Raw genomic sequence first — 108,823 nt, forward strand, 5'->3', positions numbered from 1 at the left:
CACATACTGCTGGTTTGATCTGCTGAAGATGACATTGTATGGGGATGCATTTTCATTCTAGAGCGTCACACAACTGGTTACTCACATTTCACATGTATTTGAAGACAGTAGCCATCTCGCTCCATTTATCTGTTGTTTACTTCATAATCTCAAATCATCACTCTAATCCCTACTAAACCTTTAAAACCTGGGATCTTTGACAGGTCCTAATATAGCTGAAGATCTTAAGTCACTAATACAAGTAATAACGGTATACCTGTCTTCTCCTTCTGCTGAGGTAAAACTAGTACTGATTGCCCCTTCCACCAGTTGCCTTTAAGAACTAGTTGTCATAATGCTGTCTTAATTGAAGCGTTTAGGAGGGAGAAAAGGAGAAAGATTTTTTTTTTGGTTAACCTTGTCAGAAACATACAAGTACTTTGTGGCTAGAGCAGTTAAAAAATAAAACGTAACTTCAGCAAAGAAAAGGTAGAAAAATCTGCAAGTCCTGCCCCTGAGTCATCAAGTTTAAAAGCTTACAACTCTAAATCTTTCCGTCCAAATTTGCAAGAATAACTTTGTAAATAATCTATTCTGTGAGGAGTCCATATAGTGCAATGATTCTTCAACAACCTTCAGCAGTAGGAACATTCCCAATAGCTTTAGTCATTTAAGCAATGCAGGTCCTAGCTGAGCCACTTGTTAATTAATTACACAACTTGATGTGTTCATTGAACTATCAAAATTAAACCAGAGAGCTTTTCCTCCCTGTTTCTTATACAGGTGGAAAGGGGAGATGTAAACATCAATATAGCAACAATAGCTCCCAAACTACAAGGACAGAGTCTTCATCTCTGCTGAATTCCTCACCTGTGAAATAAAATGAACCATAACAAATACGTATCCTTTGATCTTTGTTTCTAAAGATACATTTCTTTCAAAGGAAAGCCTTTTGTAAGCCAGAGATAGTGGTCTGGAGATGAGATGGATCAACTGGCAGTGACAGTGAGCTAATAGCCTCCTAGCTATTGACAATTCACGTTACGCTTTCAGTCCTATAGTGCCTTTACCACCCGCTCACATCTTAACCAGCGGACCTGGAGTGTTTCCCTCAGTAATCTGCAATTCTTCTACTCCTGGAATGAGTGCTAAGCAATAGCATCTTAAACATTAAACTCAGTAGTCCTCAATGGGTTAAATAGCAGAGCTTTTTCCATTTGGGATTTGGGATACATGATGATAATGGTTATTGGACAGACTTTCTAAACTAACGTGTAAGTAAGTCTTAAAGGTGAAAACAAAGCACTTCAACATGAAAATCTCAAAACAATGATATATTGTTTCAGACCATCCTTCATCTGATTTTATAACCCTTTCTCCATTAAATGAACATTTTAATGTGGTAAATATCCCAATGATGATACTGTATAAGTGCTTTGTAAATATTTAAAGAGTTGCCCTACTTGTGACTTAACTTGTTTTAACCAAAAGTACTGTTCACAAGAATAAACCACCATATTTCTTTACTAACGCGACTGCATGAATGTCATATGAAATACAAAACATGGCTTACTGCATTCTACTAAGCAAAAACATTCTTTTTGGAAAGCTTAGCCAATTTATAGCCATTTTTATGCAGCAAAAACACCCAGCACCATCTTTAAATCTCTCACCCATTGTTTGTAGCCTGGATTCAAAGACCCATTTTTTTGGATCTGTACTTATCTTTACAATACCAACTTGTACAAGTGGAAGCACATAGTATGAATGGGTAAGCATTAGGATACTCCTTTTTTTCTTTCTTTCTGCAGCAGCTGTCGCTGGCAGAATAACAATAGGTTAATATAAAGCACAAGCACTCAAAAAGATGTGTACATCAAAATGTGAAAAAAGAACTGCTGAGATTACTTGCAAAGGGAGGTTGGAGCTATTTGGAAAAGTGAAAATTCTTTTCTGTTAGACAAATGCATCTATCAGTAGCTCAGGAGGCAAATGCACAGTGGAAACAATAGGCACAAGAGTTAGAATGTAATAAAATTCAATACACACAGTTTCAGACGCAGTAGGTACCTTCCAAAAACGTGCGTTACTTACAGATTTTAAGCAGGAGGAGTAAAGATGACAAGATAAAATTTGTTTCTGTCTCTTAGTTATGCTGAAGTCCAGCTTGAAGAGAAAATGGTTCCCTTTGACTTAAAAACAAACAGAAAAAATTGTTAGTTTTTTCTCCTGGTTTTGTAGGTATTTGTGCCAAAATACTAGCTACAAGTACTACACCCGTGATATCAAATTATTTTTATAGTATTCACCAAGCTAGATAACTTTTCAATCCAGAAATATTCTCATTTCTTCCTGGCTGTAGTGTATACACTTATATTTGACAATGAGTTGTTTCTTTTGAGTGGTGCATATAGAGAAAATGCTCTGAGAGGTTTTGCAATATTATTCCTTTAACTTAAAACATTAAAAGACATTACTTTCTTCATATGAATCCTGAAATAAATTATTTTGGTTTCATTCTGTGGATTCAGTAAGGTATTTAGGTGCCTCATTTTTTTAAGCACGCAGGACAAACTATTCTCTGAATAATGGGCCAAGACAGTAAGGAATGTATATCCCTACAACACTGTTTTCCTATTCCTATGGAACCACAGCCTGGTTATTTCAAGACATCAACTAAAAAAGAAGATAAAGAAGTTTACTATATTCTTGTTAGAGGCACCAAACCAGTTGTACTGTGTTTTTCAGAATTTTAAAAAGGAAAATACAGCTAGAAAAACCTTGTACTGGAGTGAGAATAATAGACATTAATACAAATATCTGATGCCTGAAACAGTACTGTAGTTTAATGCTATCATTAACCCCAAATAATTTTTTCCCCTTTAAACTAATTTTTAAAGAACAGTTCTCAATAACCTGTAGCATTAAGATAAAGAACTAGCACTTATAAGCATTGTATATACAAATGTGTTTCCCAGACAGTTGCCTAGGAATATCTTGCCATCTGCTGGAAATGTGCAGATATACATACTTAAGTAAATACAGGCTTCAAAGTTACTGTCAGAGACTACAGTACAATGAAATAATGAAAGAGGCATTAAGTTCAGAAACCAACACTATGGATGTTTATAATTTTTAGTCAAAAAGACAATTAAAAAACAAGGTAACATTAGACTACTAGGCTGCAGCAGTTGAAATACAAACATTAGACTCCTTAGCAAATCAATGTTCTACACTGCCACTATAAATCTGTGTCACAGTTGAACGCTGAGGTTGAATGTAGTGTTACATGTGTGAAACCAGATGAACCATGGCCCTATCCGTATAAAACACAAGTAGCTCACTGTAGATGAGGTGATGGGATAATAACACAAGCTAACATGGAACCTGAGATCCTGAAACACCTGGCTAAGAACACTGTGCAAATTAAGTATGTCCTCCTTAATATAACACAGACCAGACTTCAGCAGCTCCGGGTTAATATTGGCTGCTGTTGATCCTGGTTGCTAATAAGCCACACCAACTTTTAAAAAAACAAAATAGAAAGGCAAATCCTCATTGCTATTTCCAGCAGGAGGGAACTCTTCTTTCTTGAAGAACTTAATTACCAAGGTAATTAGTGGTGAGGAAATCACTATTATACCACATCTTAAAAAAATTCTTTTAGGCCGTGTAACAGAGATTTGTGATTTGCCAAAGCTCATTGTATAAAGAAAGGAATGAAAGAATGGGAAACTCCCATTTTGTTGTGCTGCATATGATAGGACTTATTTTCAAAACAGAACTGAAATACTTGAAAACCCTTTTTTTAAGCTTTATCTTTCTCAAAGCAGATCAGTTCACTTCATAGTCTGCTCTTCAAAGATCTGTCATCAAGTGTTAGTAATTTAATTAATTTAAAAAAGAACTTAAATTTCAGATGCAATAAATATCTCATTTAAACCTGGAATAAAATAAAACAAAATTACCTGTAGGAGCCTGTCAGCTCTTCAAGTCTAGGTGTAGTGGACAGCAATATTACAACTTTTTATTAAGCTGATGGTTTAGTAGAAGGTAGAAGTGCAGTGCCCTGCCATCTGGGGGAAAAAAAAAAGTCCCAAAAAAAGCTTAGGAATACACTTAGGATTTACATCTCTAGGACAACAGAAGTTGATTGTGTTTCAAAAACAATATGCCAGAAAAAGTGATCATACAATATAGTGTGTTTTCAAATCAGTTACAACTTTGTTAGCTAATGCACAGAGCAAAGCTGACATCCCCTCCAAAAAATGCCATCTGCTCAAGAAGTGGGAAGCATCTATTAAGAAATTCAGTGTTTAAACAGTCTTGTAATATAAGAAAATACAAACCAACTCAAAATAAGTTCTAAAATAACATTAGTACTAAGTGATCAACTACAAAATATGTCTGTAAGACGTAAAAATATTATTGTTGAGATTTTTTTCAAGCACTGAAATTGTACTTAAGCTTTTGCCCTCAGTAAGTTGCGCTAGGAAAAAGTAACAACAATAAAACACACAAAACCTCAAATCAGAGTTCTGAGTTCTTCTTTCATCTCACAATACAACAACTGAAGGAGCTGAAGCCATCTAATTGACATGACAGGAAGATCAAAGTCTAGCTTGCCCTGAAAGAATTATATTTGTAGATGTGTCTTACATAATGTTCTCCATTTTAAGCAGAGGAAATTTGGAACACATGAAGATTTAAGGGCCCCTTAACACACCAAAAAAATCCCATAAAGATATAGTGAAAGTGCTAAATTCCGTCTAAAAAGAACTTGGTGTAGATGTACACAAGGTTGTAGCAGCAGGCTAAGGATCGATTTTTTTATTTTCAAAATACAGATTATGACTACTCAATTCCAGGTAGTCAAAAAAACCTAATAGTTGTGACACCTTGATTTGGTTTATTTTTCAGATTTAGTGGGCTATTTTGCCCAATGGCATCATAAATAGAACAACATAAGCCCCAAAGCAAACCTTTCGCTTGGATAGCTTATTTGCTCGGAAAATCGTTTTAAGATACACAAGGAAAATAGCTATTTGGCCAGTATAAGCAGCATTTCCACTAGGGGTCTCTCTGAATTAACTACCTCACACCTTCATCAAAAGCGAACAGGCAAAACCCCAGCCTCCTTTACGCAGGAGTCAGCTTTGCTTCAATCACAGCTGATTCACAGTTTGAAATCAAAAGATCAAAGTATCATAAGAAAAAAAAACCAAACCCAAACTCAACTTTCTAAAGCTAAGGGCATGAACCATTTACACAGACTTGCTCTTGTGAAATTGGTTAATTCAACAGCGCTAGTACAACGCATCCCGTTGTTTTTCTCTCTCCCCTTTGGTCCGGCCACTCAGAAGTCCGATATTGCTTATCTTTGTTACTTTATTTCCTCTTCATTATCTTGGACGCGGTTTCCTTGCTTTAGCAGTTTTGAATTAAACCTCTTGAGGTGGGATGCTGTATTTACACTCATGGGAGATTACACTCCTGTGGAAATGAGTTTTCCCAGGAAGCAATTCTGACAGCTTCGGGGGAGGCAGCCAGGCCATTGGGTCAGGGGGGGCATGTGCTGGCAGGGTATTTGGGGGGGGGGGCGGGGGTGCTGGTGAAGAGCGAGCGAGCGCTGTGCCTGTTGACAGGCTCGGCACGGACCCCCTCCTCCGCGCTCCCGCACGCCGCCCCTGGCCTCAGCACCAGCCCGGCCCGGCCCAGCCCTGTGGCGGCTCCGCGCCCCCTGTCGCCCGCCCAGGACGGGGCACTGCTGTCAGGGGTGCCCGCCGCTGCCACCCAACGCTCCTCCCGCCGAGGGCGAGCCCGGCGAGACCACATTAGGGAGCTAGAGGCCTGCGCCAGCCGTGACAACTCACTACCTCTCCAGAGAGCTCCGAGGAAAGCAGAGGCGCAAGCTCGCTGCCCCGACAGCGCGGTAACGGTCGCACCCGCTTCTCCTTCTCAGGCCTGGGGCCTCCTTCCGCCACGCCACTACCGCGTCTCGGAGCGCGGAGGCGCTGCAGGGGCACGGCGAGACACCGAAACTCGCCGACGAGGCGGAGGCGAATGGCGGCAGCAGCCCCGTGAGGGCAAGGAGGCGGGTGGCCACCTGCTTCTGCCCTCCGCACCTGTCACCTCACCCGCCACCCTGGCAGGAGCGGCGCACTCGCCGCTTGCTTCTCCAATTGGCTGCAGGTGTTCTACAGCTTCTTCGCTCGCTTTTGATTGGCTGAGACGCTCGTACTCCCCAGGTAACGGTTCCCGGACTATGATTGGTCGTGGGTGGGCGGGATCCTTTCGGGGATTGGCTCCAGGTGAGTCGGAGCTTGCTATTGGCTGACAGGTAGTGTAGGAGGTGTTCTATTGGCCGTGGGCTCTAACCTTCTTAGGCCGCCATGTTCGGTGCGGTGGCGCCGTTGCCAGTAGAGCCCGTGGGAGAGGGATGGTGAGGCGGGGCGGTGGCTGAGGGCGGGAGAGCCGGGGGCTTCTTCCGCCACGCGCTACCTTCCGTGCCGCGCGCTGCCGGCGTTCTTCTCCGGGGACCCACCGGCAGGGAGGGCGGCGGGGAGCCGAAGTCCGATCCCAACTTCCTCGTGGAACTTTGAGCAACTTCAGGCCGTGGAAGCGTAGCCGAGCACGGCTGGGACGCGGCCGGATACGCGGGCCCTGGGCAGCGAGCGTCCCATGTTCTCGGCGAGTTCGCGGGGCAGGAGGGGAGCGGGACCCGAAGGGCCCCGGTCTCTGGGGTGGGATCTCCTTCGGTCGGAGCAGGTAGGAGCAGGGGGCAGTCCCGAAGGTGGTGGGTGGGGAGGCTGGGGAAAGCCTGCTCTGCCCGCCGTCCCGGCACGGAGCGCGGCAGCAGCGAGGAAGGTGCCGGCGCGACCTCGTCCCAAGCGACAGTGTCGCCTCCCGGCCGCTCCCCACCCGCCTTGTGCGCAGCCCGTGTGTCCGACAGCCCACGGGCTCCCCGCGCGGCGGGCGCTGAGGGCGCTCCCTGGGGTCGGCGGGGAAGGGGCTGCGTGTTCCTCCTAACCCCACAGGAGAGGCGAGGTCGGGAGGCCGCGTTGTGGTGTCTCCCTGGTACCTATGGCCCTGCCTCCCTAAGACAGTGGGGTTAGGGAGATGTCTGAATATATATACACACGTATAGGGGAAGGTGGTGGTAATTTTGAATAAGCGGGGTTTTTGTCAGTCTCCAGTTGTAAAGGTAACTTCAGTTGCCCCTTAGAGTTCCTCTTCTGCCTTTCTTGTGTAAATTTATAACTAACGTTAATTGATAGCAGTGTACCATGTATATAGAAATTACTTTGAATTAAAATACTCTAGTCTTTAGAAGAAAAGAGGCATAGGCTGTGTTGAATAAGTAAAGATTTCCTCAGAGCATTTTTGGCAAAGAGGGAACTTTTGAATGTTTTATTAAAAAATGTACTTAAAAATACCCTGTACAGTTAAGTTTTACAGAGATATCCCAAGCGTTTAACTGATCTCATTTAATTTCTGTGCAGGTCAATGGTCTTGTATATTTTTCTTCTGATTTCTTGCTTTTCTGTGTAAAGCTATTTATGTTTATGAGATTTGACACAACTAGTTTGTTTAGTAGAGTGTGTGTATATTTATCTGTATTGTGGTTTTCTTTCTATGCAGCTGGGTTGAAAATCATCTGGAGGAGAAGTACAATATTCACATCTGAAGCTGTTAGCTTCAGAATTAAATGAGTTATCTGTCTTGAATGAACTTATTTCTATGTATTTATAGTTTCCTTTAGACTGCTAAATACAGACCATGCCTAGCAGAATGGGCTCAAAAATTGATTTGAACAAAGACTTCATCAGAGTAAAAACACACTATAGCGGGTAAGTCAGCATGTTCTCTCCTATGTATTGTGTTCTGTCTAATTTTGAAGCCTATTGAGCAGGAGTTCATAATCTGACCTAGTGATAGAGTAACCAGGGCATTGGTGGATTTGTAATTAATGTCAGATCAGGTAGGTAAACTTCTGGGCTATTAAAATACCATCCAGACTCCTGCAGCATGCTGATTGTGGAAGAGAGTTGATAACTTAGCCTTTTCTTGAAAGGGAGGAAAATGTGCAAGACTGGCATAGAATTATTCTGGGTTGATGGGGTTATTGATTTGTGTTTTGATACAAGTGTTCATGGTCTCAGACAGGTATAGATCTATCTCTTGGATCCAGATGCATCGATTTAATAATAAAGATATGATAAGTGTTACATAATGAGCTCTACAAGTTACTGCTGAAATTAGCAGGAGACTATGAAGTACAGGTTTCCACTTACAGATGTCAATTTGACTGTGTGCTCCTTGGGACAGAACATGTAATGTTTAGTACAAGACCTTTTCCCATGGGGATTTTAGATACTATTTTAATTTACAGTATGTTCTGTCTTGGAAGATTAGAGGAGGTGTTTCTTTGTGGATAGATATGCAAGTCTTGAAATAATAAGTGGATGCCATTGGATTTGTCCTTCTTTGTTTTATAGAAAGTTTAGAGGGAATTACTTAGGTAAATATGAGAAACAAGAGAATTTTGCTTAGGTAAGTTATCAGTAAATTTAGATGAACCCATGCATGCTGCTTGAAGTCTCAGTTTTAAGTGATTAAAAAATAAATCAAACCTACAGTCATCTTCCTCTTGTGAATAAATAAAAAAAGTAGACTGGCTTCAATTTCTAGCTCTGCTACTGACTTGAATTCTTTCCTTATGCCTAGTAATTTGATTTTTATGTCCTCATTTTGCCACATGTAAATTGAAAGTCTAGTAGAATCTGTTAAATCACAGGTCATTTATCTACAGGTTAAATTTTCATATGAAAATTTACTTAGTAAAAACACAGATAACCTTTTAGTGGTGAGAATTCATGTCAAAACTTATGTCCTAACAAAATACAAACATTTGCTGCTTTACTTGAAGTAATATTTACTTCACAAGAAATCCATGTATGAAAGTAAATGGGACTGTATGCAATGGCTTGTTTTTACTGCTGCTTAGTAATTTCTGAAATGTGCTCATGATAGTTAATGCAGACCAGTTGTGTTTTGTTATTATTAATCTGCACCATGGTTTTGGATATTTAATAGATGCATGTAAACTGCTTTATGAAATCTGGGTGAAAGATTTGTACCATATTGCCATTACTAATAATTATTTTCAGCTCCATAGTTTTATCCCGCCCCTCTGAATCATGTCATACATAGGCTTAGGTTAAAAAGATCATCTGAACTTCAAATACTCATGTGATATGCTGCTTTGAGATGCATGGATATGCATGCTTCTCTGAAACAGCAGTAGGAGAGCTGCCTTAGCTCTGAAGGGAAGGCGTTATAAACACAAATAGAATTTAGTGTAAACAATTTGAGATAGCTTGCTGTCAGTGTTGATATGAAGTCTGTAGAACTTGTCTGCGTAGAAGTGGAGGTGTTAATACTTGTTACTAATTAATACTAATATTAGAATTTATGTGTAATTATTATGATGTTTTACAGTAAACTACTACTGTAGTTGTCCTATAACACTAGACTCCGTAATTTTCATTAGCTGTGAAGTCGTTTTTTTTTTTCCTGTTGTTCAGTTTTGGTGTATCACTGGGGTAATCTCCCTGTGATGTTTGCTTGTTTAATGCTATTCTCAGTATATAAAACAAGAGTTCCAAACTCAATGAATCTTGTATTATTAAGGACTAGCTCATTCAGTAGCTGCTAAAAAATTAAAATAATAATACAATATATCATTTTGAAATCCCAGTTAAAAATCTAAGTAGGAGGAAGCTCTAAAACAAGTGAATGTTGAGTCTATCTCCGTGGAGTCCTAGTATCTTAGGTATTCATGTTTCTGGGTGTGACAGAGTTCCTAACATAGCATAGTATAAATAACTGCATAAGTAGATTGCAAAAGAAAGTAAACTTGTATAATTCTCATTTCAGTATGCTTTATGTGACCTTGGTTCTAAATGGTGACATGTTTAATCTATCAACGTGAATGGTTCTCTTGCTATAATTGCTCATATATAACTTACTGTTTATTAGTTTTTCATATTACTTTGTAGCATCCGGTTTCAGATACCTGACAAAAGTGTTCTGTGATGTTCTTTAGTGTTAAACAAAGATTGATTTTAATTTATCTGTCCCTACTTGCCTAATGTGACTATACAGACATTAAGATTAAACACAGTCAATATCAAAGGAACATGGATATCATTGACATAATATAATTTAAATAAATCTCATTAATGTTTGCATCTGCAATAGGTGCTACTTGGCATACTTCAGCTGTGTTTTGTTTAATAAGAAGTTTATTAATTTATATGTAGATTGGTAGTGCCATCTGTTATCATAATTTTAACAATTTAAAGCTGATTAATATTTGTCAGCTTTAGTTGGATTTTTCTGGTATGCATAGTAGAGTACTGTCTTGCTGCATAGTTTCAGTTTTTGAATATTACTTAGATACTTGTGAAAGCATGATTGTCCAGAGTCACCATAGCTCTATAGTTATTTGATACCATGAGTAGCTTGTGGTGGCAGTGCATTAAGTAATGAGCTGCATTTGTTAGAGACCTTGTCTTGGTGCAAGGCACCAAGGTACCAGACCTCAAACACTGTTTTGAGAACTGGTATGGTCCCTTACTTTCATAAGGCATAAAATAGGACTTTTTTGACAGGGGGATGTTCTCAAACTCAACCTCATCTGACAGCTCAGTATTGTAGAAGAAGATGGTTTTACAAGTTGGCAGTTAGCATACATATTTCTTTTTCCATTGCTATTATGAAGAATTATTAAGTTGCTGGTCTCTGAGAACTTCACAAATTGTAGATTAAAGGTGCACTTGAAAAGGTAGCAGTGCTTTTAATCTGTTGAAACTTAGTACAGTTCTTTAAAAATTATTGTTTTAGAGCTTTGCTTACTAGAATTTTTCTCAGCAAAGGCAAAATGCAAAGGTATTGGTGCATATAATTTAAAATATAAGTAATAAAATTTAAGCTTCTTAGTTCAGTGTATTACCTTTCAGCTTCTGGTTGAAAGACATAAATAGGCAAAACATGTAATGTAACATGTTTTCTAAAATTACTTGTCACGTAGTAGGAAAATAGGGAAGCTATCTCATTCATGTTGAGAAACTTACGATTTCATCTCATGCAGAGACATCCTGATAACAAATGTGGATGCATCAATGAGCTATGATGAACTTTGTGATGAAGTGCATGAGATGTGTAATTTACAACAGGAGCAGCCAATTACCCTCAAGTGGATTGATGATGAAGGTATTGTACTGAAATACTACCTAGGCATTCATGGGTTTATTGTTCATTGTGGTACAAAGAAGGGGCATTGAGGAAACTTGTATAAACAAGTTTCATGTTGTGGCATTACTTTTTGTTTCTAACTACCAGGGTACATAACCCTGTCTTATAAAGCAGGGTGCTTGGAGGAATGAGCCTCAAAACATGAAAATTGTACTGCGCTTGAATTCACTTCTGTAGAAGTAAAGGATTTGTAGAACTTTAATATTTTACGATTCCATACTTATATACTGAATGCAAAGTTTGTTTTAATTTCAGACTTTCATAGGCCTAATGCCATACCCCTCAATATTCTCAGTTTCAAATTCTTGGCGAGATAATTTTTTGATGTTGTTACCTGTGTCAGCTTCCAGAATGACATAGGCATTTGCATCTTCTGAATTGTGAAGTCTTTTGAATGAGTGTGTTTCTGAGAAGCAATGCAGTGTAAAATCAGAAGACTGTTTGTATTTCTTCTAGGTTTTCTGTATTTTATGCAAGGTAGGTGCTAAGAATTCCAGTAATGGTAATTGATTTACTTTTTCTATGGTGATTACCCCTGGCAACAGCATGATTGTCACTGATAGTAGTGTTGATTGTATTAATGGTCTAACATACCCTATTTAGTTAAAGAACTAGAGGATGGAAGTTGTCTATATTTAAAGGAGAGTTCTACTAAACTGGTTAATATCCTCCTGATGTAAAATATAATGACCAAACATGAAATAAAGATGATTCGAATTTGGTATTTGGTTTTGTAGTTTTCCACTTGACTGATACTTCAGAGCACCATTTTTCAAAGATAATATGCATTAAATAACTTACCAGAAATAAATTGTTTCCCCATTGTGGTGGGAAAAAAATGCCAAGTATATGAAGTCGCTGGTGTCCAGAAAAAGAAAATGGTGGGGAGGATTAATGTGTGTGGAAAAATGGTGTAAGCTTTCATTTTAGTGGGATGTGGGCTTGATAAAATGGGCTGGGGGGGGAAAACAAAAAAAACCCACACAAACCCACAAAACACTCTTTGTGAAAGTCTCTGCTCTTATGCTGTTCCTGCAGGAAAGGTTGATGTGGCCAGATCTCATTGTTTGAAGTTATCTTCAGATGTAAAGCAGTTTATCGTTATTCTTCCGCAAATAGTTGTATGTGAGAAACTTAACTTACCTTTTCTTTGCCCTTCCCATAGACTCTGAAATATTGGCATGATGTGAGATGGGTTTACGTATTTCTTTCTGCTTAAAAAGGTGGCAGTTCTCTGCAGCCTTAAGTTAGATAGAGCCTTCGTGTTGCTGAGTAGTAGTGAAATGGAGATGCTTGACATTGAGTGCCTTTGCTACTTTTTTGCTTCCTTTTGGAATGTATGTGTCTGCTTATGATTTAACAGCAGTGTAGTATGGCTGTAATTCATGATGGGGAGAACTCTTGACCTAGTAGGTTGAGAACAGCTACCATGCAGTTGTACAACTGCAGTGGTGCTCAGTTATTTTCCTGTTCCACCTTGCAAAGCCATGGTCTGCAGCAGCACTCCTAGAACTGAATGCAGAAAGATGAAAAAAGTACTAAATTGATTTAGCTAACATTTGTAATTGTTTTGTTTTTTTAATAATAGTCTATACTGCTTTCTTAGCCAAGTAATGTGGTTTGGAGGGTGAATGGAATTTCAAAAGAATGGTTGAGGAGGGAGGTAGCCTGTAGTCAAAGAAGATTCAGTCCTTTTAAGATACCAAGAACTAGTGTCAATTATTTTTAAATTTTACTCTTTATCTTCTTACCAAGAAGGGCAGAGGCAACTGTACTGACTTCTGTTTCCTAACACTCAGTTTCATGGCAGTCTGATAAAAGGTAACCTGATCAGAAGTGCATGGAGAATAACTACATTGCATGTGCTTAGCTATTTGAACTGCATGACTACTAATAAAAGAATATTGTAGGAAGGAAGAAAACCTCAGTTTTGAGTTGGGGGATTTTAAGACATGATTCCTGTTAACTGTTTCTTGCTTTGGATATATGTTGCATTGGCTTTTTAAGGTTTACTTAAAACAACTAATTTCTTTTTTTACTTTCAGTTCTAATAAGCATTTTCTTCTAGTCTTGGTTAAATACATGCTTATACAACCTTTTTTCTAATTCCTGATTTTAAGTTGTTAAGCTTCAACCAATCTGCTGTTTGTCTGCCCTCAGTCCTCACAGGTTTTATGAGTTATCCTATTTCTGCATATGAGTGAGTGTTTCCACTTATTGCCACATGTAATTTAAATTCATTTGACTGATTGCAGAAACAGATGTTCTCTTTGAACTAACTTAAAGCAAACAATTGCTGATGGCTTAATGGATAAAGAAAATCTGCCAAAGAAAAGAAATTTTCTGTTGGGCTTTTTTAGTGTTTCTTTTTGACAAGATACAAAATGTTCAAACTGTGAATAACTCACTCATAATAAAAACCCATAATCATATAAGGAATATGGATTGTTGATTTACAGTACAAATCATTATTTTTGTCTTTCATGTTGCATTATTGCAGTATTTACAGATCATCAATAGCAGTGGTCTTCAAAGAGGGGTAGATGCACCCTGGGGTGCATCTTTTCTTAAAAATAATATTTTTAAAATATTGAAGAAATCAAGCTTGACTTGATTTAATGTGTGGCTTGATACTGGTGTCATCACTTGGTCCATATGGTCACATGTCCCATTGGTGGGCAACGTGTGCTTGGGAAGAGAGGGTGCTCCACAAAATTGCAGGTGTTAAGTGACACCCTTACTCATTTCCTTGCTTTCAGTGTATTGTGACGTACTGCAGTTTACGTGTGCCTGGTTAAGTGGATTTATGGATTAATTATCTAGTTTTAACTAAAATAACCCTCACAAGGTAATGCTACTTGTGAGCACAAGCAGACAACAAGAAAATGGTGGAGCTGATGTTTCTGCTATTGTTAAGTCTGAACTCCGTCAGCTACGCTACAGGGTAAAAACAATCACAGTCTAAGCAGACGTGGTAAGAAGTCAGTCAAAAATATTCAAAATTATCAAGAACAGTATTTGAAATACGTGTTTACATCTACTATTTTTAATGATGAACCTCACCCTAAGTCTGTGTTGTGTTTTGAGATAATGATAGTATGAAGCAATCATGATAAGAGTTTTAAAAACTAAGTATACAGAGCAAGAAGAAAAACCTCTACCTCTTTCACTGATGTTTTAAGTCTTGTAATACCCCATTTAGTACTTTACAAAACTTCACTAAACTTTACGTTAAATTTTTTAGAAGCCAGTTTTGAGGCTTCTCACTTAATAGCAAAAGACAAAAAGCCATATACCATTGGGGAAACATTTTTTTTCTTCCTGTCATGGTAAATATGGCTGGAATAATATACAGAAAACAAGATGGGGACAAACTGAAATGCATTCCTTGGTCAGAAAATACTGTTGGAAGATGTATAGAAGATATTGCTGAAGGTTTGAAGAAATGAGTATTAAACTATGCAGTGTGGGAAGCTTACTATATGGTTGGATGAAAGTACAGATGTTTCTAACATGTCTCAGCTTACGGTGTTTGCTAGATTCTGTTTGAATAATGAGATATCTAAAGATGCAGGTTTTTTGAGTCACTGAAGGAAAGATAGATGTATTGGAAAAGATGCAAACTCAACAGTAAATGACTTTAATAAAAGCAATGTGTTGTGGAAAAACTGTAAGTCTCCACTGATAACATTACCCCAGAATCCTTTTTTTCAAATCAGCCTCGCTATCAGTGAAATTCTTCCACTGCATCATTTATAGACAAGTTATTGCTGCAAAGGATTTGGAGACAAAAGTGCACAGAGTGCCACAGGATGTCATCAGTGTGATTAATCTTATAAAACTAAGAGCCTTAGATAGTACAATGTTTACTATACTTGTTACTAAGTTGGGGAGTGACCATGAAGGTTTTGTTCCTCACAGAGGTTAGCTGGTGATCTTGCAGCAAAGTGCTTAAAAAGAGTTGTTAAACTTATAGATGAGTTATGCATTTTTCTTTTACAAAAAGATAAATTTTCCAAATATGTAGAAATTATCTGTCATGACAAGTGGCTGTCAGTAGGATGCTACCTAGCAGGTTAAAAAAAAAAAACAAAAAACAAAACCCACAAAAAAACAGTCCCAATGACCATCAAAGTAACTGCTTTTCAAGAGGAACTCATGGTATATGGAGAAAGGATTTTGAAAATGCCTGTTAGGAGATATTTCTGTTGTTCCATTGGTACACTTAAACTTGGAAACGGAGTTTTCTGATCTTATTAAACTCTTCCAAACAGTTTCAGTGAGTTTTGAACCCATTAGTTAAATGTAACGCATTCAGATTGACATCAGGGAAGATGAAAAGTTATGAACTGAATGCCAACACAAGCTTTGCATAAGGGGTGGATGGAATTGAAGAATCAATAGTACAGTTAAGTGCAGCCAGTGGTGTACTTCTTTCATTTGTATCTGTGTGTCTTTTGAGGTAGCTTTCTTAGCTATGACAACATTAAAACCTAGTATTGAAATAATACTAGATGTGGATAAGGCATGGTACTTGAGCCCACGCCTTAGTGTGTGGTAATGCTTGTGCCTTCATTTTTATATTCCCTGTGAATTTCATTCTGAATATATTGTAGTTTGGGGTGTGTGGGTTTTTCTATTTAATTTCTTTTAATAGATAGGCTCTTTAGAATACACTTTAGATGTTGCTGGCATGTTGCCTTTTTGAGAACTTTTAAAAGCTTCATTTGTTGAATCTGCTACTGAATGTGGATACAGAAGACAAAGTCATAGAAACTAAGGCTTGATGTCTCTCTTTGCTGAAAGAGAGGGTTGTTTGTGGCTAGGCAGGTTTCATGATTTGATATTTTTTTTGTTGGCTTTTCTTCGAAAACTAAGTTAGAAGAAAAAATGTGAACTTATCTTCCTCAAAACAGACAAGCAAATCCCGAAAACTTTTGAGACTTTAATGTAAAATTAATTTCTCTTAGATCTCTAAATCAGTATTGGCGTATTTGTATCCCATGTGTAACTTTCATCTGTGTTTCTTGTTTTTTACACTTTTTAATCATAGATTGCTTTTCTGTCAGTCTAGCAAGAGAGACGCATCTAGAATCTATTTGTACCTTCATAACTTTTAAGTTATTGTATCATGTTCTGAAGTTAAGGTAGTAAGATAATGGGCCTTTTAACAAAGGGTAAATTCATTTCAAATTAAACTTAAATTTTCGGGTTGCTAGGAAGTAATCTTGCTTTTTTCTGCCATGTATTAAATATCTTTAAACATATCTATTCACTTCTGTATTTTGTTGTCCCCTTGCAAACCAACATAGTATATTTCTGTGTACTCAGTTTTGGTAAAATTAGAAGGAAAAAAAATGTATTGATGTATTTTGGCTTCGATAAAAACGCCAGCTTAATATTAAATGATTGAAAGAAAAGCAGTCCTGGAGGCTGGTATATTTCTTACTGACTAATTGAAGTTCTCAATTCTTCAGTCCTAAATTTGCCTATGTATTGCTTTTTTGTTAGGCGACCCATGTACCATCTCTTCTCAGATGGAACTGGAAGAAGCCTTTCGTTTGTATTGTCAAAACAGAGATGAAGGGCTGATTATCCACGGCAAGTATTACACACTTCAAGAACCCATATGCGTTTGTTGTTAATCCTACCAGCTTCTAAAATGTGAGATTAGAACAACTCCTTTGCCTATCAGATAAGTCTTCTTTATGTAGTTGTTGCCCTGTAGTTTAATGTTGCAAGAAGGAAGTGTGCTCTTGGGGGTGGAGCCCAAAGCTGAAGCTATACGGGAGCGTTTGAGGGGGCTTCAAGTTCTAAACTGCACAGATTTCTTAATGCTGTAGTCAAGTATAAGATCTTGTCAGTATGGACACAAATTTTGATTACGTTATTTCTCATGCAGAGTTATTTAAATACTTCTGGAAACTGTCTTTCTGTAAACATATTCAAGAATTGAAGAAGTACTACTTGGAACCTTTTTCACCTAAAAATCTAATGTTTTTGTTTTTAGTCTTCCCAAGTATTCCAGAGAAACCCGGCATGCCTTGTCCAGGAGAAGATAGTGAGTACTACAATGTTATCAAATTTTAGCTTAATTTTTTCAGTCACATGGAAAATAATTATATTGAAAGATTTTCATAGAATTACATACATGTATATCTGTTTTGTGGTTTCTTAGTAGAATGTAAAATGTTCAATATTTTATCAACAGAGAAATTACATAAATCAATGTAGCACTGTTTCAGCAGTTCTGAGGATTAATACTGGTTTCTAGTAACTGATACATTGGGAGGAGGAGGTCAGAATTTTAGATGCATATTTGAATGTGGTCCTTTTGCTTTTGTGGTTCTTTTGGTTTTTTACCTTATACGGAAAAGAAGTGATTCACTGAAGAAAAGGGAGATACAGCCTTTTTTATAAAAGGTTATTATTCTCTAAAAAAATTCTGTGAAAGGTAGATAAGCCTCCAGGTGAAGCATACATGGTTGATGTGGTTTACCTGTATTGCAGTAACTTAACCTGCACAGGGGTAAAAGGATTAAATAGCTGTATAGTCATTTTTATTATGGAAGGATGTCATCAGTACATTAGTTCATATCTTTGTAAATATTAAGGAAAGGAATGACAGAGTTACCAGATGATGCGTGGCTAGTCACAGTAGTATGAGTAAAAGCTAACTGAAGAACTAAAGGACGTTTGCTCTTATATTTGGAAGATACAGGAACAAATAAAATTAATTGCTGATAAAAGCAAATAATGCATGCTAGGAGAAGACTACTTGGTTGATCAGGATCTGCACTGACAGACTGGCTAAAAATGTGTGGTGCAGTGGTCAATAGTTGTGAATGGTATTTTTAACTAGAGAAATAATACTAATATGCTAATAACTGCTCTGTTGAGAATTTTTACTGAACTTTAGAAGATGGAGTGAGATTGAATAAATATTAAAAACTTACAGTTTAAATATGATTTTTTGCATTTAAACTACAGTAGATGAAAGTAAATGTAAAAACCAGACAAGCTTTCATGTTGTGACTAGGTTATTAAAGTGGTCTTACAGAAAGAAAAAAGAGTAAATGTACAACACAATATCTGCTGTCCTTGTTCAGCCAATTGGAGAAAATAAAGTCTGTTTTCAAGGCTGGTTAGAAGTGTTAAAGAAATAATTTTCCTTGAGACACTTCATTTTTTTTTTTTTTTCAGAAGGAGAAAAGACAACTATGTGGTCTTCCTTGCTTGTTTTTTAGGGTGAGCCTGACAAGCATTTGTACAGCGGTTTCCAATATGCTATTTTCCATATATCTAAGTTTTTTTTTTTTCCCATGCCTTGTTTGTGTGCTTTCTTGTATGTAGGAGTTCAGTGGGTTTCTTACTAGCTTTGCTCAAGTTTCAAGAAGGAAATGGGCAACCAGTCCACCTGGCTATATCACATAATGTGCTTCTACAAATAGAACTTGATTTCAATACTTGCTTGTCTCTAAGTTAAAAGTCAAGTGAGGACTCTGTGGTTATATCTTACTGTATATTGAAAATGTATAGATTTTACTATGCTGCCACTTTCCAGGTTAGCTTAACAGGTTGAAAATATCGATGGGAAGATATTTTCAGGCTCTAGTTTCATGATTGTTCTGGAAAGACTGATCTTAGTTTTGTAGGTTTAAATATGTTCTTGATGTGAATTGTATACAAGGAACACTGCTTTATTCTGGGACCTGAGTTATAGAAGGTATTACATCCTAAACCGAATCTCTTCCCTGGAGAGGTGTCAGGTTTGCATCAGCAGCCAAAAATTGAACCTCTGTATCTACAGAAAATAGCAACAGTAAGAGTTTTGGTTTTCCCTGTATCTTGTTACTTTTCCCAAATCTTACTTCAGTAATGATGGTGTAGGATGTTCAGGTAGTTCAATGTCTTATGTGCCTTTGACGTTAGTGAGAACTACAGTAAAGGAGAAACTGATGGATTTGAGGGTTAGGTAGCCTTAGAATGCCTGTAAATGTTCTACCAGGGCAAATTTTGATGCCAAATGTAAATACAAGTGTTAATACTCCATCATAAGTCTTCAGACTGTGTTCTGTGAAACAGCTGTCTTCCAATGAAGACGGAACAGTTGATTTTTTTTTTTACATTTCTAACTTTGCGGTGCCTATCCCCTTAATTCTGCAACTAAGAATGGAACAACCAAGTCTGGCATCACTACAGTATTCAAGGCCGTTTCACAACATGCTGAAATCGTATTTTGTTTTCTTTTTCTATCTTGCTTCTGACCTGTTGGATGAAAATTGTAGGGAGTGAACTCATATGGGTATCCATGCCACTCTCCTTTCCCAATGTAGGAACTGAAAGAACCAGCTGACTCTCGCGCTGCTTCCATTCCTGTAGCTGTTTAAAGAGAGGAGGAAATAATAGTGTTGTACCAACCTAGACTGATGCTAGTCCCAAATAGAATTATTTACCCTTATCTGTGAAAACACAAAGCAAACTGATGTGAAATTCCGTTAAGAACAGTAAGCTAACTGGAGGAGAGAAAAAGCTGTTGTTTAAAGGGGTATCTGTGCAAATAATGTGGCATAATAAAGTTCACTGTGATTTACTGATCTCATTAAAAGTGTAGATATTTTAGTACAAAAGGGTTTTTTGTGTTAATTTGTGAGATGTTTTAGTTATCTCAAACCATGAGATGAACTACAGTAGCACATAGATTAGTGTGGCTCAGATGACCTGGTTATTCTGTCTGTAGGGTATTTCTCCCTACATGGTTTTACAGGTCACATTGAATCATACTTTGATTGTTTAAAAAGCCTGTTCAGTTGGATGTGCTCGGTGAGTGATTTGTGGTCAGGTTTCTCGTAATTTAACGGATTAATTCAGTGCATATTGCCTCTTTGCATCCATGGGGCCTGCATGGAAATCTGGTATTGTGGCCTAGTTGTAACTATTTTGAAGTTATTTTACAACAGACCTATTAAATTGTATTGGTGCTAATTTAGCATAAACTAATGCATTCAGTGTTACTGCTTGTTAGCTAAAGGCCTACAACAAATGTCTGCATTGTACTTAGACTGTATGGAAATGTTATTGCTATTGGTGATATAGTTTATTTAAAGGACTATTTATTTTGACAGGACTAAAATACTGTCCTTTGTTCAGAAAATATTCGCTATGTTTCAAATTCTTTTTTATTTTATATGGCTTTATCACTATAGTTACATTCATAGGAAGTAACTTTAAAAAATCAGAATATTAAGTATGCACTTTTTCTCCAGCATCATGTTTATACTATAAAGGAGCTTATGAATTTGCCTCAAGTTATTTCCAGAGACAGATAAACAGTTAACTAGTTTCTCTGTCCAAAATGGGATGTTACTTAAATTAGCAGTCTCTAAGTGTAGACTTGTAGTTTGTTACAGACCTGCAGACAGTTTGAAATGGAATTTTTAAACAAAACTATTGAATTGCTAAAATACTTAATTATCAATATATAGCTCAAATTTGTTCATAATAGGTCATGGAGTGACTATTTCTAATAGTATGTGATCTTTGAAATTGCAAATAAATTTGCAGTGAATTCTGTAGAATTGTAGGTTTTTCTTTCCAGTTCCTTCAGAACAATGTTTTGGAAGAAGAGTGCAGAAATTTGCACTTACGTTTTGCATTTATGTTGAAATCTAATAATATAACTGCTATCTGTCCTGGACCTTTGTGAAACTGATATAGTTTTGAGATTGTACAAGCCAGCAAAACTTGAAATGCATGTAATCCACTAATGTAACAAACTGTGTGACTAGTATTTCAGTTCTGTTTGCATTCCTTAAGAAAAGTTCTTTTTGTGCTTGAAGAACTACATTCTTCTATTGAAGCAATGCTGTCTGCAAGATAGAATTTTCAGTCTTCAGCATCTGAACTTGTATTGTCTCTATTCCTTTTGCTCCTGAATTTTTGCACTTTTTTTCATGCCAGACCCAGCTCCCACTATAAATGTATGGCTGCTGTTGTAGAAACAGTACCTTTTACCTTCAAAAGAGTTAACCCATCCCCAGAGACTGGGATGGCAGTGCTGCTATGTGGGTGAGGTGGCAGGATTTCTAAAACATCTTGTGGCTCTTCCCAGATCCCGAATGTGACCTCTCATAGGCGTTTCTAGCATCTGCTGGCCTGGAGCCTCGGATACTTTATCACAATCTTGCCTGGTAAAGATGGCAGGCTTTTAGGCCAGCCTTTTGTATTTAAAAATATTTTTACTTTTTCAGTAGATTAGCTATTCTTTTGGAATTGATGTTAAAAAGCCTGTTTCTGAAATGTTTAGGTGTGTATTTCTCTTCTGTGCCTATAAGCGAGAGCCTTCCTCATACCCTGATACAAAGCATGGTATCTGATTGGCAGTTTTAGAACTTAGTTACTGTAGTCTCGTCTTATTTACACTGACAGATCTTGATCTGATTTATCACTCTTGGTGCTGCAGTGCATTGCATAACAAAGCATGTTCAGCAGAACAATTTCTATCGATTTGTAGGACTTCCCTAATGGAATCGCTGGTTTTATCAGAGAAATACTTGGTTTTGTGACATCAGCTCCTTGACATCCATGCCATGTTTTAGTTTGTGCCTCAGCTGCTAGCTACAGCCTCTCAAGGGAGCCAGTACCACCCGTGCCTGGATACATGAGGCAGGGATGTGGAAGGGAGAGACGGGGGTAACCGGTCTTCCATTAAATATTTGCTCTTAATGTTCGAGCTGATCCTGCCTATTGTCCTTGGTATCTATTGGTATTCAAACAGCGGCATCAGTGGAATAAAGGAAAAATGTTTCATTTCATACCTACTACGTTATAAAGCGTAAAGAATTACATGCTGAAGAAGCTGAAGAATAAAACCCAGTGAGTAATGCATGCTTTTTCCATAGATTTTATGTATCATCGTTGTGATTGCTCTTATGAATTGAGGCCATTGATGCAGTATGTGTGTACGTGTGGTGCAGTAGATAATCAAACTCAGCATTTTGGTTATGATACAGCTGCTTTGCCTACCACCCTCCTTTGCAGCCATAGATTGTTACAAATGCAGAGATTCCCGCTGCCTCATGTGTGTAGGGATGTGGCTGAGAGACATCTCAGAAATGCTGATAAAATTGCATTGAAAGGACTCTTGGGGAATGTATTTTAGGAGGAAAAGAACAGAAGAGCGAGTGATGTTGCTGCTGCTAATAAGGGGGGAGATTAATGAAAGACATGTATCCAAAAAGCCCTGACGGTATGTGTTCAGGGCCTGTTTATTGTAACATTGCTGATGTAAAGATTAACGATTTAGAAGCATCATTTTCTAAGGCCTTTTTGCTGAATTGTGTTTAGTGCATTGTCTTAGATGAATGTTTTTAATTGTGAAATAATTGTTCTTAATGAAGGTTTACTTAGTTTCTAATATTGTCAGAATGAACTGCTAGTACAATTCTGCATTTTACATCCGAACAAATGGATATGTGTATTTAATGTTAAAATTCATCTCATATTTGGCTAGCTAGTGCTAACAAATGTTAGGGTTGTTTTGGTGTGGGCTTCATTAAATAGAAGAATGCAGACTAGGAAAACCTTTTAATAATTTCATGAAATAGAATGAATACATTTTAATGTATAAGTACTTACGGCATTAGTGTGGCAGTAGACTAGTGTTTTTATTATTTAATATTTCTGTCTGATTTTGCTGCTGCTTTTTTGGTGGTGATTACCTTGTGTTGTGGATGTCTCTTATGCTCTTTGTTTATCTGGTCAGTATTTTAGCAGTTGGTGTTTGGACTTCATTTTTCCCCAAGCCATCTTTCTTGAAAATTTCATCACAGGGTCAAGTAAAGGTATCTTACTAACCTAATTATTGTTGTAAGCTATCTTAATTTAGGTATAGATACTTGGTTTTGCTTTAGGTTTTGCCTGATATGATAAAATAGCTCTAAAAGGCTTCTTGCTACAGTAGTGTGGCCTGTAAATATTTTTCTAGCTCATAAGGCAGGTTTTTTCCCTTCATTTGTTACTGTATTGGCAGCAGTGATTATGTTATTCAGAGCACGTGAACCAATTTCATCCCCCAATGAAGAAAGGAACTATTGCGACCATAGAGACTATTCTGAAGACATAGATTGGATTGCACTGGATAATTAGGCAATTTTGAAACTACTAGTAACCCTCTCCTGCTTTTTAGTAATTGAACTGACAGAGGGGAAAATGTACTATTTTCAATGTAAGATACCTTGTTGCTTAGGAATTGAAAATAGCTGTGTCATAGTTTCTCAAGAATACATGAAATCTTTTCCTCTGTCGTCTTAACTGTGTACTACGTATTTTTTCAGATGTGCCATATTTGAAAAATATACATACAGATTGTGAGACAGTGTAAGTTACGGAAAACAGAATTGTAGTTAAAGGTCTATTTTGCTTATAATCATTTAATGTTTTTAATTCTAAAATAACTTTAACATTTTTCTTAGCTATGTGACATCCAATGAAGGCTAGAGAGCTAGGCCTCCCTTTCATAACTGAGGTGTGAAATAGAAAACAAGCATCTGATTGCAGGGTTGATATGTTCCCTTACTTTAAGATACTGGATGTCTCAGCAGATGTTTGTATACCAATTCATAAACTTTAAACTAAAAATACAAAGGAATAAGGAATACTTGAGCTAGGTTTTTCAGGTGTCTTAACAAATAGCCTGTGTTCTTTTTTTATTTGTTCTACCCCCTCTCTCTTAGCTATTGCTCAGAATGTGGTATAATCATGCAGTAGAGATGTCACCTGGTTTTAGAAAACTTTTCTTGAATGTAATGTGTAGCTCCATCCTCCTGTGTTACCTCTGTACTTCCAATCTGTACACTTCTCATAAGTTGGTAAATCCACTTTTGATATAAAAGCATTTGGGGTAACTAACTAACTTGGCAAGAAGATGATGAAGCTTTTTTGTGTTATTTGTTGGAATTAGTGGACAAACCTGTTAAAGGTTTGTTAGGCCTGTCTGTTTCAGTAGCTTGAATGAGCTATTTAATGTGTAACCCCTTAAATTATATGGACAAGGTAATTGTATATTGTGATTCTGTGTAATACTTTTTTAAAATTAGTTGTTCTATGCAAGTTACAGATTGTAATGTTTAACTGAGCCACAGAAATAGCAACAGAGGCCTGCAGGGCAGATAAATGTGAGAAACAAGATTTTGTGAGAGATTTCAGGTGCTGCTAATTTGAAATGGAGAGCACTTCAGATGTGAAGCATTATAAGACTAAGTAGTGATAACAGTTGGCTAGCCATGGAAGAATTGCTGTCAGTACAAATCTGGATGGTAAATAAATCTCCTGAAGTAAAAAAACCCCAACAAAACAAACAAAAACAAAAAAACAGCTGACCAAAAAGCAGCTAACTTCAGGCATGCTGAAAGGCTGGTTTTCAGAAGAGGCATGCGAGAGTCCTAGTCATCACCGTCAGTGCAAGAGTTAAGTGTTGAACAGACTGTGCAGTTCTGTCCTTAGACCACAGGGGGAAGGTAGTGACATGAGTAGTGGAAAAATTAAAAACTGAGATTGTCAATATTGACTAGGAAGCATGTCACTTGTAATGGAACTTCAGAATTACTAATTCTTCTGCATCTGTAAGTGCTTGTCCTTGAGTTAGTTTCTGGTTTCCTTTTAAGTATTTTCCCAGCCAATATTTGAAGGCAAAACTGCGAGACTTTAGTATTGTCCTCTTCACTTTTACAATAACATGCTGATTCTAATAATAATAATAATAATGCTATTATATGCTTCTTCCAATAATTTAGGTTATCATCTACCATGTTCTTCAGTAAAGCAGGTACAGATGCCCTGTGACTGGCACATGACTCCCTGTTCTTTAGATTGTCAGCTCTGATAAAAACTTTTCTTACCCATAGGGATTGCAAAGAAAGGAAAACCTCAGGCAGGCAGTGATATAACTGGTATTATAGAGCCTGAAACAATAGGTCTGGGATTGGAACTGATCCATTAATTTCAAGATGAAATCATTGTTTTTAACAATAGCACTACAAGCTACCTCAATGTTACTTTAAACTTGTTAGAAGGAATAGCTATCATAAAATGATTTTACACAGCAGATCTCATACTATGCACAGTAGAAATCAAAAGGGTTTTAGGTGGGAAGCAGTGTGTAAATTTTGCAAATCTGGTATAATTATCTCCCTTTCCTTTGTAGGGTGAGTTGAAAGCCCCCTTTCCAAAGCTGAAAGACAAATACGATCATTAATTTGAAGGATTTAAATGTGCTTTCTTTAACATGTTAAACTCCATAGCTTTCCATTAAGAGACTAGATGAAAGGGCAGGTACATAAGACTGTATGATATGCAGGTTTTTTCCCCATAAGGGTGAGAAGCTCTGAGATAGAAGGTTGCTTTCTTGGTAAACAACAATTCTCTGCATCCTAAAACAATTAACTAAGCTGGAAGGTTTACTCAGTTTGCTATTAGAATTAGTATATAATCATTTAGCCTGAAATATAATAGGTATGATGAATAACTCATTACACTATTCAGATTTATTTTTTATTTAGCTACTGTCCCTAAATACTAGATTTAGTGATACTTTATGTTGCTGCAAACTCTACTTCTTATGTTACACCTGTGAAATGTATAAATGCTGTATCCATATAGTATATGAGGAAGCTTAGAAGGAGTAGAAGTACAAATGGGAGAATCTCTCAGATTAGTTTTATTTATTGAATGATAAAACCTGAACAATTCATAAAACTCAAATTGTGATACAAGAATGGACATTGTATGCACTTAATTTGAGCTTTCCTCCTAACACAAAACAAATTTAGGTACGGTTAGGTACAGGTGTGTCAAAACTGTCAGGTTGAAAAGCGATAGGTCTGGAGAGTTAGTCCTGTGCAAGGTAATAGTGTCCTCTGTCGTACTGAGGTATTGCATGCTTTTTTGGATGTAATATTAGCAGATGACTGATTAAATTGGAAAGAATTCAGAGAAATACACTCCAGTGTGTGATTTCTTAGGAAAGATAAAGTACATCTTTATGAAGTAATAGCTAAACTGAGTTTGTCATTCTACTAATACTGGAATAATGTAAACATTGGGAAGGGGAATGGGACTGTTTTGGAGTTGATTGTCAGCTGAAATAATGGAACCATGCTGTGAAGGAAAATGTGTCCTAAAACTGAGACTGTAGGAACCAAGTAATGGTTTCAAGGGCATTGTGAAGGCCACCTTCTAAAAGCTTTATGAATTTGAAGTAAATGTTAAATCCGTTTTGAATAGCTGGTGGGTTTTTTGAAGTTTTGCATTTTTAGTGATGACATAATTAAATAGGTGTTGATGCCTATCACTTGAGGGCCCATCAAGTAATTTAGTATGCACTGGAAGAAAACTTATATATCATCAATTTAATATAAATGGTAACAACCTAAAAAAAAAAAGGAACTCCATGGTTTTACTGAGAAGTAGGTGTGAACAGCCCATGGTAAATGCATTGCCTAAATTGTCAGGGGTTTAGCTAATTTTAATTTCTATTTCATTTTAAGCAGAGGTTCTATAACTTTTGGTAGTTCTGTGATCATCAGCCTCATGTTCAATAGTGGTTTGAAACACAAACAGAATTGTAAGTATGAAATAAGGGGAAAATGAGGTGTGTACAACGGTCCACAGCTAAATCCAGGTTTCAGTGCAAGGAGAACAAGACTAGGACTCAACTTAGAAAAAGACAACTGATGAAATACGATACAATTAATTTAAAAATCATGTATGGCATGGATTAAGTGAAATTAGTTAGCGGTTTCCTACAGGACAAGAAGTATGGCTCTTAAAATGAAGTCTTCTAAAATGTTTTCTAGGGGATTTGTCAGTAGTTAGCTTTTTTGTTTTTCTTCTTACCGTTTTGATGGATATGTAATAACTTGCTATTTAAGATGAAAAATGAGACTAGGTGGAAACTTGGTCTAACAAAGTTTTAACTGATCACACTTCAACAGCCTAGATTCAGTTCCTTCTGATTGCTGTCCAGCTCAGTCGCAAAAAGAACTGGAATTCTTAGCCCTTTCAACTACCAATAGATATGGATTGTGCACTCAAAGGATGGTGTCAAGTCTAGATTTAAGATTCCCCAGCAAGTCTTAAATCATGCAGGCTACTGATGACAGAATCAAATTCCTGCAGGAAGCTTCATTGGGTTGCTTCTCACTTCTTCGTTTGCTGCCTTCAGAAATTCCAGACTGTATAGTAAACAGAGGCTTTCTGTTGCCAGGCTTTTATTTATAATAGAAAGTAGTGTTTCATATATGTACTAAGACACAGAATTGTAATTAAAAGAAAGTGGCCTGCAACATGGATGCTGATGTAGACTAGAAAAGACGAATGTGTTCTCCTTCAGTAATCTGGGCTTTGTTGCATTAAGTGCTTGCTAAATACAAATTATGGAGGTTTAATTGAAACTAAAATTTGTGCACATGAAAAATGAGCAATGTCTAGATAAAAATATGCCTAAATAAAGGTGTCAGTTTACTAGTTCGGTAAGTAAATACTGCTCAGAGGTTTCTGTTGCATAAATGGAGTTCCATACTCAAGAAATGCCTCATCTCATGCTGAAGTTATTTTGCTACAGTTTGCTTAAATATTCAGAACTTCATTTTGATCTGCTTCAGTACTAAGTTAGGTAAATTAAAGAATTAGATAATTTAAATATGTACTGGTTCAGTACTCTTTCAGCTTGATTAAAAAAACATTTTAATGCAGATCTGAATTCATGTTAATAGAACATTAAATTCAGTTTTCATTGTAGTAAATCTTCTAATGAAAGTGATTTTTATTTTGGGAGAGTATATGATGCATTCATCAAAAGAAGCCTTTTGGACTTTTATTAATAGAATGCAAGCTTCGTTTTGAAGTGTATGTAACCACTGTGGCTTTGTAAACAGAGGAGCCAGCTACATGTCATGAAAGGATGTAGAGTTTAAAATTGCATAGAAGGCCAAGTTAGAGAAAACTTGAACTTTGTTCTTTGCTAAACAAAAATGTTAATCATCTTCAAAAGAATGGATCCACCACCAATTGTCTTCTGTCCCTTTTCATAACATGCTCCTTCAAATTAAACAACACATACAGTGTCATTTGATCCTGTGTTCAGGACAGCCTTGTAAAACATATATGTCAGACACTGAGAAGGACATACATCAGATTGAGGATCTCTCTGCATATCAGTGATCACATAATCAGGACATCACTTCTGGAGTAGCATCCAGTAACTGAATTTAGTGTGGATTTCTTCAGTAACGCTTTGGGTACTTTGTTATTTTTAATTACATCTGATAAGTTTTACATAAAATCATAAAATTTTGATCTTGGATTGCAAAATTAGGATCTGTGTAGCAAAGCCCATGACCCTTGCATGGAAAAATGTGTTTGAGTTCTGAGTTAGTTCTTCAACTGGCAGTGAGAATGGGCCTTGTGAAGCAAGGAAGTGTCTTTTGGACACAGGAAACATAAATACCTTCAGTCACCTTAAAATATTTGAAACTATACAATATTTCTTGTGTATCTGCCATCTTAAATTTTTTGGATCTTTTAAAGTTTTTTACATAATGCTAGTAAAATAATGTCCTCCTTTTATTCTGTCCTGTAATGCTATCATATTTTGGCCATGTAGTTCCAAAACAATTACCCTCCTTCCAAAGGAAATGAAAATTTAAGTACATTGGTGTATGTCCAAGAGCGTACAAAAACTTCTTCTATAGACCCTGTATACGGGTCAGTGTATCATTGTATGTTTAAAACAAATTAACACTTTTCAACACATAACTGTCTTGATGCATGAATACCAAATTTGTTTTCACTTAACTCACAAACATTGTTGCTTGGACTAGATAATATATGAGTAAACTCTGGGCTGTTAGTCACTGAATCATAGTTTAACGGTTCTTAGTGATTAGTTAATAAATGGTTAGTCTCACAAGTAAAAAGAGAATTCAGATTCTGTGGTTGACCTCACAGTTGGTGTTCCAGAACTCAGTATAGAAGTGGGTCACCCGAACTTGGTACAAATTCTCCACCAGGTGATTGGGAGGATCCTACTCTTACCCTAGTTTAATCCCAGATTTATCCACCTTGGTAATGTTGCACGTGTATTCAACTGTTCAACTCCTACTTGCACAGCGGTCTTTAATGAAAGGAAACAAATTGTTGAATGTGATGTAGCTCTGTTAAATTGTGCAGCCTTTCTTTGCTGAAGGTGATGCTCAGTTTTGCCTGAGGTTCAGGATGTAACTGTCTGCTCCTGTGCATTGGTTGTCTTGTATGCAAGCCAGATGGGCCACTTCAGCCATGGGACTTGCTGCACTCAGCAGCCTAACCAAAGCAATTACACTTGGTATCAAGGCAATCTGGATCAACTAAAAATGTGGGTTTTGCTGTATCTTATTGAGACTTTTTAAAGTCTTTATTTTTTTTTTCGCTGAGAACATGCCAAGTCCTCAGGCATTTATTTGCCGTGGTTGTTAGAGGGTTACATTTCCATTACAATTTTTAAGAAATAATTATGTAAATTGTGTTTGCTGCTAAATATTTAGATATTTCTTTTAAAGTATCAGTTTCTTTATCTTTTTTGCCCAAGAGATTTTAATTCAAATCCTTGGATGTCTCCTCTTTGTTTGATAGCTGAAGCAACTATCTTGCTTGTTATTCTGTTAGGATGCATCGTTGTCTTCTGGGTGTCTCTGTGAGGTACATCTCTAAGGCCTTATCCACAATAATTTTCCTATTGATCAGTCCCTCTGATCACAAGGGAACTTTGAAGGACAACTTATGTATTGTCGAAATGTTTTATTGCTTGTGTTTCTGTGGATATAAGGTGGTATTTTTTTGTTTAAGTGAAAGCCTGTATTTTAAAAAAATTTTTTAGATCCCTTTGTTTTTTAATTTTCTTGTGTATTTTGGATGCAATCAGTATCTCTAATGACAAGGCAACCCAGACTTTCTGATTGCCATTCATATGCGCTTTTTAACTTAGAAGACCAAGAGAAAACCATAAGGCATTAACAGGTGTGATTGATCTAAAAGGGCATGCAGCACCAGTGCAGCAGACTTCCAAAATGGGTTGCTAGCTCTGTTTTTATGGGATGGCATTGTCTCTGTAAAATGTGACTTAGCACCTCGCAATGGCATGGAGCCATTTTAACAGAAGGGTATGAATATGAGCAACCAAGATCTCATGCGTGAGAAATGAGTGCGTATGGAGGACAAGCTTTCTACCTCACAGTCCTGAAGTGGGAGTCAGTTGACCCCCTTCTAAGTCAGTGGGGAATAGGGTATTCAAACAGTATTCTAGCTGTGTTGCAACAAGTGCCAGATAAATATTGCTGTTCTAGGAGATACGGTTTTATTTCCTTGTTGGTTCATGCTATATGTAGTACACTTTCTTTGTCATTATTGCTATCTTAATTGCTCTTGATTTATTTTTTTTTTAGATGTGGATCTGACTGCACTTAATTTTAGTATTCGAAAAGGAAAAGAAGGATGGGGATATGATTCCCCAACTGCTTGTCAGTTTGAAATTAAATTAAAAAAAAGCCATGTTCTGACCATTTTAATAATGGCTAGAGGTGAAACCACTTAATACCTATATGTTGTTAAGGATACTCTCTTCCTTTTCTAACTTCTGAAAAGGAATGGCACTTGTACATAGCAGCTTATTCATAACAAAAAGGACCAATTAGCTTACTAGACAATGTATGTCTGTTACATGCTTCAGAAAGCAGTATTATTGTTTCAGTTTAACTATTTGGGACATATTAAGTAATGGATCTGTGAAACAGCTTACTATCAAAGTTCTCTAGAATTTACTTTCCCCCAATTTTTTCTATCTTTATCTGTACCTATTTTTATAAGTTATCTTTTTAACTAATTCAGAGTCTATCTGAAAAACCAATACCAATTTCCTACTTGTAGTTCATGAGTTGTTTTTTAGAGAATGCTCATGTGTCTGCTCAGCAAAACATTAAAAGAACAAAACAAAACCTGGGCATTCTCATACTGTCCAGCTGGCAGGCGATGTAATTGGCCTGTAAACAAGTTGCATTAATCTCTGAGAAGTGATTTGCAGCAATAGCAAATTATCTCTGTGCCTAGTATAGTAAAAGATTTCATTATAGTTTGATCACATAAAAGCAGACTTTGGAATTGCATTTGTAAGTCCAAATGCAAAGAAGTAATTTTTTTATGGCCATCTTACTGCCATTCGTTGGTGTAAACCACACTTCTCAGACACCTGATGAATTCTCTTATATATTCTGGCAAATACAAGCATTTTGAAACTCTCAGATGGAAAAATAATATTTTGGGCTTGGGGCAGGTTGAGCCTGTCTTTTAAATTGTTTCTCTTCTCCAGTGCTGGGACAGTATGTTGCCATTGAAAAATAATTGTGCCTTCTGTTTCTCCCTGCTTACCAACTTGCTTTTTCAAAGGCAAGCTTCACATCCTTTCTGCTAAGTTCTGAGGAGGTCCTTTTGGATTGGAGGAGTATCTTCTTCTGTAGATCAGTTAATTTGGAATGAACACTGAACAACAGACAAATTGCTCATCCATTTATGTCCACAATTAAATTTGTGTGTGTGTGTAAGTTTTTCCTTAAAAGTTTTTTCTACAATATTTTTAAAAGATGAAGAACTCCAACCCTAGAGAATAAATATATTTACAAGGTTGGTTCATGGTGCATTACTATTAGTGATGTAGTTGCACAGCTTGACAACAGAGAGAATTGTGCAACAGCAACAGTCAAATGTTTCACATTGCTTTTTGTTTAGAGGCAGATGGTTAATTTTGTTTCAGACATTCAGTTTGAGTATTTTTATTCCCCTTGTAATCTTAACTTGAGAAAGTCTCCTCTTTTTCCTCCAATCTTCCAATCTTGGAAGTAGGTAAAGTTTGGTATATTCATTGTAACGAGCATCTGTATGTGTTCCCCAATAAAAACTTGTTATCCCTGTTAGCAGCTTAAAATGTATTTTGAGTTTTCCTCTAAACTTGTTCACATACAAGGTAAATATTCAAAAAAATTCTTTCTTTTTTGTTAGGTGAAGGCTTGTCTTTAATATCCATCAGAGAGGAAAGATTACTTTGTTTAATTAGGGGTATGATCTCCTTCAGCAGCTAACTCAAAGTCCTTAATGAGTTAATTGATCTGTACTGTAAAATAAATGAAGAAGTAGCCATTTTCATTAAGCACAGTAATTAAATACTCATGCTATTGTGATGGCATTCCTTTTTGTAGGTGGCTGGGATCAAGCGTGGCTGTAAAAACTTTTTTGTAGTTCTTAGTTATCAAGAATCACAGGATCCCTTATTTGTTTTCATCTAAAGTGTTCTAGAAACACATACCAAAACATTCGGTTCCAGGTTCAGAAGTATGTGTTTCCCGTATGAAGTGTAGGGGTGAAATGCATACTAAGGTTAGAGCTTTGTTCACACATTACAAAGAACGCTGATAGATTATTTGTTTCTTATTTCAAGATACCTACTTATTGCCATTTTAAGAACCTGTTTATTGTTCAGGATGGTCTCTTTGATATAGTATAGCTCTAGTTAGGATTTTTGAAGCTGATAATGCTTCAAAGTAATAATGATACTAAAACCCCCAAACTCCTTTTTATAATCTGCCATTAGCCATAAGCAAATTTTAAAGGAGAGTGTCCTGTTACATTAGTGCATTACTAGATACATAGGATACACACTTTAGTCCAGGTCTGTAGGTTCCAGGTCTAAGCAGGTTGCACAGGATCATGTCCAGATGGCTTTTGAATATCTCTACAACCTCTCTGGGTGACCTGTTCCAGTGCTCAGTGAACCTCACTGTGAAGAAGTGTTTCCTGATGTTCAGATTTGTTTCAGTTTGTGCCCACTGCCTGTTGTCCTGTCACTGGGCACCACTGGAAACAGTCTGACTCAGTCTTGGTTACACCTTCCCTTCAGGTATTTGTATACACTGAGATGTCTGAGCCTTCTCTAGACTAAACAGTCCCAACTCTCTCAGCCTTCCCTCATATGAGAGGTCCTGCAGTCCCTTAATCATCTTCATGGCCCTTCTCTGGTCTCTCTCCATTAGCACCATGCCTCTCGTGTACTGGGGAGCCCAAAACTGGACACACTACTCCAGATGTGGCCTCACAAGTGCTGAGTAGAGGGGGAAGCATCACCTCTTTGACCTGCTGGCACTGTTCTTCCTAACACAGCCCTAAACACAGGCTAAAACAGGTCCTAAACAGGACACTGTTAGCTGCCTTTGCCACAAGGGTACATTGCTGGCTTGTGTTCAACTTTGTGCCCACCAGGACCCCCAGGTCCTTTTCTTCAAAGCTGCTTTCCAACTGCCTGGCCCTTAGCATATACTGGTGCCTGGGGTTGTTCCTCCCTTCGTGCAGGACTTTGCGCTTTCCTTTGAACTTCACGAGGTTCCTGCCGCTTGGTTCTCCAGAGGTTGAGATCTCTGGTACAGCCATTTGGTGTATCAGCCACTCCTCCCAGTTCTGTGCTGTCAGTGAACTTGCTGAGGGTATGCTCTGCCCCATGCAGATCATTCATGAGGATGCTGAACAGAATTGGAGCTACTGTTGTCAGTTTTGGTGTGCTGATGGTCGCTGGGCTCCAGCTAGACTTTGTGCCACTGACTGGATAGGAATTAGACATGAGTACTAGTATTGATGATACTAAGAACATACTGTTCTGTCATATAAATTTGGTCTCGTTGTGTAACAATAATAATAATAACAGAACTAGTGATATAAAGGTGTGTCTTACAATGACTGCTGTTTTCTCTTTTTTTACCTTGGTCCCTTTTAGAGATGGGGAATAGGAATTGGTTTGCCTTAGACCGTATGCTGAATCAGTGGCAGTCATAGTGGTAGATTGTAGTGGTTCCTACTTTTTTAAAGCTATGCTATAATAAGCTCAGGTTTTGTTACGCTGTTGCCTCACAAGTATATGTTGTAAAACCCTGACTTTGATTTAATATTTATCATTAATTAGGGAAGTGACTTGCTCCTTTATTTACAGACTTCATCAGCCCAAGCTGCTTGTTAACTTTTCATTCACTTAATATTCCTCATGTCAGTGATAAGCTCATGTTCAGAACACAGATGTATTAGCTTCCCTCCATATGGTGCTTTGTCTAATGAATCAATTAGCTATTTTGGAAAAAATCCTTGTGAAGGTTTGTTTTTTTTCCTCTTGGTGAAAAGTCATCCTACAAATGGTGGAACAGTCTTTCATTGATGCTTTTGTGTTTGAGCATATTTTTAGGCAAAAACTTTGCAATGGTTTTGCAAGGTTCTCATTTAAATTTTTTTTGCACTTAGGAAAAGCAGGGCTTTTTGTTTGCTTTAAAATTTGTATTTGGCAGATTTTGAAGAGCTATGCGAGTCAAACATATCAAGTGATACGCCTCTATTCTAGTAACTGTATCTTTGCCACTTCTATGGCATGCAGTCTTTCAGCTCCTTTGAGAAGTTATTTTTTTTCCAAATTCTTCACAATTCATTTAATAGTGCGATGTCTGTTTCAAACACTTGCAAAGTAAACATTTGCACATGTGAATAGAGTAACATTTGAATGTTTGTGGATTTGGCACTACAGGTTTGTGGAGTCACAGAAACTTCGGTACTTTTATGTGCCTTGCTTTTGAAGGACAAAAATAGAGTATCTAAAATCGGTATTACAATCAGTGTTCATACATTGTATGTCAGCACCCTGTGATTTTTTTTGGCCTGCTCAATATTAAGTTAAAATAATTTTTCAACAAATAAACTATCTATCTACTACTTGCGTTACCTTTTGATGGTGAAAATGTTTGGGTTTTTTATAAAACAATTAAAAAAGACTTCATCTTTGATAAGGTGTGGGTATTTAAAATATAACCATGTAAAACTTAAGAAACAATAAATTTTAAGATGGCTTTGCATTAACTTCTGAGGATTATAAATTCACAGTTCAATATCTTGTCAGAACATGGCAGTGTTTATCAATCAAGTCTATCAAAGTTTTTATAGTAAATGTTCTTTGCTGTGTTGTCTGGGGCATTTGGGTTACACATTTTTCTACATATGGTATTGGTTGTTACAGATTGTTTCACTTGTATTAGACTGATTAAAGGACAGCATTAACTGCTAACATAATACTGGACTCTCAGTTTAAAAACAAACAAACAAAAAAACCACAACATCCCCCCCACTGTCCTGTTCAGCTTCCTGATTGAGATTCTCACAGAAGTTGCAACTTTTCTAGAAGAGAAAAATTAAGCGATATCATAGACCCTGTTAAGGTGACAGGGAATAAGTGAGGATCATTTTATATTGATGAAATACAATTACTTATTACGAAACCGAGTTGTTTGGGTTGGCAGAACCAGTGTACCTAGGTACCAAATATAGCATATATGTAGCCACCCACAAGATACCGTAAAAGTGTATATTTTGCTGTTGTCTTCTCAGAGTTATTTATAGTTCCTATGCTGTTTCGTCCTTCATTCCATATGTAACTGCTGCAGTTACTGGTTTTTCTGTTCAAAGTAGGTGAAATACATTTTGTACTGCCAACTGGGTTAAGTTGCATTATAACTAGTAAAATAGTTTGTTTTTAAAAAGGCGTACATAAAACTTTTTATTGGAGAATCTTATCATCATGTTTTTGGAGATAGCTTTAAAATAATGATATAAAAATAAAAGTTATACTAGTCTTTCACATTTCTTTTTCAAGTAAGAGGATATTAGAACACCCATAAAAACACTGTAATATACTTGTCTTGGAAATGTTTAAGGGGACGTGTCAGACTTGTTTCACTGTCTAAAATATGCTTGTTAACTTTAAATATTACGGTAAACTTCAAGAACTTCCAAATTTGAATTTCTTAATAGGTGTAATTAGAACTAATTATTCAGCAGTGAAAATCTTGCCAAATCTGACCTTGTTTTTCATTTTTTAGCCTCTGGATAGCAGGAGTATGTTGTCAGTGTTGAGATCACTGCTGAATTTTTTGCTTAACTCACCCCCCTCTTCTTTTGCTTCCCATTCCACCCAGTACCTAATTGTATTGCCTGCTATGGAAAGCTCATGATCCTGGTTATGTGCCAGGGGTTGGCTGTTGTCACTATTACAGCTGTGTGCAGCTCTAAATAGGACCGGTGTTGCACAACACATTTTTCAATACTTAGTATTAAATATAAATTCTCTAATTAGCCAGTCACAAAAAAATTGCACATGTGTGTCTGAAACGTGACAACAAAAAAGATTTGGTGTAGATGCTAGGTGCTATCATGTATGGCCTCTTGGAAAGTGTGGCTTAAACAGATTAAATGATTTCTTGTTGTTATGTTTAGAATATATTGGAAATCATTGCAGACCTGCAGCTGAACTGTTTCCCTAACAGAAGAAATATTTTGGTAATGTTTAATGGCAAGATAAAAATGAGGTCAAATAATGTAACACTCAAGACTTGTAGCATCTTCAATATTGCATATCTAAATATTAGCACCAAACATCCTTTCTGTGTTCATGTATGAGGTGACATGGCAAGATCAGCATCATAATTTTACCAGAGGAAGCTGTTTCTTTAACAGTTATCTGTCCCTCTCACCTGAGCTTGAACAGCAAGCAGCCAAGAAACTGTAACAAGATTATGATCATGTGAGGAAAAAAGAGACAGGGATAGAGAAAAGGGAGAGGCAGTAGTGAAAGCGCATCCTGCAGAAGCTGTCATTTATGGCTGCCTTTTAAAAAAACAAAACAAACCAGCAGGGATTTTAGCTGTGTGTTGATATTTAGAAAAGCAATATTGTTTTAAGTTGCAGCTTGCTTAAACATAGCATGTCTGGTATTGCTGTGCTACTATGCTGCTGCTTTACACCTTTTTAATTTCTTTCTTAGAATCAATTTACCGACGTGGAGCCAGAAGATGGAGGAAGCTGTACCGAGTGAATGGGCATTTGTTTCAAGCCAAACGTTTTAACAGAGTGAGTACTGTTGCATAAAATGTTGGGTTTTGGTAATGTTCTGTGGTAATTGTTTTCTCAGTCTGTGCTTTTTCTGTATTTGAATGTTGAAAAGAAAGGAAAAGCAAGATGCTTATTCATGTGACTTCTCAGTCTATACAGTGTTATTCAGGTCAACAATCAGAAAAACTTGAAAGTCTTTGAATCTGGGGTGGAGTTCATAATACGTGATTAGTGGAAATTATTTTTAAAGTCTCTAAAAAAACCCCTGGTTTTGTGACTGTTTAAACTGATGCGTACTTAGAGCAGCTTTTCTCCTCTCCACTCTTTATGTGATTGTTTGCTTGTTAGCATAATCTTTTACCTTCAGTACTTTTTGTCGTTGTTAAAGATTTGAGCTCTTGATGTTAGCTTTAACTGTTTTTAATCTGAGGTATTACATAATCTAACTAAGAAAAAAATTATCTGGTTTAGTGAGCTAAAGTACAACTGCATTAAGAATCTGACTTAATCCACATAAGCAAGGGACTATAGCTTTAAGGCTGAGACTCCTCCTTCAGTTATCCCATTATGCCTAAGTATTGCAGCATGTATACAAATGTAGTATACACTTCTGGGAATTCCATACAAAACTGAGTACAGTGAGGTGAGTTAACTTTTTGATTCAGCAGTAACAATTTTTTTAAATGAAACTAGCATTTTTTTTCTTCCCACCCTGAAACTGCATTGAAAGAAGGAAAAGCCCCTTAAAACTCAGTATCTTACCACTAGATCTGTGAAAAATGTTACATATCTGAATAACATGTATTTGTATGATGTGGTGTACCAACTCAATTTTTTTAATTTATAGTATGAAACACATACACTTTTTTGTGCTTATTTGCTACATAGTTAAAACATATTTCTTTGAAATGTTGCGAATGCAAACTGTCACATTAATAATACATAATATTATAGATAATGATATTTTAATTGAAATCAGGCAAATAGTGAGTATACGCATACAGATTTTGAAACCTTATTAGTATGCCCATTTATCAACAATCCTAAACAAGACTACTTTGTTATAACTGTCTGTATACAAATGAAATCGTATAAAGCCAGAACACAAACAATGTCCAACTGAAGTTAGTAATAAAGTTGACGTGAACTGTAAAATGAGATATTAAAATGTATAGATTAATAATAAATTATGGTCATATGTGTGTGTTACTGAATTAGATACCAAATTTTAACGTTGACTGAATTTTTAAGGCTAGAATACTACCTTATGAATTCATTCATAATATTGAATATTACCTTATGAATTAATTCCTTTTTCAAAATAACCTTTTAAAACTTTTTCCGGTAATTCAGGTAAATGAACACACGCAAGGATCTAAACTGTAATCTTATTGACCGTGGTATAACGGTTAACTCTTCCTGCTGTGTTTGTATGCATTTTGGAGAGCTAGAGAGGGATACCTGTATTATTGAAGGAATTTGGGAGCTGCCCCCACATCCCCCCCTTTTTTTTCTCTTGCTTCCCTGCATCTGACTGAAGTAAATGAGATTTATTTTCTTGTATGTAGTTTCCAGGGCCTAAGACATTTTATTTAGTCTTAATATTATTGCTGACAAACCTATACAAGAATGAGAAGTCTGATGGACCAGGAATTTTGAAAGAAGTGACTATAGATGTCCAAGGCTTCCTCTCTTATTAGGCAGTATGTTTTTTGATTCCCCCCCCCCCCCCCCGAAGTGTAGTTGGGGTTTCTCCTCATCAAAGAGGACTCGATGTACAGATGAATGGGATGTAGTTAAGTTTTGTTTTCTGCAACTATCAAAGCATAAGAAGGGCAATACAGAAAATCTTTTTTAAAATGATCCATTCTTTGATCTATTTTTTAAATCTTTTTTCCTAATACTGCTAGTAGTAAGGGTTTATGGTAGCTTTAATGCTTTTGGGCAGGACACCGTGTGTGATTCATTAGTCTGAGGATCTGAATAACCGCACTCTAACTTGCAGTTTGCCGAGAGGAACAGACTTTCACTGTTTTGTGGCTTTGGGACAGTTGCAGAGTTCTGTGTAAGCCTGAAATGGGGGATTAGTGCAGGACTTCATGTGCAGCTTGCAGAATGATAGGCAATGTCTTAGCCTGTTACGGTAATTACTGGAGAAAATTTGCAGATCTGGAATAATGAATAAGTCTTCTGTTGGCAACCTGTGCACTGTGTAGAGGGATAACTGAGACTAGGTGACTTCTTGGCATGTAAGAATCTGAGATTGCTATTTGGCACTTTGGGTAAAGTGAATAAAATGACCACAGCACACATACACTGGAAAATGTATTTAAAGACCTGCCCTGTCAAAGTCAGCGGTAGAATGTCTGGCCTCCTAATTTGTCCTCATTTTGATTATTCAGCTGCCATTTTGTTGCATGTATAAAAAAAGGCCATGTATTTTTTATATTAAATAGTGCAACCAGTAGAGGTTTTATATCAGACTTGATAGAAAAGAGTTCTAATTATGCAAAGTTTCTGCTGATGTTCTACCACTGCTGAAGTATATAGGTGCAGATATAGAACGCTATTTGTACTTGAACTTGTCTCTAACATTTTGTGCCAGTGTTCTCCAAAGCAGTCAGTTTGGGTGCTTTTTATGCATAATTGTGTAGTACAAATTCCTGTCAATTTTGGGTAACCTATTTCAGAACAATATACACTTATTGTCTAAGAATGATTTGCTAGTGTTAGTCTGTAATGTGTTCTGTGTGCTTGAGATACTTGTTTTCTTAACGCTCATTAAAAAAGGACTGCATGTAGCTGAATTCTAAGTGTAACATTCAGTTATTCAGGAAACTCCGGATATTCTAGAGGAATTATTATTGAATATCTATTAGGAGGTGACTAGGATGGGTTCTTGTAGGGTGGATTCTTGCTGCTAGGTAACTACTCACCTACAGAAAGAAATTGATAATTGAATTTATAATATGCATTCTGGCTTTTAGAGAGCGTATTGTGGCCAGTGCAGTGAAAGGATATGGGGTCTCGGAAGGCAAGGCTACAAGTGTATCAACTGCAAACTGTTGGTCCATAAACGTTGTCATATACTTGTTCCACTGACCTGCAAAAGGCATATGGTAAGTTCGCATTCTGTATCAGGCTAAGATGCTTCATTGTGTCCTGTGTTGCTGTTTATAGATGTGCATCCGAAGTACTTAAATGCTGCGCATGTTTGTAGGTTTGTAACGCTTGGTGGCATTTGGTGTTCAGCTTCTGAAATGTCTATGGAGGATAAGCCTTTGGATTGTGAGCAGTAGGGACAAAGTGAGAAAAGAAAACTTGTGATGTGATTTAAGTGTGAGCAAGTTTGAGGTTTTCTCCAGTAGACATATTGTATTTTACAGCTAGATAAAGAATTGCCACTGACAATCTTTGTGTTGTTCCTTTTAGCCCGTGGGAATGTTTTAAGAACTAAGGCGTTTGTGTGTGTTTTGCCTTTTTGCTTGCAAAAAGGCTTTGTTGCTTTCATGTTCTTGCCATCTCAGTTTCTCCAGTACTGTTCTCATCCTCTCCATTTTGTTCATGTATTCCAGTGGCAATGCTAGTGTCTTTCCTAGGCTTTAACCATTAATCTGTATCCCTGAATTTTAGCCCTTCCTCAGGGAGAGATGAGCCTTTCCTCATTGCAGACGATAACCAGTATCTCACTGGTGGTTGCATTGTGTTTTTTCTAACTCAAAACTTTAACCAGTATTTTTCTTTATTGGTATTGCATGTGACTTGACATTAATAGTTTCTTTGCCAGCTTATTTATGCATGTTGCTATACCTACTGCAACGGTCCTACATGTCTCATTGTGAGTTGTGAATGAGACCAGTGTCCAAATGTACTATAAAACTATTTGGTATTGTGATCTTTACCAATTTATGCAACACCCTTGCATAATGAGTAACAATTCCTGGTTTTTAAACAGGAAAGGAATATGCTAGTGCTCTAAATTGAGTGTGTAACATCATGCTGAAGTGTTTACTGTCTTGCAGTTCCATGTGAAACAGACTCAGAAGTCTTAAAGTTTGAACTTAGCAATAAAATATGCTAATCTTACTTTTAGAAGAGAGCTAGATGTCTGTTGTGGTTGTGGAGAATGGTTGACATAGCATTTAGGCTTTTGGTAGGCTGACTTCTACAATGCATTACAAAATATTAATATTTGGAAATACTTTTTACAAAATCCAGTTTTTATTCTGGAAGATACAAATGTAAGGTTCTCATTGTATTGTATTACATGGCAAGACATACTCACTTAAAAGAGACTGCATAAACCAATTTTCTTTTTTTCCCCCTATACAACCTATGTATTTTGCAAGGATTCGGTCATGCCTTCCCAGGAACCTCAGTTAGATCATAAAAATGATGAAGTTGACCTCCCTTCAGAAGAAACTGATGGAAGTGAGTACTTTCTTTTTAAGTTGGCATTCATGTGTTACCCCACTTGAAGGCCCAATTTCCAGTCTACCTGTTTGGGTTTTTTTAAAGTTTACTTTGGATTAGCTCTAGTTTAGTCCCATGGACAAAATGCTTGTTAGGGACTCAATTACAGGAAATGTACTCGGGAAGCATATCGTCTGGTTTGGTTTCGTCCTCAATTCATATGCTCTGAAACCATTCCAGAATATGAAGTTAAGCATGGAGCAATTAGCAACAACAGATTTACTTTTTAAAAGAAACAGAAAACATGCACTTCAGATCCAGACTATGGTGTTAATACAAGTGCACCCTCAGACTTCAAGTATTTCTTAATTTTGTGCATATTGGAGTAATCTTCCTAGGTTAATATTTTTGATGGTTTAACCTGTCTTGTTTTAAGGACCCATTTATCATACCCATTCTCCAAAATTACTCTGGCCTTTGTCAGATACTGTTATGAGCTCAAAGGTTCACTGATGAATTTCTTACTATCTCACAGTTGGTTGTTTCTGCAGCCCTTAGGATCTGCTGTCAGGATTACAATAATAAGTGGAAAAATTTGATCAAGTGTCCCATAATATTTAAAGCAAACTGTTGACCCTAAGCTACTAAATCATCTTTCCATGTATCAGTTTTTTAAATTATTTCTAATGAAGACCTTAACCACACTACTTGTTTGATTTCTTTTCCAGTTCCATACATTCCTTCAAACCGTAAACACGACATTAAAGATGACTCTGAGGTATGTTTTAGAAATATTTTTGTAATTCATATTTACACATTCTTAATCACACAACTTTTTATAAAATAGCTTATTATTTGTCTTATTTTTTCCGCTACCTTTTAAAAAAAAAAAAGTAGTCTGGGGTTTTCTTTCTGAAAACAGGTGGGGTTTTTTTTAAAGCATTTTTGTTGGACTTTTCAGGTTTCCTCTGTATTGTTATCCCAATCATGATGTGAGAGAGACTTTTTTTTTCTTTTTCTCCCCTCCATTCATGTTGGAACAAGAGTAATTTAGCAGAGGGTTTGACTTTATTGGTCCTTGCAACAAATGGTGGCTTTGACATTGTTTTGTTTGCTCTCTGTAATGGATGTATGCCCTTTATCACCCTCAGGCTACCTCTGCAGGCTATCATTATGAAAGTTGGTTCAGTCTGATAATACATTAACTGTCCAGCTCTGAGATGTTTTATATAAATAATATCTAACAATTTATAGACAGCTCCTGTGGAAATAAAAGTAGAATAACATACACTTAAACTCTCTTTTTTCATCTCTTTTGTAGATGGTCTAACACAATCTCTGCATGCCAAGAATGTTGTTCCCTTAAAGCAGTTTAAAAAAATCCCAATACACTTTAAGGGCTTCAAGTAATTTCTTTTAAAATGCTTCTGGCATATTTAAAATAAATAGCATGCACTCTGCAGAATACTAGCAGTTAGTTTATCCCACTCTTAACAAGCCTGCACCTTTTCCTCTACCTCCATTACAATACTTGTCACTACCATTATTTCACACTTGAGTAGTCCTGTTCTCGGTTAAGTGACTGCCTTATTTTCATTCACGTATCTTTAGATTTTTATATCAAACTCAGCAATGGAAGGGTATAAATTTAAAACATGTCAGAGACTTTTTTAATTGCTATCTAGAATTGCTGACTTGGACTGATTAGTGCTCAGATAGATACTGTTTGTGTTTAAAATTTGGTAGGTGCTGTTTGCTCAACTGTCCTGAATTATGCTGCTCTGATCTTCCCACCTTGCTTTTGAGCTTTACTAAAATAATTTAAGGTATTCTACAGTGAGGAAGTGGCATTCTGGTAGCTTTGTTGACTAGAATCTTTAAGCTCAGAGCAATCTCTTCTAATAGCAGTCAATCCTAGATCAAGATTCTTTATATAAATACTTTCCATAGTTCAGCAGAATGCTGATCTGTCTACAAGTACAGTAGTGTGAGGTCAGATAAAAATAGGCCACAGAAGTATGTCCAAGCATTGTATATGTTGGTAAAACATGAAATGTCAAAGTACATGCTGCATTTGTCTAGTTCAACTGCTTGATCTTCAGTCTTACATGCTCACATCTAATTTAGCAAACAGTCAAGATAAATTTTGTTTTTTAAATAATTAATTTAAAAATAACATTCTTTGTAGTGGAATATTTTCTGCAAGTTCTCACACTTGAGAAATTGTCATCTACTTCTGTATGTTCCCCGGTACCTATTAGAAATCCACATTTTCATTAAAACTGTAGTGAACTTGTTAGACAGCTGTTGCCTAAACTTAAACCAAGACAGGTATAGTCATTAGCAAATTATTGTTTCCTTATCTGTCTTCTTTCCAGACAGCTTTTTTAAATTTGTACTAAAATATCTGTCAGAATATGAAAGATGGTCTTCCGTTAAGTGCAAAAGATAATTCTACATGGCCTGTGCTTGAAGAATTAGAATTAAACCTCATTTCTCAAGGCATTGCCTTCTGTTTTCTGGTCGGAATAGTTAAATGATTCATTGAATGAACAGCTGCCTTGAAAAACACAGTAGCTTTTAGTAAGAGCAAAACCAATACCAACCAAACATTTCTAAACAGATGTATCAGAATTGGCCATTCAAATCTGTGTGCCAGTGATAATGGCAAGCAAACTCAGCAAATTCTGTCCAGTGGTTTTGAGACCTCTTTGCTTTAATAGTTATTTGTTATGAAAATATCTTCTGTTTCCAACATCTGTTTCTTTTTATACAGGATATCAAACCAGTCATTGATGGAATGGATGGAATTAAGATTTCTCAGGGGCTTGGACTACAGGACTTCGATTTAATCAGAGTTATCGGACGTGGAAGTTATGCCAAAGTTCTTTTAGTTCGGTTAAAAAAGAATGATCAAATTTATGCTATGAAAGTAGTGAAAAAAGAATTGGTCCATGATGATGAGGTAAAAGTCTGTGTTAATTGCATTGCATTACGTATTGTAAAAACTTTAGTATGCTTTAACAAACATCCAATTTAAGAAAACAGCAAAGGCTTTAGGCAACATTTCTGTGATGGAAGTTTTACTGACATTTGAACTAATTTGTGATCAACTACAATGAAGCACCAAGATTAAATCTGAGAGAAGTGTCCCTTATTTTAATAACAATTAACAATTTATTAATAGTCTTAGTAGAATGCATGTGAAAAGTACTCCAACCTGGATGTGCTAATATGTAAGTAATGAGATAACTAGGGTAGAATTTGGGCACTTAATTTTAGAAGAAAACAAAGGTGTTTTCTAAGGCAAATGAATGTAGCCGTTTGCAAAGTATTGTCTGTATTTCAAAATAGGAGCTGGAGCTGTTCTTATAGTCACAGTTACAGAGCTTATGTGCAAGTGACATGGTACTCTGGAATATTTTTTTCCATGGGTTTAAAAAAACTCATGCTGCTACCATTTGAGGTCACTATGGTTTCAGTGGCTTTTAAAAAAAATTCTGTCTGCCGCAGAAATCAGTGCTGCATTTATTGATCATTTTCAAAGTCCTGTTGAAATTTTTTTCATACAGGATCTCAAATGCACAAGTTGGGGGGGGGGGGCGCGGGGAGGAAACAGCCCAGCCCTTCATCTTTTTCCTATAATATTCACACTTCTTGAAACGTATAGATTTTATATCCATTCTATTTTTTTCGTAAATGTGATGAGCCAGTCACAGCAAGCAAGCAAGGCAGATTTGAACCACCTACAATGCTGTTAGACTGGAACCTGCTGTGTTAAGTAATGGAACAGGGGATGGGGAACTGGAATGCATGTGGTCAGACCACAGCCCTGATAAAACAGCTGACAGAGTAAGTGTTGTGAGGCTACCAGCTTTATTGGAACGCTGCGGTGTGACATGCTCGTGCAGGAGTGGCAGTGTATAAGATGGGGCACACAACGTATGATGCCATTAAATACTTGAACAGTAAAGTAGTACTGTGTCATCCCGTCTGGGTGGATTCCCAAACTGTACTAAAACTAAGGAAAAAGAGAGATGGACAATCAGTCTCACCTGGTAGGGAATTTCTTATATAGCTGTCCTTACAATATGAAGTGAATTTTTCAAATAGAGTGTAATTCTTAGGCTGATGATGTTAAATTAATTTTGTGCTGTTAGGAAAACTGGATTTTGTGAAAGTAGGGTGTTGGAAAAAAACAAACCACGTTGTTTTAAGTACTGCTTGTGTTGGTAGTTTCAATCAGTTTCTATGGCTGCCATTTTTTGTCATTACTCTAGAGGCTAGGGTTGGGAGAGTAAGGTTGTAAAGTTCTTCTAAAATACTTTGGCTTGGTCATTTATTTGACTTCTCTTTTTATGACCAAAGATTAAACTGTGTAGTTTACTTATTGTTTCTTTTTTAACACGTGTTTTTCCAAGAAGGTAGAAGCTAAAGAGAGTATTATTTAATGAGTTAAGTAGTTGTGACTGAGAATCAGAGGGTAGATGAGAAAAGTCTTTCTCGAATAGTGGCTATCATACATAATTACATAGGAAGATTGAGCTAAGTGGTTTTTCTTTTGTATAAAATAAGCTGTATAATGACATTCTGGGAATTGATAGGAAACTCACTGAATTCAGTGAATGCATGAGATACTGCAAGTAATGGACATTTCGCCTAGTAAGTGTTTCATGGATAAAGAAAATGAATTGCATAGCAAGTATCAATATGTTTTAAATCAACTAGTGCTCTCCAGGTAATGGTTTCTATTGGAGAGAAGTAAAGGTAGTTTTTTCTAAATGAGATGGGAGCAAATCAAATATCTAGGCTTCTGCTATTACATTTTTCTAAGCTTGATCTTGTTAACAGTAGTGCACTAGTATAATCTAATGTACTAGTACACAAGTACAATACTGAATGGGTTACTCCAAAGACTCTTAAAAAGAAGCTCATTCAGTAAAACCAAAAAGAAGAGGACATGCTTATTGTTTGATTCAAAAATGTATTTTTTGGCTCATGTTTGGACCAAGGTTTAACCTTCCAAGGTGGTGTTTCTTCGGGAGTGTCTGAACACAGAACCGAACAGATTTATTTATTGATGGTGACATTTTGTGATTTCCTCTGAGACTTTAGTTTCACTACCTGTCCTTGACAGGAAGCCCTGGTTTCTCAGTATCTGTCTTAGTTGTCTTCAGATAGTTTGGAAAGTGGAAATGGAGAATTTTTGGAACAATTATATTACTAGTTGGTTGGCAGGGTACTGAGTGTTTGCAGGGTGGAACGTGATCGGTATATTGGCGTGAAGAGTGAGTATCTACTGCTAAAACCAGTTGTCCATCAGGTTTAAATTCTATATGGCCATATGAAAAATGATTAAATGCTTTGGTATGGATCTGAATTTTGCAGTACTACGCTAGTATAATTCAAATTTTGGTAGATTTTTATTATATGGTATTGCACTGGGTATTCAGGACTTCTCCTTGTTGAAGTATTAAAGGTAGTCTGTGATACTTTCAAGAATTATTTTGGTTGGACAAGCTAATTGGGGTTTGATAGTTTCATTGAATTAATTTTGAGCTGCAGATGAGCAAATGAAGTTCAGTTTATTTGAACCTTTCAAAAACTGGAGATTCACATTGCTTGTGTTACTGGCATGAGTTGTTTCAGCAGCCTTAGGATCATTTATCTAAGATAATTGAGTTTATTTTTATGAACCAGTACGAACAATGTATCAAATATTGCAGACGTATGATATTTTTAAATGGCTTAAATTTTGTGCAGACCTTTCTGAATGGTTAAGAAACTTCTGAATATATAATTGAATTACAATGTCTTATAACTTCCTCCAGATTTTAGGGGGTTTTGTCTTTCTGAAGAACGTGTATGTAACGATGACGGTATATGTAAGGGAGCATAGATGTTCACAATTTCTTTTCTGGGAATACCCACAGTGGTTATCCAGCAGGAGTTCTGATTGTTCAATTACTCTATTTCAGGATATTGATTGGGTACAGACAGAGAAACATGTGTTTGAACAGGCATCCAGTAACCCATTCCTAGTTGGTTTACATTCATGCTTTCAAACAACAAGTCGGTAAGAAAGATCTGAAATTATTTTGTTTTGAAAATCTTGATCATTGTACTAACTGCTTCTCATAAAGCAAACATAACCACTGCTATCACATAGTCAGAAATTTTTGGAAGGAAGCATCAGTATTTGTCAGGGGTTCACTAAAACAACGAAGCCAGTTCTAGCAGGGTACCTTAGCCGGTGTGGTGTGGAGAGAAAGACAAGGTTTTCCAGGTCCAGATCTGAAGAGAGATGATGAATGAGAACAGGGAGGAACTGTGCGTTGTCTTCCTGAGCACAGGCCATGCGGCTTCAGGAATAGGAGGATGGCATCGGGATAAAACAGCTTTGTAAGAGATCGTTTATAATACCTGATTCTACTGTGGAGGGCTGAATCAGTTCTCAGAGGGCCAAACTGTAGTTCTGTTCCTCAAAATAGCGTAAGAGTTGGGCTGCTCAGTAATAACAGTTTCTTTAAAATAACTTAAAAACCTACATGTGTATGAGGTATTTTTGATCTATATGAGGCTTATGAGCCCTTAGCACATATTGATGAAGTATGTGATTTAATTTGAAAAAGTGTTCAATAAACTCTTAGCTACTTTGAAATACTAACTTTTTGTCCTTGTGTGCACAATCCAAAGTGGATTATTTGCTGTTTATTTTGCAATTGGAATATGAAGAAAATCAAGAATGTTTATGCCCATGCTTATGTATGTTACTGGGGAATTTGGATGTGTGGGGTTTTTGTGGTTTGGTTTTGTTTTTTTGTTTTGATAGGCACCTGTTTACTGTTACACTTTTATAATGCCTAGTGCCATGTGTATCATAATTAGAAGATAAAAGTAATTTTATCTGGATTACTTGAGTGGCATGCAGGGTAGTATACAAATGGTTTTAAGAAGTCTTCATGGATTACCTAGTCATTTATCCTTAAGAATAATCACCTGTTTGTTCCAGTCCGTATTATCAATTTTTAAAATACGGAGCCATGCACTGTACCATTTCTTCAGTTCCCAAACTTTCAACCCCTTAATGACTGGGGTCATAGGAAAATAGCATTTTCTTAGCAGGAAAAGCACAGCTGAGATAAAGGAATTAAAGAAGCTGTATGAAGAGTTTTCTGAAGGTACATGGACTAGGGAATATTTTGGAGCAGGGAGAAAGAACGATCTCCAAAGGTGACTAAGGATTTGACCAAAATAAATTTGCAAACAAATAAAAGATCTTTAGACAACTAACAAACTGTTGTGAAAGTTAAAGTTAAACCAACATTCACAAACACCTTCTCACCAAACACTAAGTAGTATTGAACATCTAATATAAAAATTCAAGTGGTTGGGCAGGATAAAGTATTGAGAATGATATTTGTTGCATTGGAAACAAGAAAAAGGCTGAATTCAGCAATGGAAAGATCCTTTGCAAGCCACTGTGGTAGTTAACACTGACATAGTTGAGGAGCAGAAATAGAAAAAAATACGCTGAACACAGTCAGAGCTTTCTGTATTCTTGCTGTATCTTCAGTAGTCCTGTTATTCCAGGCTAGATTCTCCTTGCAGTGAAACTATAGTTTGATGTTTATAACTTCAGCCATTTGCCATGGGTATAGCCATAATGTCATGAATTCACAATTTGGTTATAGCTATAATGTTATAAAATCACAATTATAACTTCATTACAAGAACAGAGGGAAGCACGAAACTGATCTCAAGTAAATAAATTCATCAACATCAGATTGCGTGAACTGGCCCAAAGAAAACAAGTTGTAATATGAGAGCAGTTTGTGTGTAGGTGTACTAACAGGGAGGGGAAGAGTTCCAAGGGACATGTTCTTTCTCTTAAATATAATTTTAAATAAATTCTTAAGATAAAATAAATGTGTCCTTAAACAGATGCTAATTGATGCTAAATGTAGTTGTTTGCATTGTTTCAGATACTAGTGATGCTTGTTTTATTATCGTAATAAAATATGTGCCTTGGTCTTGCCCAGAATTGCCAGCTAAGTATCTTACAAGGATGGCAACAATCTGAAACCTGCATCCTGCAAAACCATTGGTGTTTGAGTAAATCCTTCTAAAAACAGCAAGGACTAGCAGTATTCAGAGAGTTATGTGCTTGAATGTGACTTGACACAAGCAACTTTAATTTGCAGGTTCTGAATAATGATAAAGCATTGGAAGCTTCTAAATAGGATAGGAAAGTTGGAAGCATAAAATATCAGGAATGCTGTAATAAAATACTTGTGGCATTGTTATATATTTGTTTATTGTTTATCTAATTTTAGTTTAGTGTTTATATTCTTATGGGGAGGCCACTGAAAGACTTGCAAGCTGGGTTACAGTTTAAGTGTTTTAAATGAAGAATGTTTTTCAAAGGGGAAAAAAATCAAACCAACCTTCTTTAATTGTTACCAATTAGAATTGTGGAGAGACTGGAGCATGTGTTTTTCCAAATGGAATGTTTTCTAGTGTGTGGATATATGGAAATGAGTTTTCAACTCATGGCAAATTAGGTGTATGAGGAAATACTGCCTCCTGGGACAGCCGCAACCTTCATAAGAAACTCTTTCTCAGCATGTTTCTGTCCTGTAGGTGTCTCTGACCTTGGCAGCACTGCCTGGATCATATTTTCCCAAGGACGAAACCTTTAATGCAAACTGTAATAGAAGTCTTTTTATATGGCTGATCCCACCTATATTTTTTTCCCCTACTGACTTGTCTCTTGTTTTGAGAAGACTGCTTCAAAAACTTGTTCTACAGAGGAGCTAATAGGCCTTGATGCTGCAGCCTTTCTGTGTCCAGATCTTCCATTTAGTGAATATGTTATGTAGAGAGTAAAAGTGGGTCCATTACACTTTCTTTTAATTCACCTTTTTCTACAGATAAAGGTCTTGCAAAGTCAAGGGAGGGTAGGATTTAATTATCTGTCCTGCTAGCTCACCCAATTTAGTTTTCATCTCTCATAATGGACATCTTTTAATTGAGTCTTTCAGTCTTCAAATTCTTTAGTTGGTTTTATTTGTATAGATAAACTGAGAACTTTTTTTTTCCTCCTTCTAGGAATGACCGTATGTTTCTTAACAGTGTATCAGGAAGAGTTCAGTGATGGTCATAGGGTTTAATAGAAATAGTTTTATATGTGTATATTAATAATATGCTAGATTGTGTAACTTGGGAAAAATATTATTGTGCCATATGCTATTTGGATAAAACTTACTTTTTTTGAAGGTAAATTTGGGTTATGTCCCTCTAAGTGAATCTTCTGTCATCTTGCTTTCAGTAGATCTGTTTGAGTTTTTCAGGAACTGAACCAGCAGAAACAGCAAGCTTCATAGTTGTATATTTAATTAATATCACAAATCCTACAAAACATACTGATTTCTGTAATATTGCCAGATACTTATTAATTATTGTTAATGAGGAAGTAATTTTTAAAAGATTATGTCCTTTTAGTGGCAAAAGTATATAAAAAATACAATTGAGAATTTTCAGACTTTGCCCATGCAGAAACCTTGTTGGCTTAGATCTATGTAAAGTACGCTTTATCCACAAAGCTGATCAGATTTGGTGCTGCAGGTTGACTATGAAAAAAGAAGAATATTTAGTCAAGTAGGATGAAAACTGAATAATTATTACATCAAGGTAAATCTGTGTCAGATTACCAATTCATTACCCTTCAATAAGAAAGGTTTCAATTTAAATTGATGCATCTTTTAAAGTATTTTTTTAATTTTAAATCCTGTATTTTAAATAATCAGCCTTGTTTCAGACAGGCTTTTTTTTTTAGTCAGATTTTGTTACTCAGAGCGATGCACTCACTAAGCAAATTTTATACTGTGGAATTTCATTCCATAAAAGTCAAAAGAATCAACACCATTGAATAAGAGATAGTCATGTAACTATGTTGTTGTTATGTCTTTTTCAAATTAATGACAATATTACCTTTTTTTGATAAACTTCAGGTTTTGCCATGTATCATCTTCTAGCATACTTCTGTGACTTTGCTGTTATTTCTAAGTAATTTAAGAAGTCTATATATCATTATATGCTTAGAGGTTTTTTTCACATCTATTGCCAAGGACCTCATTATATTAGGCAAATGCTTTTGTCTTCTGTACTGTTTAAATAGTTCTGCAGATTTAACACCGAATAGTAGCCTGTTGTACACAGCTGCCTCTCCTTTATGTTTAGTCTGGCATTTAAATAAAGGATGTGATCCTACATAACATGGATCAAATAGGTGCTCTCTATTTTTTCCTCTTAAATAGTTTCTGTAACTATTAGAAATATAGAAGTCTAATTCTAAAAGTGGAAGTGAAAATTACTCAAATTGGAAGGATAAGAATAGTTTTTCTTGAGTTTCCTTGGAATCCATTAATTGTATTATATACTTTCAGATTGTTTCTTGTCATAGAGTATGTAAATGGGGGAGATCTTATGTTTCATATGCAACGGCAAAGAAAACTTCCTGAAGAACATGCAAGGTATTTCACTAACACATTTATAGTGATTTTCTTGTGTTGTTGTTTAATGTTGTATGAAATGCTTTCCAAACTTTATTCCATAAAAGAATATGGATAGCAAAGAAAGAACGAAAGGATGATTCTTAAGTTTAGAATGTACTGCCCTGGAAGAAATGTTAATTTTTTACTTTTTTTTAAAGCAAGCATTTGATTAGCAGTAACAGTTATTCCCATTTACTGTTGTTTATTGCTTCGTATTTAAGTAATGCTTCTTTGATCTCTTGATAGAAGATGTGACTATTCTACTTATTTTGGTCTTACGTTGAATAAATATAGTGTTGGTAGAAGAAAAGGAAAAATCTGTTTTTCGTAGATTTGCACTAAACAAAGTTTCATTATAATTCCTAATAATTATTAATACAGATCTTCTATGTCATACTTCTCTTAATTAGTAGAAAGAAAAAATAATTTCCCATATTTAATTTAAGGAGTGGTTTTACAATATGTGAGATCAGTGTCCTTATGAATAAATGTAGCTTCTCTTTGGTATGCTGTTGATAGAGGAAAGCTGACTTTAAAGTGATGTTTTAAGAACAGATTTTTCTACTTACACCAGCTTTTATACAATCTTAAAGCTAATATGAATTTTCTCCTTTTTAATTTCAGGTTTTATGCTGCTGAAATTTGTATTGCTCTAAACTTCCTACATGAAAGAGGCATAATCTACAGAGATTTAAAACTAGACAATGTTCTTTTAGATGCAGAGGGTCATATCAAATTAACAGATTATGGCATGTGCAAGGTTGGATTTTTCTTACCTTTCTTTTGTCACTTTGTCATTCAGTAGTGTATATCTCCCTGGCTATGCTTTTAAGTCAAGTACTGCGTCCAATGATATTAAGAGAAAACTGAGAAAACTTATCCTTATCTTAACACTAGTGTTACTGAGCCCAGAATTTGATTGTGGAATAGGAACTTTATTCTGAAAAATTACTGTTGAAAAATAGAACCACATTTGTAATTTTTTCCTTTGTGTATTTCAAGTTATGTGGGTCATTTCTGGGGACAAAAGTTTTGTCTGTTGGCCAAGTTAATTTCTTTTCTCTATCCAAGTTTTCTACGTGACCCAAGTTAGAAAAAATATATTTAAGACAAGTATGTTTTTAAAAGGGTCTTTTCCATCTCTTAGTAGCTGTGCTGCTGTGAGCATGAATTGCATTACTCATTCTCTGTGGCTGGACTGCACAGATTATTAACCAATAGGTGCTCTCTGTTATCTCCGTTCTTATGCTGCAGTCTTTGGCACTGAGAGGCAATTTAGAGAGCGCTGCTTTCAAAGTACCTGGTAAAAGGTAGCATGTACTTAACATGATGCAGAGGAAAGCGAGAAATCCTCAGTAGGACATACTAGTGTAGAAGATACTAAATTTAAAATTTGGGTGTAAAGTTGGAATGCCAAACACGAGTGAAGTGGTTGTAATCTGACAAGACATCTACTGTCCCCTAAGTGCTGTTGATTTGACCTCAAGCTGTCTTGTTATTGCCACACTGTTTCTGGCTAGTATGTGAAATGAGATTAGAGTCCAGTCTATTTCACAGAATCATTAAGGTTGGAAAAGACCTTTAAGATCATCAAGTCCAACCATCAACCCAACACCACCAAGCCCACTAAACCATGTCCCGAAGTGCCACATCCGTATGTTTTTTTGAACACTTCCAGTGATGGTGACTCTACCACCTCCCTGGGCAACCTATGCCAATGTTTGACCGCTTTTTTTCTTCATGAAAGTAAGTTTCTGAAGCCAAAATTGCAACTGGTGTTGTATTGATTTTTAAAAGTCTAAGGATTGACTGTTAATGCTAATTTTTATTTAACTTATTTCAGAACATGGTTAAGGCATGTTATGGTGACGTAATGAGGAAAGCTTGTCTCATTTCCTCCATAGAATAGATATTGCACCAATTTCTAAGAATGCTGGAGTAGAATGTTTCTCCACTATCAAAGTGCACAACAGGTTGCGGGGCTTCACATGGAATGTGGCAGTTACGTAAAAGTTTGATTCCTTCATTCCTAAAAATAGAAGGTTTTTCCCCAACATCTGTTGGAAAAGGACTTCCGAATTGGTTTTGAGCTGAATTTTTTTTAATGTATCTGTAAATAGTAAGCAAAATGTTGTTACAAATGTGTGACTCGGTTTTAATCAATTAATTTGCTGAAGATAAGCTGTAAAGTCATAAGCCAGCTTTGAGCACTATGAGTATTTATTTTGCTCTAGCGTTGCCTTTTCTGAAAGAAAGGTCTTTAGACTCCCGAAGGAACTTGGCTTTATAAGTCTAAATAAGGGAAATGCCCTAAAAAGGAGGTCAGCTTTTAATTTATGAAATGATTTATGCATGTAGGAAGGTTTGGGCCCTGGTGACACTACAAGCACTTTCTGTGGGACACCAAATTATATTGCACCAGAGATCCTCAGAGGAGAAGAATATGGTAAGCTGTGACTAAACAATTTGTAGTTATGATAAATCACGAAGCAAAACTCTAGTTGTAGGTTGGTTCAAATATGTTATTTTTAGATTTCCACATTTTTGTGCCATTATATGTTGAGGGAGTTGAATGCATATTGTACAGTTTAATTTTTTCTGAAATAAGGTTGTTGCTGTTTGTTTCTATTGCAGTTGCTCATTTCAGCTGCTTTTAAATCATACTTTCCCTGAAAAATAACTATTAAACTATACTGTAGCAAAACCAAGTCCACTCCTTGAAGAACTTGACATACCAGCTACTATTGTCCCCCAGTCAAGGTTATAGAATGCTATAAGAAAAAGTTATTGCTAATGCAGAAGTCAAAGGTATAATAGTCTTTTTAACCAGTGTTGTTATTTGCGAACTGATCTGATCAATAGGCTGAATCTGTCATTTAGTTATACTATAATGTTCAAGTTCTTTAACAAAAAAACAAAGCAAAAAACAAACCAACCTGAATATTTTCAGCTTAAATACACTGAATTTTCACTGAGGCATTGCTATCTGGCAGATGCCTACAAACTCATACAGATTACCTTTGTAATCCCAGTTCAGAAAACTCTCTCAAGTCTCATCCAGTGTTAGTGTAAATTGTGATGTCTGTGGCTTCAGTGGAAGTAGAGAATTTCAGTACTTTTTAGAACCATGCCATTAATCCTTATTTATGAGAGAGAACACCTAAATTCAAGGAGTTCTGGCTGAAAATTTGCTCTGCAAATATTTACAGGGTTCAGCGTGGACTGGTGGGCTCTCGGTGTGTTGATGTTTGAAATGATGGCAGGAAGGTCTCCATTTGATATTATTACTGACAATCCAGACATGAACACTGAAGATTACCTCTTCCAAGGTATAGTCATTTTGATACTTATTTTTTTCTTTCTTGGGAGAGAAATAATGAAAATGAGAATTTCCAGTAGGACAGTTAAATTTTCCTTTTCCATTGTTATCCCATAGCTGCCTGTAGACCTACTGTAGATAAAGGTCCCCAATATTTCTAGTTCATCATACCAAGAATCTGTTTTGTTGAACTCTGATAAAATGGTCAGGAATTAAAACAATAAAATATTTAAGTGTGCACAGTTCAGAAATAACAGACGGAAATTGTACAGAACGGTATCTTTGTTAGAAGGCAGTCCACAGGCCAAGAATGAATTTTAAATTCAGTGCTACATGAGAGGATAGCAGGATCTTTCTTGACAGAAACCTGTAGTTTTGCTCCAGGTAACTTTTAACTTCTTTTAACTTATGATGCAATTAATGTATCTCTTTTTTTTAAACAGTTTTCCCTTTCAGGAATAATGATGTGTGAATTTTTCCAAACAAAAGTAGTAATACTTGCAATATTTATTATAATAGAAACTCTGTAACAGATTGGGGAATTGCAATGTTACCTACTCCCTAATAGGCAGAACCATTCTTTAACTAGTTGCTGCAATTAGGTAACAGGCAGCTATGGTCTTCTTGACAAGCCTAATGTTAAATCAATTACTTGCTATATACTGAGGACACTGAAGAAGTTTCGTTCCCTATTTTTACTACAAACAATAGAAAAAGATAATGAAGCTTACCGTTCTTAGGAAATCTTGAAATGTAACAGTGCCTTCAATTACTGCAGCTCCTTTTGTTAGCATTATTTTAAATTATTGCTGTATTTTCCCATTTTCCAAGTGGTAACATAAATAATATAGTGTTTGTATTGAAATCATGGTCAATGTCATAAAACAAAAAACAATATTGCTGTTTTTAAACCTGTAACAGTTATTCTTGAGAAGCCAATCCGGATTCCAAGGTTTCTTTCTGTCAAGGCTTCCCATGTGTTAAAAGGATTTTTAAACAAGGTAAATAACATTCTCTTGTTTTTAGCATCTAAGATCTGGAAGTCAGAACTTCCTGTTGAAAGCAATACAGTTAAGAAGTTAATCTGCTTACTATTAAGAAAATCTATAAAACCTTGGTATCCTGTATGTTTAAAAAAACCCCAAAACACAAGCACTTAACTGCTAACTTACTGAGGGACTTCCACAGCATAGACTTGATTGAAAAGCCTGCACCTAGTGGAAAAAAATAACTATAGGCTTGTTTTTAAACTCTTTCCTGTAATACTTACTACTCAATTAAGCCGATTGAAATCCTTAGAACCGTGACAATTTTTTTAATGGGAAAAAGAAGGATATGAATTATATGTTACTAAATAAATCCAGTGGGCTATTTATTTTGAGAAGTTGTAAAATGTAATTTGAAAATGATATTTCAAACAAATTTCAACAAAAAACCACAAACAACTGAAATCCCTTGGTGGCCATAACGTGTGTCTTAGCAGCAGTTTGCATAGTAATACGGAATGCTGGAGTCATGTATGTGTGTGTTTGACAAACATTGACTGTAACTGGCTTAGAGTATGTAATACAAATTTCTGTGTTTTCTGCAGGATCCCAAAGAAAGGCTTGGCTGTCAGCCACAGACAGGATTTTCTGATATCAAGTCCCACACATTTTTCCGCAGCATAGACTGGGATCTGGTAAAAATAATTACTTCTGTTTATGTGTTCGAAAGGAATAGGTTCTTTTAGTTTATTAATTGTGTATATTTGTAACAACCCCATTAAAACCAGTGAAATTCAATTCCATAAATGGAAAAGCTATTTTGATTTCTCCAGGTGACATAACATAATAGAAACAAGCTTTATTTCATGAACAAAAATCTGGCTTCCTTCCAAATGCTAAGAATGGTTACAACTTGTGGGTATAATTTTTAGAACATATGATGAATTTTAAAGAACACTTTAAAAAAACATACTAAAGCATTGGTGGAACCATCTATTCATTGGTGTCTATTTGTAGATTCTGCAAACTCATGCACTAGGTTCTGCTGCTATAAAATGTACCCAGCATACACACCAGGTGCCTGCAACTGTAGTGTGAAGGACTGCATAGGTTTCCAGTATCAGAATTCAGTGCCTTACGATTCTGTGTGGTCATTACATACAGTCCTGTTAGTAAACATTTCCAGCTCTATTGGAAAAGAAAGTGTGGACTAGTGAAGACCTATCGGAATGCTATTTCAGTACTTCATTTCTCTTGCTGATTAAAAATCTTTCTGCCTTGACAGGAAGGTTAGTAGTTGATTAACACAGCCAACGCACTGGGTAAAGTGTCACAAAACCAGTTTAGATACAACCGTGGAAGATGACGTACTTCAGATACATGAAACATTTGTAGTCCACTTGTAGTGCCTTTACAAAAATAAGACTGAATTTACAAATTACATAACTTTTAAAATCAGTAGGGTTATTCAGGTAGGTAACAGGGTTTAGTAACATGAGTAGGTGTGAGTAGGATCAGGTCCTTTTTTAAGGATGTGGCTTGAAAGCAGTGTGGTTATTTAAAATGCTTCTCTGATTATTACTGTCAGGTTTTCTTTATCACTGCTGATGTGAGGAAAGCTTTTTGTTCGTAGTGGAGTAGATGACTTGCATTTCAGTGGTTTTGCAGGCATAAAATTTTATTGGAATTGTAGGGCTTTTTTAAAAGCTTCTGTGACTTGGTAATTGTGCCTACACTTCTGTCTTCATTGTAGAAAACCATTACAGAAATGACATTATGTGTATTGACACTTGAGCAGTAAAACAATTAAGTCAAACACTACCTCATCAGCATTACATTTTTTAATAACTAGTTGAACAGGGAAGAAAAAATGCACATAGTGTTTTCCTAGTCCTAGGAAGTCTACAGGAAGCGTAGAAACAGGCAGGCAGCATTGCCTGTAATAATATGAAAGAGGTTCAGAGGATGAGAGAAAACTGCATAATTATATATGTACTTTGAAGCCTGCTGTTCAGACCTTCATTGTTAATATTCTTCAGAGAAGATATTTGCTACATAAGGAGACAGTGTTGTAAAATACCTGGTGTTTACAAAATTATTCATATAATGAAGGCTGTCTTTAATTGTGCCAGACATCCTGTCTTTTCTATTTTCCCTTAAGCCTAAGTGTTATTTTTTGCTATGTTAGCTACCTCATGGTGCTAGAATACAACTTGCATGAGTTTGTGGTAGAGCATAAACATCATGTACTGCAGGGTTTCTGTTCTGTTTTGCAGAGTTTCTTTGAGAAGGGGAAGGAGCAAGAAGACTGTATTTGTATTGTTTATTTGTATGAGAAACTCTTAATTGCAAGCGGTACTTCTCGGTCAACATTTATGCTGATTTGAGTATTTTTTTTAACCTATTTTTTGGCTGAAAGCTTTGATATTAAATTTATTAAACTAGTGGAAACATTTAGGTGGTTTGTTTTGTGGTATCATTAGGGCAGTGCTGTTCAGGAGGATCTAAAATGTCAGATAAATTTTAATCTAAATTTCTAATAAGAGTATTGGGGAATATATTCAGGAGACAATGAAAAAATATTTGGAAAGCTTTTTAATTATTAGAATTTTCTTTGAAATGCACTTGATGAGTAGAAAAGATTTTGACTTAAAAGCTTTTCCAAATCTTTTCAAGTTGAAAGACAAGGAAGCAAGAGTCTAATGCTGACTAACATTTTTTTCTGTGTGAAGCTTGAGTTAAACGGAGAAATAAATAGTGGTAAAGTGAGCACATATACCATGAACACTTTTTTTCCCCTAGTGTTAGTCATCCAAGTTGTGTGTGGCACAGCTAAGAACTTTTTTAATTACTCCCTTTGCATATAGGCTGGCTTAATAGCATTCAGGGAAGTACCAAGACAACCTTTTTTTTTTTTGTTGTTTCAGTACATGAAGTTGGTTCTATCCTGGAGCCTGGTTTTATGGTATTTATCCATTATACGCTGAGAAAAGAACTACAAAGCCATAGTTACTGTTAGCTGTATATGGAAGCAGTAAGGTTTTTTTCTAGAACGATACCAACATTTTTCCACTCATTTTCTCAAGTTCAAGGCTGCAAGTTCACTATATGGTTTATCTAAGAGTGCTTTTATGCTTTACTGAGTATAAGATAAAAGAGGCAGTCTGATGTTTAACATCCAGTAGAATGGCGTACTGTCAAAACGTTAATGCATAGCTACAACTGACTCATAATGACAAACTTGCCACCCTACTTCAATTTTTGAATATTCATTTTGCTGTTTCTTTCATGCTGCCATTCTTGTTTGGAAGGAGCTAATTTTGTCTTCCTTACAACTTCAATTTCATGGTGATTTCTAAGACCTGAGAACTGATGGGGTATTGAGATTCACTGCCCAGTTATAGTTTCACGACTTCCTCATATCTCCATTTGTACTCATCATGCTCTTGTCTTAAACCTGGAATGCAAGATTCTTCTGCAATTGATCACATTTTTGTTGTTTACTTTGTGCCAAGTATAATGAGATGTCCTGGCCTAAAATCAGTTTTCCTACCCATGTTGGTAATAAATCATTTTGGTCAGTGGTGATTACTTTTCACTTACATTACGCTTACCCGTTTTTTTTAAGTCAGATTATGGAGCCTGTAGTTTTGGCTTTTTTTTTTAAACTGAATATAAATTTTAGAATTAGAATGTTGGTATCTGTGCTGCTACAAAGTTGACTACATCACGGATTTTTGTCTCCATTGCTGTGGTGGTAAGATTAAAGGCTAATTCAAGTAAGTTGTTTACTCCGTATAAATGTGTTTCAGTTAATCTGGCATAAGTTTCCCTTCCTGCTAAATATAAGCAGTAGCTTTCGCATACTTGTATGCTTATATTCCTAAATTGCAAGTTTTACTTATTACAGTCTTATGTCCTCTGCAACTCTGCAGAACATTAAACTGGAAACCCGAGTCTTAAGATCTAAATTACAATTGCAATATTTATTTGTGACCTATGATACATCAGAAATAATTCTTCTCTAATTGCACACAAATGCTGTTCCTCAGGAGGAAAAGTAAATATATTGTGCTAACTCTTGTATTGCAGCAGGAAGCATCTGTGTGGGAATTTTTTAGTCCTGAGTGTAATCTAGTAAGTTACAGAAAACTTAAATGGCTGAATTATTTATGGGCTTCTATTTTTAAATGCAGAGCACTAATTATATTGGTGTCTGTTGCCTGGCTTGTAATGTATATTACTTAGGTATTTTGATATTGCTCTCCAATAGCATTTAATGTAGTTGAATTTGTAGAGCGCTTTTGTTAATTATTACAGAAAATGTTACTAGAGTAACTTATTTCTGGTTTGAGTATGAGATTTTGTTATTTGTGTAAATTTTTTGCTTTTGTTGCAAGTATTGTTTTGAAACACACAGAAGCCTTCCTTTTTTTCCAACGAAACCAACCTATGAAATATATTGGATTAAGAATTTGGGAGCCAATACAATTTGTATAAAGTTCTGTTTTAAGTGGGAAAAATCTTCAGTTTACTTTTTGAATAATTTTATCTTGAAAGTGACAATAATTTATATGTAGTCCATAAGAATGGCTAGGAAGGTTAAGAAAAATCTTACATGGAATGGTGGCGAAAGGATTTTCTGGGAGATGTACAATTCTCCCGTTTTAACTTGGCATGTTCTGGGGAGAACGCATGTGAATGACATACAGACTTGATAGCTCAACTACGGTATTGTTACTGGCATGCAGTGACACACAGGCCTCTGCAAAACGCAGTGGAACTTCCTAACATAGAGGCATGATAGGTGTAATGCATTCCCTGTTGTAGCTGGAAAACCTTCTTCAGAAGAAGTCTTCAAAAGGTTATTAATGAAATTGAATACTGTTCTGTGTTAGTCAGATACCACTAAATAGTATGAAGGATCTACAAGACTTTTAAGAGAATTTGCAGATCTTGGTGTAGAAGGTCCCTCTTTTCAGTATGTTCCATCCAGACCTGCAAAGAAGTTGGAGCCAGGGAGATGAGTACACCAGGAAGAACAGTCTCTGGTCAAGAATAAATCTAGAAAAGGGAGCAAGGCTTTCTGCATCAGTGCTGCTCTTGGATAATAATTGACCATCATCTGTTACCTTAAGACAGCTACCTTTAGACTTGAAAGGCTGGACCAACAAAATCTTTGCTTGTACTTTTGGGGGAGGGATGGCATGGGTGGGTGCAGTTTTTGAATCAGTTTATCAAATTCAAATATCATGGAGATATGTCCAGACAAATCTTAAAAATGCAATTACAATCATGATCAAAATGCGTTTTCCTCTTTCCTAACTATTTTCAGCCTTTTTACTCTTAATACTATAAGCCTTCAAAAACATACCAGCACCACACTAATTACAGAACCGGGGAAGTCAGAATTGACTCTTTAATCTTGGGCAGAGATCCATGGTGGTGTCTGTGGTAAGGGATCAGAAAGAAAAATGGTCATTCATTTCTTTCTACAGGAGTTCTGACAAAACATACATGACTTCTTTTATTACAACAAAATTGTTTAATTTGCTCATTACAAACATTACATTTTCTTATAGCTTTGAGGGCTTTTGGGATGTTGTTACTATCGCCCTATATTGTTACATTTGGAAATTCAGTTATCGTATTAACTTTGTCTTTTTACTGAAGACTTTACTAAATCTTTTTAATCTCTTGTCTCTCGATTCAATGGACAATAAAACACTGAACTGCAGTACTGAATTTGTTTTAACTGCAAAGAGGATATGATGAATGTGAATACCGTAAGGATGGGATTTAAGCTAGGAATGACGTGAGACAGAACTAGAAAGATCCCTAATCAAGGTGGCTTGTCAAAAGGTTTTGGAGCTATTTTTAATTTAATTATGGTTAAAATCTGTGCAAGCTGTATATCTTCTATACATGTTACCGAATGTGTTCACAACTGTAAAATATTACGAGTGGGGAGATTTTGCCTGTGATAGTACTCCTTTAAGTAATGATAGGAAAATAAGCTAGTTTTCTATCCCCTGCAGAGAAGTATGAAATTGCTCCATCTTCTTGTCACCACCTGTCTTACGTCTGCAGTGTAAAACCACTGTTCACTGCCTCATTCTGTTCTGGAAATGCTTTCAAGCAAGTTCCAAATTTGTTCAGCCACACTGAAGCAGATCCATTTCTTGAAAGGAAGCGGGACTGTGATTTGGATCTATAGGAAAACAGCAGCCTAAATAAGGGTGTATAGGAGTTCAGCCTTTTCTGAAATTTATCCAGGAAAATCCCTGTTACCTCCCTACAGATTAAAGGGCTAGATGCCTTAAAGAGTTTTCTTTCTTCATAGGCACGCTGAATAATAAAGCATATATTCTACATAAAAGCATGCTGGGACAGACTAATCACTCTTGTTTTGTAGCAACATAGGTATATACTTTAAAAGGAAAAAGCATAATGAAAGTTTTACTGAAATAGTCTGGAGGTCTGAATTGAAATAGTGTCTACATTTCCTTTCTCATGTCAGAAGAGAGGTTATCAAATGATCTAACTGCGTAACTTGTTAATTCTCAGTGATACCAGGTGACCCTCCTGATCTCTGAATTTGTTATTGAATGTCCTGTACTTTGAACAGACCATTCCATGTCATTTCTGGAGTTCTGTTACTGTCTTACTGGGACCAAAGTAGGCTAAATATGACAAGATGAAAAAATTACATTTCTTACTGCATAAAAATTAGTACTTCCTGTAAACCGAAGTAAATATTATAACTTGGCAAGAGAAATGTCCAAACGGGAAGTTTTAACCTGAGTCTGTGTTGGAAATTCACTAACTCATTTAAAAAAAGGGGTGGGTGAGGATGTGTATCCATAGGAAATTTCTTTTTAATATTGTTAGGGCGCTTTAGTTTGCCATATTTGGCTCAAAATTAGAAGTAGCCTGGAAATTGCTGGTAGATTGCAGGAAATAGTAGTGTAAAAAATTAATGGAAACTTAAACAGTGTGGTGAATTGTTTAAAACTCAGAAGAAAGTTATGTTCACCATGGCTGATGAGACAGTTTAGCTTTAATCTGTGGAAGAGAATGCAGACACAGTGCAAACTGCAGAGCTACCATTTCTTTAAAATGGGTCTCAAGTCTCAACTTCACAGTAATTAACAGAAAGTTGGGCTTTGCTTTTTCATGAGCAGATGCCAAACGATGTTTCAAAAAAGTAAGAATTACAGCTGGTACTAAATACTGTCCAGCGTTTAGTATTTCAAAATTGTGAAACAGAAAGAGAAGGCTATCTGCTTCTTTCCCAGCAAAAGGCATGTAGTGGGTGGCTAATAGCCTGATTAATGTACTTTAATTTTTAAATGAAAACAAAACTTTGTAAGGAATTTCAGTCTCCATACAAAACCACATATTAAAACAGGCTTGTCGCTTTGTCATTTAATACTGTTATCACTGAGGATGTGTTGCATGAAAACAAATTGTGATTTTTGATTTTTCCATTAGTGTCATTAGGTCTCTTCCAAAGGGAGTTTTGAATGTTGATTTTCTATCTGATGTTTCTCTAGAGGAACGGTGACCTCCAGTGGCCAGCAAGGCTAACCCAAACTGTATATACCACGTAGGCCAAAACAGATCAGAATAATGATCAAGTCTGGTAGCCTGTCTCTATCAAAGCCAATACCAGAAGCTTCAGAGGAAGGTAAAAATGGTTCCAAATGCTCCTAGCCTACAATGTTTCTCATACAGATAACTAACGTCCTTCTGATTCATATAGTGGTCAATTTTATGCCCTGTAGCATGAGTATTGCTATAGATTGTGTAGATGCATAGCTCAAAAATAGCAGTCTAAAAATGTTGTAACATTTTAGATTTTAACCACAGTTTAAGTACCGACTTCTGTGGTGATAAATTCCGTAATATAACAGGGGGAATAGAAGTGGATTATACTTCCTATGATTAAAAAAAAAACCTCCTCAATTCAGAGAAGGCAGGAAGAATTCATGTAACCAGAACTTCCTTCTGAAATAACTAGCAATTTATTCTTTAATCAATTGCATGCCTACTGGTATCATTACCAAATGGAAAAATTTTAGCGGTGAATGAGTTACGTAATATAATTTGAAATCATATCCTCACTCTCCCTGAAAACATCTTTTCTGCCCATACTTAAAAGCACAATTTTGCACTAGGTTGAATTTAAGTTTTATACCGAGTTTTCAAGGAATTTAATAAGGATCTTAAAGTTACCAAGCTTAGTAACTAAGTAGTCTGACTTGCTATTACCAGTGAAGGCTAAACTGCTGTTTTTGCAGAGGCATTATGTTTGTGAAATGGTCTGTGGCCTTTCTGGAAGCTTTGAGTATTGTTAATATTACACCGTAAACTGTTAGACAAGTATTCCGTTTGAGATTCTGTGTTTGTATTTTTTTTTTTCTTGAGGGGAGAAAAAGAAACCCTTGCTATGGTGTCTTTGTGCCTTTACGATCTGACCAAAGGATTCCCTCCAGCTGGAGTAGGGACACTGCCTGCCATAAGTTATGCAATGCATTAAGAGATGCCCCTGAGTGATTCGGTTACCCAGAATTTACAGTTACCCTTCCTTCCGTTTGCTGTGTCGCCTTCAATTCTGCCTGAGCGTACCCCCTCTGTATTGCAAGGGGATCCATGCGAGAAGTTTCATACCTCAGTCCTGCTATAGCTCTGTGAGATTTTTCTTTACAAAGCCTGTAACAGTGGGATGCTGATCCTGTTTAAGGTCCTGTAAATTCTGCTTAGGTGACCCACTGAACGAAAAAGACACATGATAGTGACTCTCTCTTAGTATTGGAAGCCTGGATTTATTTACCATATGTTTTCCTTTGTTCTTCTAATTAATGTTTCATTCACTAATGTTAAATGGGAAAAAACGATTCCTAGCTGTATCATCCATACATACGTAGGAAATCCCTAGTGTTTTGTAAAGACCATTTCAAACAACTATGAAAGCAGAGGATGTAGCTTGAAAGTTCTGCTCTGAAAATGGCAGTGCTGACAAATTGTGTTACAAGCATTATTCAGAAAGGATGTTGAGATATATGTGCCAATACTGGAAAACAGGATTCACACAAATATTTTTTTGCATTCTTATCTCAAACTTTTCTATCACTTCCTTCTACAGGCAAAGTAATGCATGGAATCCATCTATGGGTTCAAGATTGGTGTACGTAGTCAGAGCCTCCTTAAATTAAAGGAGCTTTGTATGCATGCAGCACACCAATTAAGGAAAAGTTTTGTGGAATTGGCATTTTAGATGGTCATAAATAGATAACCATCTATTTTCACAATTCTTCTACTATCTATAAAATACTTATGGTTATAACAATTGGTAAACTGGCAATCTGGGACCAAATTAAAATTTTCACTTTCTTTTAATGTTCAGTAACAGCTTTTGAAGTGTTGCTGCAAGAATTGTGTTGTTTTTATGGAACATACTAGCATCTATAAATAAGTATAAAAAAGTAGAACTACAAAATTGATTAAAAAAGAACATGAGGCAATACATGCTAGCATTTTCATTGAGATGGTATATTTAATTCCAGTTTAATCATTTGCCATGCCTTGTCTGTAACTGGCATGCTGGGTAACCTGTCAAAGTTGGGTTTAGAATTAAACTGTTGTCTCAGTCTGGTATGTGGCTATGAAGAAGTGCCATAGTCTGGTGCCAAAATAATTCTGGAGCATAAGGGTCAATGGCAGAATTTTTTAATAGAAAAATTGGGAGATTCAATCAAATATTTAAAAAATAAGCATTGACATTTTGGAGACGGAGTGAATTTTCCAGATTATCTTAATGTTTCTCACAGTACTCGCCAGGTCAATGTGTTGCAATTATGCTTGATCCTCCACATTCCTAAGACTTGGTGTTTACATCTGGAAGTTCACTGATAGGAAAGTAAATATATAAGCCGGTTGGATTGTAGAATCTAGCCATTTAAATTTCTTTTAATTAAACCTTTTGAATGGAAAGTTGAAAATGTCTTATTTATCTTCCTGTCTTTTACTGTATTAATGCATATGTCTTACTGTTTGGAATATGATACAGTTGTATATGGTTCGGGAACTAAATTTCCAGTGATACCTTCTGACTATTCCCTATTGAGCTACAAAAGAGAGATTACAGGTCGTGAAAGGGACATTGATCAAGCTTCTATGACTTTGTAAGGGTCAAACTAGTCGCGATTCCATTAAATCAAATGGAGCCTTTGTTTGAAAGGTTTAATGCGACTCCCTTCAAATGCTTATGTTACAGATATTGTATTTTTAATATAATTGTGAAGGGAGAGGGAATTCCACACTGTAGTGTTCATTTGGCAGTTACGACCCTAGAAAGCTTTGAGCCGTTTCATCAGTTGTTGCTTATTTTGAAGGAAGGTGGATCTCACAAATACTACATTCTGGTTTGTGTCAAACTGAGCACCCTGGTAGATGAGACCAGTTTAGAGGGAAGACAAGGGAATTCAGCTTTTCCCTTCTGTCTCTCAAAAGCAGCTGTCCAATCAGGATACTTGTACTGGTTGGTAGTCAAAAACCTGTTTCTTCAGTAGCCTGAGGAAAAAAAAAAACAGAGATGGACAGGTGATCATGGAGAGGAGGCGGAGGAGATTCAGGAGATGTTGGATGTGAGAGAACTCGGGAAGTACTGTGGTCAGTATTGTGTGGGATTTGGGAAAGCTAAGGCCAGAACTGAGGGTTGCTTATTTCTAAAGTACTAATTTCAGTCTAATCCAGGTGAGTGTCTGAAGTCATTGCAGTAACTTCTTTTAAGAAATAAGCTTTCTCAGACCAAATGGCCATGCGATATCACGTAAGTCTAGAGTATTCAGGAAAACTTAAATCAGTTGCTTGTAATTTTGGACTCTGCTCCTTATGAGTCCCTTCCAACTTGAGATATTCTGTGGTTCTGTGAATTTTTAATGTAATTCTGTGACGTAATTTTAGACTTTAGTGAATGATACTTTCTTATTTAATGCTTAGTGAATATGATGATTCTATACTTACTGAGCTAGTAAGATTTCTTCATGGGCAGTTTGCCTATAAAGAGTATTGCCATACCCCTCATTAGTATGTAGACGTGAGGATCTTGTATTTAGAATGAAAGATACTATTAATTGTTTTTAGTTCCCCTATTTTTCTGTCATTGCTCACGGCAGCACACAGATACTCTGGTTTTCTTACTATTTCTAGTTAGTGAGGCATTAGAAATGCATAGAGGTACCGGTTACGCTTTCTAAAATGTTACACCTTTTCATACATAATTCATCTCTAGTGTTAATTCCACCCCTGAATTCCATATTTTTTTTAGTATAAGGCATTACCTCAGCATAGTGATGACTATGGATATTAGTATTTGGCCAATCATCTTTCCATAAAACACAGACATGTTTGTAGAACAAGCTTAACTAAAATCATACGATGTTAAGCAATGTCTTTGAAATGCTATGAATTTCTAGATAGACTAAAAAGTGTTGAAAAAGTAGCTGTTCTCTTTGTGTCTTATCAATGTGGTTCAGTTCACACTGTTTTTAAGTTCCTGTCTTTGATGTTAAGCAGTATTGTTTACCTATTACTGTTTTCCCAGAATATAATGCTTTGAACTAGCTTGTTTGCTTGTATGAAGGAATTGAGCAGTAGCTATCACTTGGCTGCTGCATGGTCTACTTAATATGTAAAAGAATAGTTTGAATGTTCCCCAGAGTGTACGGATGGGAGAGGGACAGCTAATGCTGATTTACAACCAGTGAGTTTAAGCATCAATTGAAGTAATATGTTGCACTTGAGAGGTTTTTTTCTTCCCTTTTTCTCTTTATGAAGCAAGAGAGAGCTTTCTTTGGTTTGTTAGACAGTATTTATATTAGGGTGCAGTGTGAAATTGCAAGTCATGATGAAGAGGATTCTGTTCACAAAAGTGAGTAGCATATAGTTAATAACTTCAGGAAAAATGTGAGAAGAATAATTCATACTCAATTATATAAGAGCTCCACTGGTTTATTGTAACTTAAGGTACTTCATAGTCTATATTTCAGTTGAGAGACTTGGTGTTATGATAGATGTAACATGTAGAAAACAGTAGTATTACTTGTCATTGGTGGTAAACTTGCTTTTAACGATTGCTTACCCATGTGGCTAGCAATTGGGATGCAAATATTGCTTACTTCTTTTGTTCTCTGCTTTAACATTAACATATAACATTAACATACAAGCCTGGCTATGTTGATTAGATGTAATCTAAGAGGTTGCATTTACAAGAGGCAGCTTTAGAGGAGCTTATAAAATGGAAAAAAGAGTTATACTCTGGGAAAGCATCTTGGCTTGAATGGAAAACTTCTGGTGTATGTTCTCAGCTTAAAAACCTTTGAGCCAGATGCGTATAGCAACACTTTCTTAGTATGTAGGGCAAGAGACTTGGGAACAGCTTTTTCAATAGTCTTAAAATTTTATTAATTTCTGATAATTGTTTAAGGTTTTGTATTTAAAATACAGCAATAGGATAAACAGGATGAGCGTATAACATTTAGTGTCAAAATCTACTGGTCTAAAACTTAATGTCAGATTGTATTTAATGTGTATCTTCCACCAATATTAAACTCAACTATAGTGACTTTTCTGTGCATGTACTCTAGAGCTAATGTCTGTTAATGTTCTTAGGGAATTTTGTAAATACTTAACATTTTAATTTTTCTCCTCCCCCATTATATTTTTTCTTAGCTGGAAAAGAAGGAAGCAACCCCTCCATTCCAGCCTCAGATCACAGATGATTATGGTTTGGATAACTTTGATACACAGTTCACCAGCGAACCTGTGCAGCTAACCCCAGATGATGAGTATGCTTTCCTTTTTTCCCCAAATACAATTGTATGTTAAGAAATTAATTTATGAATTACTTGAAAATTACTAAGAAACTATGTACTTCGCAGTCAAAGATAGTCAGGTTAAAGTAAGTTTGAAGTTCTTTCTATCCTACGTATCTTGCATAACTCATCATACTTAAGTTTTAGAAGACTGCCAGTACTCTAATAAAGAGTACAGTGTTGATTTGAGCGTACGCTTGGCACGGGAAGAAGAGATGGAAATTTGATTCCTGACCCAGGCAGCTTGTATTTCTGTACTCTGGAGAAACAATTGAGGCTCCTTGGGGCTCAGAATAAGCTCGAGATAGCAGGAAAAGCTCTTTAACTGTGCTATGGAAAAATGTTGCAGGAAGAAAAAGTGTGTTTTAGTAAAGGAATTTGAAGGCTGAGGAGTGATTGCTGTACGTGAAGGAAGATGTTCCTTTGGATATAAGGTGGTGTATAAGAATCACAGAATCATTAAGGTTGGAAAGGACCTTTAAGATCATCAAGTCCAACCATCAACCCAATACCAGCAAGCCCACTAAACCATGTCCCAAAGTGCCACGTCTACACGTTTTTTGAAAGCTTCCAGTGATGGTGACTCCACCTCCTCCCTGGGCAGCCTGTGCCGATGCTTGACCACTCTCTCCGTAAAGAAATTTTCCTTAATATCCAATCTAAACCTCCCCTGGTGCAACTTGAGGCTGTTTCCTCTTGTCCTATCGCTGGTTACTTGGGAGAAGAGACCAGCACCCACCTCACCACAACCCCTTTTCAAGGTAGCTGTAGAGAGCGATGAGGGCTCCCCTCAGCCTCCTCTTCTCCAGACTGAACAACCCCAAGACGACAGGCTATAGTTTTGGAGACGTAGATTGCCCAGAGTCTTTAAGAGAATAATTGTATACAGTTTTGAGGGTTTACTGAAGTGTAAAAAAAAAAAATCAAATTGGAACTTGAACTTGCTCTGAAAAAACAAGAGAAAGCTCTATGCGATGGGGGAAGATGTCAGAGGAAAAAATGGTCTTGTTGACTTCATTTGTCTGTGAAGCATTTAGCATTTGTCTGATGATAAATGTATTATTAGAGCTTAGAGGGGAGGGTGGGCCAAATGACATCAGTGTGAGAATCGTAGTATCTAATTGCTGAGGAATGAACAGTTTGGGGAGGGTCAGGTCTATTCTTTTTCCAAGGTGCATTTTTCTCTCAAGCCTTGAGCGTGTGACACTAATGCCAGATGGCACTTAGAATACACTTTTTAAAGAGCTTCAAAATACTGTTTCTCACTAAAAAGCATAATAGTGCGTGTTCTGAAATTTTTTGTGCAATCATCGAAAGTACATTGAAATGTTCTGCTGCTTATTTAGCATTTTGATACAAAAGTAAAATGAATCAAAGGGTACTTGGAATCCTAAAATCTGTGCAGCTAGGGTTTTTACGTGAGCTTTACTGTGAGAGAGCAGCAAAGGTTTCCTTGCATGTTGCACATTCCCCCCCCCCAGTATATTTCATTTATTTGTTTGTTCTTCCTTATCTGACCAGATGCCCTCTGCTGAAGACTCTAATGCGTTCTTTTCCAAATGTTTTCAGCCTGTTGTCCTGTTCACCAGTTTCATGTTTGAAGAAAACCTACTTCTTAAATTTCCAGTGCTTTGCATTCTTTACAATTTCAAACTGGTCTGTAGAGCTGCTGATTGATGCTGTTCTAGAATGAGTATGTGGGTCTAATCAGATGTTTAATAAAGCTGATTCTAAAGTATTGTGTTTGGAAAGGGAATTTTAATAATGGATTTATGACTTCTTTCTTAGATACTGTCTGAAGTACTGCAGATAGTGGGATGCCATGTTGGCAAGCAGAGGCTGTTGCATACTGTCCAGAGGCTTTCATAATTAAATGCACAAGATTGTCATATTCTAGCCTATGTGCTTCTATTAGTTTTCCCCCTTTGTTGCTACACACAAAGCTAAACTGCCCTGAAAGAAAGGCAATACTGTTTCAAAGCTTCTTTCATAAAGTGCCTGGTCATCTTAGGTCAACCCTCAGGATTAGCTAGTTGGTCAGGGAATTTCTTTTGTACAAATGTTACTTGATTAAATTTGTGATTGTAAAAATGAACTCTGTAACTAGCAATCCACTGAGTCTACTCCAGTGGCAGTAAATTCACTGTTGCAGGGTCTTTCTCTTGCTGCATTCTTGGGAAGCAGATGTTCAAGTAACTGTATTTGGAGATTTCATTGTGGATATTTGTGTGCTTAGGTGCTCAAGCTTGAATTTTGTAAGGTGTTACCTATGTATCATAGATCCAGAGCTCACAACCTATTCCCTCTTTCTCAGGAGCCCAGCATATATGAAGTGAATAGCTGAATGGAAACGGAAGTGTGAAGTGCTTCAGTTGTTGTTGTTTATTGTATTGTTGTTATGTGTGACACCAAAGAACTGCAAAGCGTTCGTGCTTTACAGGTTCTAACTGACAACAAAACTGCAAATACCAAGTGTATGAGCACCTATAGCAGGAAGCTTTATGAACATCACCTCTTAAAAGAAATTCTCTCTTTTTTTATATCCATTGATTTATAAGTCTTCCCCTGGATTTTTTGTGCATCCAATATGCTTTGTGCTTGACTCTTTCACAGTATTTATCTTATGTGTAACATTAGCAGCCCTTGCTGACAGCAAAATACCTGTTTCTTATTTGTAAACTGGTGTTACAAACCAACAGTCATTTATTATATGCTTCTTTTTGGGCCCTGTAAGTATGCATGTTGCCTAACTGGAAGGGCAGAAGAAACTTTTTATCAGTTGCTTCAAAATTTCCAGTCATATTGCTGGGATAAAACTGGGATAAAACATTAGTGTTAAGTATTTGTATGTTCAGAGACTTTTTTCCTGTTTATTGTTGCTGCTGTACAACTTCATATACATACATGTATAAGTATGTATTGTAAGTTAAGACTTAAGTCTGTAAGGTATTTTGTTGTTACTTGAAGAAAAAGTACAGCAACAATAATAGTATTTGCAATTAATAAAACTAAAACAGTCCTTTTATTTGTTTTCAGAGATATAATAAAGCGAATAGATCAGTCAGAATTCGAAGGATTTGAATACATTAATCCATTGTTGCTGTCAACAGAAGAAACAGTATGAAGGAATGACATCTTCGTTGTGGACAATGTGAATGACCTTTAAATTTATCCTTAACTACAGTATATGCATGCAAGGCTGGGGAACTGTAAGATTTTGGATGGAGACCAATGATTTAAAAAAAAAAAAAAGAATTGCTGCTGAAAATCAAAGAAGAGAAATAATGATTTTGGTGGGTGTCTTCTGCCACTTAGTGATTCTTGAGTTCTGGGCACTCACACAACTGGCTTCATTAATGAAGGAATTTGCATTTTGTGCCTGTTTCATGAAGGATTGATATGTTCATTGCATTCCTGGAAACAGAGATTCTGAACAACCTTGAGACCTACACACTTTCTACAAACATTTGATGCAATGAGCTACCATTTGAAGAATATTACAGTGTAACATCCTGAAGAATAAAGTATATTACGGTGGTGTTGAAGCTTATTTTTGATGCCTTTTTTCACAAGTGGTACCTGTCTAAACGTCTCAGATATATTTAAAAGGAGTTGTGTTTTATTAGCAATCAAAACATAAATTTGGGTACAAGATTTAAGTGCCTAAATGGATAAACTGCATTGAAGAATTATTACATATTTGGAACGTTCTTAAACCTGGTAAGTTCTGCTTGTTAATATTAAGTAACCATTTACATATGTAAAACACACGGTTCACAGCTGCAGCCTAATGTTCATTTGCATCTTTATAGAATTTGAAATGCAGAGTGACTCAGCAATATTAATTCCAAATCAGAATTTGCAGTACCAATTTCAAAATCCGTTGTTTTAAACGCCAAATTTACCAAAATGTATAGATTGAAGAAAACTAAATTTGCACACAGAAGATTTCGGAAAAGACTTAAGCAGTGCCTAGACCTACAATGATGTTGTGTATTAGATTTTTTGAAAAGTATTTTTATCAACAATACAAATATTCAGAAATAGAGCAAAAGCATAATAAAGCATAGCCTTAAAGTTTAAGTAGTAAATCTAGAATAACCATAATATAAAATACACTTTCCTGATAAAGCACACCTCCTACTTACGATAAACTGTCTGCTTACAATTACTGAGTGTATATTAATAACTAATCATTCTACATGAGAGAATGGGATGCTTTAGTAAAATTATTTGCATCAAAGTAGTAAATTTTTTTAATGGAAGAAATACCTAAGAAATGAGATAAAGCAAAAAATAACTATCCAATACCTTCTCATGGAAACTGGGGGGGGGAGGTGGGTGTCGGGGGGCAGGGAAAGGGTATATTACATCCAAAAGGTTAATGATTTATCAGCTTGGAAAAGCTCATGTCGCTACATCTGAGGATTAGTAAGTGTGCTCGCTATCTGAAATTTCAGGTGCTTGTGAAGATTTACCTGCCTCTGTAAGTAACAGCAGCAGAGGCAGTATTTCCATTTGCTAGATGCGGTTTAACAATATTGCGTGGGTTGTAGAGATGGGGGGGAGGGAATCATTTGGGAGGGAAGAATGAGAAACCCTGTGCCATGACATCTCACCTAATTTGGTGTAAAATGCAGGATAAATTGCAACCCTTTCATGTTCTTTAACATATGGTTTTCTCAGGGTACAGCATTGCATTAGGTGCTGAACGTGACATCTTTCAGATTCACATCCAAGTCATGAGGTGCTAGGACGAGACTGCCAAAATATTGTTTAAAGTTTTCAATTAATCATTGATTATCAATCTACATTTTGTATCCCCTCATTAGCCACAATTATGCAGACTTGTGGTTATTTAGTTATATTAATCCCATTCAGATTTAAGTTGTGGGTTTCTCTCTGTTGGACTGTAGCTTTTCATATTAAGCAAAATGTGTTTTAATCAGCACTAAATAATTTAAGTAGTAAGAAGTATTTGCCTCAAATGCCTGGACTTAGATACTTTATTATCTACTAAAGGAAACATACCTTTTTAATGTAATCTGTCATTTTTTAAATTACTCTTTTTTTTTTTTTTTTTCCCCCCTTGTCCCTGGCAATTACTTTATTTACCCGGAGTAATTTTTCTTTCAGTGTTTTCAACTCCCCTGGTAATAAAACTAATCAATAGTTATCAGAGTGACTGCAGGCAGCTCATGAATGGATATATGACAGATTAAGCTGTTCTTTGACATGCCAGGGCATAGGACTTTAAAATGAAATATTAGAAATGTGGGTTGGGGTTTTCTTTTTAATCTTTTTTTTCCTAGGTTTCAGAACATTTTGGGAGGGAGGGAAGGAAGAACAGAAAGACACATTTGCTAAACAAATATTGTAAAGACTACTTGATTTTAAATATTTACAGGCATTTACAATGTTGCTGTGTTGCCAAATAGTTTGCTGGATACAAGTTTGGTTGCTCATGTGCAAGTGTTTGAATAATGTTCTGTTCATGATGAAGGGGAAATTTTTTATATAAAGTACTTCTTTTATAAATAAAAGAAAATGAAGGATGTAATTAAATGTGTGGTTTGGAAAAAATCCTAATATATTACAAATGGATCTGGTAATAATATATAGTTGTCTTATTTGAAATAGTAAATGAAAATTCTAGCTAATTTAATGATTGTAAAACAGTAAATATGTTCTTGTAGTTTTGTATAATTAATTAGTTGGGATCTTTGCTGACCAGTTTTAATTGTGCAGAAGATGGTATACTAATCCATAACAGCTAAGATCATTTATATTCTTGCACATCTATTAAAGACTTTAATGAAAAAGTTAATAGACTGTTATTATTTGTCAGTAAAGTGAGCTATGTCCAACTTGCACTTTTCAAACAGACCCTATTGTAAATTAAATATATAGGACTCTTCCTACAGTTTGATACTGTATTTTATGTTTATTCGGTATCTTTGGATCGCACCTGAACTGTATGTTTTTGAGGTCCAGGGCAGAGGTTTGAGATGAACGAACTTCAGTATCAGAATGGTTTTCTATCTGAGCTGCACTCTTATTCACTGTATTTGAAGGCAGTTGTGATCAAAATAGCTGAAACAGGCACAACTGTACTACTCTTGCACATAGCCCTTCGACAGGAAACGAATTTGAACTGTAAGGCTGTGACTGGAGATGTGGTGTACTGCATGAATAGGACACCCTGTTCAGTAAACCATTAACTGTACACTTGGGGAAATTAACCCACTTCAGTTTACTTCATCCCTCCCATCTGTTGTTACTGAACTATCACTAAGTGTCACTTAGCAACCTTTTCCATGAATGACACTTTTCTCAAGCCTACAAACTGTTTACCTGCTGCTGTTAAGAAGTTACCAAAATGGTAGATGAGTCTTCTGAACACCTTCTAATGAAAACCCACTCTCAGCTGCTCTTTATTCTCAAACATTGATGGTTTCTAAAGGGGAGGGTTGGAACTGACCAACTATATTAAATCTTGTGAAACTAGCAGGAGAAATGTACTTTCTGGAGTCCAGTTAGTTGAGACTAGTCATGTTAATCAAGTGGATAGTGACTTTGAAACTTACAAACTAAGGTTATGAATTTATCTGTGTTCCTTCTGAAAGATAAAGAAAACAAACACACTCTTTATTTGCTGTGTTGTGTTTTCTTTTAACATATGATTGTACAGTTAATTCTGTGAGTATATAGTGTATATATATACTTAGCATATTTCATTATTTTAATATCTATGCTTGAATGAAGCTTTTAATTAAGTTTATTTTCACAGATTACCTGTTTAGGAAAAAAGTTAGTAAACTTTTGGACTAGATGAAATAATAGTTATCTTTTGTTCAGCTGCTTTATTCTGTACTTAGAGATTCAGAACAACTGTGGTGCATCGGACAAGACAGGTTCTTCAGGGATTTGCAGCACTGCAGTTTTTCGGAAGTACTGAATTCCAGGAGTGCCAAGACTGATTTCCATGTGGGTCCCTGGGGTATGCTGTAGCACCATTTTCAGAACTAAAACTATTTTACATGCATTTTTACATGCAGGACATAAAATAAAAAGACCCCAAACAGGCATGTGGCACTTCACCTTCTGTTGAGTTACTGGTTTGTGATCCTTAAGCAAGTCTGAGACAAGGATGTGCTTCCTTTACACACTTTTTTTTTTCCTTTTCCTTTGAGAAAGGTTCATCCATGGCCTTGTTCCTTTGCTCTTCTTTCTTGTGGATTTACCACATTACATCATCTGCACTTTCAGACAAGCATCTAGCAAGATGGCCATCAATATCCAATTGTGACAGTCTGCAAATACAGAGAATTTATTCAGTGAGAAACAAAGGTGAATCCTTTTATTTACACTATTATTCACTTTCACACTCTCATTTCCTAAGCAATTGCAGGAGGTGTTCCAGTAGCTTAATGGGTAAGTCATTCCTATGCTCAGAAGCACTGCAAAATCTGCCACAAACTCTTGTAGTTGCTATTACCTGCTGCTAGATGTGTTTGATAATGTCATTTACTAGAAGACAACACTCCATATGCTCAGGACAAGTGCTATCCTTGGAATGCTGTGCAGGGAGATTTTATTTTGAGACACACACAAACACTGATTTTAAGCATCCATTTCCATGCAATTCTCTGCTCTTGATTTTAACATCAATTTTCAGGGTAGGTTACAATCTAAGACAATTAAAACATTAGGCTATTGATAAAGGATAGAAAACCATTACCTTAGAAGATACAGGACATGAGGTTTCTGATAGAGGAAGGATGCTTTCTCATATCTGCTTTCAGTTTCCTTTTCTAGAGGGCTATTTTTGTGATTGTGATGTGACCTTCCCCGCTGCCCATGTTACAATAATTTTTTTTGTAAAGCAGCTTCTCTAAAAATTGAAACTAATCTGTGTTACCAGTAACACAGAACTGAATATGAAGACCTGACAGATGTATAGCCTTTCTGTCTAAATATCTTGATATAATTACCACAATTTTGTAAATATTAATGAAGCCATCCTTTTGTCTCCTTGTTCAGCCTCCAAAAGAAAGAAAACAACGTTGTAGCCAATACATCCTGCAGTGTTAGAGGACCTGCTCAAAAGCGCACACTTTCAGCAACTGTGACAGCCTAAATACTATTAAGTGGTGTAATTTCAAGAGCCAATATAATTCCTATTGTAGAGTAGGTATTTAATTGCTGGGAGGGAGGATTTTTTTAATAAAGGTAGCCTGACAGCAACAGAGGACTGTAGTCTCACTTGCTTAGCCCTTGTACTAATCAGGGCTTGCATAAAGGAAAATCGGCATGGTTCCATCTTGCCCAGACCTTGAAAGCTAAAACTAAAGAGCACCGTTGCTCAGCCTAAAGCATCCAGGTACTTACTGAACAGTACCAGTATAGCTCTAGCTGTACTAGATCTTAAAGAAAAAGTGACAGGTATGAGATTAATCCATCTAGCTCTAAAGTTAGCTTTTAACTATCAAGAATACTGCAGTGGAACAGTTTTTGGATTATGATACAAATTTCACAAAAAAGTCTCTTTATACTCAAGTATTTTAAAATGCTAATTCTGCATATACTAGCAAGGTTTACCAGAGAACTCAAACTTAGCTTGCTTTCTGAAGCATTATCATCTAGTAATTGTGAACTTCTAAACTGAATTAGAAGCAATTCTGACACTTTAAAAGTACTTTACAGACAAAACTTCTACTGTTTTCATTATTTTGTATAGAGAGAATACATCTAGAACTATTTTGGGTTTTGTATACTGTGAAGTTATTAAAAAGAAAAAAACCCACTTACGTTCCACTAAAATGAATCAGACACATGGGACAACTGTCAAGAGTTGAAGATCCTTCGCTCTGATTTTCAGTCTTCTCCTTGCAGCTTTCAGTTCTGGCTATGCTCGCAAGAGGAGGCTGCTCTTCTGCAGGCACACATCTGGCCTCACCCAATGAAATACTTCCTTGATGTGTTTGTATTTGAAGCTCTTCCCTATAATTTGTTTTTCTGTTTTCCTTGCTGTTCTGTACAGTCCCTCTGCAGTGCTGTTGAAAGCTAAAAGCTTTTGTAGAGCTTTGCGACAATGCCAAGTGGTGCGTAGAACTTTGGTGCTGAGTGAGTTTACATGATTTGGGACTTATGTCCAGTTTTGAAATACCTTTTGTCTCTTCCCCAACCATATTTTTGGCTTGATCTGTAACAGTTGCACAGCATGTTTTCTCAGCTGTAGAAGGTAAACTTTTCAGTTTGTCTCCTTGGCCCTGTCCTTTATGTAAATGGTCGATCTGGCTCTGTGTTAGCTGATGGGAACCAAGATCCTTTGGTTTTAGACATTTTTCTTTGCAAAAAGGTGGGAATGATACCCATGGAAAGTCTTTCATTCCAACTGTAAAGACTTCTTGTTTTCGTAGACTCTCTTCTGCAGAACTCTGACACACACATACACAATGTCTTCAAACACATGCAGTTCAATCAATACATAAAACTAAGGTATTACAAATACCGAGAGGGCTGAACTACACTGGACAAAAGAACATTTTATTTACATCCGTCTCCAGCACTTGTAAAGCAATCAAGACTTCCTGGAGTTTATGCAGTATGTGTCTTCCCTTAACATTTCTAAATTGATACAAAAGAGTACTCTCTTAATATGTCCCACAGAGACTAAGGATGGAAAAAAAATCAACCTGCTGCTGTTTAGGGAAAAAAAAAATTCTACTTTAGAAGGACTGTCGTTTATGATACTGCCTAACACTATGGGAGCAATGTAATGGTTGCTACTGTGTAATTAACCTGTCTGTTACTGTTTGCCTTTTCCAGTTTCATGCCATTAGGGAGATGCTAGTGCTTATGAGCAGTCAGTATACTTACACAGGTTACCTCTTTGCAGCAAAATGTTGTAAAGGAGTTGCCACACTGCAAAAAAAGCCCCTAATAGTTGTCCTTATACTACCTGCCATACAATGCTAAGTCACACCACTGTATGTAGAGACTAAAGTACTCAAAAACCAACATCTATTTAAAAGCTATTTCAGATTGTTTCCCCTGTTAACATCATCATCCAGACTGTTGCTATTGTAAGGAGTACACAAAGTGCAGACAACAAGGACACAGCATGCTACCTACCTTTCCAAAGAACTCTGGAAAACTGGGCACCATTTGCCAATTTGTGCATTGTAAATCCTGACTGATGTCTTTCAGTAACAAAATCCATGTTTTTTCACATTCATTTAGGTCTTCTTTTTCATACCAGGAACATCTGCTAGCCAATGTCCTGTAAACAGAGAGACAGTCCAATAGTTTTAAGGTGGGAGAGAGGAAAGAAAATACTCTGCATTGCTATTAGTTTGCCTCTTCATTAACTTGATTTACCCCTCCTGTAATGCTGATGTTTCAAAAAATGTAGCTATCCTTAATTAATTTATCAAAGCAGAAGTTTTAAAATTAAAAACTTCCAGTAGCTGACAGTGCATCAACCTCTTTCCACCCCATTCAATGGCTAACTGTGGTGACCTCTCTCCTTTTGTTAATGGCTAAGAATGTGTATAACTTTTCCATTTGTAGAACATAAAACTCCATTCTTACCTATTTTCTGTTGATCAACTAGCACTGTGCTAAACCAAGAATATTTGACAACTTTGCCATGTCAAACCACAAAGCAGCACATAAAAAGCATTTGTCAGTAGGTGCAAGTATGCAAATGCAGATTTTTGAGTTTAAAAGAGAAACAAGATGGCCTGTGGAGGAAAAAAGACTTAGCTGTTTATAATACCACTTGTTTACCAATGGAACCTCCCATCTAGCCTACAGCAAGATTCTTCTAGAGCACAGAGTCAATATTTAGCTGTAAACTAATTTTTACAGACTACCATGACTTACATAAGTCGGACAGCTATAAAAAAAATTATCCGGTTTTTAAAAAGAATATCTAAAAGCCTTGCTTTCTACTTGTAGCAAAGGAGATGTAGGTATTTATTACTGTCTTCACCTCCAAGTGAAAGTTAAATGTAACCACTGTTTTTTCTCCTCAAATACTGAACTTGACACCTGCTGAGCAAAGAAATCATTGAAATGTTTGCACTAAGGATGGCAATTGCATCAGTTCCCATGTATGCTTGGACATTCCCATACTGCCATTTGAAATTACTGATTATCCTTCTAAACAACTTGATCTAATCCATCCTAGGAAGGCATTAGGAAGGTTTAATCACAAAATAAGCCTTAAAAGGTTTTTTTACTAGTAATGCTGCATAAAGACAATTTCAAGAGAAGGCTGGATTGTTAATGTCAGAATACTATTTCCAGTGTTCCCGCTTCTTACTGATGCATTTCCTTGTGTCACTGTCCAGGAATGATGCTGCACTAAGAAGAAAATAGAGACAAGTCTTACAAGCCCTCAAAAAGTAGAGCAATCGGTCTTTCGAAGTCTGGTTTTGGAAGGGGCACAGCTGGCGGCGTGCTTGCTCATCCTAACAGGCTGAAACAAGAACTGAACCACTCGCTGCCTCTTCACCCCCCCCTTTCTTCAATCCTCCCTTACTCGAGGGCTGGAAAAAACAGGAATTGTTTCTGGTCTCCTGTGAGCCTTACTCTGAAGAAAGAAAACTTAATTTTCATACAGTAACATTTCTCATGGGCCCTGTCCTCGCCGGTGCTATTCTGTGCCAAAGAACGTGCAGAAGGGCACAGAGCTCAGCACTTTATTTTGCAGTTGGCGTCTCAATTTTTTGAAGGCACTACCGGCGGCGTTTTATGAAGTAGCCTTTAACACAATCAGCAACGTGCTAGAGGCGCGACTACGAAACGCATCAGGCCGCAGGCGCGTTTGAAGACCAGCCGCACCCCGACGGCAGGGCGGCCGGCAGGGCGGTGCCTTTTCTGAGGCGACCGACACAGGCGGGAGCGTGCGCGGCCCTCCGGCCCGCAAGCGGCCGCCCGGGCCCCGCCGGGGAAGCGGACTGCCGAGGCGGCTGAGGCGGCGCTGCTCCCGGCCCCTCCGAAGGAGCCTTTCCCCCACCCGGCCCGGACTCACTGACGCCGCCGGGGGGACTCCCGGCCAGGGCTGGGCTGCCGGCTGCAGGCTGCCGGCGCCTTCCTGGCCTTCAGGCGCAGCTTGGCTGCTCCGTCCTGAGACATGGCTGAGGCGCGGGGCCCGCCCGGCCCGGCCTTCTCCTACCGCCCCGCGAGCAGTGGTGCCGCCCCAGAGCTCCCCCTCGCCTCGCCGGCGGGCGGAGCGGCCCGTCGGCTTTTCCTCCGCCTCCTCCTCCCGAGTGGCCCGCTGCCAGGGCAGGGCCTCTGGGCGGCCCGGCCGCGGCGCCGGCACTTCCCGCCCCGCCCTGGGAGCTGCCCGGGCTGAACGGCGTGTGGCGGAGGGGGGCAGCGGACGGTCGCTGGCCGCCGCCTGAGGGGAAGCCCGCCCTTCTCTCTCCCGTCCGCTGCGGTCAGCGCCGCGCTGAGCTCCACGGGGCCTGTAGTACCCTCAGCTTGCTAGGTGCTTGTCTGCCTCGAAAGCCGTCGTTTTCGTATTACCTTTACTCCTTAAACTTTATGTATTTGTAGCGTTTCGTGGTATGCGGGACTCGGGTGTGGAGCGGCCGCCGCGGCAGTGCAGCGTGCCCCGTTTGTTGTAGGGTCCCCGCGGTTTCGTGGGCAGTCGTCAGGCCGGGCCAGTCGGTGGGGACCGAATGTTCTGGGCTTTGGTCGAGCGGGACAAAATGGCGGTGGGCTCAGTTCTGTGTCATCGCTCAACTGATCTTTGTACCGGTACCAAGAATCTGTTTACTGCGGTATAAGGCTGAAGCCAAAGGTGGTTAATGCAACTAGTAAAGTAGATTGGGAGTGCATCTCTGATCTAATTTATCTTTCAGGAAAGAATCTGAAGTGATGCAGTTTGTCTTTTTTGGCAGGAATGTTATTTGGTGACTTGAAATAAAGCACTTGCTAGAGCAGAGCTATCACTGGTAGTTCTTGAAGTGGATAGATACACTAATCAGGCCTTTTTAAAAACAGACATAATAGAGAAATGATGACAGACTTCATATTTCTCCAACAGTTAGATGAAAGAATCAGAAAGTAACTCTGCTGATTAAATTCACAATTAATATGAGAATAATTGTACAAAGAAATAAAAAATTCTGTGTGATGACAGGTGTTTATGAGGAAGAGCCGGTACAGAGTGCTGTTTTTAATAAAACCAATTTATTAGTGGTAAATGGTGAATTCAAGTTCATGTTCCTTTTCTGTAATGGCATTTGTGCAGCACTGAATGTCTTGTGAACCGTTTCATTCTTGGACTCCTCCTTCAGACTAACGAGGAGGTGTCCGTATTGCCTGCAGCACTGTAGTAAAAATTACACCTGTGAATGATTGCATTGGGCACACAGACCACCAAAAATATATTAAGGGTTAACCTGTGTTTCTACATGTCTTGAACAGATCTGAACCATGCAAATGGCATTCAGATATCAGAGTTCGTAGGTTCACATTTGAAATAGATTGGTAGATTTAACCTGAGAAGTGACAGGTACAGCCAGAGAGCCACCTTCAACTGTGTTACAGGCTGAAGACGATTCACTTAGAGTGCAGCCAGAGATCCGGGAGGCTCAGTCCGGCTTACAGCTTTCCTATGTTAACTCAGGTACTTTGTGTTTCTCTGAGTCCGTATCTGTAGTGAGCTAACGTCTTCTACTATATGTAATAACTAATTTTATAACATTAAAGACATTAATGGGTTTCCTTTCTGTGTAGGAGTGAGGATAAAAATCTTAGAAGTGTAAAATGTTTGGTTACTAATGGGAACTGTGTTAAGTTTCTACAATAGATAGCCCAGCTGAAAAATAAAAATAATAAAAAACAGTCATACTAGAGTGCTGGCACTTCTATGTGATAGGCAGACTAAAATGAGAATGAAATTCAGGAAGAAATGACAATGGAAAAGCCAATCACTGTCATGCAGACTAACATTTTCCTATGTTGATATTTGTTACAGCTACTGCAGTACCCGAGAAATACCAGGACAGTTACAGTGTTCTGCCTTTCTTTTTTGTTGCCACTTAGAAGCTGCTTTCCAGTGAGATGAAAAGAGATTTCAGGAAATAAGTCCTCCTTTCCCTCTTTGGTGGGAAAGGCATTCTCCCAAAAGTTCCAGGCAGAACAAGGTAAGCTGAGCAGAGGCAAGGGGTGAATTTGAATCTGGAGGTCGTAGGCCTGCTGTGGAAAGAAAGATGGTGAGGGCAGCAGGCACAGAGCAAAGAATAGCAGGAGGAAATGGATATAAATAAAGCAAAGAGGGGATCAGCCACGTAAGTGGTTGAAAATGAAATGACAGAGGAGAGTAGAAATTTGATTTCACAACTGCTGATGCTAGTTGAAGAAGACAAACCAAAAAATATTTCTTTTTTTTTTAACTTGCCAGCCTTGATGACTGCTATGAATTATAAGACACAGCACTGATTATTGCCACTTGGCGGCAGCAAACTATATAAAAAAACTTGCTTTAAAAAATCTGAGGGGCAGTGAAAGCTATCAAATTGAGCTAATGTCTGCAGGCCTCTGTACACATTTCTAGGTATATCTATGTTAATGATTGTTTATGCCACAGGGTTTCTTCTTTTGTTTCTGTGATGTTTGTGTTAGTGTTTTATATGTCTTGTGACCCCTTGGATACTCCCTGCTCTCTAAATCATGCATTGTACCAACAGATTTATTTTATTAGATATGACTTCTCCTGAAACAGCAATCAGAAGTGTGGTCTCTTTTTCATGCTGAAGGTGTTGGTGTGTGGTACTGTTAGTACTGTTAGTACTGTGAGTCATGCATTACAGCATTTGCAAAAGCTTTATTATGGGTGAGCATAAAAATGGTTATTGTGCAATAAGGGCCACAAATGAAAGAATATAATAAAAAGAATAGTGAAAATTATTACTGCAGCTGCTGATTGTAAAAAGCAAAAGGGGAAAACCTTGTTTCTGTAGCAACTATAGCTTGTAGGTGTTTTGGTATTTTGTGGATTTAACTGAAAACCCGATGCTGTAAGATTCCCCCCGCCCCGTTATCCGTTTAATGCATACCCATTATAACCTATGAGAAGGCATGTCAGTGAATGTTTTTGTTCTTGCTCTATCTGATTCTGTACCTACCTGGAGATTGGAAACTAGCATTCTAGAAATCTTTGTCCATTATGTGTTCTCAGTATTTTTCATCTGCATCTTTCCAGAACTAACAATGTACCTAAGCTGAAGTGTAGAATAGGACCTGTTCTTGGTTCTATCATGTTGCGCAAGATCGTATCTACTGTGTCCTTCACTGACATGGAAATTCTATTACTTCTTGCTTGACTTTGGGTGTTGCATAGCTTAATAATTAGAATGTTTTGTGATCTGAGAAAAAAGTTCTCACAGAAATGCAAAGAGTAGTCTTTATCATCATCAGCCTTGACTGGATTTGAGCCAGTGGTCAAGCGATTTGAGCTTTTGGAAGCCAGAATGCTTCTACAGATTATCTTTAGGGATTTCCTTGTAAATGGAGTGCCAGCATGTGTAGTTATCTATTCCCTGTAGAGTCTCATCAAGCTGCACATGCTTAATCTTTACTTACATGGTCCCTGATTCTTGCTGTAAAGTGGGCCTCAGTTTTAACTTTTACTCTCAGGAAGAAGGGGCTATTATAACAAATTCTAATCCTTTTGCAATTCCACAATCACTAAAGCCTATAAATTGCCTGCCAAACAAACCAAGTGATCTTTTCCTGGGCTGAGGGAAAGAGGAGAGTGTAAAACGCAGGTGCCAGCATTTGCTGGGGAAGAACTGGTACATTATCAACTAATCCGCCTTCTGCTATTTCTGATTTCCTACCCAACAGCTGCAACATTGAATGAGAGCTTCTGCATTTGGGAAGAATTAGAAAGCCTGGTAATGCAGGGTCTCTATTACAGATACAACAACTCACAGACAGGGAGGGAGATTTTTGCTGCCGGTGTAGAATTTGGAGTGCTAGGCATTTTATAGCCTGGAAAAATTGTAATTTTCAGCTGTTATGGAGTAATCAATGAAGAAGAGATGCCACGGTTTCTGCTAGCTTTCTCTCAGACCCTGTTGTAATTGAGTGCATGAGCTATTGTGTTTTTGAATGTACCACTTTGAGGCTAAAGCATATGCAGTTTTTATTAAAACTTTCTTTTGATGGCTAGTGATGCTCACAGATAGTTCAAGTCCTTCGGAAATGTCTTTGATTCTGTAGTGGTAGCTCCTGTATCAGATAAAAATGTTCAGAATAAATTGTGCCTTGCAAGAAAATTGAAACATTATTATGTTTTAATTATTTTATCTCTATTTAATCAGTGCTTGGTTTAGGAGTATATGTTGATAATTTTTTGTCCTTGCCAAATAGTCTGTGACTTCACTTGGGGATCAGCACGTCCATTCTGCTAAATGTTGTAGAGGAAAATGTCTCCCCAAAGATACCACAGGAGATGGAATTATTTATGGTAGCTCATCGGTGAAAGCTTCTGCAGCAAATGGACTTTACGGGCTATCTCCTCTACAGGCTAGTGGGAGCAAACGTAGCACTGGAAAGAGTAGCTCAATCATATTGGCTCACTCAGTATAGTGCTAATCACTGTCTGTAGTGAAATGGGGAAAGTCTGGCTATTTTCATCAATATGATATATTACAGTTCAAGCCACAAAATTATGAAAGCTGTGTAAGATTTCCTTTAGCATAGTCAGGAGAATAAAGATGACATCCAGTTTCAATTTGAGAAGGCTCATTCCTGTTTCCAGAGAAAGTCAGTTCAGTGGAGACAGTTTTGTAGGCTCTCCCTAATTTTAGTTGTAGGTGACATAGTCTGTTCAATGAGAAGTCATTGCCTTTGAAGCCTGTTTCCTCTGGTAGCTTACCCGAGCCTGAATTTGTTAATGTGCAGAGTCCAGTGCACAACTTATCTTTTCGATTTAGTCTTCCCTTTTCAAGTATAAGGACAGATCAGTACCTGCGTGGCTGTATATAGAAAATCAAGCCTTGTGACATTCGTATGCCAAGATGGGAAGACCTAAAAAGAGGACGAGGGAGACTGGCATGGCATTTGTGGGTACCAGGTTGCCAAGGAGGCATATTGTATTGAAACAGTTGCCTGGGAAACATTTAAAAATACATTGAATGGAAAAGCATATGTGATGTGCCCACAAATGTTCTGTGTGAATGAAATGCCATGGCTGATGATGGCACCAAGAGACTGTTACTATTACATGTTAAGATGCTGCAAGTGATGGGCTGGGGGGCGTGTTGTGTGTGGTTTTTTTCTTCCCATACCTTATTTGCAGGAGGTGCGCCGAGGCAATATTGTTTTGCTGTGGGCTGATGGATTAACGTAAATGTAGAGAAAGTGGTACATGCAGTCAGCAGCAGCAGCTGGGGATGGTAAGAGTAATTTGGCTTCATTTAGGCAACCTAAACCAAATTGACAAGAAGCCTGCACAATTCCCCCTCAAAAGTAACAGCAACACTGCTGAAACTCCTGCAGTCCTATAAAGATAAATGGTTCTCTAAACATTACCGCTTTCATTTGTGCTAAGATTGTATTTGGAGGCTCTGACATCATTACAATAGGGCTTATATGTAAACGTCATACAAAATGCAGAGTTCATGATCAAAGCAGGTTGGACAGCATGAACAGTGAAAAAGTCTCTCACTGACCTAATATTTTGTTTGGGGCACTGAAGTAGACGGAAGTGGAGAAATTTTCATAAGATAGACCAGCTGCTCTAGTTCTTCCTCAGATCAGACCCAATTATTGAGAGATAGTACTGGCAAAAAAGAATGATGAAGGAAGGGAGCAGTGTCACTGGAACTAAAACAATTATATCCACTCTTTTGTTTCACAGAAAGAAAACTTTTTTTCTATGCAGGCAAGAAATAAGGGACCTAGCATCTATAATCTATGATATCCTAGCCTTGGACAAAGAGGTTCATCTGCTAGCAATTTCCAGATACTAAAATGCATCTCTTCTTCAGTGAGAATGAGTGGCAGGTGTGAGGCTGGTTAGGATTATAATCTCCCTGCCTAATCCTCCTTTGGAGATTTAGAAACAAATATCCTACTCTTGATTTGCTAGAGGCTTAAGGAGCCTGTTTGGGAGCCAGCAGATTTAGCTCGGTCCAGTCTTTATGTGGTACAGACTGAGACAGTGAATTTGTGAGAAGAGAGATGCAGTGGAGAGGAGTTCAGTTGACTAAGAAGGAAAGTCTAAAGGCCTTTTTCTTAGTAGTAGCTCTGCAAGGATGAGTTGCCTTGTTGGGAGAAGGCCCCGGGGACTTAGCTACTTAAAGATGTTGCCTGTTTGAAGCTGTGAAGTTGCTGTTTATTTGGTAATGTGTGTGCTTTCCTCCAGTGAGGAAGCATTTTGACTGACAGAGACTCTGCTGACTTTGCTGTCATTTTGGCCAGTGAGGGGATGCTTTTTGGCTGCCTAATTTGGGCACAATCTGCTTAAGGGTTTGAGGTGATCCAATGATTGTGTTGGTAAACTGTGAATCAAATGAAGTCTTCTGTGTGTCAGTCAAGTCCTCATAATTTTTCTGGCCCAGTGTGTGTTTGGTTAAATCAAGTCCTGATGTTTTCTAGGCCCTGGGGTTAGTGTAAGAGAGGCGGGGAGAATCTGCCTTTCATCTTCCTCTCACAATTTTGCAATGTGACTGAAAACTCTTGGAGAGAATGTTTCAGATCTCAAACAAAGATTAGGTTTGATGGCATGAAGCCGTGGGTTCTGTGGCCCGGCCTAGAATTCTGCTGAGGGAGTTGTATAATCTCCCCACACTTTAAAGGACTTTGGCTCTGAATTTAGGATCAAATATGGTTTGAGGTTTTCATATTTCTTGCTTGCTTGCTTTCTTGCTTTCTTGGTGTTTTTTTGTTGTGTGGGGGTTTCTTTTGTGTGTGTGTCTCACACTATTACAGCCTATAGCGGTTTGAGTTCCTCCTGTTTCCTGTGTATCATTCCTTCATTTGAAATCAACGTACTAAAGGGCTCCACAAAAACAAAAACAAAAAATTCCATAAATAATAGCTGTAGTAATTACAAATCACATGTCTTGTTTATGGGCATGAAACCACAAAACAGTGGGGCAAAATTACCAATACTAGTTAATGTAGTGTGATGGTATCCATAACTAGAATGGTGTGTAAAATCAACTTAAAATAGAATGCAATTCAACAGGTGAGTATTTATTTATTGCTTCAACAAATGTGGATAGTAGGTTTAATTAGTTTTGCAATTTTTTTAAGGACTACATAGTGTTTTAGAGAGAAAATCTATTAAATCTGAAGGTATAATCAAAGCTGTGGAGGCAAGTATAAAACTTTTCACTGAGAAGAGTGTATTTTAGTTGCAATCTAATAGTGCAGTAATTTCGTTGCATTACGGAAGTGTCTTGGAAATGTACAATATGTCCCTGCTACCCTTCCTAAACTCTTTCCTTTTTCATATTCATTCTCCCTTTGTCTGTCATTAGTGCTTAACTTGATAAAAGAAATACAAACTGGGACTAATTTAGAAGACTGGATAGTAAAATACAGTAGAGCTATAGTTTCTTTTTTTCCATATGTAATTTATTTAATTGTGTAAGACACAGGCTGAGTTTATTTATTTACATTGTCTAATACCCACTGAACTGAAACTATCTTGTGACATTGTCAATGTGAAAGGTCATTCTGCCTGGAATATATCTTGTTATGACACAACTGCGACACCTAGTTAGAGATATTAAAGTAAGTGTTTGCCTTCCTTTGTTGTCACTTTGTAGCTCCCAGCATCTCTAAATCAAATCCATTTAGACCACTTCAAGAAAAAAAAGATGATGCCTTCCTGCCACAGCTGAACTGCTGTCAAACAGTACCTTCATGCTACTGGTCCTTGCATGAGTGAATTTAAAATTGGGCTGATTTTAGAGTATTTTCCCCAGATGACCTCTTTTGTTCCCCAAATCCACTTTGCCATTCCTTCAATTCATCTGTGCTGCTCCTGTAGAAATGCGATTGCTCCCTTTTAATCGGTGGAAAGTACTCTGAGAGAGATGTGTGGTAGCGGAAACAACATCTTGTGATGCCAGTTTAGAGCAGAAAGTATGTTTAGATAGCTAAAGTAGTAACTCTGTTTTGTACCACAGACTGGTGCCGTTATTAGGCTCTCTTTTATTAGTATGTCCTACCATACTGGAATTGGATGTTTTATCAGAAAATTGTGAGGAAAAGGAGCAGCTTTACAGCTCTCTCTGGCTGTTCTGTGCCCTGCATAAAATGAGTTGGTTAGCTTCTGTCCAGATCCCACTGGGCAAGAGTTAACATCACAAAGAGCTGCCAAAAAAATTGGCACTGTTAAACCTTAGTGTCAAAGGAAGAGCTGAATCCAGGTCCTGACAAGAAGCGGTTCTGGCCTAATTGGATTGGCTGGACGTGGTGGGATACAGTCTATGACCAATGCAGCTTTTTAGGAAGAAATGTCAAATATAGATGCATTTAAGTGATAGCTGCCTCAGATTCCCTCTAAAACCAAAGGAGATTTAGAGAAGCGTGCTTGATGTAGTCTGCTGTGCAAGGCTCAAAGGACAGGAGTGATCAGCAGGGAATTGTCATCAGTTCTTTTGGGAGTGGGTTTTGTTTGTTTTTTTGCTTTTTTTTTTTAATTACAGAAAAACTAGAATTGACATCCCCATTTGCTAGACACATTATTTAGTAAGGGATGGTTGTTTTTCTGAAGAGGTTATCTGTTATTTAGGAATTAATTCAGGGAATTTCTACTGCCTGTAGTGTGATGCAGTAAGTCAGAATACTTAATTACAATGGTCCCTTCTGGCCTTAAAGTAGCCCTTTCTCATCTTACTTCATACTTCTACCTGTTTATGAGATGGAACACAGGTGCACAAAAATTAAGGATGTTGCCTGAGGTAATTTGGGACCCGGGAATGAACTCTGGCCTATTCACTGGGCCTTTGCATAGGCATAAAACTAATCTTCCTTTCAAGCAGCATTTTACTCCCAAGGGCTTTCAACACAGTGTCTCTCATCAGCTTTGAATTCACTAGAAAAACTAAAAAGATGGGATATCTTTCTGAAAGTCATTGCCTAATAGCTCATGTCTTCCAGAGTATTGATAAACATGAGTGCAAATACGGAGTCTTCTTTGCCCCAAAGACGTGCTCTGGCTTTAGTACCATGCTTTTAATGATAAACGTTCACCTAGTTTACCATATGCATTCTTTTATCTTAGCTGTTCTCTGTGCATGTTAGGAGATTTATTTCTACTCATAATGTATTTCATGTGTATTAGTTGTAAATATTGTGCTCATAAATCAGCCTGGACCATCCAGGCCTAAGGATGGAGACAGCTTACAATAGGTCTGTCTGCTTCAGATTGTAAGAGTCTACTAGTTCTCTGTTTTTTGCATTGCTTGGCTCTGTTAGTGGCATGTTGCCAGTCTCCTGTCTCACATTTACAGGAATATTATATATTACTGAATTTAAAGTGTTTTTCCTTCAGGACTAGAAGAATGTAATGGAGCATGCATCTGGCAGCATGACATTATTCCTATGGTGTGCAGCGTGCCCTCCATGCAGAGAACAGCCACCATGGACTTCTGCTTCAGTCCTCTAAGCATGAGGAGTTTTACTACATGCACTGAGGTAGGTCTTAGAGCAGGTTGGGGGCACATTATGTCAGGGATTGTATGCATATATATGTAATGTGTAATGAAAAACTGATTCTTCTCCCTTCTCTTCACCAAATTCTCTAAATTAAATACCATAAAAGTAGCAAGTCTGGAGCATAATCCCAGAATTCCATTTTTTTCATCCCACTTCTAGAACCAGCTCCATCTGTATTCACACCCACTGACCTCACTTTTTTCATCTGGGAGATGGAAACTTGTTATACTTGCCTCCCAGGATGTTTTTGGAGAATTTATTAGTTCATAAAGTATATGTATGAGGACATATCAGTACTACAGAAGTACATGTGAAACTGTGCCAAAACTAGGATAGTTACTTCTCATTGTCGGGTAGTTTCATTTGGACTCCTCTTCATTTATCGTCTTGGTGGAAAGCTTGTCTGCTTGGTAGGATCTGCAAGTATTTTCTGCAGTGGTCCTCATAATTTATTACCCTTTTTACTGATTTTAAGGATCTTGTGCTCTTTCCTGTGTTTGCATGAAACAAGGCTGCATTAAATTGTATGGTCTAAAGGAATCAATATTCAATAAGTTTCTGGTATTTTAATTGGCTTGGTTTTGGAAGTCTGAAATGGGCTGAGCTGCAGGGCTAAACTAAATGGAATCTGTCATACCAAAAATACTCTGCAGGAGTATATTTCTCTGTGGTAGTGCAGCTGTAAACACATTTGTTGTAATTGGTGCATATCACACTTGTGCCTATGCTTCCTATCTTAAGTATATATATACACCTAAATATGTTTCTATGTATCTGATTCTTGGAGGCCATGTTAAACCAGTGTCTTCTGTTGTTTATTCTGGTCTAATAAACAGACCTTACATAGTACATCCTAAAAGTATAACCCTACGTCAAAAAAAAGTTCCCCAGAACAGTCTGTGACCCAGAGCACATGATGCATTTCAGGAGAGCCGGAAAGGAGAATGGTGTCATCACCTGAGGGGAAGCAAAAATCAGAAAGAAACGAGGAGGGGAAATTTTGGTGCTTATTTTTAGACTCTGTGGGTGAGTATTATTTTCAATTTTGTCTATTTTAATTTCTGCAGAACATAGTGTTAACGTGTGATTAGGCTATCTATGAATAGAGTATCATAATTTCTAGGCAGTCACTCACTAGCAATACCTGAAGACTTCATATATCCATTTGTACCAGGGTAAGGTAGCAAAGACATGACTACAGATGGCATAGATATGTCTGAGACACCTCTAAGCTAGCTAGTTGAGAAATAAACCTTACACATGTATTTACACATAATGAGTTCAGGAAAAATATGTCCATGACACTGGGTCAATCCTCCAGGTAGCTGAAGATACTACTCTGTTACTGGTATTAATGTGCTAACTTTCAATACGTTTATTTGGAGCTGTCGTCATACTTGTAACTGCATACCTTCGGTGTTTTCTCTATTTAGCACAAGACTACACACTCATGCAAGTTTCATTGAAGAACATGCTGCTTGTTAATCAGCACTTTATTGTCTCAGTATGCTTAAAATAAGCATTTTGTCACATTTGAGAAGAAGAAACTTTACTGGTTTGCATTCTGGCACCATGCTTCATGTTGTCAAGTGCTGTCAGTCGGCTTCTTTCTGTAACTTATTTACAGAGAGAGGGAGCTTGAGATTGAAATACTCTGGTAACAATTTTCACCAGACACGTATTGGATGTGTTATAGAACTATCTCTAATGTTACAAAGAACAAGAGACTTAATGGGTAATAGTCTGATCTTGTGTGTTAGAGGGGTCCCTTTTAGAGGGATTGATTGCTGTACAGGACAGAGAACACAAAGCTAAAATTCCCCTGTTGCACAGTGAATACAGTGAGAGGAAGGAAAGAAGATAGCATCTTATCAAAGGATCTTTTGGTTTCCTTTATAAGCAGCTAAGAAGCAGCGTTGCCACTTCCCTCACTCAGTATTAAGTTAAGGACCTTTGAGATGACAATAGATTTCAGGCCTACCGAAGTTCTCTTTGTCTTAGAACATGTCCATAGTCTAAATAGCAATAAAAACTCATACTGTGTTAAAGGCAGATGTTTCTAGTTAGTCTGCAGTGTTGTCTTTCAATCTGGTGTGGAGGCAGAAAAGTACAGTGGAGTCTGATCTTTGCTTTGAGAAACCTGCTTTTGTCACTAGTCCTGAAGCTGGCCTTTGACTAATGCCACGTGAGTCATTTCATCTCTACATCACTCCCATACTTCGCAAACTCATCGGCAGAAGGACTGCTTACTGGCAGTGTTCCTTCCACAATAAAGACCAGATCTTGTTTGACATAATTAGATATCACTGTCATTAAATTTAATAATTTACAGACAGTCAGAATGTTCTAAATATGGATCAAGTGCAACAGACATGTTAAAGCTATTTTGCTAGCTTGTATTATAAATGGAGCATCAGAAAAGGCAGCAGAGGAGGCCTGATTTTTGCCTTAGTGTAGATTGGAGGAGCTAAGCTCTGAAGTGATAAACTAGTAGTTCCCAAACCAGTCTGTAGAACTATAAAGTATATTAATTCCTAAGTTCCAAAAATCTGTGAAAAGTTTTGAGGCTTGACTGTGGCAAAATAGCACAGAAGTTTGGGAAGAATTGAGTTGAACAATAGATCTCCTCTGCAGAAGACTGCATATAGCTTTTGAAAAGACTTCTGTAAGCCTATTCAATCTGCTTAGGTTCTTGGATAGTTTACTGTTATAAATAGATATGGTTAGGGTCTTTATTAAATGCTATATGCAAATATCATTTAGTTATGAGTATATATTTTCAACGTGTCACAGAACACATCCCACTGCGGGGTTTTTTTTAAGAAAAAACAAACCTAAAAAAGCTTTCTTAGGGCAGGTGTACACAAAATATATGCATGAGATTTTTGTCCTGGAAAATGCAGCACATTATAGCTAATCTTGAACTCTTTTGTTAGAAAAGAAGGCTGTGAGAATTTAACAAAATGTTACACAGAATTATCCATGTTTCCATTGGTTTCAGGGTTATTTATTTAGTTTTATTGTGCAGCAGCTTTGTCAGAAAATTGTGGGGGCCAGGAGCGTACAATTAAGTCTTGTTTTGAATCACCCAAATGAGAACAAAATCAAGAAAAAAGAAATTATTTGGATTACAAAGCATATTGATACAATTATCCTTAAAAGAAGGTACTGTAGGAAATAGGATGGATTAAGTTATTAAAAACATTCATGGAGTAAAAACACTATTAAAGCATTATAAGAGTCATTCAACCAGTGAACCAAAAGTGTAAAAACAACGCTTTGGATATGAATATTTTCCCAAGAAAACTTTCCAGTAAGGACCTGGGAAACTGCGCTTTTTCTTGTGGGTGAAAAAAAGTCACATTCCGACTTTAAAGAGACAGTGCTTCTGGAGAACTTACACACTCAGAATGTACTCTATCTCCTTAAAAAGTATGAAAAAAAGAAGTTAATCTAGGGGGTTTTTTTCCGGTGTATGCCTGTTATTCTTTTTGTGTGTTTTTCCATGTGGATGGTAAAAATAAATGGGACAGTTTCACAACTGCTTCCATTAGATTTCTTTTTCTGACTCCTGTGTACTTGTGGAATTGCTACTAGTAGAAAAATAATAATAAAATCACTCTAGGGAACGGAGCGCACAGCAAATTTTGTTGACATTTTAACATGTATGTCAGTAATCCTTTTCCTCCCCTAGCTTTTGCAAGCTTGTTTTTGGTGAGGACCGGTGTGCTTTGCTAACAGATTGCTTTGCTAATGAAATGAGAAACTTTAATTGCTTTTTCAAATCCAGTAAGTGCTAGTAGCAACTTAATGGTTGTTTTCTATAGGGTTATTTTTAAGTGACCCATAAATAAGCAGTTACATGGTCTCAGATGTGTTCCAGCCTAAATGATGAATGCAGTTGGTCCTAACTGGTTTCTTTGGTAGTTCTCAGAAAGTGGTCTCAGAGAGAACCTTGACTGGTTAGTCTTAATATTGCTCATTCCTTTGACTTTTGCTGGGGGTTCCTGGAAGTTTCTCAAGGCATTGCTGATTGAAACATAGTGTTGAAATAGTGTAAAAGTGAAGTCCCACCCTCTTGGTGACAGAACTGGACCTTTTGTGTAGACAAAGGACTTCAGTCTCCAGGGCTGTCATGTCTGATATCCTTCACCGGTAATAAATGCACAGGAAAAAAGAGAGAGAGAGAGTGCAGAAGTGGAGCCTTCCTGCTTCAACTCCCTTTCTGTGTGGAAGCAGAGACTCATGCTTATATAACATGTACGATGAAGCACAAATACATATATATGTATATTTAGCTGTGTACTGCTGGGTATACATTTGAGAGTGTGGAAGGATTCAGAAACCATGGGATGTTTGTATGGCTAGCAAGAACACCCAGATCTGTTAGAGCAATGATCTTTAAAACAAAATACAGCAACATCAGAGAGGAAACAAGAGAACCTTTTTAACTCTTGGTCGTGAAGGAGGGACTTCTTTTTTGGATTGGTGCCTCTTGAAATGTCTTAAACTTTTCTGTGAAGCACCTAGCCATGGCCAATGTCAGGAAGAGGATAGTGGACACTAGATGTGATACATTCCAGCAATTCCTGTGCTGAAAATATCACCAACAACATTTGATGTCAAGACACAAAGGCTTGGTCCCAAAATTATTGTAGATCAGACAAGTAAGCTTTTGAGAGAGGGGGAAAAAAATGGGATATAAGACCTTAAGACTTTTAACAATGCTTGTTCCTGTGGGATTTTTGACAGTGTTATTCTATCAGCATAAATTTATTTTAATCCAGTAGTGGCCATCCTCCTCCCCGCTTTTTTTCTTTTTTTTCTTAGTTGACTGTACAAATTACTCAGCTTTCCTGTGTAGAAATTCAAACAGAGAGAAAATAATCCAATCCCTGGGTTTCTAAATTCAAATAGCTTTTAAATCAGAAGTAGTTTTGAAGCAAGAACAATAATCTTTCTGGTAGTGGGTGGCATAAAGAGACTGACTGTTTTTTTCCATTCAAGGCTTTTTCTTTTAAATGTATTTGATTTAGATTGATTTAACGGTGTGGGAACTGAAAGTCTGACTGAAACTTCCTGTTCTGAGTTGTGGCTCAAGTGAGTTGCTGGATGAATGTGTCTTACCATTCTTGTGTCCTCTTTCTTGCATAATGATCCTTGATTCTGATGAGTTTCCATCACGTGTGTGGGCTTGATGAGGCAGTGCACTCATGACTGGTTAAAAGTACAGGAAATCTGTGCTTCTATCCAGACGGCCTATGTTTTTTGAGAGAATTATTTTGTTTCTTTCTTTGCCTCGGTTTGTCAGTACAGTGTAACATTTTAAGTGCATGTACAGATGTTTCCCAGCTTCTGACTACTTTTGTCAACAGGAAATGGCCAACATGCATAGTGGCTTCCAAACTTAACTTCTGCAAGCAGTACAGAAAGAAATCGGAGGCTACAGGTATGCTGGTAAATTACCAATTCAGGGAGAGATTTCTGGGCTCTGGAGCTTCATTGTACATGGATATATCGTTGAAAGAGCTTTTACATGGTTTTGGCTGTGCCGACTAGCACTTTCATAACAAGTTGTATATTGAAGCCCATGTCCTAAATATTTCTAGATTTATTTTTTTTAATACTAAACTGATTACTTACTTACACTGAACTTAACAGTTACTACTTTCTTACATTTTTAGGAAATTTCCCCCTTCTTTCCCTGAGTCATTTGATATAAACTAGAGGTTAGATCAGCTCTTCATGATGAAAATGTGCTGGTTTTACCTGTTCTCTGACATATTTTTCATGAAGAAAATAAAGAAGAAGGAAGGAATCTTTGAATCTTTTTAGTGTAATGAAAAGTATATCGAAAATGATTCCTTTATGTGCTTGAGTGTATGCTGTTTTCAAGGTTCTCTTACTTTTTGAAGAAAGTTTTCAGTATCTTACTGATTAGATTGACTTTCTGGATTTCTTTCTGCACTTTAGATTTCTAGTGAATGATATCTGGGAGTACTAAGTAACAGAGACCATTGTTGAGAACATCTGAGGCAAATCTTTATGCTTTTCAAATAGCATAGCTTGTTATACCAAATCCAATGTCTGTGAAACATCATCTTAAAAATCAAAAAGTTCGTAAAGACAATTAGCATGGGTTTAGTGAGCACCAAATTCAACTACAAGATAAAGCAGGTAACCTTTGACTTACTATAGAGCATCAGCTACTCAGCCTCCCCTGCTGAGGTGCAGAGGCCTTTGTGCTCAGCCACTGACAACACAAATACTAAGCATAACAATGTGTGAATTACCTTTAATTGGCTGATTTGTGTTCAGTTTAGCAATCCCTTGGAGGTAGTTGACCACCAACCCTGTGCCAGTGTCGTGTTTCTAGAGACTGTACACTCCCTCCGAGTGTGTTGTATCTAACCAGTCAACATAGTTTTGCTCCTTAGCTCCCTTTGCATTACTCTATGAAATATATGCAGATCCTGTACTTCATGATTGTCCCGGTTACTGATTTATCTCTTGTACTGTTTATCCCGCTGGGATCATGTTATTTTTTTCAGAGGTGACCTCCCTTGCTCACAAAGCACAGCTAATTTGGTCTTATTTCCCTCCCTGCCTCCTCCTTCTGGCATGCTAATAGCAATTCTAACTGGCTGTTAACTTCTACCCTGCAGTTGTCACCAAGCCTTTCCAAGTTAAATATTGCAAATGAAAATTAGAATATGCTTGGCACTCTCTTCAGTTGGAGGTGCAGTCTGCACTTTAGGAGGTGATGGTCATTACCAAATGTCAGCTTTGGAGAGATTCAACAGATGGGAATGCTCTGTTTTAGATTATCTGTCCATGTATTTGTTTAGACAGATTCACAGGCACTTCGAATGCCTTTGGAAGACAGCATTCCAGTTCACTGCAATGCATAGCACTGGAAAGGAGGGAAACATGGAGGTATAAGAAAGTGTTTGTAGTGCACATGAAGTGCTTTCAAATAAGATTTTGAAATTGCACAAGCAGTCATATTCCTGTTTGCTTAAACTGTGTAGCAGCAAAATCCATTAAAAAAAATCTGGACAACTGTTCACTCAGGTGACTGAGACTAGTGGAAACAAACTCAACTCATTGCCCACCTCTGAAAACAAGACCTTCTAGGTACTCAGTTATTGATAGGTGTCTGTGGGAACAAAGTGTCAAGAATAGTAGCTGAAACTTTTTAGAAGCAATTTTTACTTGCTTGCTTTTCCTAGCACTAAAATAAAACAAGAACAGGATCTGTGGCCTGGCATATCTCCAGGGGAATTTCAGGGACTTTATTAATCAATTATATAAGGAAAAGCATTGGGTATTAGGCAAAAATGGCAAAGCATCTATGTGAACGTTGAATTTTTCTAGCCAGCCCTTCTAAAGACCTCATTGTTTTTGCTGATGAGTGAGAAGAGTCTCTCTTCACAGAGGCAATTTAAATGGGTATCTCCTTTTGATGATGGGTTTGAGAAGGAATACAAACATAGCATAAAAACTTGCTTAAGATAGATAACACAGTAGGTCATGACAAAGCTGTCCTCTTACTTCTAGTGCTAAACCTGATCCAGTAGACTGTTTCCTCTTGTAATACATGGCTCTTTATATGGCCCTATGTAAAGCTCTAACAAAAGAAGTCCTCTCATACATTTCCACTTTATGGAAGAAGGAAGGGAGAATTGACTTGCTGAAAATGGCCCTGCCAGCCCGGGGAAGAATCAGAGATTCAGTTCTGAAGTTTCTGAAGTCCACCATGCCACATGTCTTTGTAATTGTTTGCAACTGAAAAAATGTCCATGATCTGAGTATAGTAAGTAGGGAGGCATGAAAAAGATTACATGTAGATAAATTGCAGGTGAATCCTGAACACACACAATTCCAATGTGGGTAAGACTGAACATTTCAAAGAAAGCATTATTATTGATATTGTTAGTCATTGAGCGCTTTTAGCTATGAACAAAAGCTATGAACAAAAAATGAATGGCAGTATAAATCTGTACCATACACCTCTGTTTTGCATGCTTTCTTTAACCTGGATGTGCTCCCCATGGAGCTTCTGTAGGCCAGCACAAAATAATCCACATTGATCCAAACAGACTGTTAATTTTCTGTGTGTAAGAAGACTAAACTTGGCATTTCTGTATCTTACTAAGCTTTTCTTTTTAGGCTTAAACACAGGAAAGACTTCAAACCTAATTTCTCAGCTTATTGTGCAAATAGTGTTCTGAATCTTGCAGAATCATAACTTTTTGTATAAAGCTTTCCAGCTGTTTTCTGTTGATAAAAGACTTAGCTGGGCACCAAGAGATAAGACTGAAGGACTGAGAAATGGCTGACTTATTGTAATCTTCCTGCACTGCATTCCCATAGGGAAGTTATGGATAGGTGTAACTCTGTACAAGTTAATGTTCTAATCCTTGAATCCCATTCAATGGCTGAGCTATTGAGTTTGATGAACATTTTGGGCACCTGACACGTTACAGGATTCAGTTTTATATATTGGCTTTTGATTCCTGGCAGATTGTCAGTGTAGAGCTCAAATTGATTAACTCAGTGCTGTTACTCTGAATCTGAGTATGTTGTGTTCTGAGAGCAAACCTAATTGGAAACTTCAGTGACACCTTTTGGAAGGACGCTGAACTTTTGGGATCCAGATTAGGAAGAAGTGTCAGGATCAAACATGATTTATAGCATCAAGAACTTTCTTTAGTGTTGCCATTTGAGAATGGCAATGGAGTTTGTCATAGCCTAGAGCTTGTATTTGTTTTTGAGCAAATATGCTATCCATACTGCTGCTGAGATAAAGGCTTGTCTTGATGTTCTGGATAACTCTAATTATATAGACAAAAAGATAAAATTAAGATGAATTAATTGAAAGTGGAAAATCAGTTAGACAAATGGAAAAAATACATACAGATGGTTAGAAGCACCTAAAATCCCATGTGGTGCAGTGACTGCTAAGTCATCTAGCAATTTTTTATGAATGAGAAATCTAATAAGGAAGGGAAACCAGTTAAAATTTGCCCTAGAGCAGTTGTAACTTCTGCACCCTTTTTTTGGTTCATAAACACCTCTGTCTCCTGCAGAAATACTTGTGAGGATATGTTTTAATACGGTTTGCTGAGTTTTGTTGCTTGACTTCATTGTTCCTGCAAATCAGCAGATTAATTCCATTGGCAGTTCGATTTTTTTCTAAGACAAGGAATGTTTATGCCAGATTGCTGTTCCTAACTTTACCCTTAAAACTCATACACAATAGGAGCTCTCTGTCTTGCAGAAACGTACAGCTGTAGCAAAGTGTAATATGCATGTGGAAAGATCTCGTAGGGCCAGACTATGACATATTTTGCTAGTGCTAATCCATTAAGTAACTTCAAACATACATTAAATAGCACTTTCATCTCACATTTAATTGTTAAACACAATCAGTGAAGTTGTTACATGTATGTCACAGTCTCTTTGTCTCAACTTCACGTGACAATCATGCTGTTCATTTCACTAGAGCTGTCCTGTAGCTGATTTATATGAAACATAGCACATTAGACTTTCATAGTGATTATAGTCAAATCATTCCAGTTTGATGCTGATGTAAGACAAAACTGGGTCTTTGAAGTCAGATTTTTCCCTAGAGTAGGGAAGAAGAGAAGGTGTTCTTAGCTGAGGCAGTTGGTGGTTTTGGGGTTTTTTTTTTTTGTTTGCTTGTTTATGCAGAAGTTTGTGACTTCTTAATATTCCCCACTGTGGAGAATAGCTGTTGCAAAATACATAAAGAAAATAAGAATCCTAGAGTAGAAAAAGTCTAAAAATCAGAGAAGGCTATGGAGCTGGTGAGAAAATGAGAGGTGACATGAGAACAGGAAGGAAAGGGGAAGGTTATGTCATTAGAGACTGGAATTCAATGTTTTGATGAAACTCCATGGATACAGGAAGGAGCAGGGTGGGTAAAAATAGCTAAATGAAAATGGTATGAGTTCCAAGAATTTGACTCTCTCAAAAGAAAGAAATATATGTACTTACTTAAAAACAGGTGGAAAAAGTTATGTGTTTTTATGAAGCATTAGAAAGAATGAAGGAGAAAGGCAAGGGGCAAAATTTGCTGACTACAATTTCTTTTTTTTTTTTTTAATCCAATGAAAACTCAAAATTTTGTGTTATTACACACATTTCATCCAAATCCTTAGTGGCTTGGTTCCCAAGAGAGAGAATACTTTTTCAGTAAAGTTGTCTCATCAGAAGACCTTGGAGGCTGTTCAGATTAGGGTTTTTTTTTGGGCTGAGCACACACTAATGCTTACAGGCACAAAATTCTCTCACTCCCTGACTGATACAAAACACTATGGATCATTGTATGAGAAAATGGCCATAATGTATAGAATAGTTTTCTTTTCAGGATTTAAATTTGCCCAAAGCCAGCAAGCAATTAGATTGAGGACTCTTTGTTTGTTTGTTTGTACTAAATTTTATATACTCACCCTACCCCCCGAGATTCAAATCTTATCTATAAAACAGAAAGCTCTTACTATAAGAAAAAGGAGGAAAGAAAATCAACCAATTTACTTGGATTTTGTTTTTGTTAATTTCTGAACAGATGGTAACATACCACAATGGAAGTTTTATAAAAATTTCCATCTTTTAACTGAGTACAGGCCTGAAATTTTTCCCTGGTGAAAATGCAGAGTGTGAGTCATTAAACATGCTATGCGCTATCTGCATGGGATTTTCACTTACTGCATTCAGAAAAGTCAGAAAGCTGTTCCATTACAGTAACTGCTTCCCCCCCTCACCTGGGCAAATGGCCAATTCCATCATCTCGGGCTCAGCAGTATGAACAAGGAAGGTACAGTCTGAGGAGGGGATGTAATGCACAGACAAGGGGAGAGGCATTGCTCCACAATCCGAGAGCAGGAATCAATTTCTAAAGCTTAAACAATGGTCAAAAGAAGTGGCCTGAGTTATGATTTTTCCAGTCCAGTGTGAATTCACTAATTGAAAAGTCATGGCCTGGTTTTACAAGTGAGAGGTTATATTGCCTGCAGAGTGTTCAACACCTACTGCATTTTGGCCTTAAATTATCATAATGGAGATAGAATCTAAACTTAATCTTTGTTTGGACTCCATTTGAAATTTGGCACTGATTGCTGTGTGACAAATAAGGCTCGGAGATGTAGACTGTGATTTTCTGCAGGTCTACTGATTTGACCTTGGCAGCTAGAGGAGTTCAAAATCTCCAGTCTATAGTACTGTTCGTCTTAGTGAAGTTACAGAACTTTGCTGGGTGGTGGATATAAAGGCATTTTTACATTGAGGCTTCAAGGTATTTGTAAAATCCTTTGGTTCTCTTCGGGGCCCTGACTGCAGTCTCTCATGCCTAGTCCTCAATACACAGCATTTTCCTAAGGAGTGCAGTGCTCATCGGACTTGTCAGCCTGCTGTCTCTTGTATTTGTCTTTGTAACACATGTAGATAAAACTGCCTTGGAGAAAACAAATCAAGGTCTGAAATTTACAGTTTGGAATTTCCGTTGTATCATCTCAAGGTGGTATCTACACCCACTTGGAGTGGAGATGTGAAAGAGGCATGAGATGTATTGCCCCTTAGTTACTTACGTGAACGGGTGTGTTAGAAATGCAGAAAGATGGATGGATGGATGGATATATCCTCTTCCAAGGTCCCTGTCATTCAGGAAAAGATTAGTTAATGATTCTCAGTCTGTGTGATACTTCATGCCATCTAGAAGAGAGGTGAATGGCATCTTGTTGGATGACAAGAATAATATAGAACACAATTTCCCCTGAAGAAATAGCTCACATACCTTATATAATGAATGAGCTCATTTTGCCTGTGTTTGCCAGAAACAATAAAAGTTAGAAAATGTCCCAGTAATTAAAATAAAGTGTTACCCAGATTTATGGTGAGAAATGTGAAATGTGAGGCAGTTGAGTGCAGCTCCACGCTCACAAATAAGCCTCACATTCGTTAGAACAGGTTGCATTCATTACTAAGAACAGTGTGGGTCCAGTACTAGCCCCAGAAGGCAATGAATGGTTTCTCCTGCTTGGGGAAAGAAAGCAGAGGGGAGGGAAAGGTGCCAGCTGGCATGTTAGCTGATGGATCTTGGGTCCTAGTGGTAATGCTGCAGTATGCACAATACAGACATGATCATTGCTTCAAGATGGGCTTTGGATTACATGATGGATAGTAGGAAGATGAGAGAGAGAGTACCATTCTCAGGCCTGCCACATGCAGGAAGGAAATCTAGTAGGTTTTTGAAAGGGTGGGGATGAAAAAGGGGAATCTAAGTAAAGCCAGTCTTCCCTGTAATCCTTCCTCTCACAGTCACTGTTTATTACTTTTTCTCATACAAATGCTATACCTATGAATAGTATAGAAGCTTATGAATATGAGTTCATAATTTTTTAAAAATAATCTTAAACCATAATTATTCTGGAGACCAATATTTTGTCAGAGGGCCAATAAGACAAGTGAAGTGAGTCCAATCTATATACGTACTATGCATATAGACTTAGGAAATATTGAAAGTGTAGGGCTGTTGCAAACAGAAGTGAAACTCACTGAAAGTCTATAGTGTAAGCTCATTTGAGCAGTACCCATGCGAGTCATGCCGAAACATTACAATTGCCTTTCTGCTCTGTAGGGTAGGCTGCTGGAATGTCCTTCTGCTGTGACATGGGAGTTGTGATACTGAGAACCTGCTGCCTTAACATCTCTTGTTGCTTGCCTTTGCACTCCTCTTTTCTGACATGGCTAATTAAAAATTGAAGAAACTTGAAACACAAAAACTAGTCTGACAATTGAAACTGTCTAAAACCTAAAATGTTAAGGGTCTTTTCCTGAAGAAGAGAATGGGGCAATGCTAAGTCACAGACACTGCAGTGAATACCAGTCTTGTGGAGGACTTTCATTACCTGATTCTACCAGACGGAAGGTGTCTGAAGCATCCGATTAAAAAAAAAAAAAACCCTGTCTTGTCCATTGGAGTATGAAAGAGGTCTTATGGACAAAGCAGACAAACAAACCCCCAAAGCCTTCTGTCTTTTACTGTTGGATTCTCTTCGTTTTCATTGCAGGCTTGTAAGAAAAATCTCATTATGCTAATGAGGTGTGCATATGCTTTAATCACAGGTTCATTCAGAAAGCCCAGAGATAAAATAAATATGAGATCAACCCATAAGAATTTTTGAGAGAGGAGTAGAAATTCCAGATTTTTAGGACAGCATGTCCTGAATTACAGAAGTGATGATGCAATCACTTATCTTGATGGAGTGCCTAGTGCTGTGTGTGTTATTTATAGGAGACACAGGCCTTTAAAATAAATTGCAGGTTCATATGTCAGACCAGCAGATAGAGGATCACTTTACAAGAAGGGGTAGATACCAAAAATTTCAAGCAGACCGTGGGGCTCATTCCCTGCCATAATTTTGGGTTTTAAACTGTTCTAAACTGTTTTAAAGTATGTACCAAGGAACATGAAAAAAGGGAATAGGATCAGAAGCCTTAGTGATAACCCAACTAGCAAATAACAAAGTCTTTCTAGCAAAGGTGCTCTTAAGCTTATCAATACTATTTGCAAAATATGGACACCCATGACGATGAGAAATTATCTCAAAGATGGAAGAGATGACAAAAAAAGGTATGTGAATTCCCTGGAGTCTATGAGAGGCTATTGAGGAAGGGAATGGCTGGCCATTAAAGTTGCACATGAGCTTCAGGTGAAATGGAAATGAGGCAGTATTAATCATACCGTCATGCAAGTTGATACATGCTAGTTGTAGAGCCCAGCTCTGTTGCCCTTTTACTCACCACAGCAGCTGCAGCAGATCAAGTCAGTATTCCCACAGCTTTCCTGCATGATAGAGTGTGTGTGGGAGGGCAAGGGAGTTAACCCACTTTGTTTTGGTGAAGCTCAAAGCTGAGGTTTTGCTAATCAGTAACTCCTGTAGTGCAAGGTTGGCACACTCATTTCCTTTGATAGTGATTGCTTTGGGATACACTAGATGGCTATAAGCCCTGAGCCAGGGGAGATACTTTCCTGAAGTCTTAGGTTTAACTTTGTCTTAAATGAGTTGATTTTTCTTCCCTAGAATGGTGATAGTGGCTATTTGGTAATAACCTGTGTAAGAACCATGCTAGGAGGAAATGCTGAGGGTGGACAGGAACAGTTCAGTTTCTCTTTTTACAGGGCCAAGGCTCTGGCTTGGTATTCTTATCCCTTTCTCTGTTGGATGTGTATGCTACGCCTTGTTTGTTTATCGCCAGATATGCTGAGAAATTAAAGATTCTGTGTTGATATAAATGACAAAAAGTCTGTGCAGCCCTGTGTCACCTAGCAGGACTATTCTGTAAGCTCCTCTGGGAATCTCAAGAGTTCCAACTTGTATTCCTCTCTCTGGCTCTGACCTTTTCCAGTAAATTATTTTTTTTATTGGCAGTAGAAGATGGAGAGCTCTTTCATGTACTTTTAGCAACCCCTCACCTCCTGTATCTCCTCAGATGCCTGATGATTTCTTGCAACTTAAATGTGAATTTTAGGTGTGAGATCAAGTTATGTTTTAAACGGGTCATATGTTCATTACATATATTAATCATGGATGTATGACCATTAGTCAAACTCTGTGACAATTCAAGCCAGTTCTTAAATTCACTAGAGTCAGAGAGCTTTTGTTCCGAATAGCCCGCTGAATTGTGTTAGCATGATAGCTGCTATCCTGGCCAGCTCTAGGGACTTCTGGAGCAAAAAGCATCAGTTGCTGTAACCTGAGCTTAAAGGACAAATCTTATCCTAGATGATTATCCTCTGAGGATCAGGAATAGGGAGGAAGATGAGATGTGTATTGATCAAGAGTTTCTATACTTTGGAAAGAAGTAAAAGATATAGAAGGAGATAGGCTATGGAGCTAAGCTGGACAGGAACTGAGAACTGTGGATGGGGTGAAGAAAATAATGATGACTTCTGAATCCATGGGATCCTCTTCTATAGTGGGGGCAGAAGCTGCTTTGAACGTGGCAAAATATAATCAGCTGAACCAAACCCATAAAATATAGTATAGCTAGCGGCTATCACTGAAGAGATCATATAAACCAATACGTTTTGCAGAGAAAGGAGAGGCAAGACACTGGAGAGGAGCAGCATTCTAGAGAGAGGTTTCTTTATTATCTGTACTGAGGTCATGGATGCCAAAAGGGAAGGTAAGATCTCTTCTGTTTTACGTATGCCTGCTGTGTGCATATGCCTCAGAGTATGTTTCCAGCATTCCCAAATTCTGTCGTCGTGATTTTTTCTTCACTTTATTCCTTGGTCTTGAGTTTCTCTCAAACTGTAGAAGATCGTGTATGGCACAGTCAAGCTGGCTCTACCTTCCAGGAGGTAGAGGTCAGCCCTGTAGCTCCTTAGCCTTTGTTGTTCAAAATATACATGTTTGGTTTTTCATTGAAACCACATAGCATGGCTGGAGTGGGAATAACCTATAAAAGTGGAGCTCTGCTTTTCTGTCCTCACTCTGGACTTGCTTTCTCAGTCTTCCTATGCATTGGATTATCCTTTTAAAATGGTTAAACCATGACACCTTCACAATTTGGCTCAAAGGAGTGAATGGCATAGCCTAGTTTTTTTTGACTCTTACTATCTTGTAGCACTATTACCTTAGACATACAGTTACAAATCATGTCTCTCAAGTCATATCTTTAAGGAATCTCTAAGAGATTTGGTTGCATGTCCTAACCAAAAATCAAGACCATCGTCTGAGTGCTTAATGTTAAGAGCTTAGGTCTGATCTTTATTGCCATAAAGCCAATGTTATAATCTTAAAAAAGAGAAAGGATTAAGTCCAGTAAAGGATAAGATGTCTCTTTCTTCAGACTGTGGTGGAGGGGGCTGGAGAGTAGGACAGCAAGGTGAACTGCATATTGTTCTATGCCATGAGGCAAGTGAAAAAGTCCACTTGTTTTTTCTGCGGTTTGAATCAGGCTAGAGACAGTAAGTGAAACGCGCTGCTCTTCTCCTGTTTTGTCGGTTAGTAACTTTCTAAATGCTGAATGGCTTTATGAAGATAAAATGATCACTAAATTCTGAGCTCATTAGCTAATTGATCTAAATAGTGATGACTGAGTTTTCCCTATAGCCAGAACACTGCAGTAAGAATCACAGAGGGTGCCCTGGGAATGCCAGAAGAACCCAGATTCAGTTCCAGCTCTGCTTCCCATGTGCTTTTTTGAGGGTGGAATTCCCTGCTGGAATGACCTCCCACTTACCCTGTTATCCAAGGTTATCTTAAGAAATCTTCACCAACTGCCAACTCCTGTAATTCAGCATTTTCAGAAAATTTTACATCTACCTATATACCACTTCCCCACTTACAGTCTCATAATTACCAATTTTGTTTTTACTGCTCCCAGAATAGATCTTGTCACTACTTGGAGCACAGTAGAAGCCTAAAATAACCTTATAAACGAGCTATTAGTATGTAAATCAAACCTGTAATCTGTCTGGATGAAGTGTAGTATAAGGGGTAGATTTTCAAGGTTGTGCAGCGTCCCAAAGGTCACCTAGAAAATGATAGAAAATGAAAATCAAATTACTTGATAGGTGGTAAATATCATAGAAGTCCCAGCCACCTCACTGAGCTCTTTGGCCTGAAAGGTATGTAAATAGTTGATTTTTCCATTAATTAAAAAAGAGAACATTTTTGTTGACAAGAGTCCATTGCTAACCTTCTCAGACAGTAAAATATTGTGTTTGGTTCATCTTAAATATGGCTGATTCTTGAAACTAAAAAAATTAGTTAAGTCTTGTGACTTTTTAGGTGTTTTAAAATTCACTTATTTCAGTACATATTTAAGAGAATTAGGTACAAAAATGTGTGGTCTCTTTAAAAATAAGCATTTAAAAATTTGTTTTAGCCAAAAAGATATGTTGGTACACATTTGTGAAATAATTTTCTGTAAGAGGAATCTGTGTGTTGATGAAAAATTGAAATACTTGATTGGAAAAGACCCCCTGACTCTCAGATATGTCTTTTTAACAGAAAGTTTGAAACCTTATTCTGCAGGTTCTAGATAGTTTGTCACTGGATATTAGGAAAAATTTCTTCACTGAGAGAGTGGTCAGGCATTGGAACAGGCTGCCCAGGGAGGTGGTGGAGTCGCCATCTCTGGAAGTGTTCAAAAAACATGTGGATGTGGCACTTCAGGACATGGTTTAGGGGACATGGTGGTGCTGGATTAATGGTTGGACTTGATGATCTTGAAGGTCCTTTCCAACCTCGTGATTCTGTGATTCCCCAGTTTCACTGTAAGGGAAATGATCAATGAAAATGATGACATTTAGCAGATGGTCTCTAAAGAAAAGGAGGGAAGGAAATATCCTGGTCATGCAGAAATTGTTTTACTTCAGTACTGGAATGTCACAATTAGAAATGAGTATGTACGATACAAACATGGAGAAATTAGATGCTTGCTGCTATAAAGAATTTACTGTGTAACGTGAGCTACAGTATGAATTTTGACATGTGACATTTGCACCCATGCTTTTATTTTTTACTTACTTTCCTCCTTCAGAGTCTTCACAATAGGCCCTTCCCAAACGTTTTGTCAAATAACTACAATATGCAGCACAGTCCTTGATAATCCCCAGTTCATCCTGACTAAGCAGGC

General features: G+C 37.2%; 1 protein-coding gene across 1 annotated transcript; it reads left to right on the forward strand.

The window, feature by feature from the left end:
* Positions 1-7,758: 7,758 nt before the first annotated feature.
* Positions 7,759-72,971, forward strand: PRKCZ (protein kinase C zeta; the record flags this gene model as incomplete). Its single annotated transcript, XM_082009402.1, has 18 exons — positions 7,759-7,829; positions 11,135-11,256; positions 16,810-16,899; positions 17,309-17,359; positions 37,223-37,308; positions 40,278-40,409; positions 41,640-41,721; positions 42,432-42,481; positions 44,480-44,668; positions 47,682-47,779; positions 52,152-52,238; positions 52,884-53,019; positions 54,618-54,705; positions 55,469-55,588; positions 56,500-56,579; positions 57,170-57,259; positions 69,300-69,415; positions 72,479-72,971. 18 exons carry the CDS (start codon positions 7,759-7,761, stop codon positions 72,564-72,566), a joined length of 1,776 nt encoding a protein of 591 aa, XP_081865528.1. The 3' UTR covers positions 72,567-72,971.
* Between the last annotated feature and the right edge of the window lie 35,852 nt (positions 72,972-108,823).

The sequence above is a fragment of the Phaethon aethereus genome, assembly GCF_964289735.1.
Source record: "Phaethon aethereus genome assembly, chromosome: 21".
Taxonomy (NCBI): Eukaryota; Metazoa; Chordata; class Aves; order Phaethontiformes; family Phaethontidae; genus Phaethon; species Phaethon aethereus.